General features: G+C 39.3%; 8 protein-coding genes and 2 long non-coding RNA genes across 28 annotated transcripts in view; 4 read left to right on the top strand and 6 right to left on the bottom strand.

Moving 5' to 3' along the window:
- Positions 1–15,573, top strand: part of nfixa (nuclear factor I/Xa) — a 127,516-nt gene extending 111,943 nt beyond the window's left edge. For 5 of the 17 annotated variants that reach the window (XM_089131988.1, XM_039686323.2, XM_039686307.2 and 2 more), the window contains 5 exons: positions 1,017–1,148; positions 5,691–5,860; positions 6,966–7,122; positions 10,747–10,841; positions 14,470–15,573. In XM_089131988.1, coding sequence (XP_088988114.1) covers positions 1,017–1,148; positions 5,691–5,860; positions 6,966–7,122; positions 10,747–10,841; positions 14,470–14,484 — 569 coding nt within the window. In that variant the 3' untranslated portion in view covers positions 14,485–15,573. The other 12 variants (XM_039686392.2, XM_039686314.2, XM_089131990.1 and 9 more) reach the window with 8 other exon arrangements.
- A 5,677-nt stretch (positions 15,574–21,250) lies between these two features.
- Positions 21,251–29,371, bottom strand: rad23aa (RAD23 homolog A, nucleotide excision repair protein a). The gene is made up of 9 exons (XM_039686294.2): positions 29,112–29,371; positions 28,586–28,747; positions 28,318–28,490; positions 27,761–27,807; positions 27,520–27,647; positions 27,362–27,437; positions 25,547–25,677; positions 25,290–25,457; positions 21,251–23,810 (listed from the first exon to the last, which is right to left on the bottom strand). Exons 1-9 carry the CDS (start codon positions 29,175–29,177, stop codon positions 23,697–23,699), a joined length of 1,065 nt encoding a protein of 354 aa, XP_039542228.1. The 5' UTR covers positions 29,178–29,371; the 3' UTR covers positions 21,251–23,696.
- Positions 29,372–29,604: 233 nt separating this feature from the next.
- rnf11a (ring finger protein 11a) lies at positions 29,605–35,423 on the top strand. Its single transcript, XM_039686280.2, has 3 exons — positions 29,605–30,077; positions 32,623–32,792; positions 33,571–35,423. The coding sequence occupies exons 1-3, from the start codon at positions 29,979–29,981 to the stop codon at positions 33,740–33,742; spliced, it is 441 nt and encodes a 146-aa protein (XP_039542214.1). The 5' UTR covers positions 29,605–29,978; the 3' UTR covers positions 33,743–35,423.
- A 248-nt stretch (positions 35,424–35,671) lies between these two features.
- On the top strand, positions 35,672–41,649 carry get3 (guided entry of tail-anchored proteins factor 3, ATPase). The gene is made up of 7 exons (XM_039686267.2): positions 35,672–35,927; positions 36,622–36,769; positions 37,135–37,283; positions 38,127–38,277; positions 38,386–38,493; positions 38,577–38,774; positions 40,224–41,649. Exons 1-7 carry the CDS (start codon positions 35,785–35,787, stop codon positions 40,350–40,352), a joined length of 1,026 nt encoding a protein of 341 aa, XP_039542201.1. The 5' UTR covers positions 35,672–35,784; the 3' UTR covers positions 40,353–41,649.
- Positions 41,650–85,128: 43,479 nt separating this feature from the next.
- On the bottom strand, positions 85,129–85,897 carry LOC148978480 (uncharacterized). The gene is made up of 3 exons (XR_016169008.1): positions 85,552–85,897; positions 85,346–85,437; positions 85,129–85,259 (listed from the first exon to the last, which is right to left on the bottom strand). It is a non-coding gene; the product is annotated as an uncharacterized LOC148978480 (long non-coding RNA).
- A 4,701-nt stretch (positions 85,898–90,598) lies between these two features.
- Positions 90,599–100,306, bottom strand: LOC148978479 (uncharacterized). Of its 2 annotated transcripts, XR_016169007.1 has the most exons (4): positions 100,155–100,306; positions 91,022–91,096; positions 90,816–90,907; positions 90,599–90,729 (listed from the first exon to the last, which is right to left on the bottom strand). It is a non-coding gene; the product is annotated as an uncharacterized LOC148978479 (long non-coding RNA). The 2 variants fall into 2 exon arrangements; XR_016169006.1 differs by lacking the exon at positions 100,155–100,306 and having other exon boundaries at positions 91,022–91,408.
- A 1,041-nt stretch (positions 100,307–101,347) lies between these two features.
- best2 (bestrophin 2) lies at positions 101,348–113,320 on the top strand. Its single transcript, XM_039686175.2, has 9 exons — positions 101,348–101,518; positions 101,592–101,686; positions 104,586–104,819; positions 109,630–109,784; positions 109,942–110,019; positions 110,151–110,303; positions 110,462–110,542; positions 110,648–110,802; positions 112,542–113,320. The coding sequence occupies exons 1-9, from the start codon at positions 101,367–101,369 to the stop codon at positions 113,227–113,229; spliced, it is 1,791 nt and encodes a 596-aa protein (XP_039542109.2). The 5' UTR covers positions 101,348–101,366; the 3' UTR covers positions 113,230–113,320.
- Positions 113,321–115,220: 1,900 nt separating this feature from the next.
- rab3da (RAB3D, member RAS oncogene family, a) lies at positions 115,221–127,200 on the bottom strand. Its single transcript, XM_039686185.2, has 5 exons — positions 127,063–127,200; positions 123,969–124,205; positions 118,176–118,294; positions 117,895–118,019; positions 115,221–115,555 (listed from the first exon to the last, which is right to left on the bottom strand). Exons 2-5 carry the CDS (start codon positions 124,203–124,205, stop codon positions 115,368–115,370), a joined length of 669 nt encoding a protein of 222 aa, XP_039542119.2. The 5' UTR covers positions 127,063–127,200; the 3' UTR covers positions 115,221–115,367.
- A 1,241-nt stretch (positions 127,201–128,441) lies between these two features.
- pld6 (phospholipase D family, member 6) lies at positions 128,442–132,030 on the bottom strand. 2 transcript variants are annotated; one of them, XM_039648400.2, is made up of 4 exons: positions 131,661–132,030; positions 130,647–130,834; positions 130,342–130,565; positions 128,442–129,066 (listed from the first exon to the last, which is right to left on the bottom strand). In XM_039648400.2, the coding sequence occupies exons 1-4, from the start codon at positions 131,670–131,672 to the stop codon at positions 128,804–128,806; spliced, it is 687 nt and encodes a 228-aa protein (XP_039504334.2). In that variant the 5' UTR covers positions 131,673–132,030; the 3' UTR covers positions 128,442–128,803. The 2 variants fall into 2 exon arrangements, with proteins under 2 accessions (XP_039504334.2, XP_088988964.1); XM_089132838.1 differs by lacking the exon at positions 131,661–132,030 and having other exon boundaries at positions 130,647–130,846.
- A 1,321-nt stretch (positions 132,031–133,351) lies between these two features.
- Positions 133,352–138,986, bottom strand: cnn1a (calponin 1, basic, smooth muscle, a). Its single transcript, XM_089131985.1, has 7 exons — positions 138,771–138,986; positions 136,963–137,084; positions 136,740–136,806; positions 136,078–136,215; positions 135,235–135,351; positions 134,070–134,216; positions 133,352–133,827 (listed from the first exon to the last, which is right to left on the bottom strand). The coding sequence occupies exons 1-7, from the start codon at positions 138,828–138,830 to the stop codon at positions 133,615–133,617; spliced, it is 864 nt and encodes a 287-aa protein (XP_088988111.1). The 5' UTR covers positions 138,831–138,986; the 3' UTR covers positions 133,352–133,614.
- Positions 138,987–141,849: the final 2,863 nt, after the last annotated feature.

Genomic DNA, 141,849 nt, shown 5'->3' with positions numbered 1-141,849 from the left:
AGATAGAGTAGTTAGAAAGAAAGATAGATTAGTTAGAAAGAAAAAAGATAGATTAGTTAGAAAGAAAGAAAGAAAGAAAGACAGATTAGTTAGAAAGATACATTAGTTAGAAAGAAAGATTAGTTAGAAAGAAAGATAGATTTGTTAGAAAGAAAGATAGATAGATTACTTAGAAAGAAAAAGATAGATTAATTAAAAAGAAAGATAGATTAGTTAGAAATAAAGATAGATTTGTTTGAAAGAAAGATAGATTAGTTAGAAAGAAAAAAGAAAGAATTAGTTAGAAAGAAAGATAGATTAGTTTGAACAAAAGATACATTAGTTAGAAAGAAAGATAGATTAGTTAGAAAGAAAGATAGATTTTTAGAAAGAAAGATAGATTACTTAGAAAGAAAGAAAGAAAGAAAGAGATTAGTTAGAAAGAAAAAAGATAGATTAGCTAGAAAGAAAGATAGATTAGTTAGAAAAAAGATAGATTAGTTAGAAAGGAAGAAAGATAGATTATTTAAAAAGAAAGATAGATTTTTAGAAAGAAAGAAAGATAGATTACTTAGAAAGAAAAAAGATAGATTAGTTAGAAAGAAAAGTAGATAGATAGATAGATAGATAGATAGATAGATAGATAGATAGATAGATAGATAGATAGATAGATAGATAGATAGATAGATAGATAGATAGATAGATAGATTAATTGAGTCTAGGGCTTCAGGGAGTTTAGATTTGAGTTCTTGTGTTGTACACCACTGGGCCACCGTAGCCAACTTAATGAAAGTTTTTGGTCATACCGCCCATTTTGATTTGTCCCGTTCGTCAGCATTGCTGGTATTAAAATGAAAAGACAGAGACGATTGCCTCGAAAACAAGTGAACATGCTCATTAAGTGTGTCATAAATAAGTCCCCTCCCTTCTAAACCCAAAAATGATCATGCAAGTTAGTTGAGCTAGTCAGCGAGTGTTTGATTGGTGTGTGCTGTGCCCTGCTGCTGTTGTTGTTGTTGACGTGTGGTTTCTGGCAGGGTTGTCCTCTCCTGGGTCTCTAAAGAAGCCAGCGGGGAAATTCGATTTCAGCGCCCTGTCAGCACAGACGAGGTCCCCCCGAATGGCCTTCACACACCACCCGCTGCCCATGCTGGCAGGCGTGAGACCAGGTGAGACAGACACACTCCAGCAGGGAGAGAGAGAGAGAGACAGAGAGAATGGAGGGGGAAAGGAGGGATTTAAAGTAATAGATTGCAGCGTAGGCTTCTGATTTGTCCAAAAGTCCTGTCATGGCACCACACTAGTCCAAAATTGCCCTCAGTGGCATTTGATTGGCTCTAAACAGTGGCGAGTTATTGATGGAGACCTCTGATTGGCTGGGCAGAGAGACAGAGAGAGTGAGGAGCTGCCACAGTTCATGAACGACACCATCCATCTACGTACCCTCTTGCTCTCCATCTTTTCCTCTCTTCCCTCATCATCATTTCATCCACAGCTTTACCTCCATTTTTCAAGTGCGTTTGGTGGAAATGTCCTCATGTTTCTTTAAATGTGTGACCTACATTTTATTACCTTTTAAGCAAATAATGTATAAAGATGTTGTGTTAAATCTCACATACAGTGGAGTTTAAAACTTTAGCTTGGGGCCAAGTGTCGATTCTTGTCGGATTTGAATGAAGTTCGGTTCTGTTTAGCAGACATTTTGTGGACAAAACCATAGTTAAATACTCTGACAGTGTTTCCCACACCGTTTATTCATCTGTATGCAGCGCTACTAAAATATACAGTGCTAAAAATACAACATGAACTGTGTAGTCCAAACAAATGACACTTATGAGTCGATTTTTTTTTAGTAAACCAAAAATACGTATGAATCTAGCGGTTAGACATGCTTGCTGAATTGCAGGTTATTCCTTTCGTCCAAGAATGCTGGGTTACATTGTACTGAAGGCTTGTAAGACCGTTTTTTGTTTCATACAAGTATAAACTCAAGTCTTTTGCAAGAATTAATGTGTTATGTCTGTTCTTTTAAAATTAGGGCTGTCAAATGATTAATCGCGATTAATCTCATCCAAAATAAAAAATTACATAATATATGTCAGTGCACTGTGTATAATTATTTTTTTTATATATATATATATATATATATATATATATATATATAAATACACACACATGCTTGTATATATTTAAGAAAAAAATATAATTTATATATAAAATATTTATATTTATATAATATAAATTATATATAAATCTATATACATGAAAATATTTCTTAAATATATACAAGCATGTGTGTGTGTATTTATACATATAAAATAATTATACACAGTGCACTGACATATTATGTAAACTTTTATTTTGGATGCGATTAATCATTAATAATTTTTAATAATCAATAATTTAATAATTATTTAATAATTAAATAATTATTAATAATTATTTTATATGTATAAATACACACACATGCTTGTATATATTTAAGAAATATTTTCATGTATATAGATTTATATATAATTTATATGATATAAATATACATATTTCATATATAAATTATATTTTTTCTTAAATATATATAAGCATGTGTGTGTATTTATATATATATTTATAAAATAATTATACACATTGCACCCACATATGTTACGTAAACACAAACTTTTATTTTGGATGCGATTAATCACGATTAATGGTTTGACAGCCCTACACTCTAAAAAATGCTGGGTTGTTTTAACCCAATTTTGGGTAAAATATGGACAAACCCAGCCATTGGATTACATTTTTAAATTATATTTTTAACCCAATTGGCTGGGTTTGTCCATATTTTACCCAAAATTGGGTTAAAACAGCCCAGCACACAACCCAGTGTAGTTAAAATCGTATCTTGTAATTTGGCAACAGGCTCCTGAGGGCAGTAAATGCAGGAAAAAATGTTTTTTTTTTTTTACTCCAAATTTACTAAAAAAAATCTGAATTGTTAAAAGAATCCAACCAGAACCAGAATCCATCCTGAAAATGTTTGATTCAATGCAAAATTTCCAAGACGTTAGTACATATCTTTGCGACGATTGGTGCTCATTCAATCATTAAAGAGCAGAATGTCAAGAGTTCTTGATTCGCTGATTTTGTTCTCATTTCAACTTCCTTGTGACTCACCAGAGACTATTTTGAGGCGGAAGAAAAGAGAAGGAGAGGGACGGAGACGCAAACGGGAGGGAATGTTTAGAAAGCTTCCCAATGCGTAACAGATGCGTGACCAAGAGAATCGTATAAAAACTGTGCGTTTCGCTCTCTGCGTTTTTAAAATTAGCCAGTGAGCATGTTGCTTGTTATACAGGCATGCTGTCATTCATGTTGGCACAGGACAGAATGTGAAGGGGAGTGTGTGTATGCGGGGGATGATGCTCTTATCGGGGCTCTTCTTGGCAGGCGTGTTCGAAACGCCATGAAAATCCCGTCAGTAAAACGATGATATTCAGAGGCATTAAGACTGCGCTCTCACAGGCCACTCGAAACGTCTCCATCCCCACCCAAAGGAGAACGATTCAAAGCTCCCCTCCCGTGTTGTCCCCGACGTCCCGGATGTTTAATCCCATCTGATGGCCCTGGGAAATCGCAGAATTCCTATCCGTTCGGGTCCGACTGCAGCCGGCGAGGCCTAATCAAGTAAAGGTCAGCGGGACAGAGAGCGCCAGCTTTAAATGGATTATACGTGCGTGTGATTATGGAAGTTTTTCTACGGCAGACGCTTCTGGTTAGAGTGTTTATGCAGAGTCGAGACAGTGGAAAAAGCAAGGTTTGCGTTAGGCCGGGCGAAGAGGGTAATGCGTGCGTACGAGAGAGAGCGTCTCGCTGCCGTTTCTAATGCGTTTGTGTGTGTGTTATGGATGGATGTTGGCCGCTGTTATGAAAGAGATACTGTGGTTTGCTTTTGTGAGTGATGAATAACTCTTTGGAGATTGAGAAGATACCGTTTTTGTTTGTGTGTGTGTGTGTGTGAGGGCTTTTATGAGTGTGTGTGTATGTGTGTTGGCACCCCATAGCGCCTGGCTCCTGCCCAGTACCTAATGAGATTAAGAAGCACCAAAAAAATGAAAGACTGAAGAAAAAGAGGGAGTTAGAGATAGACAAAAAAGAGGAAAGAGAGGATAGTGAAAATGGCATTTAAAAAACAGTATATTCAAAAATGAATTTCTGTCAACATTTACTCATCCCCATGTCTTATTTTCTTATGTGGATGAAGAAAAAAAGAGATGTTTCTCAGAATGTCCATGCTGCTCTTTTCCACATAACACTGTTGATTTAGTCTATATAACTTATTTGCTTTATTTCTTTATTCAGCCGGGATGCATTCAAATGGGTGAGAGTGACCGTAAAGACATTTATAAATGATTAATATCTCAAATAAATGCTTCGTTTGAACTTTGCATTCATCAAACTATCCTGAAAAAAAGTGTCCACAAAAAAAGAGAACATCGAAAACAATATGAAATATTTCTTGAGCTTTAAATCCTCATATTAGAGTGATTTCTGAAGGGTCATGTGACACTGAAGACTGGAGTAATGATGCTGAAAATTCAGCTTTGATCACAGGAATAAATTACATCTTACAACATTTTTAAATAGAAATCAGTTATTTTAAATTGTAATAATATTTACATTTTTTTGATCTTTGATCAAAATCAATGCAGCCTTAATGAGCAAAAAATACTTCGTTTAAAGGATCTAAAAACATTTGTATCCCCAAACTTTTTTAATGGTAGCATACAATATCTCCATAGATTTCAAGTAATTTACTGAGAATCTTTGTCTTACTTGGTCTTAAAGGAGTAGTTCACTTTTAACAAAAACTTTTGCTGATAATTTACTCGCCCTCATGTCATCAAAGATGTCCATGTCTTTCTCTCTTCAGTCGAAAAGAAATGAAGGTTTTTGACGAAAAGATTTAAGTTTTATAAGCACAAATGGTCGCCTTGCTCTGTTCTGTGATGCGCATTCGTGACTCTCCTGTTCGAACTCGTTCATCAAAATGAACAAATCTTTTTCCGAGTCAATTTGTTCATTTTGTCCATTGAATCAACCAAATGACTCGAAAAAAGATTCGTTCATTTTGATGGACGAGTTTGAACAGGAGAGTCACAAATTCGCATCACAGAACAGAGCAAGTTTTTATTTTTTATTATTATTTTTTTTTTTAAATGAGCGCTCATTTCGCTTGATAAGACCCTTATTCATCGCCTGGAATCGGTTAAAGCCCTTTGAACAGTTTGCACTGAAACTGTCTTTTGGACTTTGAACCGTTTGGTTCCCATTGAAGTCCATTATATGGAGAAAAATCCTGGAATGTTTTCATCAAAAACCTTCATTTCTTTTCGACTGAAGAAAGAAAGACACGGACATCTTGGATGTGAATTATCAGCAAAAGTTTTTTTTTTTAAAAGTGAACTACTCCTTTAAGGCACCATTTGTGATTAAATAAATCAGCGTGAACATTCTGCTTTAGGTCTCCTTTAGTGTTTCATGTGGGTAAATAAATTCAAAATGTACATTTTTAGGTGAGCTATTCCTTTAAGGAAAGGACATTATTTTAGAGGGAAAATGATGAATTTAGGTTTATATGAACACACACACACACACACACACAAATGCTAATATTCCATTGCGCTGTGTATCTCGCGCATGAATCGCTCACTCTTCCTCTCTCTCTTTCTCAGGGAGTCCGCGTGCCTCAGCCTCTGCCCTTCATTTCCCTGCTCCCTCCATCATCCAGCAGTCCAGTCCATATTTCACCCACCCCACCATCCGCTATCACCACCATCAGGACCCGCTCAAAGAGTTCGTCCAGTTCGTCTGTGCTGACGGCTCAGGGCAGCCGGGGGCACAGGTAACACACACACACACACACATCATCATCATCACGATTCAAACAGCACCAGTGGACAAGACACACACACACACACTGACACACATCTCTGCTAAAGTCCCTCTCTCTTTCTCTCTCCTTCCTTTCTCTTTCTCTCCATTATCTAACACTCGACAGTCTCCGTTTTTCATGTTTTGAGTTTGATTTCATCCTCTCATCCTTATAAAGTGTCACGAAACACTGAAATCTATTTTTCAAAACAGATATGGTCGTGCTGAGCAATGATTGCATGTTAAATTAAAGGTTCATCACATATCTGTTCATTTAGCATCTATTTTCTTTGCACCAATGCCAAGCTTAAAAAAAGTTATATTTCCCTAAAACAAGGGAAGAAATTAATTTAAAATAAATATAGTCCATTTAACTTGTGCATTGTATCTCAAGTCATAGCATAATTTGTGTTAGGAAAAGAATAAAAAATTGAAGTTGTCTGTAAACATAATTATGTTTTGATTAAACGCAGGTACACATTTCCTTTGAGTAAACACTGAAATTTCAATCTGTTCCTCACACAAAACTGTTGTATTGAAATATAGTGCTCATGTCAAATGAACTACCGTTATGATGTCCTTTTCGGAGCTCCATTCACTTTTATTGTATGAACTATAGAAAATAAATGTTTAATTTACAATATAATAATAATTACATAAAAATAATAATTCAAGCATATAATACAAATAATACAACATTTAATGTATGTCTTTTGTTGATTGGAGAGAATTGCAATTGTTTTATAAATAAAATGCAGTAACATGACTCAAAATTGTGAGAGGGCAAATGATAATTTGAAAGGATTTTAGCCAAAAGTCAGTTTGTGAAATCGACTTACCCTTAAGATTTTTGCCTCTTTCAAAACTGATCCGAACCAAAATTTGATGACGACACTTTAATAACTGTTTGTATGTTTATTAAGTTTTCAATGTCTGTACGTTTGTAACATTCCAATCTCACCTTTTGTGATTGCACGCCTCCACATTTCTGTATCTATCTATCTGTGTGTGTGTGTGTGCCTCTTTCACCCCCTCACCATCTGTATGTGTGTGTGTGTGTGTGTGTGTATCTGCAGCATAACGGGAGCGGTCAGAACAAACTGCCCGGCTCCTTCTTACTGCCACCTCCTCCTCCTCCGGTAGCGCGGCCGGTGCCGATGCCCCTCCCCCTGCCCGAGCACAAATCCAGCCACACACACCCCGAGAGCGGAGTCGGCTCCCCGGCCTCGCCCTGTAAGTGTCCGCTCAAGCACCAGACCCACCAGAGCCCTTGAAATCGCCCCATTACCGCCGCGCTAAAAACAACTCATCAACTCTTTGAGTGATAAAGCCACGATTTTTGACTAATAGGCCGAAAAATACCTTACGCAAGTACACCGACAGTTCTAGCTACGCCTGTCGCTACGAGGTAGCGTTTGCTTAAAATATCGTCTGCTATGGTTCGTTTTCTCTAAACGTTAGTTGAACTGTTTACTTTTATCTAGCTATCTGGATAATAAAATAGCAGGTTTAGTGGTACAGATATTTTAAGGAAACTCTAGCGCCCCCTTGAGTACTGAAATCTTAACGCAACAATAACACACACTAATATGTATTTGAATTGAATACGTTTATTGTCATTGTAGTTATACAAAGACATTTAGTCTCTCATTCGAAAAGTGCACACACACCCATTCCCTTAATATAAACTAATGTAAATGTAAACAATGCAAAATATTAATTATAATAAGCATTCCTGTCTGTATTTGCATACTTGCGTAAAGTATATTTCTGGCTTTAGATGCCCTGCTCTTCTCCATCTGACTTTTTCCTTTGTTCATTTTCCTCGTTCAATTCCCTTTTCATCCTGCTTTTCATTTATTTATCCGATTGCAATCAGTCACGGACTTTTGCAATCGAATGGGCATGGAGACACTTTGCTGCCTTTCATTGGCTGAAAAAAAGCAACAAAAAAACCCAGCCAATCATTCCCATAGATCAGCCTCCCTCCTCATCGCCCTCACTTTTCATTTTTCTTTCTTTCTTTTCTTCCTTCAAGAGATCAAATTCAGGGCAGCTGGCATGGACTCCAAACAAACAAACAAACAAAAAAATGACGCCCCACATTAAGCGCCTTTACTAAATACAAAAAGGAAATGTGTGTAGACGTGCAGGTGAAGGGATTTGTGATGTGTCTGGCAGTGTGTGAGAGCGGGCGGCACTGGGTTGTGGGTCTTTGCTTGGGATGTGTGTGTGTCGCGTGCTGTCAGCAGGGCGGGTGGGCAACAGGAGGAGCCTGGTCGAGCAAACCTTTCTTTCTTTTTTTTTTTCTTCTCACACATCAATGTTCTTTTTCTTACTGTGTTTTCTCATTCGTTCATTTCATATCTATGGAATGGTGTATCGGTCTCAACCTGTCGTATCCCTCCATTTATTTATTTCTTTTTTTTACCTTCCATCTTTCGGTGCTTTTACACACAACAGCCTTTTCCAGTCATATTTTAGTATCCAACAATCACTCACACACAAACACACACACATTCACATACTTGCAAACACGCTCAGTTAGATAAGCACCTCCTATTTCATGGAGTCCACTCCGCACAACTGCCCTGAATTTGAAATTTGAATTTTAAAGTGAATAAAAAAAAAAAATCAAAATCATTTAGATTTTGCTGTTTTCAACCATTCAAATCATCCTACCCATTTTACACTACAGCCCTGAATTTGAATTTGGAAGTGAATTTTAGAATGTTTGGATTTGAATTTTAAACTGAAAATTAGTATTTTTCCATTTAAAATCCTCCCTCCTATTTCACACACCTGCCGTGAATTTGAAATTTGAATTTTGAAAGTGAATTTTTGGAATGTTTGAATTTGAATTTTAAACTGAAAGTTTGTATTTTTTTTTTCAATTTAAATCATCCCCGCTACTTCACACACCTGCCATGAATTTGAAATTTGAATTTTGAAAGTGAATTTTAGAATGTTTGAATTTGAATTTTAAACTGAAAGTTTATCATTTTCTCCATTTAAATCCTCCCTCCTACTTCACACAACTGGCGTGAAGTTTAAATTTGAATGTGAAAGCCCAATGAAAATTTGAAATTTAAATTTTGGTGTTTTTCAACAGAAATATATATATATATTGTTTCGCATTCAAGTAGTGTGGCACTTATTACTGTTAAAAATACGATTTCTGCACAACCAGCAGCAAAAAAAAACAACTAAATATTCAAGCACTCACCCTGTCTGCCATTGGTCCAAAGACTATAATACCTAGAGAAATCTGTCCATTAGCATTCCCATTCATCTCAGTGGCAGGTTTTTGGCTGGTGTGCTTGCTTATGTTTGATTATGGGTTCTCAGAGCCAAGCCCTTCAGTATTGACCATCCTGAGCTGTGTCATTAAAGGCAGCAGAAGGCAAACTGGCGGTGCTAACCAGCAAAACCTTGACTCCTTGAATCGAGTGGGACCGCATTTCTAGGACCATTTTTTCCCCTTTTATATGTATTAGCAGTTTATACTATTTTAGAGCACTTACAATTCAATTCTGTATTTGTATTATTCATTTTCAGGAAGGAGTTGATTGATTATTTAAATTTATATTGATTATTGTCTTAACCAACTCTAAACACAACCCTTGATAACCCTCCTAAAATACTTAACCTAACTTGTCTCAATATAGAAGGCCCTATATTCAGGTTTTAAATTCAGTTTTGATGGATAAGTTATTTTTTACGGAGGCGTATTGCATTCACTTGAAGAAAAAAAATCTACTCTGTTTTTCTGAATTAATGAGTTAATTTTTCATGAGAAAATTTTTTTCTGTTTTTCTGAATTAATGAGTTAATTTTTCATGAGAAAAATTTTTTTTGCTCTGTTTTTCTGAATTAACGAGTTAATTTTTCATGAGAATTTTTTTTGCTCTGTTTTTCTGAATGAACGAGTTAATTTTTCATGAGAATTTTTTTTGCTCTGTTTTTCTGAATTAATGAGTTAATTTTTCATGAGAAAATATTTTTTCTCTGTTTTTCTGAATTATTGAGTTAATTTTTCGTGAGAAAAAAAGTTTTTGCTCTGTTTTTTCTGAATTAACTCGTTAATTCAGAAAAACAGAGCAAAAAAAAAATTCCATGAAAAATTAACTCGTTAATTCAGAAAAACAGAGCAAAAAAAAAATTCCATGAAAAATTAACTCCTTAATTCAGAAAAACGGAGCAAAAAAAAAAAATGAAAAATTAACTCATTAATTCAGAAAAACAGAGCAAAATATTTTTTTTCTCATGAAAAATTAACTCATTAATTCAGAAAAACAGAGCAAAAAAAAAATTCCATGAAAAATTAACTCGTTAATTCAGAAAAACAGAGCAAAAACTTTTTTTCTCATGAAAAATTAACTCATTAATTCAGAAAAACAGAGCAAATTTTTTTTCTCATGAAAAATTAACTCGTTAATTCAGAAAAACAGAGTCGATTTTTTTTTCTTCAAGTGAATGCAATACGCCTCTGTAATTTTTCAACACAGAAGCAAGATATTTTACTTTTCATTAACCACAGCTGGTGTGTGACCGACTTAACAAAGTGCAGTAATTGGTAAAACTGGTCGTCTACATACTGGTGTGTTTATTCGTACATACCAGGGTCCTAGAACTGCGGTCCTGAAACTGTAGCCTCCCGTATTGCAGGAATATAGTATGACTTGGTTCACTCAAACAAACAGATTGCAATTCCATATAGTGCCAACAGTGCACACTTCAAGCCACATTTTAATTTAGTGTTTTTGTGCCAGTAATTAAAAAAATGAGCTTGAAATGTTCACAATACAAGCACGTAAATCACAGCTGTGAATGCTGACAGACGTGTGTGTGTCCCAGCAGCATACCCAGCGCCAGGCTCCACAGCTTCCAACAGGTTTGTCGGCATCGGATCACGGGACAACAACTTTCTGAACATCCCACAGCAGACTCAGGTACATGCACACACGCAGACTTGGGGACATGTGTGTAATGCTGTTGATTAGACAGTGTGTGTATAAACATGTTTACAGTAAATACACTTTCAATTTTGTCCATTTTGATTTCACCCGAACACACACACGAGTTGCACGTTTATGCGTTTTAACCCTCAGGCTTTTAATGAAAGTGTATTTACTGTAAACGCATGTCCTGTTTGTATATGCATACTGAGAGATGGGTTTGTGTTAATCAGCATCATGTTAAAGATGAGGTGCATAGGCATTGGGTTGAAAAGAGCCCAGGATATTCCTTTAAATTGAAAATAGCAGGCTCTTCAGTCTATCCATCCATCAATCATGTGTTTTTGATCAGCGAGTCTGAGCGCTGTTAAGTGCGTGTGGTTGGTAGCAGTCAGCGGCTCTCTGGGGGACACGCCGCTCATGTCAAATGGATTTTGTGGCCGTGTTCCCACTCGCACCAGCTACAAAAACCACAAGCACTACCAATGAGACCAAACACATGGAAACAATCGTTTCCCCCTCCTACTCCTCACTGACTCCAAAACCAAATGTCTTATGATTCATCAGATTTATTATGTAAGTGAGTATGATGTTATATTGTCATCTTCTTTGTATTGTAAGTCCTGCATGCACATTTCCACACTTGCAAGGTCCAAAACATACTTTTGTCTGTTGATGGTGGGCGAATTGAAAACATTTACCAGCAGTGAGAGTCTATTTTGCAATTCTTTTATTAAGATTTTAAACACAGTACCGTTCAAAACTTTGGTGTTTTAATGGGTTTTTTTTTTTCGGCTCACCAAGACTGCATTTATGTGATCAACCGGAAAGACTGTAATATTGTGAAATATTATTAATATTTAAAATAAATGTTTGAATGCATTGTAAAATGTCATTGATTCCTGTGCTCAATCAAAGAATCAAGAAAAAAAATGATAATAATAATTCATGTTTTATGAGCATCAAATCCTCATATTAGAGTGATTTCTGAAGGATCATGTGACATTGAAGACTGGAGTAATGATGCTGAAAATTCAGCTTTGCATCACAGGAATAAATTACATTTTAAAATATATTCAGGCCAATATTATCGGCCGATATTAGGCATTTTCCAAACTATCGGTATCGGCAGTTATAATGGTCGATAAATGAATATTTCAAAAATAAAATAAAAACGGACGAAACACGCTTGAAACATGTCATGAGTGTTGGAGTTGTATAGTTTGTCCACCAGAGGGCACTCTACACCGTCCCTGTTGGCAACACTCGTTGAGTTGGTCACGACACATACATAACAATTAAAAGAACATCTCCATCAGTTCTCTTAACTCAAATAAGCATGACAGAATAAGTGACTATCATGTCCAGTTTCGCTGCTGTTAAATAAGCCGAGAGTGAAGCGGAATTAGCTAGCAATAGTTACGTTACGTTGTTACAGTGTAGTTGACTGATTGTCCTTTTAACTTTTGACAATGTGACTGAAGTATTTCTTTAATAGCGCGTGACAGTTATAGCAATGAGACGTATCATCTCTCCTTGGCCTGTTTTATTGAAAATGTATGTTTTACAATTTGCGCTATGATGTAATCCATTGCTAAATTATGGCTCATTGTAGACTAGCTAACCACAAAGCTAGCTAATGCCACTACCATCAGTCTGTTCTGTTGTGACAATAAAAGAAACGGGTTACTTTTTAATATGCAATATCATATAATTTTAGTTACAACTCATACATAACTACAAATAACTAATTTCAAAACCAACAAATATTTGTATCGATATCGGCCTTCAAAATCCTTTATCGGTCGGGCTCTAGTGTGGGCCATCCATACTGTCGTTCTTACTATCTTTTTACATTTTTAACTCACTGACCGGCGAGTAATACAGTTTTTACATATTGCAGATGGATGTGCTGTGATGGACTGACAGTGATCGAGTTCACGTGTTCAAAGTGCTTTAAACTTGCAGATCTATGCAAGAGAGAAAGTCTGACTTACTGAGGAGAGAGAGAGAGAGAGAGAGAGAGAGTGTGTGTGTGTGTGTGTGTCACGTCCCGACTGTCTGGTTGCCGTCAGCAACCAGACATGATGTCATAGGTTGTTGAACGTGAACTTCAACAGGAGGGAACTTAAGAAAAAGGATGGACACTACTGGCGAGGATTACAGCGAGAGAGAAACAAAAAGATAATATGGGTCCCACAGGGGTCTTCAGATTGTAGAAGTTAAATACCAGTCATTTAAAACATCGATAAAACATCTTGTTTTTCTCTTCTGATAGCATCTTTGTTTAACCATTAGTTTTGCCAGGGGAAGCAGTGACATCGATCTCTCTGAGCTGGTCTGTAGGGGTGTGTGTGTGTGTGTGTGTTCTGCAGTGCGTCCACTGTACTCTAGTGGTTATTCTGAGAACTGTTCCTCTCAAGTGTGTGTGGTGCTGGACGCTGATCGAAACCTCAAACTTTAGAGAAATTGGTCTCTTAACAGTGCAAATTATGTCAGTGAAATGTTTGCATGTACTGTTTGGCTTCATGTCTTTCCAAAACCATGTGACTTTCTGCCTGAAATCTGGAAATGTCAAGGAAAATTGTGAATTTCAAGACTGGAAACGTGTTTTTTGAAAGATGTCTCACCAAAGCTAGTAATATTGTGATATATTATTACAGTTTAAAAGAACTGTTATATTTTCAAGTGTAATTTAGTCCTGTGAACAAAGCTGAACTTTCACAAGGATAATGCTTTTTAACTTTGGTTACAAATATTTATGAAAAGATTTAATGCATACATTATGAATACCATAATGCCTTGTTGTACAGGCTTGAAAGCTTTTATATTATCATAAATGTCACTTTTGATCATTTAATGCTTACTTTCTGAATAAAAGTTTTAATTTATTTAAAAAGTGTTGTGATTATATTTAAAGGGATAGTTCACTTTGAAATAAATTTTAGGTGTGTTTTTTCTTACCTCAAGGGCATCCGAAATGTAGGTGTCTTTGTTTCCGCAGTATTTTCAATTTTGATATTTTTAGGTCAAACCGTTCTTGTCTGTCAGTCATATAATGGAGGTCTATGGTCACCACCCCAAAGAGCATGCACAGAGAAGTCCAAATTAAACATGATTTAATGACTTGTGAATGTAAGTACACATTGATGGCCTAAGACACGAAACGAGTGATTTGTGTGAGAAAACGAAAGGTGGTGAGGTGACCATAGACCTCCATTATATGACTGACAGACAAGAACGGTTTGACCTAAAAATATCAAAATTGAAACTACTGCGGAAACAAAGACACCTACATCTTGGATGCCCTTGAGGTAAGAAAAAACATACCAAAAATTAATTTCAAAGTGAACCATCCCTTTAAGTCATTATTTGCTGTTAAAATGTCTGCTGAAAACCCTCCATTGTATCCGTTTTCCAAACAAATAAATGCTAAATTTGACCTTTATGTTCCACTGAAGCGAGAAAGTCCTGGGTTTTCAATGACATGAGTGTGAGTAAAATTGACATCATTTTAATTTTTGGTTAGAAATTAGGCAGGAATGTGAGACTAAGGTCACCTAGTTTGTTTTTGTTAAACAGTGTTTTTATGACGACTCACCTTCATTTCCTTTTCTTTCAGTCATGGTTCCTTTGACAAGACTTTTCATGAACACACAGACAAAAATCCACAATGAAAACTGGAAATGGAGTCACGAAGCTAAGTATGGAACTTGCCCCTCTGTAAAGTCTCACTCAAACACAAACACACACACACACACACACACAATTCCCAAAACACTGGCAAATCTGGAAAACTTCAGCATTACCCTGCCAGTCTGGAGCGCTCGGAGAACCACCCAAACCATCCAAAGGAATGACGCAACAGCTCAACGTCTTTGTCGTGTTCCTGAGGCATCCAGCACATAGACCAATCCTTTTTTTTTTCATTTGTTCATTCATCCACCAGTCATACGCCGCCATGGTGAGGAAAATCCATCTCTTCCCAGTCAGAACTCTATTCAGAAGCTGAAAAGGGACATTTGAAATGGAACCTGGATGATGTCAATCACGGACGCGTGTGATTGGATGGAGAGACTCGGCGGGAGCCTTCTGATTGGCTCTGGATTTGCTGATCTTGGTGACGCCCTCCAGCCCAGTGTGAACTCGACATCCTCTCGTTGTTTACACGTTGACAAGCAATAGACTGTGAGCGAAACTACAGATAACACTAACCGTGTGCAATTCACCTAAACGTATGCACTATATGATTCATGATAAGGGATGACAGATGCTTTGGCCTTAGATTTGCGATGTGGAGTCAGGCTACATGTGTCTAAGGTAAAACACACACACACACACACATCACAGCATCATATAGACCACTGATGACAGGAATGGGAAGGGTCAAGCACGAGTGACCTTAACGTCAAGCTTCTGACTCATTTTTTTTTTCATTTTGTAGTGTTTATGAATTAAAAGGCCAGTGATTTGAGTCATAAAACCGATCGATTCGAATGAACTAGAGGGTTTTGGTGCGCCCATCGCTGACCTCTTCACCAGCTTCGATCAGTCAGCCCTGAACACAAGGGCTTCTGCTTTACTTTGCGTTTGGTTTTGCAGTACATTTTTGGGTGGATGTCATAAAACCTTTCCACGTCATATTTCACCCCAAAATCAAAAGAAAAAAATATGAAATGAATAAAAAAGAAATGCAATGATTTAGTTTAATTTTCATTATAATTAAGCCCCCCAACAAAAAAAAAAAAATTCTCATCACCATAATGCAACACTCTCATTCTAATTAGCGTATTGTAATACAAAACATATTATCTATCATTATTTTTTATTTATTAAATGATGATTATAATTTTTTTTTACCTCGTCACAGTGCAAAAAAAAAAATCGTAATGATCCCAAAATAGGCTAAACTTTTGATCCAGTAGTGAAATGTGACTTGGACGTGTTTATGTGACATTCGCCCTTTCACTTGTGTTTGTTTTCTGGTTTTGCGCGATTTTAGTTTGCATAGCGTAGCCGCTCCTGCAGATCCTGCATGTTGAATTGTGCTTTCCAAAGTGTTTTTGTTTTAGTTTTAGAACAACAGTTTAAGAACAAACGGACAATCTCTAGTTTCCATTAACCAGATGTTTGGGGTCGCTATTGATTTCGACGGTGCTCTGCCCTTCCTACCAATCACAATCTCCATCACTTTACAGTTCGTTCACGACTCAACCTTTTGCTTCACCGGTTCAGCCTGACTCACGAGACAATCTACGTATGGCTGCCATTTCATTTAGCCTATCAGCTCAGTGGTACATAAACACGCACACACACACACACACACACAAACATTGCACTATGACACACACCCACGTCATTAAAGGACAAAGGGAAACCTTTAAACTCAGACCCCTCGATCAAACACGATTTAACAGATTTTAGATGAACAATGTGATTTTCAATACAAACACTCGAAAGCACTGACCTCACTAAATAACTGGACTGCCCGGCTGTCAATCACATGTCAGGGACTCTGATTGGCTGAGAGCTGACGATTTCATCATCAAAGTGCCTCGGTGTCCCCTTTACATGCAATTCAGGGTCTTCACTTCATGTATAAGCTACAGAAAATATGTACAATATGTATCATGGGCTTAGCAAACAGCATATGAGCAACTGCAAACATCATATTTATAGATAAATGTTATCCAGAACATATCTGTGTGTGTATATATACATATGTATAGTTTCTCCGCTGTGAAATTAGCTCTACGGCAGTCTAGTTATTTTCTGATCTTTTACCCGAGTCAGTGAGGTCATGCCACAAACCCACAAACGCTGAAGAGATCAAAAACGGACACAAACACACCTTCAGAACAGAAACTAATTTGTCAATTTTCTGTCGAAAAGTGTTATTAATGAGAGAGAAAAAAAACGTTATATGTGGACTGAGCCGTGTGCAATGTGTTGGGTAGATATCAGTGTTTGTCTTCAGATTTTTAAGAAAGCGAAGCAAGTGAAAAAAGACAAAAAAAAAACAAAAAGAGTTGAAGTCTGCGAGCTCCTGGACTCTAAACACGAGGGCCACAAAAAGAATCCCAGTCTTTGTAAGCGTTGGGGAATTCAATTTTTACTTTACATTTATCTTTTTTTAATGTTTTATTTGTAAGCTTTTGTTTTTAAACTATTTCAGGGGTGTGGGGGCTGAAGGAACGATTTTACAAAAGCAAATGTATTGCTACAAACAAAAAGAAAAGAAAATACTGGTGCTTCTGTTACCCACAAGTGAATAATACCACACCAGAACGACTGTTTCTGACGAGACGAGTTTTACGAACCTCTGTTTCTCTCTTCTTCTCTTTTGTATTCACTAAGGGGGGTTCAGATTTTTATATATATATATAAATATATATATATTGGTTCTGACAAAAGGCATTTTACTACAACCTTTAAGAAAGCTATGCCCCTTATTACTCCTTCAAATGTCCAGATATAAGGTGCGTTCAAGTCATGTCGTGTTACTGTTTTTGAAATTAACAGCTAAATACCGTGTTGTCAGCTACTGTATAAAACTTTATTTTAACAGCTATATGCCCTAACACAAAAACAGTAACAGACCGTATACAGTAGTTACGGTGCGATGCTGGCGACCAGTAGTTTACCGTTTTTTTTACAGTGCAAATTGTATTGGAACACACCAGGCGAACATATTCATACTTTAAAAACTTTCCACATGCTATTGAAATCATCACAAAGACGAGTTTCCTGGGGTTTTTCCCCCACAAGAGCTACATCATTTAGTCTTTTTATTAAAGTAGTTAATATTTACATATAGACCCCCTTTTGCGCCGACGTCACAGTTACGTCACGGCGCTAGCTGGAGGCAAAACAAAGTGAAAACTGGAGGCGGTCAATGCAAAACAGCACAGATTTGGCTACATAATAAGGAGCTTAAATTATTGTTACAATTATTAAATATCATCTTGTTGTGTTGTTTGGTGCAAGAATTGATGAAAAATTAATATGCTGGATCTGGAATTTTTATTTCTAGAAAATATTCACATCATTAAAATCGCACCGTAATGTCACTCTTTACATTGTCGTCGTCTCGGCAGAACTGCGGATCGTACTCCCAAGTCTTGTACAGGACCATATAGTTTTTAGGCATCTAAAAATTTAAATGCCATCAGTTTGTAGAAGTCAGGCCACTCAACCGGGGTAACGTAACGTTAATCCTGTCAGATCGTCCATGCGTTGAGTGAGCGTGTAGGCGGCTACGGGTCGGCCAATCTGGTTTCGTCCGTTAAAATGAACTTTTGGAAATAACAATCGCGGTCCTGGACACTGAGTGACCTTACACATTAAGACAAAATCGGATTTTCTCCAGTCATTGTTAAAAAAACAAGCTTACAATACTTGCTAACTAGCGTTAGTGAAGCGGCCAGAGGGATCGTTCTGCCTCCAACTAAGCTCCACCCACAAAAAAAACGTCACCATGGGATCTATAGGCTATGTTTAGCTATTTGAAGCATATTGTATGTTTTATACAGTGAAAAGAGCATGTATTTGACCGAATTGTGTTATTCAAAATTAAGTTTCTTCAATAAGATTTCCCCAAGAATATCCATGATTTATATTCTTTACGACAACAAAGCACTTGAACACAAGTTCGTAATCGCGACTTCAGAAGTGGGAAGCATGTGAGGGCAGCGTTAACACAACCTTGCTGTGCATTTTTGTGACTTGAAAACAGCAGACGTCATAATTACGGCTTCGTGACTTGTAGAAACGAACTTCCCAGGAGGACTTGAACGCAGCAGAATACCAGATGCAGAAACTAGAGCATGTTTTGGTTGGAGGAACGGCCATTATTAGTCAAGATTCAGAATCCACCTGAGGGTTGGTTACAATCAGTTCACATTCGCTCCAAATCTAGGCGAGATCGTGTCGATGTAAACGTGAGTAGGGTTTTGTTAGTCATAGTTTAGAGCACACGTGCTTCAAGACGAGAGGCAGTAACGCGTCGGTGGGGAGGGGAAATCAGTGCCGCGTATCGTCCTGGAAACACTTCCTGTATGTAAATGAGCTCCCATAGTGTTCGTGCTGTAGTGTATAGGTGAGCATTTAAAGGTTGTCCCATTCAAAGTGCCTTTTGTTCACAGACACCATCTTGTAAATGATGAACACCCGTCTTTCCTTCTTCTGAGCTTTCTCAAGCCGTATACACAGTATATAGTACTACACGAAAATGGATGTGATTTCGTTCTTTTTATTGTACAATGATGGAAAAAAAAAAAGTTAAAAAGGCAAAAAAAAAAAATCGGGTCCCTTTCTCTCTGTACCTCTGTCTTTATCGGTCTCTCGCTCTTGGCACTGTAGATGTCTATCCTTATCTTTCCTCCCTCTCCCTTCTTTGATGAAAAATGTTGAGCAAGATGTTGTAAACTGTTATATCCCTGTCTGTATGCTTCTTCACATGTTTATATCATACACATCTCTCCCTTCTTCGGTCAAACGCAGTAGAAACTGACCCGGGACCGTCCCGCTGACCCTTCCTACGTCTGAGACCGGCAGTGACGGCGTACGCGTCTCGGGAAGCGGCGCGGTCCCGGGCTTTTTTGGCTGTAGGTGGAGAGCACTGGACCAGGAGACGCTTGTTTGTCTGGTATTTATTTCAGTTTTATTCATAAAGCTGCATTCGTATAATTAAAGCACCTTTTTGGTGGTTGTTTGAGACTAGCTGCTTAAAGAACTTGACTGATGATTTGCACCTTATGGAGGGATTTGATCAGGAGACACGATGCACTACGAATAACATGCCATGCGTTTAGAAGTACTGATCCAGATGTGGTCAATGGCTTGGACTAGTAACAGACAGGTTGCATGCTCAAGTTCAAAAGCAGCTGTGAATTTTTGCAATTATCATATATTTTTGGGGGGTGGAAATAGCGTAAATGATGCATAAAGGCCTGGTCACACCAAGTATGATAACGTTCATTATGCGAATGTTATTGTTGGAATTACTTTTCCAGCCAATTAATGATAATATTGACAGCCAATCAGATTCCATCTTGCTTTATAAAGCTTGAGCATTTAAAGGAGCAGGCTTTACCCCTCTGGGGTTGTTTGTTTAACAGTCACATTGAGAAATTTGGCTTCAAATGGACCCAAAGGGCAGGATTCATATTTATTAAAAAAAAAAATTTTTTTTAAATATTTTTTTCTTTTCTTTTTTGGTGCTTTGAGATAATTTAAAAAATAAAAATAATTTATAATTAATATTAATGGAATAATTATGACCCATTTTTTCCCCATTGAATATATTTTTTTAAGCTGTATTTCATTTTTCAAGCCTAGGCCTCATAAAAGCAATTTTTGAAATGAGATTCACCCCTTCACTGTTGTGTGCTTTTTTTCTGGATCGTGGCTGATTTGTAGATTGTACGTTAAAAAAAAAACTCTGTATTTTCACATTTTTGCCAATTTCCCAATAATTTCCTATGGGGGTCCATTTGGACCCGAAGGTCCTGAGTGTTTACAACCACTTAGATTATTCACATCCTGTCCCCAATTTTTTTGGGGTGTTCATATACCAAATACCAACAAAGTCACCAAATTTTGGACCGATCCGATGAAGCTATGATTTTTAATATATTTTTTTAATATCCATAGCGTTAGGGCTCGTTCACAGAACAAAAACGCAAGATGCGGTCAGGCATGTGTGTTTACATAGAAAACAATGGAAAAGTAGCGCATTGGAATGGGAAATGCGTTCTGTGTGAACGGCCCCTCATAGTGTGTGTGTGTGTGTGTGAATGCTAATACAGTTGTCGTTCTTGGTGTGAACAGGCCTGAATTCAGGGTTGCATGAGCCAGTCGAGCAACGGCCATTGAGATGCTTGTGTCCCAGCAATGTGCGTAGGATACTTTAAATGAGTGTCATCTAAATTAAACTAATCCATCATTAATATTTCAATTATTGTACATTAATTTACATGCACACCATGCTCAAGTGATTAGGGTTAAGTCTCCTTAAGAGTCAGTAGCACCAAAATCAGTATTATCGATCATGCCTCCATCTGTACTGGCAATTGCATTCTTTTATTTATTCCGAATCTGCCCCGACTCACTCGTGCACATGTAGCCGAATGCATATTTAACTATCTAACCGGGCCGATGTGTTTTTGATTAGCTTGTTTTTAGGTACAGTAGTTTAGCCAACGCCTCTGATCCAGTGCTCTCCGTCCCCCGGAGCCCTTGGCAATCTGCATGTGTTATTTACAGATTCTTTTCCATTATAAAAAAAAAAACAACTAAAATGTTTGTAAAGAGCAGCACCTGATTGAATAAATGATGTTCTTGACTGTACAAAGATCCTGGTTTGGGTTTTGTTTTATGATAGGAAATCACCACCAACTCTGTTCTTTGCAATAAGATTTTATTGATCCCAGAAGAGTTTTACTACAGTAAATCAAACTATTAATTACTAACAAACAGGCCCACGTGAAATCTGCATCAATAGAAACTTCAACACATTTACACCACGTTAAAGAATTTGAGTATACATTATTCAGTCGACGGTAAAAGCATAATACTCTGTTGCATTTTTAAAGCCATTCTCCATATATTCAGATTTCACGTAGGCCTGCTGATGGGTAAACCAAAAGTATTGTCTGACAGTTTGGCTATTACATTAAAAAGGAGCATTTCTGTGGTGCTAGTATGGTGGATTGATGGCGAAGGCTCTTTAAAGGGATACTCCGAGTCCACTTTGTTTGTTTTTTTTGGAAATAGGCTCATTTTACAACTCTCCCATAGTTAAACAGTTGGGTTTTACCGTTTTCGAATCCATTCATATATATCTTTCCCTACTATGGAAGTCAATGGGACCAGAAACTGTCTGGTTACTGATATTCTTCAAAATATCAGAAAATCGTCTGAATGGATTCGAAAATGGTAAAACTCAACTGTTTAACCGTAAAATGAGCCTATTTCCAAATAAAGTGGAGTATCCCTTTAAGTCTGTAAGAGGTGAATGTTTACTTTGAACACATCAGCAGAGGAACCCATTGTCAGGTTTTACACTGAAAATCTCTGTCTGACAGGACTTAAAGGAGTAGTTCACTTTAAAAAAAAACTTTTGCTGATATTTTACTCACCCCCATGTCATCAAAGATGTCCACGTCTTTCTTTCTTTAGTCGAAAAGAAATTAAGGTTTTTGATGAAAACATTCCAGGATTTTTCTCCATATAATGCACTTCAATGGGAACCAAACGGTTCAAGGTCCAGACAGTTTCAGTGCAAACTGCAAACTGTTCAAAGGGCTTTAAACGATTCCAGACTATGAATAAGGGTCTTATCAAGCGAAACGATCGCTCAATTAAAAAAAAAAATAATAATAAAGTTTAAGTTTTATAAGCTCAAATGCTTTTGTTCAAAAGATTTGTTCATTTTGATGAACGAGTTCAAACAGGAGAGTCACGAGCGCTTATCACAGAACAGAGAAAGGTCACATTTGTGCTTATAAAACATAAACGTTGTTATTTATTTATTAAATGAGCGATCGTTTCGCTTGATAAGACCTTTATTCATTGTCTGGAATCGTTTAAAGCCCTTTGAACAGTTTGCGGTTTGCACTGAAATGGTCTTTTTGACCTTGAACCGTTTGGTTCCCATTGAAGTCCATTATATGGAGAAAAATCCAGGAATGTTTTCATCAAAAACCTTCATTTCTTTTCGACTGAAGAAAGAAAGACATGGACATCTTGGATGACATGGGGGTGAGTAAATTATCAGCAAAAGTTTTTTTAAAAGTGAACTACTCCTTTAAGAATCTGGCATTACAAAGTACCATCATGCTGGTTCTGGTCTCTATAGTGAACTTAAGTGTGCCAAAAACCTCTTTGTTGCTGGATACAAGGTACAGGTTGGTCCTCTCATGTTATACAAGCTCTAACGTCTATGGAAAATGATCCTTGTTTATACTCATGACTTTTGCAGTTTCGATACAAAGTTGTTGTTTTTTTAAAGTCAACATGAAATTGACTATTCACATTCTTGTGCAAGACTTAGAAACGTACGGTATTCAGTGCAATCTTTCATCAAAATAACTTGTCAGACGAGAAGGAACGAATCCCTTATTTTTCAGACATTCTACATTTTTGTAATTAGGTTGAACTCGTCACATTACAGAAAGAGTTTGCGATTTCCGCCATTTCATGTTGAATTTAAATAAGACAAATTTAGTATTAGGACAGTCTTGTGTTTCACGACATCCTCCATCGGTGTACATTCAAAAGATCATCACTCAGATTATGATATTTGACACGATATGGATTCATTTACAAAACAGCATCGATTCAGGTCATTTTGCGTTGCTGACAATGTTATAGAAATCGGATGCGCGATTTGTTTCATATATTGTTATACACATTCTTTTAGAGGTGTGTGCTGGGAGAAATACAGAAATAGCTCTGGGTTTTAGAGAAATATATAAAATCCTCCATTAGACTCGTATTATTAGTCCTTTTCCCCAACTAAAAACAAGCAAATGCATATGCCTACCTCTAACCTCCTCAGAGCCCATAATACTACGATGAGAGCGTTGATGCTGATTTAGTCAAATATTCCCTAAGGGAACACACACACACACACACACACACACACCCCTTCAACATGCTAGAGTGCATTCAACCCAAATGCCATCAATTCCATTGGAATTTGTTCACCGTGTGATTGCATCCGCCCCGTCCCCGACCGCTCTGCCAGTCGCCCCTTGACTTGTAAACTCAAAGAAATAATGTCCCGAGTAGATGCAGTGCTTGTGTGGTGTGTGAGGGGAGGGGAACACGAGCTCTCCACGACTCTCATTCGTCCTCGAAATTCTGATTGAGCAGGAAGTTGGCGGCCAGGTTCTCGTTCTTCTCGCAGGCGAAGTACGCCTGGACCGCCAGAGCTTCTGAAAACCCAAGAGCTTTTAACTGAAAGAGAGACACGGACAGTTTCGATTATTCACTTCCCGTCAGGGATATCACAGATAAAACCATAAAAACGCTTTTGAAACCAAATGTAAACCTTAAACTGTTTTATTTTTAATCTTGGGTGTGCATAAGACTGACATGACACCTTCATAATCATGACATGACATATTTAAGTGTCATTCACTCAGTTATGACATTTTTAATGCAAATGTGACAATGTTTGAGATGACAAACCAATACATCATAACCTGTCAGTGTCTTTGTCATGACAACTGGACATTATTAAGACAACACAACCTGTCTTAAACATGACATAGCAGATTATCAAACTTAAGAAAGCACCTAGCTTTATTGGTTAACATTACATTAAACTGTCAGGTGGTTGGTTTTGACATTTGGAAGCCATTTTAATGACAAATTCACTTAGTACCACTGTAGTTGAGCTCACGAACAATATTCATGACAAGGTTATAATGGCCTCATATGACAGTTTAATTTAATTTTATGTCAAGTTGTCATGACAAAGACACTGAAAGGTTATGATGTATTGGTTTATGTCAAGATGTCATAACAAAGACATCCTAAACAATGTCATATTTGCATTCAAAATGTCATTATTGAGCGAATGACACTTAATGACAGTTGTCATAAACCCTACTTCATATTCAAGACATATGTCATGTCAGTCTTATGAAGGTGTCAAGTTAAAGTGTTACCTTTTTTTCTTCAACTAGTTGGCATTTTCATTTAGTTGTAAAGCTAGAACTGAAATACAATTTAATAAAAACTACACTACGGGAATAATTTCGATTTTTATTTAATATTCTCGAAGAAGTTGCAGGCTGTATTTATTTGATCAAAAATACAGTAAAACGATAACATTATGTAATATTTAAAATAGCTGTTTTATATTTGAATATATCGTGAAATGTAATTTATTCCTGTGAATTTTCAGCATCATTCCTTCAGTCTTCAGTGTCACATGATCCTTCAGAAATCACTCCAATATGATGATTTAATCTTTAAAAAACATTTCTTATGATTATAAACGTTCCTGAAAATTCAGCTTTGCGTCACAAGAATAAATTACATTGTTAATATATTCAAATACAAAACGGCTATTTTAAACTGTAATAATATTTCACAACATTAAAGTCTTAACTGTATTTTTAGTCAAATAAATGCAGCCCTCGTGAGCAGAAATAGACTCAAAAGCATGTGCAAAATATACTCACATATTAAAAACAAATATATATATATATATAGAAAAAAATAAAAAATAAAAAGGATACATTTATAAACTGAAAAAATGTACATTATTATTAAACTATATAATAGCACCATCTAAATGCAACTAAAATAACAGTGGTATGACGCATCACAAACTAAGCAGCAGTTAACATAAGGTTATTAAACTCAACATCAGTAATCAATAAAGCGCTTCATGATTGTACAAGGAACTCTGTGCCGTTCACTCACCCTCTCGATGGCTTCTTTCTCTTGTTGCGTCACTTGGATGTAACTCTCGGGCGTTGCCTCGTCACCGATAGCCCCCAGATCTCCAAACTCTGCCCCCTCTCCGCCCTCGCCCTCGCCCACCGGTGCGTTCAGCATCTGGATGAAGCGCTCCTGGTGCTGGCTGATTTGCTGCGGTCAGTGAAACACGATCACACCGTGAGTAGACGGCTTCACACACACACACACACACACACACACACGCAGGGGTGTGTTCTCACCTGCAGGAGTTCGGGGTTCTCCTGTCCCAGCTGCTGCAGGAGGGCCGGCAGGAGGGACGGGTTCTGCTGGATCACCTGCCTCATGCTCTGGAACTGAGGCTGAGAGCGCAGGAACTCCAGGGGGTTCTCGCCTACAGCAACAGCAGCGTTATTATAGTTCACTCAAATGATAGAAATAAAACTTTCTAAGACAATATTTTATTTTAGCTACTGTGTTGGAAATTTAAGTAGCTTTTATAAACATGCCTTAGAAAAAAAAACATTGCTGGTTTGTATCTAGAGCCAAAACCTAAAGGATTATTAGGAACACCATACTAATACTGTGTTTGACCCCCTTTCGCCTTCAGAACTGCCTTAATTCTACGTGGCGTTGATTCAACAAGGTGCTGAAAGCATTCTTTAGAAATGTCGGCCCATATTGATAGGATAGCATCTTGCAGTTGATGGAGATTTGTGGGACACGAAGCTCCCGTTCCACCAAATCCCAAAGATACTTTATTGGGTTGAGATCTGGCGACTGTGGCGGCCATTTTAGTACAGTCAACTCATTGACATGTTCAAGAAACCAATTTGAAATGATTCGAGCTTTGTGACATGCTGGAAGTAGCCATCAGAGGATGGGGACATGGTGGCCATAAAGAGATGGACATGGTCAGAAACAATGCTCAGGTTGGCCGTGGCATTTAAACGATGCCCAATTGGCACTAATGGCGCTTTTCCACTGCATAGTACGGTACGGTTCGGCTCAGTACGCTTCGACTCGGCGCGGAACAGTTCGGATCGCTTTGCGTTTCCACTGCAGTAGTACCCCTTCAAAGTGTGTGGGGCTGATCGTTATTTGCGCGCGCCTCTACTGCCATGACATCATCTTAAAAGCGCCACATTTTCAAACCCACAACACAGGAACAATGGAGACTATCGAGGGGATGGTGTTCCTGATTCTCGGTATGTGGTTGTTTTTAACTGCTAGACGGGAAAATGTGTTTAAAATGAGGCTGATGGCAGCAAAACAAAAATACTGCTAAAAAAGTGTCTTGTGTCGCAAATCCAATGACGCTAGTAGTGACGCTGGTAGTCTTCAACTGTCCAATTTTGGTGAGCTCTTGCAAATTGTCGCCTCTTTTTCCTATTTGTAGTGAAGATGAGTGGTACCCGGTGGGGTCTTCTGCTGTTGTAGCCCATCCGCCTCAAGGTAGTGCGTGTTGTGGCTTCACAAATGCTTTGCTGCATACCTCGGTTGTAACGAGTGGTTATTGCTTGAATCAGTCGGCCCATTCTCCTCTGACCTCTAGCATCAACAAGGCATTTTGGCCCACAGGACTGGCACATACTGGATGTTTTTCCCTTTTCACACCATTCTTTGTAAACCCTAGAAATGGTTGTGCGTGAAAATCCCAGTAACTGAGCAGATTGTGAAACACTCAGTCACCAACAACCACACCACGCTCAAAATTGCTTAAATCCCCTTTCTTTCCCATTCTGACATTCAGTTTGGAGTTCAGGAGATTGTCTTGACCAGGACCACACCCCTAAATGCATTGAAGCAACTGCCATGTGATTGGTTGATTAGATAATTGCATTAATGAGAAATTGAACAAGTGTTCCTAATAATCCTTTAGGTGAGTGTTGCTTTCAGTTAAAACAGCTCAAACATACACTTAAGCCTCGTCTGTGAAACCGGGGTTAAGATGCACACACACCCTGTTTTAAGAAACTGTTTTCACCATTGATAAGAAGATTAAAAAAAAATCCCCCAAACTTGTAAAAGTGTGGAGTGAGATTGCTTGAAATGATGTATTTGAGTCAGCAGCTCACCTTCAGTGGGCTGTGTGTCTGTGGGGAGCTGGACTGGAGCAGGACGGGTCTCCTGCACCGGGACAGTGGGGATCCCCTGAAACAACACACTCAGATTCACAATCATGTAGTGTTCGGTCCTGGCATTATAAAAGCATTGGGAAAGAAGCCACACTCACATTCAGCAGATACTCCACAGCGCGGTGAGGGTTGTTATAACTGGCCTTGAGCGCAGCCACCACTTTATCTCGCTCATAGCCCATGGACATGATATTTGTGAGCATGGCGTCGTACTCTTGACCTGTAACTACAAAAACACACATGCACGAGCATCTGAGAGAGAGAAAGACTGGATTTTCCCAATGAATAACACAAGTTTTTCTTTTAAGAAAAGCTGGTGAAGCTTGATTTTCTAATTACCTAATGTTGAAGACGCATCTTCCCCATCAGCCACCTGACCTGTGCGACTGCAAAACACACAAACTTACATTATACAGGGTTCCCACAGGTCCTTGAAAGTTTGTGAACCTGAATTTTTGTTTCTGTTTAAACGCAATAAGCAGCGAAAAATAAGTAATTTTATAACTGAGAGGTTAATTTGCACAAATTATGCGCAATACGTGCAATTCCACACTGAAATTCAAGCCCTATATTCATCCAGAGCACATGAACCGAGTGAGTGAGTGAGAGGAGGCGGGTTTGTATCCCAGCTGGTATTGTGCATATGTTCAGTGGAAAATGAGTATTAAAAGTGTTTCAGATATTTCAGTATCGACATGCATTGAAAAATCTATATTTTTGACAACACTAGATTGCACTTAGTTTAATATTTCAGATGCCTCGATGGACCAAAAATCTAAGATAACGTACGTAGGGAAACATTTCGCTCTCACATGAAAATAATGTAAAGCACTCGTGGCCATTCAAGCAAATACATCTACTGTGGTATATATTCTCAAATCATAGTTTAGTCTCACTCTTCGGGACTCTGTACAGGTGAGACGGTTGCAGGCGGGTCTTCTGAACGCTCGTCACTCGGGATGGGGATGGCTGCAGGGGCCGGAGGAGGAGGAGGAGATGAGGAAGAGGAAGACGCTGCGACAGATTTGGGTGGTTCTGAGGGTGGGGCGGGTGGTCCTGCTGCTTTCGTCTGGACGGAGAAAAAAACAAACAAATTAAAATAGTCTGATCTTTTTAGCTGCATGATTCCATTTCTGATGGACAAAAACATTTCTGAAATCTGACCTTTGACACCATCACCACCACAAAGTTCTTCTCGTCGATTTTGTAGTCCTTGATGGGCGTGTCATCCTGCAGGATTTTCCCCGCATAGATGAGCTTCTGTCCCGCTACCGGAAAACTGTCTCGGCCCTTCTCAGCCTCGATCTTCTCTTTCAATGCCTTCACCTGAGAAAAGATCATTCATAACTGTTCAAATCACAAAAGGAAAGGAATACACTCTATTTTAAGCAACAAAACATCCTGTTGTAATATTCTTAAAACAACATATTTATATAAGATGTACATAATAATCTTTAATCCTATATTGTAAAATGCCAAGATGACAAATGTATTTAATTTACACTAATCATCTATCTATCTATCTATCTATCTATCGCCCAGTTGATTCCCAATGAATCATAAATGAATTAACGTCTTGAATTGACCCTTCTTCGCTCGAAATACGCTGCCGTCATGGATATTCATTCACTCAGAGTACTTTTACGAGCTGTTAACGTATTTAAATGCGCGTAAATAAACACGTAAATACCGTCTGGTCATCGTCGATGTCTATTTGAATGGTCTGCTGCTGCAAAGTCTTCAGTGTGATCTGCATGACTGCTCTGCCTCTGTCGTCTTCTTTCTTCTTGATTCGGGACCTTTGTACACTTTTATATCCCACGGAAATATTTGGTTATGAAAGCGAGGGACAGTTTATAAGCGATTAGAAATGTAGCTCTCTAGCTAACAAGCTAAAAACAAGCCTGTCAGGTGCGCTGCGTCATCTTCTTCGGTGATCGGTTGGAGAGCCAGGCGGAAAAAAGCCACACTGACATCCTTCGGAATTTAGCGGAATGACAGTTTGAGTGAAGTTTTTGGAATAACGCAAAAACGGAAAATAAAGATATAGATATATCATGAAGATTTTCAGATGTATTTCTAGAATAGTGTTAGATATATAAACGCGAAATGTGCTTCCTTGTGTTCCCAAAAAGTTGGTTTCAATAGCAGCGTTCTGTGCAAAACTACATTACCCACAATCCACAGATCAACTGACTTCCGGTCCAAGAGTTTGTAAACAATGAAAGGAGATATGGAGTCGTCAAAAGGTCTTACCTAAAAATATTGCCCTGTACAGGCCATAATAACTGCATATTATATGTCACGCATACCGGGCACACCCGCGAGGATTAAACCAACCGGGAAGTGAACGTTTACCAGGATTACGGCTTTTTAAAACGTCTTTTTTGTGTGTGAAAATCGAAAGCGTTGGCTGGCGAGGCGTTTGTTTTTCTACATAGACAGACACCAGACACAACGGGCTTCAGAGAGGACGACCCGTGAACAGAACTGAGTCTTTTAAAGGCCGCATAGGCGTGCATTTTGAGGGTCTGTTGTGCCGTTTAGGGTCAGCTCAATGGGGAACTGTCTGTCTTCTCAAGGCGCTGATGATCTGTCCCTGTTGAACGAGTCCGAGGGGGCGAGTCTGCCCGGAGAGCCTCCGCCACCCTACCAGGTGTGTCTGTCTGTCTGTGTGTGTGTGTTTGTGAAACAACCACAGCTCTGTCCAAGCGACAGACATTCAGCTGCTCACAATACTGTGTAAAGCCCAGATTGTGTGGTATAACTGTCATGTATTGTAAGTTAGTAAAGAGCACTGACTGTGATCTTGATCTACAAGAACAGCAGGTAAAGTTTCTGTCGGCACTTGATTTGAGAAAAGCAGTTGGTCATACCACAGTAGATATGCATCTTTAGCAGATTGTATTGATTGTTATTGTTTTTGACGCTTTGACACTACTATGGCATTCTAGGATATAAATACCATATAAGATAAATACCATACAAGATGTTGGTAATGAATTGAAATTTATAAAGACATTTCATAATTGTTATGACATATGTTTAATATATGAAGTCAAATAAATAAAGTGTCTGAGCTTTGCCAGAATATTATACTGAAATACTGATTATAGTTCACTTTAAAAAAAAAAACTTTTGCTGATAATTTACTCACCCCCATGTCATCCAAGATGTCCATGTCTTTCTTTCTTCAGTCGAAAAGAAATTAAGGTTTTTGATGAAAACATTCCAGGATTTTTCTCCATATAATGGACTTCAATGGGAACCAAACGGTTCAAGGTCCAAAACACACTTTCAGTGCAAACTGTTCAAAGGGCTTTAAATGATTCCAGACGATGAAAAAGGGTCTTATCAAGCGAAACAATCGCTCATTAAAAAAATAAAAATAAAAAAGTTGAAGTTTTATAAGCTCAAATGCTCGCCTTGCTCTGTTCTGTGATGCACGTTCGTGATTCTCCTGTTCGAACTCGTTCATCAAAATGAACAAATCTTTTTTCGTGTCATTTGGTTTCATTCAACGAACGAAATGAATTAATTGACTCAGGAAAAGATTTGTTCATTTTGAGATTTTGATTTTCGATTTTGAGTTTGAACAGGAGAGTACAGAACAGAGCAAGGCAAGCATTTGAGCTTATATACCATTTCACAAGATGTAAACAACACTGGCCCAGAAGCACTTCCTGTTTCAGTTTTTTAACACTACATAAAAGCTGGGATAAAATACAACCAACAGAACATATAAAACTGAATCAAAAAGTTAAACAAACATCTTTAAGATGTTTTCTAAGAAAACAGTTACAAACTGAAACAGGAAGTGTTTCTGGACCAGTGTTGTTTACATCTTGCAAAATGGTCTATAAAACTTCAACTTTGTTATTTATTTATTAAACAAGCAATCGTTTCGCTTGATAAGACCCTTATTCATCGTCTGGAATTGTTTAAAGCCCTTTAAACAGTTTGCACAGAAACTCTCATTTGGACCTTGAACCGTTTGGTTCCCATTGAAGTCCATTATATGGAGAAAAATCCTGGAATGTTTTCATCAAAAACCTTAATTTCTTTTCGACTGAAGAAAGAAAGACATGGACATCTTCGATGACATGGGGGTGAGTAAATAATCAGTAAAAGTTTTTTTTACAAGTGAACTACTCCTTTAAGTGCAACACATCTATTCTCATTTCACTAAACCTACAAAACTTGCCACACCACATAATTGTTATGACACTTACATGACTAATTTACTCTGTAGTTTTTTTCCTATGAGTAAATTAGTTAATCTACACTCAATTAAAAAAATGGCTAACCCTTTATTTTAGAGTCCTTATATTACATATACTTATTGAAGTGATAACAGTGAATTATGCATACTTACTTGCAGCTAACGCTAAACACAACCCTATTGTTATTGATTTTACATTAGTACTTAAATGTAGAATTATTACTCTCTGTAAAAAGACAAAAGAACAAAAAAAACAACAATATTATAACAGAGTGAACATGTAAAAAACAAACAAACAACAAAGTTAGTGTTTTTTTGGCAGTTACATGAAAAAAACTTTATAATTGTAATTTTTTTATTGTTTATAAATATTGATCAGCGAACATAATCAGAAGCGAGAACGCTAGAATGAACCTCATTGGTTCTCGCACTTTGAGTGAACATGCTTGAGTTTATATTAAATCAGTAAATATATTGACCCTCTACAATTTTGCTAAAGGTATTAAAAGGTGAATGTTTAATAAATTTTTTAAATAAAGTAAAAAATGTCACATGCTTCTAAGTTAAAACTTGCCAATTTAAAGTTAAACTAAAATGAGAAAGAAATGGCAATAAAAAATATATATTTTTCATCACATGTAGTATGAAGACATCTACTTATGGTTGCATTCACAGACTAATATCGATGAATATGTTTATCCCATTTTCCTTTATTTTGATACACTCTAGAGCAGAGGCAGGCAAGTTCGGTCCTGGAGAGCCACTGTCTTGAAAAAACCCTCTCCTGGCTGCCTGTAGCCTTAGCAATCCTGAAGACAATGTGAGTTAGATTAGGGTTGGAAATAAACTCTACAGGACAATGGCTCTCTAGGACCAAACTTTCTCTAGTGTTTGCAATGATCCATTCCTCCTGTTTCTAATAAGCCGTCCTGTGCGCTCGGCTTTATTAACGCTGTGATCAAACGCTCGTGACCTCCAGGAGCAGGTGCAGGTGCCAGTGTACCATCCCACGCCCAGTCAGACACGCCTGGCCACTCAGCTGACGGAGGAGGAGCAGGTCCGTATCGCTCAGCGCATCGGCCTCATCCAACACCTGCCCCGTGGGATCTTCGACCCGGGCTCTGAACCCTCCGACAAGAAGATCAAAGAGTACGTGGTATCCAGGCGTTACTTTGAGATGTAATGCATTACAATACTGCGTGAATCCCTTGAAAAGTAACTATTTGCGTTGCTTAGTTACTTTTTTTAGAAAAGTAATGCGTTACCTTACTTTTGCGTTACTATTTTTCTCCTGGTCTGGGCTTGTTTTTTATTTTTTTTATAACAAGAATTTGTATTTTTGGCCAAATGTGGGGAAATGCATATTCCCATATGTACAGCAGAGGGCGCCACTCAAGCAAAGATTTCAGCTGCTGTTCTGGATGAGGGAAGAAAGGGATGCAGGAGAAAAAAGTTAAATTTTTAATTTTTTGATTATGATTTAACTGGATCATCGAAGGTCAGAAGCAAGTACACTGGTCAATAAAGTGAGATTTAAATGCATAAAAAATTATGTTTAGGTATTGGAGGTTTGCATAGTAATCTGATTCTGCATTTCACTGAGGATTATTGAATCTTTTTTTGTGCAAGCGGGTTGAGTAAATGCACGCTCACATTTAGTCTAGAACTACAATAGCCATCATGTTTACACACAACACCTCTGCACTTCCATTTGTCTCAACATGGGGACGAGAGAGCTGTCAATCAATACATTGTACTTGTATGAAAAAGTAACTCGGATATTTTGTTGTAAATTATAAAAGTAATGCGCTACTTTACGAGTTAAGTTACTTTTAATGAGTTACCCCCAGGGAACACTCTAATATGTGTGGAAACAGTTTTTGGTATGTATGAGGTAAAAATGTTACTTCATGACATCTGCCCCCAGGTGTGTGATCTGCATGATGGACTTTGAGTACGGCGACCCGATCCGGTTCCTGCCCTGCATGCACATATATCACGTGGACTGCATTGACGCCTGGCTCATGCGCTCCTTCACCTGCCCTTCCTGTATGGAGCCGGTCGACGCTGCACTGCTGTCTTCCTACGAGACCAACTGAGAGTGCCTGCGCATACCGAGGGACATGCCAATGATAATGCAATGAACACGCTGGGGACAGTAGAATGAACAAATGAAGGTGGCGTGACTGTGTGTGTCTATGTGTGTGTGTGGACAGACTGTAAAAACAGGATCCAGTGTTCCATTTAAGAGGCCTGTCACTTGCATGTCAAAGCGCTTTTCGGACACGTATACATGTGTGCAAGTTTCGCAAAATGAAAAACACACAGTCGATTTAAAGAGCCGTTTAGGGTTCGAATGAATCAATTGTGTACTTTATTCTTTTTTTCCTTCTAATCGAATTAATTAAATGTGCAATCGCGTCCCTCTGATTGGATTTGAAACCAGCCCATTCCGCCAATGAGATTGTCCCTTTGTGAATTTGACAGGTCCGGTGGGCGGAGTTTGATTTCTGCTGGCTCTGAAATTAGAATGCTGCAAAAACTTGATTTACAAGAGAACGTGTGCCATGATAATGTTTTTGTCATTACTTGCAAGCTCGTGATGCACTAACAGGTGTCTGAGGAGGTAGTTTACAGATTTTTCTATTCTCTGTCCCTGATCACTATGGATAGATGCACTCAAATAGCGTAATAAATGACCTGTGTGTCGTGATGCATCGTTTTGTGTTCATAACGAGGTCGGTGATTAAGTTGTGTATTGGTAGACTCTGAGTTTTGCCTTGTCAGCTGCTGTTTTCCAGGTTCTGGGATGTAAGTTGCCTTTTTACACTGGTTTTTGGATCATCTTTACTCTAAATGCTTGTTTTTTTGGTTACATGTTGGATCCTGTGTGTCCCCATTTAGCTTTGCCTTGACCTCGCCTTGTCTGTTTGGATAGAACTGTGGGGACTGTATTTAGTCATTTTCCTTTCTTTATTTTTTTAAGAGAATAATAATGATACAATCCCTAAACTTTGTGCACCTTTCAAATGTTGCTGCCTGAAAGGCTTTAAAGTTGTTTCTTGTTGTTTTCCTGATTCGTTGCGAACTCGAAAACCTTTTTTTTTCTGAAATTAAAAAAAATAGTACATGTTTGAGTCAGTTTTGATACTGTTCAAAATTTCTTTTCTGTATGTTAGCTGAATATATGACCTTATACCTGTCACAGTTTGAACTGCTTGTGCATAAAGTTAGATTTTCATCTTTGTTGTTTAGTTTGCCCTGTTATGGTGCTGGCTTAATCATGTTAAACAGACTGAACAGTGTTAAAAACCCCCATGTTTGGCCTCAGACTACATTCACAAAACATCCCATTCTGCTCAAGCCTCCCTTTGTATCTTTGTACTGAATCATTGTGACTTAAAATGTGATTGAATTCCAAAAACAGCATCTGAAAATCTTGAAATCGACGTATACTGCTCTGTGCTCTTAGATATATTGGATGAATACCGTACTTAATTTTATTCCCTGTTGTCAGATTCAGAATTGAAACGTAGCTCTAGCACAATACAAATGTAAAAACAGATGTAATAAATATGTGAAGTACAATCATCACAACATTATATTTTGTTTCACAATAAAATGAATTTAATTTTTAAAAAAGAGTTGCTTGGTGCCATGTAAATGTACATTTGCCAACAAAAGATAACAGACATGCTATTAAAAGATATGTTTTATTCGTGTGCAACAAAGGCACAAGAATAGGATTATAACACAATAAAGGTTGCCAAATTCTTCAAAGTTGTGTGTGTTTCTGTCTTCCATTCGCAAATGAACATGAGAGAAATATTAAACGTTTGAAGCTACAACTCGCCTAAAATGTGATATTACTATTAGACGTGTATTTAAATTTCATTTAAAAAATAAATAAATCTAAATGAACACTTCTAGAATATTCTTGTTCAATGAAAGTAGTTGGTCCAGTCCGGCTGAGTCATCAGAGTAATCAACACACTTCCGTTGGTAACTGTTCACCGTTCCCTGGCCATTTTGGATCTAATGCCCGTCCGTTAAAGTGCGTTGCGTCTTCCGTTGCGGAGCCAAAATGGCGGAGTGTGCCGCTGCCGCTTTGGTGTATGATTCCAACTGACTTGATAGCAAGATGGCAGCTTCAGTGGAAGACGAGTTTGAAGATGCGCCTGATGTAGAGCCTTTAGAGCCGACATTGAAGAATATTATAGAGCAGAAATCACTCAAATGGATCTTTGTCGGGGGTAAAGGTGGCGTGGGCAAGACAACATGCAGGTGGGTGAATATACGATAGGGTTTTGCTGGGAAGAGGCTGTTAGCTGTCAGTGCTGCTTTAGCTGCAACACACCACAGAAGATTAGTCATACATATTTGCTGTTTTACTGTATTAAAATAAAGGTTAAAACACTCTGAAACTATAAACAAGCACATCTCTAATTATAATCTACCTGCAACCCAACCTACGTCGAAATAGTAATTTCAGAAATTTTAGAAAAACACGTCACGTGTGAGTAGTTTTTAAAATCTCTTTCCTCGTGAATAATTATTCTTATTCATAATAATTCATTATAATTTATTGAAAAATCACAGATAGACAAGTAGATGAATGAAAGTGGGTGGTATTAACCATCTAAACAACTCATATTTACATTTCTCTCCGAAAACCTCTGCCACCTATAGAGCCACTTTAATCATAATATGATATGCTATTTCACAGCAACAGGTGTTTATAAATGGCATGATTCACAAACTTTTCTTATTTCCTAGATTTTTATAATTGACCATAAATAATTAAGGTCGTTTTTGTGTTGGCGGATAAAGAAAGCATACTTAGCTGAAAAAATACAGCCAAGGCTTGTCAAGCCAATATTGAAAGGTTGCCTCGATAATAATGCAATGTCAATGATTTTTTCTCTTTTTGTGAATTAAAGTTATTTAGAATAAGTGTTGTTTTTGTCTTGTGTCACAGCTGCAGTCTGGCGGTTCAGTTGGCGGCAGTGAGAGAGAGCGTCCTCATCATATCCACAGATCCAGCACACAACATCTCAGATGCCTTCGACCAGAAGTTCTCCAAGGTTCCCACCAAAGTCAAGGGCTACGACAACCTCTTTGCCATGGTGCGTTATCAACGACACGCACTGTTTTCACTAAATACCGTGTGTACCAAACATCAAACAACGGCTTTAAATTCACCAGCATCACCTATTTAGTCCATATACACAACCATATAAAGGGATAGTTCACCCAAAAATTAGGGTGGGGTTACAATCCCATATCGTTGCAAACCCATAAGACTTTCGCTCATCTTCGCGAAACACAAATTAAGATATTTTCAGTGGAATTTGAAAGAAACCATGTATTGTTATCTGGTTTAATGGCCAATGTTGTTTGATATTTAGTTAGCCTGTGTTTAAAATGACTTGAATACAAGTGCATTTAGATGATGAAATGCACGAGATGAGACAGTGTTTTGTCTCTGTAGGAGATCGACCCCAGTCTGGGTGTGGCAGAGCTGCCCGATGAGTTCTTCGAGGAAGACAACATGCTCAGTATGGGGAAGAAGATGATGCAGGAAGCCATGAGTGCTTTCCCCGGCATCGACGAGGCCATGAGCTACGCAGAGGTCATGAGGTCAGATGAGCGGCACTTATTCCACTGTAATGATCTCAAAATGTATTCAGAAGCGCCATGAGGTTTAGACCGGATGCGATTTAGCTTTTATTTTCTCCATCTGCATTTCAAACAGTTCTTCAATAGAGCATTGAAAGTCGTGAATGAAAAACAAACTCCCAAATGAATCAAATTCAAATGTTTGAAAATCAGGTAAAGGTGAAAGTGTGCTCTTATCGTCTTTCATGAGGGAAGGAAGTACTGTTAATTACATAATCCAATAAACAAGCAGTCCTACAATAGAAAACTCTTCATTCAGGCCTTTTTATGCAGTGCTATTGATTCACATCTAGATGGCGTACACTATTCACACAACACATTCAGTAGATCCCTATATATTTAAAATGCTTTTATTTTAATTCTACACTAATAAAATAAATTATTAATATTTTATTTAGCATCTAAAATTGTATTGTTAATAGATAAATATAAATAAAATAAGGAATCATTATTAAAAATAAAATGTTATTATTTAATATTTTATTAATATTTATAAAAATAATATATATATAAAATAACTTGTTAATACATCTATTTATTTATCTGTCTTCTAAAATTTTATAAATTGACTATTGTCTTTTATCAATTAATTTTATATTAATAGAGAACGATAAATAAAATAAGATAAATCATTATTAATAATAGAATATTATATATATATATATATATATATATATATATATATATTTAATGTAAATATATATTTTTAAAAATATAGATATATTTATATATTATCTAAAATTGTATTAATAGATAATGATAAATAAAACAAGATAAATATTTAATTTTCTTCTTCTTCTGTAGGTTAGTGAAAGGCATGAATTTCTCAGTGGTGGTGTTTGACACGGCCCCGACGGGACACACTCTGCGTCTGCTCAACTTCCCCACCATCGTGGAGCGAGGACTGGGTCGCCTCATGCAGATCAAGAACCAGATCAGCCCCTTCATCTCACAGGTACAGCACTGCATTCTGGGAAATGGAATATGTGTAAAACAGCATTGGAAAGTGTTGTAATGAAAGGTTGAAATAGGGTTTAAGTGTAGTTGTGTCTCACCGTTGCAGATGTGTAACATGTTGGGCCTGGGAGACATGAATGCAGATCAGCTGGCGTCTAAACTGGAGGAGACGCTGCCCGTGATCCGCTCAGTCAGCGAGCAGTTCAAGGACCCGGTGAGTGTCCCGGGCGAGTGCCTGCTGGAAAAACAACCCAAAAGGCCTGCATGTAATGTTGATTCCTGTCATGACGCCCACAGGAGCAGACGACGTTTATCTGCGTGTGTATCGCCGAGTTCCTGTCTCTGTACGAGACGGAGCGTCTGATCCAGGAGCTGGCCAAGTGTCGCATCGACACGCACAACATTATCGTCAACCAGCTGGTGTTCCCCGACAGCGAGAGACCCTGCAAGATGTGTGAAGCCCGACACAAGATCCAGTCCAAGTATCTGGACCAGGTGGGACAGTTTATTTGAAACGCATTACATGAGCTACTGAACAACATTCATGATCTGTGAACATTAGTTAGACATTAGCGAAGATTAATGAATGGCTCACTGTTAGTTCATGCATTATTAATGTTAACATATGAAACCTTATTGTGGTGTTGCCAGTTTAACTCGTTTAATATGTGCAGTTAACGTGATGTATTATTTCTATAGACTTGATGATTTTCCTTTCTTTACTTTCTCCTGATTTTTCCTTTCCTTTGTATTTCCCTTTCCACTTTTTCTTCTCTTGTTCTCTTAACTTTCTTTTCTTTTTCCATTTGTTGTTTCCTTCCCCTCCTTTTTCTTTATTGTTTTCCGCTTCGTCTTCATTTTCTTCCTTTCCTTTTTTACATTTTCATACCTGACCTTACTCTTCCTGTTCTCGTCGTCTTCCTTTTTTCCTTTCTTTTTTCTTCCCTTTTACCGTCTGTACTTCTCTTTTCTTTTTCCATTTCTTTTTTTTTTCATTTTCCTTCCTCTTCCTTATTCTTTATCTGTTTCTGTTTTTCTCTTCTCTCTATTTTCCCCTTCCGCCTTTGGTTTCTTCCTGTTTCCTTTATGCTTTTCCTTTTCTCATTTTCTTCTCCTTCCCAATTTTTCCTCCTCTTCTACTTTCCCCTTTCCTTTTCCTTACTACTTAATCTTTCCTCTATCGCCACTCTTTTACTTTTCCTTGCTCTCTATTTCCCCTTCCATCTATTTTCTTCTTATACTTTTCATCTTCTCATTTTCGCACATGACTTTTCCTTTTCCTTCCCAATTTCCCCCTTCTACATTTCCCTTTCCTTTTTTCTTTCCTCTTCTTTTTCCGTAATACTTAATGTTGTATCTCTTTTTCTTTTCTTTTCTCTTCTTGTCTTTTCCTTTTTCTTTACATCTCCTTTTGTGGTTGTTTGTCTTCATCCTTTTCCTCTCTGTGTTTTTTCCTCCCCTCTCTCTTTTCCTCTTCCTTATTCTTTATCTGTTTCTGTTTTTCCCTTCTCTCTATTTTCCCCTTCCGCCTTTGGTTTCTTCCTGTTTCCTTTATGCTTTTCCTTTTCTCATTTTCTTCTCCTTCCCAATTTTTCCTCCTCTTCTACTTTCCCCCTTTCCTTTTCCTTATCCTTACTACTTAATCTTTCCTGTATCGCCACTCTTTTACTTTTCCTTGCTCTCTATTTTCCCCTTCCATCTATTTTCTTCTTATACTTTTCTTCTTCTCATTTTCGCACGTTACTTTTCCTTTTCCTTCACAATTTCCCTTTCCTTTTTTCTTTCCTCTTCTTTTTCCATAAAACCTTTTTTTCTCTTCTTGTCTTTTCCTCTTTTTCTTTACGTCTCCTTTTTTGGTTCTTTGTCTTCATCCTTTTCCTCTCTGTGTTTTTTCCTCCCCTCTCTCTTTTCATGTTCTTTCCTCTCGTTCTCTCTCTCTCTCAGATGGAGGATTTATATGAAGATTTCCACATAATAAAGTTGCCTCTGCTGCCTCACGAGGTTCGGGGAGCGGACAAGGTCAACACTTTCTCCAAGCAGCTGCTGGAGCCCTACAGCCCCCCCAAGAAGTGACTTGAATGATTTCCACGGATCAAACACACCCTCGTCCTCCGCTTGTCTCTAATACACGTTCACATCTTCACTCGCCCCCTCCGCTCTCTCTGGTTTTCTGACGGTGTGTTAGCCGATCCCGCTGTGTTTCCTCACCGACGTCGGCCGAGAGTTCAGCAGCCAGCTTAGAAAACAGAAAACAACCTCGACGGTTTATGTTGCTTTGTGATGATGGTGTTTGCATTTAAGCATAAGACAAACACTCATTCCTGATGTGTGTTGTTCAGATTGAAGGGATGTACCTCAGGACTCTGATTCAGAGGTTGAACAGGAGTAGCATCAGCACTAGTTCACATCTGATTTAGGGTCAGTGGATGACAGTACACACCTTTGTTTGAGATTCTGCTCAGTCTTAATAGACTTTATTTTGGTTCCTGAACTGGTTAGTAGTGGTGTTCATTGAGAGGGTCCAACTTAAGGAGATGATACATATTTTAGTGAGGTTGTTAAAGGTTTAGCTCACCCAAAAAGGAGAATTTTGTCATTATTTAATCACAGGGAGAAATTTTGAAGCATTGTTTGATTGTATATGGAAATGAGACGCGTGATTGTTCTACAGATTTTTCTTTTGGTGTTGCATGGACAAAATGTGGGACCGCACACGAGGATGTGTAAATAATAATGACCAAGATTTCATTTCTGGATGAACTGTCCCTTTAAACTTCTATTGCAGTGAACCAAACTGTAATTACCGTGTACAAACGTTTTTGATCCGATTCTAATTTAATTTTTGCCGTTGGTTAAAGTGATGTATTTATATAGACTTGTAATGATTAGGATATTTTCTGTTCAGATCTTCTATAACATTTATTTAAGCGGCGTCTGGTTCAGATTTTTGAAAGGTGGTCTCCGTATTCTTGTTCTTCTCCTCCTCCTCCTTTCCTTTGGCAGTAAAGTCAGCTTGCATCGAAACAGGAACACACTCACACCCTACAAGGAGGTCAGATGCTCGTTTAATCCTGCTGCAAAAACACTGCAACCTGTCTGCCGAGACAACACAACATCACAGTATATGACCACATTAACAGTGTTTTCCTGCTCTTACCCTGTGATTTCACAGCATGTGGGCTCCTTGGTTCGTGAAAAGCGAGGGCAAGAACTCACAAACCTGATGAGATTGGGATCTTTATCAGTTTTCCAGAAATGTCTCTTCATTCTCTTATGACTTGTTACTGCCTTTCCAAAGTTTGGCTTCTGACTTTTTGTAGAAGCACACCAAGTTTCAAAGCAAATAAAACACTATTCTCCATCTACTGCAGCAGGTGTTTCTGTCGTTATTTATGTAAATACGTTTTTTATTTTTGTGTCTACCAAGGCTTCGTGGTCATATTTTACATTTCCACTAACAAACAACTTAAAGACCTTTTTTTAAAAAAAAAAAAAAACGGCACCTAAAAACATACACACAGCCTAGGCTGAGACGTCACACCAACCGTCAACTTTTGGAAATATTTTTTGTGGAAAAAACTTTTGTGGATTGTTTTTAGAAAAAAATATGTAGCCCCCTCAGGTGGAATTGGTCTAATAAATACACTAAAAAAAATTAGAAATTATGCTGTTGGGAACCAGTGTTTTCAGAATGACTTTGTAACACATTTTAAGCTCCTAAAAAGTAAGATAAAAGCAGTTTGTACATTTTGTGCCCTATATAACATCTAAAGCCTGTTTTATTTTATTTTTACGTGATGTCCGATGTCGCTAAAAATAACTTGGATTTCAGTCTTTCCCGCAAATCAATTGTACGGCTTAAAGTCGGCATGAAATCAAATTTGACAAATCTTCTTTTTATAGTTATTATTATATGTACCCTTATGCGACACCAGACGATGAATAATGGTCTTATCAAGCGAAACGATCGGTCATTTAAAAAATAAATAACAAAGTTTAAGTTTTATAAGCACAAATGCTCGCCTTGCTCTTTTATGTGATGCACGTTCGTGACTCTCCTGTTCAAACAAATCTTTTTTCGAGTCATGACTCGAAGGGTTTGCACTGAAACTCTCATTTGGACCTTGAACCGTTTGGTTCCCATTGAAGTCCATTATATGGAGAAAATCCTGGAATTTCTTTTCGACTGAAGAAAGAAAGACATGGACATCTTGGATGACATGGGGGTGAGTAAAAATTATTAGCAAAAGTTTTTTTAAGTGAACTACTCCTTTAAGTCTCTAGACTAGACACATGTTGGTACGGTTTCTGTACAGAGGCCACAGCGGCCTCCTTTCATCCTGGGACAAACAAGACCCCCATAGTGCCTGAACAATGGTTTATGTCACAGGTGTCCTGAAGATTACAAGAAAGAGAAGAGAGAAGAAGGACTATCTGCTCCTGTAAATATGTCCATGTACCTTATGATGCGCTACCACCTAAGTTCACTCATCGTTATATTCAGATGGGTCGTTGACGTACATTATGGTAAGATGAATCTAAGTTCTGCATTAACCCATTCAGACCCTGTGTCCATTACAATGGACATCACATGTCAGCCCCCTTTTTTTAACTTCTGGAGCATTTCACCTAGTTTAAAGCCTGCAGTCCATGAGATTGGACGTTTGTCATCCAATCAAATGCCAGTAAAAGTAGTAATTATATAAAAAAAAAACTCTACATTGAAGAGAAGCATGGCAGCACTTCACTCCAAACACAGAAGCAAGCAACGTTTTCTAAGGTGTATTTACATTTTGTATATATTTTTGCCAGTATTTCATAGTTTCTCACAGAGAAACTCAAAATTTTGACCCAAAAAAACGACATTGGTACCCCTGTCGACTGTTTCGGTGCGAGAAAATAAGTTTCTCTGATCTTCTTGAAACTCTGGATTCTGATAGAGAGCCATGAGACTTAGACCTGAGTGCAAAAATGGAGGCTCTAGACCCTTCCAGAGCTGAGATATTGCGATCCCACGTAGCATTTATGCCATTATAAACCACTATTTACTATCACTAGCTCTGGAAGGGTCTAAAGCCTCCATTTTTGCACTCAGGTCTAAGTCTCATGGCCCTCTATCAGAATCCAGAGTTTTGAGAAGATTGGGGAAACGTAATTTTTCGCTCCCCCCAAAAAAACGTAAGGGGTAACACTGTCGTTTTTTTTTCTGGTCGAAATTTTGATTTTCGATATCTCAGCTCTGGAAGGGTCTAGAGCCTCCATTTTTGCACTCAGGTCTGAGTCTCATGGCCCTCTATTAGAATCCAGAGTTTCAAGAAGATCAGAGAAACTCCAAATTTCGACCAAAACGACCCTTTCGTTTTTTTTTTCGGGGCGAGGAATAAAGTTTATCCAATCTTCTCAAAACTCTGGATTCTGATAGAGGGCCATGAGACTTAGACCTGAGTGCAAAAATGGAGGCTCTAAACCCTTCCAGAGCTGAGATATTGAGATCCCACGTAGCATTTATGCCATTATAAATATCTCAATATCTCAGCTCTAGAAGGGTCTAGAGCCTCCATTTTTGCACTCAGGTCTAAGTCTCGTGGCCCTCTATCAGAATCCAGAGTTTTTAAGAGGATCAGAGAAACTCAAAATTTTGAACCGAAAAAAAAAACGACAGTGGTACCCCTTTCGTTTTTTTTTTCGGGTCGAAATTTTGAGTTTCGATATCTCAGCTCTGGAACGGTCTAGAGCCTCCATTTTTGCACTCAGGTCTAATTCTCAGGGCCCTCTATCATAATCCAGAGTTTCAAAAAGATCAGAGAAAGTCAAAAGTTCGACCCAAAAAAAAAACGACAGTGGTACCCCTTTCGTTTTTTTGGGGGGTCGAAATTTTGATTTTCGATATCTCAGCTCTGGAACGGTCTAGAGCCTCCATTTTTGCACTCAGGTCTAATTCTCAGGGCCTTCTATCATAATCCAGAGTTTCAAGAAGATCAGAGAAAGTCAAAATTTCGACTAAAAAAAAAACGACAGCGGTACCCCTTTCGTTTTTTTTTTCGGGTCGAAATTTTGAGTTTCGATATCTCAGCTCTGGAACGGTCTAGAGCCTCCATTTTTGCATTCAGGTCTAATTCTCAGGGCCTTCTATCATAATCCAGAGTTTCAAGAAGATCAGAGAAAGTCAAAATTTTGACCCGAAAAAAAACGACAGTGGTACCCCTTTCGTTTTTTTTTCGGGTCGAAATTTTGAGTTTCAATATCTCAGCTCTGGAACGGTCTAGAGCCTCCATTTTTGCACTCAGGTCAAAGTCTCGCGTCCCTCTATCATAATCCAGAGTTTTGAGAAGATTGGAGAAACTTGATTTTTCGCCTGAAAACGGAAAAAAACGAAAGGGGTAACACTGTCGTTTTTTTTTTTCGGGTCGAAATTTTGAGTTTCGATATCTCAGCCCTGGAAGGGTCTAGAGCCTCCATTTTTGCACTCAGGTCAAAGTCTCGTGGCCCTCTATCATAATCCAGAGTTTTGAGAAGATTGGAGAAACTTGATTTTTCGCTCGAAAACGGAAAAAAACGAAAGGGGTAACACTGTCGTTTTTTTTTCGGGTCGAAATTTTGAGTTTCGATATCTCAGCCCTGGAAGGGTCTAGAGCTTCCATTTTTGCACTCAGGTCAAAGTCTCGCGGCCCTCTATCATAATCCAGAGTTTTGAGAAGATTGGAAAAACTTGATTTTTCACCCGAAAACGGAAAAAAACGAAAGGGGTAACACTGTCGTTTTTTTATTTGGGTCGAAATTTTGAGTTTCTATATCTCAGCTCTGGAAGGGTCTAAAGCCTCCATTTTTGCACTCAGGTCAAAGTCTCGCGGCCCTCCATCATAATCCAGAGTTTTGAGAAGATTGGAGAAACTTGATTTTTCGCCCAAAAACGGAAAAAAACGAAAGGGGTAACACTGTCGTTTTTTTTTTCGGGTCGAAATTTTGAGTTTCGATATCTCAGCTCTGGAAGGGTCTAGAGCCTCCATTTTTGCACTCAGGTCAAAGTCTCGCGGCCCTCTATCATAATCCAGAGTTTTGAGAAGATTGGAGAAATTAGATTTTTCGCCCGAAAACGAAAAAAAAACGAAAGGGGTAACACTGTCGTTTTTTTTTCGGGTCGAAATTTTGAGTTTTGATATCTCAGCTCTGGGAGGGTCTAGAGCCTCCATTTTTGCACTCAGGTCAAAGTCTCGCGGCCCTCTAACATAATCCAGAGTTTTGAGAAGATTGGAGAAACTTGATTTTTCGCCCGAAAACGGAAAAAAACGAAAGGGGTAAAACTGTCGTTTTTTTTTTGGGTCGAAATTTTGATTTTCGATATCTCAGCTCTGGAAGGGTCTAGAGCCTCCATTTTTGCACTCACGTTTAAGTCTCATGGCCCTCTATCAGAATCCAGAGTTTTGAGAGGATTGGAGAAACTTTATTTTTCGCCCGAAAAAAAAACCGTAAGGGGTACCACTGTCGTTTTTTTGGGGGGTCAAAATTTTGAGTTTCGATATCTCAGCTCTGGAAGGGTCTAGAGCCTCCATTTTTGCACTCAGGTTTAAGTCTCATGGCCCTCTATCAGAATCCAGAGTTTTGAGAGGATTGGAGAAACTTCATTTTTCGCCCGAAAAAAAAAAACGTAAGGGGTACCACTGTCGTTTTTTTTGGGGGGGGGTCGAAATTTTGAGTTTCGATATCTCAGCTCTGGAAGGGTCTAGAGCCTCCATTTTTGCACTCAGGTTTAAGTCTCATGGCCATCTATCAGAATCCAGAGTTTTGAGAGGATTGGAGAAACTTAATTTTTCGCCCGAAAAAAAAAAACGTAAGGGGTACCACTGTCGTTTTTTTTGGGGGCCGAAATTTTGAGTTTCGATATCTCAGCTCTGGAAGGGTCTAGAGCCTCCATTTTTGCACTCAGGTTTAAATCTCATGGCCCTCTATCAGAATCCAGAGTTTTGAGAGGATTGGAGAAACTTCATTTTTCGCCCGAAAAAAAAAAACGTAAGGGGTACCACTGTTGTTTTTTTGGGGGGTCGAAATTTTGAGTTTCGATATCTCAGCTCTGGAAGGGTCTAGAGCCTCCATTTTTGCACTCAGGTTCAAGTCTCGTAACCCTCTATCAGAATCCAGAGTTTTGAGAAGATTGGAGAAACTTCATTTTTCGCCCGAAAAAAAAAAACGTAAGGGGTAACACTGTCATTTTTTTGGGGGGTCGAAATTTTGAGTTTCGATATCTCAGCTCTGGAAGGGTCTAGAGCCTCCATTTGTACACTCAGGTGTAAGTCTCATTGCCCTCTATCAGAATCCAGAGTTTTGAGAAGATTGGAGAAACTTCATTTTTCACCCAAAAAAAAAAAACGACAGTGGTACCCCTTACGTTTTTTTTGTGGGGGGGGGGGTCGAAATTGTGAGTTTCGATATCTAAGCTCTGGAAGGGACTAGAGCCTCCATTTTTACACTCAGGTGTAAGTCTCATTGCCCTCTATCAGAATCCAGAGATTTGAGAGGATTGGAGAAACTTCATTTTTCGCCCGAAAAAAAAAACGTAAGGGGTACCACTGTTGTTTTTTTTGAGGGTCGAAATTTTGAGTTTCGATATCTCAGCTCTGTAAGGGTCTAAAGCCTCCATTTTTGCACTCAGGTTTAAGTCTCATGGCCCTCTATCAGAATCCAGAGTTTTGGAGAAACTTCATTTTTCGCCCGAAAAAAAAAAAACGTAAGGGGTACCACTGTCGTTTTTTTGGGGGGTCGAAATTTTTAGTTTCGATATCTCAGCTCTGGAAGGGTCTAGAGCCTCCATTTTTACACTCAGGTGTAAGTCTCATTGCCCTCTATCAGAATCCAGAATTTTAAGAAGATTGGAGAAACTTCTTTTTTCGCCCGAAAAAAAAAAACGTAAGGGGTACCACTGTCATTTTTTTTGGGGGTCGAAATTTTGAGTTTCGATATCTCAGCTCTGGAAGGGACTAGAGCCTCCATTTTTACACTCAGGTGTAAGTCTCATTGCCCTCTATCAGAATCCAGAGATTTGAGAGGATTGGAGAAACTTCATTTTTCGCCCGAAAAAAAAAACGTAAGGGGTACCACTGTCGTTTTTTTTGAGGGTCGAAATTTTGAGTTTCGATATCTCAGCTCTGTAAGGGTCTAAAGCCTCCATTTTTGCACTCAGGTTTAAGTCTCATGGCCCTCTATCAGAATCCAGAGTTTTGGAGAAACTTCATTTTTCGCCCGAAAAAAAAAAAAAACGTAAGGGGTACCACTGTCGTTTTTTTGGGGGGTCGAAATTTTTAGTTTCGATATCTCAGCTCTGGAAGGGTCTAGAGCCTCCATTTTTACACTCAGGTGTAAGTCTCATTGCCCTCTATCAGAATCCAGAATTTTAAGAAGATTGGAGAAACTTCTTTTTTCGCCCGAAAAAAAAAAACGTAAGGGGTACCACTGTCATTTTTTTTGGGGGTCGAAATTTTGAGTTTCGATATCTCAGCTCTGGACGGGTCTAGAGCCTCCATTTTTGCACTCAGGTCAAAGTCTCGCGGCCCTCCATCATAATCCAGAGTTTTGAGAAGATTGGAGAAACTTGATTTTTCGCCCGAAAACGGAAAAAAACGTAAGGGGTAACACTGTCGTTTTTTTTTCGGGTCGAAATTTTGAGTTTCGATATCTCAGCCCTGGAAGGGTCTAGAGCCTCCATTTTTGCGCTCAGGTCAAAGTTTCACGGCCCTCTATCATTATCCAGAGTTTTGAGAAGATTGGAGAAACTTGATTTTTCGCCCGAAAACGGAAAAAAACGTAAGGGGTAACACTGTCGTTTTTTTTTCGGGTCGAAATTTTGAGTTTCGATATCTCAGCCCTGGAAGGGTCTAGAGCCTCCATTTTTGCGCTCAGGTCAAAGTCTCGCGGCCCTCTATCATAATCCAGAGTTTTGAGAAGATTGGAGAAACTTGATTTTTCGCCCGAAAACTGAAAAAAACGTAAGGGGTAACACTGTCGTTTTTTTTTTCGGGTCGAAATTTTGAGTTTCGATATCTCAGCCCTGGAAGGGTCTAGAGCCTCCATTTTTGCGCTCAGGTCAAAGTCTCGCGGCCCTCTATCATAATCCAGAGTTTTGAGAAGATTGGAGAAACTTGATTTTTCGCCCGAAAACTGAAAAAAACGTAAGGGGTAACACTGTCGTTTTTTTTTCAGGTCGAAATTTTGAGTTTCGATATCTCAGCCCTGGAAGGGTCTAGAGCCTCCATTTTTGCGCTCAGGTCAAAGTCTCGCGGCCCTCTATCATAATCCAGAGTTTTGAGAAGATTGGAGAAACTTGATTTTTCGCCCGAAAACGGAAAAAAACGTAAGGGGTAACACTGTCGTTTTTTTTTCGGGTCGAAATTTTGAGTTTCGATATCTCAGCCCTGGAAGGGTCTAGAGCCTCCATTTTTGCGCTCAGGTCAAAGTCTCGCGGCCCTCTATCATAATCCAGAGTTTTGAGAAGATTGGAGAAACTTGATTTTTCGCCCGAAAACTGAAAAAAACGTAAAGGGTAACACTGTCGTTTTTTTTTCAGGTCGAAATTTTGAGTTTCGATATCTCAGCCCTGGAAGGGTCTAGAGCCTCCATTTTTGCGCTCAGGTCAAAGTTTCGCGGCCCTCTATCATAATCCAGAGTTTTGAGAAGATTGGAGAAACTTGATTTTTCGCCCGAAAACGAAAAAAAACGTAAGGGGTAACACTGTCGTTTTTTTTTCGGGTCGAAATTTTGAGTTTCGATATCTCAGCCCTGGAAGGGTCTAGAGCCTCCATTTTTGCGCTCAGGTCAAAGTCTCGCGGCCCTCTATCATAATCCAGAGTTTTGAGAAGATTGGAGAAACTTGATTTTTCGCCCGAAAACGGAAAAAAACGTAAGGGGTAACACTGTCGTTTTTTTTTCGGGTCGAAATTTTGAGTTTCGATATCTCAGCCCTGGAAGGGTCTAGAGCCTCCATTTTTGCGCTCAGGTCAAAGTCTCGCGGCCCTCTATCATAATCCAGAGTTTTGAGAAGATTGGAGAAACTTGATTTTTCGCCCGAAAACGAAAAAAAACGTAAGGGGTAACACTGTCGTTTTTTTTTTCGGGTCGAAATTTTGAGTTTCGATATCTCAGCCCTGGAAGGGTCTAGAGCCTCCATTTTTGCGCTCAGGTCAAAGTCTCGCGGCCCTCTATCATAATCCAGAGTTTTGAGAAGATTGGAGAAACTTGATTTTTCGCCCGAAAACTGAAAAAAACGTAAGGGGTAACACTGTCGTTTTTTTTTCGGGTCGAAATTTTGAGTTTCGATATCTCAGCCCTGGAAGGGTCTAGAGCCTCCATTTTTGCGCTCAGGTCAAAGTCTCGCGGCCCTCTATCATAATCCAGAGTTTTGAGAAGATTGGAGAAACTTGATTTTTCGCCCGAAAACGAAAAAAAAACGTAAGGGGTAACACTGTCGTTTTTTTTTCGGGTCGAAATTTTGAGTTTCGATATCTCAGCCCTGGAAGGGTCTAGAGCCTCCATTTTTGCGCTCAGGTCAAAGTCTCGCGGCCCTCTATCATAATCCAGAGTTTTGAGAAGATTGGAGAAACTTGATTTTTCGCCCGAAAACGAAAAAAAACGTAAGGGGTAACACTGTCGTTTTTTTTTCGGGTCGAAATTTTGAGTTTCGATATCTCAGCCCTGGAAGGGTCTAGAGCCTCCATTTTTGCGCTCAGGTCAAAGTCTCGCGGCCCTCTATCATAATCCAGAGTTTTGAGAAGATTGGAGAAACTTGATTTTTCGCCCGAAAACGGAAAAAAACGTAAGGGGTAACACTGTCGTTTTTTTTTCGGGTCGAAATTTTGAGTTTCGATATCTCAGCCCTGGAAGGGTCTAGAGCCTCCATTTTTGCGCTCAGGTCAAAGTCTCGCGGCCCTCTATCATAATCCAGAGTTTTGAGAAGATTGGAGAAACTTGATTTTTCGCCCGAAAACTGAAAAAAACGTAAGGGGTAACACTGTCGTTTTTTTTTTCGGGTCGAAATTTTGAGTTTCGATATCTCAGCCCTGGAAGGGTCTAGAGCCTCCATTTTTGCGCTCAGGTCAAAGTCTCGCGGCCCTCTATCATAATCCAGAGTTTTGAGAAGATTGGAGAAACTTGATTTTTCGCCCGAAAACTGAAAAAAACGTAAGGGGTAACACTGTCGTTTTTTTTTTCGGGTCGAAATTTTGAGTTTCGATATCTCAGCCCTGGAAGGGTCTAGAGCCTCCATTTTTGCGCTCAGGTCAAAGTCTCGCGGCCCTCTATCATAATCCAGAGTTTTGAGAAGATTGGAGAAACTTGATTTTTCGCCCGAAAACTGAAAAAAACGTAAGGGGTAACACTGTCGTTTTTTTTTCGGATCGAAATTTTGAGTTTCGATATCTCAGCCCTGGAAGGGTCTAGAGCCTCCATTTTTGCGCTCAGGTCAAAGTCTCGCGGCCCTCTATCATAATCCAGAGTTTTGAGAAGATTGGAGAAACTTGATTTTTCGCCCGAAAACTGAAAAAACGTAAGGGGTAACACTGTCGTTTTTTTTTTCGGGTCGAAATTTTGAGTTTCGATATCTCAGCCCTGGAAGGGTCTAGAGCCTCCATTTTTGCGCTCAGGTCAAAGTCTCGCGGCCCTCTATCATAATCCAGAGTTTTGAGAAGATTGGAGAAACTTGATTTTTCGCCCGAAAACTGAAAAAAACGTAAGGGGTAACACTGTCGTTTTTTTTTCGGGTCGAAATTTTGAGTTTTTCGATATCTCAGCCCTGGAAGGGTCTAGAGCCTCTATTTTTGCGCTCAGGTCAAAGTTTCGCGGCCCTCTATCATAATCCAGAGTTTTGAGAAGATTGGAGAAACTTGATTTTTCGCCCGAAAACGAAAAAAACGTAAGGGGTAACACTGTCGTTTTTTTTTCGGGTCGAAATTTTGAGTTTCGATATCTCAGCCCTGGAAGGGTCTAGAGCCTCCATTTTTGCGCTCAGGTCAAAGTCTCGCGGCCCTCTATCATAATCCAGAGTTTTGAGAAGATTGGAGAAACTTGATTTTTCGCCCGAAAACGGAAAAAAACGTAAGGGGTAACACTGTCGTTTTTTTTTCGGGTCGAAATTTTGAGTTTCGATATCTCAGCCCTGGAAGGGTCTAGAGCCTCCATTTTTGCGCTCAGGTCAAAGTCTCGCGGCCCTCTATCATAATCCAGAGTTTTGAGAAGATTGGAGAAACTTGATTTTTCGCCCGAAAACGAAAAAAAACGTAAGGGGTAACACTGTCGTTTTTTTTTCGGGTCGAAATTTTGAGTTTCGATATCTCAGCCCTGGAAGGGTCTAGAGCCTCCATTTTTGCGCTCAGGTCAAAGTCTCGCGGCCCTCTATCATAATCCAGAGTTTTGAGAAGATTGGAGAAACTTGATTTTTCGCCCGAAAATTGAAAAAAACGTAAGGGGTAACACTGTCGTTTTTTTTTTCGGGTCGAAATTTTGAGTTTCGATATCTCAGCCCTGGAAGGGTCTAGAGCCTCCATTTTTGCACTCAGGTCAAAGTCTCGCGGCCCTCTATCATAATCCAGAGTTTTGAGAAGATTGGAGAAACTTGATTTTTCGCCCGAAAACGAAAAAAAAACGTAAGGGGTAACACTGTCGTTTTTTTTTCGGGTCGAAATTTTGAGTTTCGATATCTCAGCCCTGGAAGGGTCTAGAGCCTCCATTTTTGCGCTCAGGTCAAAGTCTCGCGGCCCTCTATCATAATCCAGAGTTTTGAGAAGATTGGAGAAACTTGATTTTTCGCCCGAAAACTGAAAAAAACGTAAGGGGTAACACTGTCGTTTTTTTTTTCGGGTCGAAATTTTGAGTTTCGATATCTCAGCCCTGGAAGGGTCTAGAGCCTCCATTTTTGCGCTCAGGTCAAAGTCTCGCGGCCCTCTATCATAATCCAGAGTTTTGAGAAGATTGGAGAAACTTGATTTTTCGCCCGAAAAAAAAAACGTAAGGGGTAACACTGTCGTTTTTTTTGGGGGTCGAAATTTTGAGTTTCGATATCTCAGCCCTGGAAGGGTCTAGAGCCTCCATTTTTGCGCTCAGGTCAAAGTCTCGCGGCCCTCTATCATAATCCAGAGTTTTGAGAAGATTGGAGAAACTTGATTTTTCGCCCGAAAACGGAAAAAAACGTAAGGGGTAACACTGTCGTTTTTTTTTCGGGTCGAAATTTTGAGTTTCGATATCTCAGCCCTGGAAGGGTCTAGAGCCTCCATTTTTGCGCTCAGGTCAAAGTCTCGCAGCCCTCTATCATAATCCAGAGTTTTGAGAAGATTGGAGAAACTTGATTTTTCGCCCGAAAACAAAAAAAAACGAAAGGGGTAACACTGTCGTTTTTTTTCGTGTCGAAATTTTGAGTTTCGATATCTCAGCCCTGGAAGGGTCTAGAGCCTCCATTTTTGCGCTCAGGTCAAAGTCTCGCGGCCCTCTATCATAATCCAGAGTTTTGAGAAGATTGGAGAAACTTGATTTTTCGCCCGAAAACGAAAAAAAACGTAAGGGGTAACACTGTCGTTTTTTTTCGGGTCGAAATTTTGAGTTTCGATATCTCAGCCCTGGAAGGGTCTAGAGCCTCCATTTCTGCGCTCAGGTCAAAGTCTCGCGGCCCTCTATCATAATCCAGAGTTTTGAGAAGATTGGAGAAACTTGATTTTTCGCCCGAAAACGAAAAAAAAACGTAAGGGGTAACACTGTCGTTTTTTTTTCGGGTCGAAATTTTGAGTTTCGATATCTCAGCCCTGGAAGGGTCTAGAGCCTCCATTTTTGCGCTCAGGTCAAAGTCTCGCGGCCCTCTATCATAATCCAGAGTTTTGAGAAGATTGGAGAAACTTGATTTTTCGCCCGAAAACTGAAAAAAACGTAAGGGGTAACACTGTCGTTTTTTTTTTCGGGTCGAAATTTTGAGTTTCGATATCTCAGCCCTGGAAGGGTCTAGAGCCTCCATTTTTGCGCTCAGGTCAAAGTCTCGCGGCCCTCTATCATAATCCAGAGTTTTGAGAAGATTGGAGAAACTTGATTTTTCGCCCGAAAACTGAAAAAAACGTAAGGGGTAACACTGTCGTTTTTTTTTTCGGGTCGAAATTTTGAGTTTCGATATCTCAGCCCTGGAAGGGTCTAGAGCCTCCATTTTTGCGCTCAGGTCAAAGTCTCGCGGCCCTCTATCATAATCCAGAGTTTTGAGAAGATTGGAGAAACTTGATTTTTCGCCCGAAAACGAAAAAAAAACGTAAGGAGTAACACTGTCGTTTTTTTTTCGGGTCGAAATTTTGAGTTTCGATATCTCAGCCCTGGAAGGGTCTAGAGCCTCCATTTTTGCGCTCAGGTCAAAGTCTCGCGGCCCTCTATCATAATCCAGAGTTTTGAGAAGATTGGAGAAACTTGATTTTTCGCCCGAAAACGAAAAAAAACGTAAGGGGTAACACTGTCGTTTTTTTTTCGGGTCGAAATTTTGAGTTTCGATATCTCAGCCCTGGAAGGGTCTAGAGCCTCCATTTTTGCGCTGAGGTCAAAGTCTCGCTGCCCTCTATCATAATCCAGAGTTTTGAGAAGATTGGAGAAACTTGATTTTTCGCCCGAAAACTGAAAAAAACGTAAGGGGTAACACTGTCGTTTTTTTTTTCGGGTCGAAATTTTGAGTTTCGATATCTCAGCCCTGGAAGGGTCTAGAGCCTCCATTTTTGCGCTCAGGTCAAAGTCTCGCGGCCCTCTATCATAATCCAGAGTTTTGAGAAGATTGGAGAAACTTGATTTTTCGCCCGAAAACTGAAAAAAACGTAAGGGGTAACACTGTCGTTTTTTTTTCGGGTCGAAATTTTGAGTTTCGATATCTCAGCCCTGGAAGGGTCTAGAGCCTCCATTTTTGCGCTCAGGTCAAAGTCTCGCGGCCCTCTATCATAATCCAGAGTTTTGAGAAGATCGGAGAAACTTGATTTTTCGCCCGAAAACTGAAAAAAACGTAAGGGGTAACACTGTCGTTTTTTTTTTCGGGTCGAAATTTTGAGTTTCGATATCTCAGCCCTGGAAGGGTCTAGAGCCTCCATTTTTGCGCTCAGGTCAAAGTCTCGCGGCCCTCTATCATAATCCAGAGTTTTGAGAAGATTGGAGAAACTTGATTTTTCGCCCGAAAACGAAAAAAAAAACGTAAGGGGTAACACTGTCGTTTTTTTTTCGGGTCGAAATTTTGAGTTTCGATATCTCAGCCCTGGAAGGGTCTAGAGCCTCCATTTTTGCGCTCAGGTCAAAGTCTCGCGGCCCTCTATCATAATCCAGAGTTTTGAGAAGATTGGAGAAACTTGATTTTTCGCCCGAAAACGAAAAAAAACGTAAGGGGTAACACTGTCGTTTTTTTTTCGGGTCGAAATTTTGAGTTTCGATATCTCAGCCCTGGAAGGGTCTAGAGCCTCCATTTTTGCGCTCAGGTCAAAGTCTCGCTGCCCTCTATCATAATCCAGAGTTTTGAGAAGATTGGAGAAACTTGATTTTTCGCTCGAAAACGGAAAAAAACGTAAGGGGTAACACTGTCGTTTTTTTTTTCGGGTCGAAATTTTGAGTTTCGATATCTCAGCCCTGGAAGGGTCTAGAGCCTCCATTTTTGCGCTCAGGTCAAAGTCTCGCGGCCCTCTATCATAATCCAGAGTTTTGAGATGATTGGAGAAACTTGATTTTTCGCCCGAAAACGGAAAAAAACGTAAGGGGTAACACTGTCGTTTTTTTTTCGGGTCGAAATTTTGAGTTTCGATATCTCAGCCCTGGAAGGGTCTAGAGCCTCCATTTTTGCGCTCAGGTCAAAGTCTCGCGGCCCTCTATCATAATCCAGAGTTTTGAGAAGATTGGAGAAACTTGATTTTTCGCCCGAAAACTGAAAAAAACGTAAGGGGTAACACTGTCGTTTTTTTTTTCGGGTCGAAATTTTGAGTTTCGATATCTCAGCCCTGGAAGGGTCTAGAGCCTCCATTTTTGCGCTCAGGTCAAAGTCTCGCGGCCCTCTATCATAATCCAGAGTTTTGAGAAGATTGGAGAAACTTGATTTTTCGCCCAAAAACGAAAAAAAAACGTAAGGGGTAACACTGTCGTTTTTTTTTCGGGTCGAAATTTTGAGTTTCGATATCTCAGCCCTGGAAGGGTCTAGAGCCTCCATTTTTGCGCTCAGGTCAAAGTCTCGCGGCCCTCTATCATAATCCAGAGTTTTGAGAAGATTGGAGAAACTTGATTTTTCGCCCGAAAACGAAAAAAAAACGTAAGGGGTAACACTGTCGTTTTTTTTTCGGGTCGAAATTTTGAGTTTCGATATCTCAGCCCTGGAAGGGTCTAGAGCCTCCATTTTTGCGCTCAGGTCAAAGTCTCACGGCCCTCTATCATAATCCAGAGTTTTGAGAAGATTGGAGAAACTTGATTTTTCGCCCGAAAACTGAAAAAAACGTAAGGGGTAACACTGTCGTTTTTTTTTTCGGGTCGAAATTTTGAGTTTCGATATCTCAGCCCTGGAAGGGTCTAGAGCCTCCATTTTTGCGCTCAGGTCAAAGTCTCGCGGCCCTCTATCATAATCCAGAGTTTTGAGAAGATTGGAGAAACTTGATTTTTCGCCCGAAAACTGAAAAAAACGTAAGGGGTAACACTGTCGTTTTTTTTTTCGGGTCGAAATTTTGAGTTTCGATATCTCAGCCCTGGAAGGGTCTAGAGCCTCCATTTTTGCGCTCAGGTCAAAGTCTCGCGGCCCTCTATCATAATCCAGAGTTTTGAGAAGATTGGAGAAACTTGATTTTTCGCCCGAAAACGAAAAAAAAACGTAAGGGGTAACACTGTCGTTTTTTTTTCGGGTCGAAATTTTGAGTTTCGATATCTCAGCCCTGGAAGGGTCTAGAGCCTCCATTTTTGCGCTCAGGTCAAAGTCTTGCGGCCCTCTATCATAATCCAGAGTTTTGAGAAGATTGGAGAAACTTGATTTTTCGCCCGAAAACGAAAAAAAACGTAAGGGGTAACACTGTCGTTTTTTTTTCGGGTCGAAATTTTGAGTTTCGATATCTCAGCCCTGGAAGGGTCTAGAGCCTCCATTTTTGCGCTGAGGTCAAAGTCTCGCTGCCCTCTATCATAATCCAGAGTTTTGAGAAGATTGGAGAAACTTGATTTTTCGCCCGAAAACTGAAAAAAACGTAAGGGGTAACACTGTCGTTTTTTTTTTCGGGTCGAAATTTTGAGTTTCGATATCTCAGCCCTGGAAGGGTCTAGAGCCTCCATTTTTGCGCTCAGGTCAAAGTCTCGCGGCCCTCTATCATAATCCAGAGTTTTGAGAAGATTGGAGAAACTTGATTTTTCGCCCAAAAACGAAAAAAAAACGTAAGGGGTAACACTGTCGTTTTTTTTTCGGGTCGAAATTTTGAGTTTCGATATCTCAGCCCTGGAAGGGTCTAGAGCCTCCATTTTTGCGCTCAGGTCAAAGTCTCGCGGCCCTCTATCATAATCCAGAGTTTTGAGAAGATTGGAGAAACTTGATTTTTCGCCCGAAAACGAAAAAAAAACGTAAGGGGTAACACTGTCGTTTTTTTTTCGGGTCGAAATTTTGAGTTTCGATATCTCAGCCCTGGAAGGGTCTAGAGCCTCCATTTTTGCGCTCAGGTCAAAGTCTCACGGCCCTCTATCATAATCCAGAGTTTTGAGAAGATTGGAGAAACTTGATTTTTCGCCCGAAAACTGAAAAAAACGTAAGGGGTAACACTGTCGTTTTTTTTTTCGGGTCGAAATTTTGAGTTTCGATATCTCAGCCCTGGAAGGGTCTAGAGCCTCCATTTTTGCGCTCAGGTCAAAGTCTCGCGGCCCTCTATCATAATCCAGAGTTTTGAGAAGATTGGAGAAACTTGATTTTTCGCCCGAAAACTGAAAAAAACGTAAGGGGTAACACTGTCGTTTTTTTTTTCGGGTCGAAATTTTGAGTTTCGATATCTCAGCCCTGGAAGGGTCTAGAGCCTCCATTTTTGCGCTCAGGTCAAAGTCTCGCGGCCCTCTATCATAATCCAGAGTTTTGAGAAGATTGGAGAAACTTGATTTTTCGCCCGAAAACGAAAAAAAAACGTAAGGGGTAACACTGTCGTTTTTTTTTCGGGTCGAAATTTTGAGTTTCGATATCTCAGCCCTGGAAGGGTCTAGAGCCTCCATTTTTGCGCTCAGGTCAAAGTCTCGCGGCCCTCTATCATAATCCAGAGTTTTGAGAAGATTGGAGAAACTTGATTTTTCGCCCGAAAACGAAAAAAAACGTAAGGGGTAACACTGTCGTTTTTTTTTCGGGTCGAAATTTTGAGTTTCGATATCTCAGCCCTGGAAGGGTCTAGAGCCTCCATTTTTGCGCTGAGGTCAAAGTCTCGCTGCCCTCTATCATAATCCAGAGTTTTGAGAAGATTGGAGAAACTTGATTTTTCGCCCGAAAACTGAAAAAAACGTAAGGGGTAACACTGTCGTTTTTTTTTTCGGGTCGAAATTTTGAGTTTCGATATCTCAGCCCTGGAAGGGTCTAGAGCCTCCATTTTTGCGCTCAGGTCAAAGTCTCGCGGCCCTCTATCATAATCCAGAGTTTTGAGAAGATTGGAGAAACTTGATTTTTCGCCCGAAAACTGAAAAAAACGTAAGGGGTAACACTGTCGTTTTTTTTTCGGGTCGAAATTTTGAGTTTCGATATCTCAGCCCTGGAAGGGTCTAGAGCCTCCATTTTTGCGCTCAGGTCAAAGTCTCGCGGCCCTCTATCATAATCCAGAGTTTTGAGAAGATTGGAGAAACTTGATTTTTCGCCCGAAAACTGAAAAAAACGTAAGGGGTAACACTGTCGTTTTTTTTTTCGGGTCGAAATTTTGAGTTTCGATATCTCAGCCCTGGAAGGGTCTAGAGCCTCCATTTTTGCGCTCAGGTCAAAGTCTCGCGGCCCTCTATCATAATCCAGAGTTTTGAGAAGATTGGAGAAACTTGATTTTTCGCCCGAAAACGAAAAAAAACGTAAGGGGTAACACTGTCGTTTTTTTTTCGGGTCGAAATTTTGAGTTTCGATATCTCAGCCCTGGAAGGGTCTAGAGCCTCCATTTTTGCGCTCAGGTCAAAGTCTCGCTGCCCTCTATCATAATCCAGAGTTTTGAGAAGATTGGAGAAACTTGATTTTTCGCTCGAAAACGGAAAAAAACGTAAGGGGTAACACTGTCGTTTTTTTTTTCGGGTCGAAATTTTGAGTTTCGATATCTCAGCCCTGGAAGGGTCTAGAGCCTCCATTTTTGCGCTCAGGTCAAAGTCTCGCGGCCCTCTATCATAATCCAGAGTTTTGAGAAGATTGGAGAAACTTGATTTTTCGCCCGAAAACTGAAAAAAACGTAAGGGGTAACACTGTCGTTTTTTTTTTCGGGTCGAAATTTTGAGTTTCGATATCTCAGCCCTGGAAGGGTCTAGAGCCTCCATTTTTGCGCTCAGGTCAAAGTCTCGCGGCCCTCTATCATAATCCAGAGTTTTGAGAAGATTGGAGAAACTTGATTTTTCGCCCGAAAACGAAAAAAAAACGTAAGGGGTAACACTGTCGTTTTTTTTTCGGGTCGAAATTTTGAGTTTCGATATCTCAGCCCTGGAAGGGTCTAGAGCCTCCATTTTTGCGCTCAGGTCAAAGTCTCGCGGCCCTCTATCATAATCCAGAGTTTTGAGAAGATTGGAGAAACTAGATTTTTCGCCCGAAAACGAAAAAAAACGTAAGGGGTAACACTGTCGTTTTTTTTTTCGGGTCGAAATTTTGAGTTTCGATATCTCAGCCCTGGAAGGGTCTAGAGCCTCCATTTTTGCGCTCAGGTCAAAGTCTCGCTGCCCTCTATCATAATCCAGAGTTTTGAGAAGATTGGAGAAACTTGATTTTTCGCCCGAAAACGGAAAAAAACGTAAGGGGTAACACTGTCGTTTTTTTTTTCGGGTCGAAATTTTGAGTTTCGATATCTCAGCCCTGGAAGGGTCTAGAGCCTCCATTTTTGCGCTCAGGTCAAAGTCTCGCGGCCCTCTATCATAATCCAGAGTTTTGAGAAGATTGGAGAAACTTGATTTTTCGCCCGAAAACTGAAAAAAACGTAAGGGGTAACACTGTCGTTTTTTTTTTCGGGTCGAAATTTTGAGTTTCGATATCTCAGCCCTGGAAGGGTCTAGAGCCTCCATTTTTGCGCTCAGGTCAAAGTCTCGCGGCCCTCTATCATAATCCAGAGTTTTGAGAAGATTGGAGAAACTTGATTTTTCGCCCGAAAACTGAAAAAAACGTAAGGGGTAACACTGTCGTTTTTTTTTTCGGGTCGAAATTTTGAGTTTCGATATCTCAGCCCTGGAAGGGTCTAGAGCCTCCATTTTTGCGCTCAGGTCAAAGTCTCGCGGCCCTCTATCATAATCCAGAGTTTTGAGAAGATTGGAGAAACTTGATTTTTCGCCCGAAAACTGAAAAAAACGTAAGGGGTAACACTGTCGTTTTTTTTTTTCGGGTCGAAATTTTGAGTTTCGATATCTCAGCCCTGGAAGGGTCTAGAGCCTCCATTTTTGCGCTCAGGTCAAAGTCTCGCGGCCCTCTATCATAATCCAGAGTTTTGAGAAGATTGGAGAAACTTGATTTTTCGCCCGAAAACTGAAAAAAACGTAAGGGGTAACACTGTCGTTTTTTTTTCGGGTCGAAATTTTGAGTTTCGATATCTCAGCCCTGGAAGGGTCTAGAGCCTCCATTTTTGCGCTCAGGTCAAAGTTTCGCGGCCCTCTATCATAATCCAGAGTTTTGAGAAGATTGGAGAAACTTGATTTTTCGCCCGAAAACGGAAAAAAACGTAAGGGGTAACACTGTCGTTTTTTTTTCGGGTCGAAATTTTGAGTTTCGATATCTCAGCCCTGGAAGGGTCTAGAGCCTCCATTTTTGCGCTCAGGTCAAAGTCTCGCGGCCCTCTATCATAATCCAGAGTTTTGAGAAGATTGGAGAAACTTGATTTTTCGCCCGAAAACGGAAAAAAACGTAAGGGGTAACACTGTCGTTTTTTTTTCGGGTCGAAATTTTGAGTTTCTATATCTCAGCCCTGGAAGGGTCTAGAGCCTCCATTTTTGCGCTCAGGTCAAAGTCTCGCGGCCCTCTATCATAATCCAGAGTTTTGAGAAGATTGGAGAAACTTTATTTTTCGCCCGAAAACGAAAAAAAACGTAAGGGGTAACACTGTCGTTTTTTTTTCGGGTCGAAATTTTGAGTTTCGATATCTCAGCCCTGGAAGGGTCTAGAGCCTCCATTTTTGCGCTCAGGTCAAAGTCTCGCGGCCCTCTATCATAATCCAGAGTTTTGAGAAGATTGGAGAAACTTGATTTTTCGCCCGAAAACGAAAAAAAAACGTAAGGGGTAACACTGTCGTTTTTTTTTCGGGTCGAAATTTTGAGTTTCGATATCTCAGCCCTGGAAGGGTCTAGAGCCTCCATTTTTGCGCTCAGGTCAAAGTCTCTCGGCCCTCTATCATAATCCAGAGTTTTGAGAAGATTGGAGAAACTTGATTTTTCGCCCGAAAACGAAAAAAAAACGTAAGGGGTAACACTGTCGTTTTTTTTTCGGGTCGAAATTTTGAGTTTCGATATCTCAGCCCTGGAAGGGTCTAGAGCCTCCATTTTTGCGCTCAGGTCAAAGTCTCGCGGCCCTCTATCATAATCCAGAGTTTTGAGAAGATTGGAGAAACTTGATTTTTCGCCCGAAAACGAAAAAAAACGTAAGGGGTAACACTGTCGTTTTTTTTTCGGGTCGAAATTTTGAGTTTCGATATCTCAGCCCTGGAAGGGTCTAGAGCCTCCATTTTTGCGCTCAGGTCAAAGTCTCGCTGCCCTCTATCATAATCCAGAGTTTTGAGAAGATTGGAGAAACTTGATTTTTCGCTCGAAAACGGAAAAAAACGTAAGGGGTAACACTGTCGTTTTTTTTTTCGGGTCGAAATTTTGAGTTTCGATATCTCAGCCCTGGAAGGGTCTAGAGCCTCCATTTTTGCGCTCAGGTCAAAGTCTCGCGGCCCTCTATCATAATCCAGAGTTTTGAGAAGATTGGAGAAACTTGATTTTTCGCCCGAAAACGGAAAAAAACGTAAGGGGTAACACTGTCGTTTTTTTTTCGGGTCGAAATTTTGAGTTTCGATATCTCAGCCCTGGAAGGGTCTAGAGCCTCCATTTTTGCGCTCAGGTCAAAGTCTCGCGGCCCTCTATCATAATCCAGAGTTTTGAGAAGATTGGAGAAACTTGATTTTTCGCCCGAAAACTGAAAAAAACGTAAGGGGTAACACTGTCGTTTTTTTTTTCGGGTCGAAATTTTGAGTTTCGATATCTCAGCCCTGGAAGGGTCTAGAGCCTCCATTTTTGCGCTCAGGTCAAAGTCTCGCGGCCCTCTATCATAATCCAGAGTTTTGAGAAGATTGGAGAAACTTGATTTTTCGCCCGAAAACTGAAAAAAACGTAAGGGGCAACACTGTCGTTTTTTTTTTCGGGTCGAAATTTTGAGTTTCGATATCTCAGCCCTGGAAGGGTCTAGAGCCTCCATTTTTGCGCTCAGGTCAAAGTCTCGCGGCCCTCTATCATAATCCAGAGTTTTGAGAAGATTGGAGAAACTTGATTTTTCGCCCGAAAACTGAAAAAAACGTAAGGGGTAACACTTTCGTTTTTTTTTCGGGTCGAAATTTTGAGTTTCGATATCTCAGCCCTGGAAGGGTCTAGAGCCTCCATTTTTGCGCTCAGGTCAAAGTCTCGCGGCCCTCTATCATAATCCAGAGTTTTGAGAAGATTGGAGAAACTTGATTTTTCGCCCGAAAACTGAAAAAAACGTAAGGGGTAACACTGTCGTTTTTTTTTTCGGGTCGAAATTTTGAGTTTCGATATCTCAGCCCTGGAAGGGTCTAGAGCCTCCATTTTTGCGCTCAGGTCAAAGTCTCGCGGCCCTCTATCATAATCCAGAGTTTTGAGAAGATTGGAGAAACTTGATTTTTCGCCCGAAAACTGAAAAAAACGTAAGGGGTAACACTGTCGTTTTTTTTTTCGGGTCGAAATTTTGAGTTTCGATATCTCAGCCCTGGAAGGGTCTAGAGCCTCCATTTTTGCGCTCAGGTCAAAGTCTCGCGGCCCTCTATCATAATCCAGAGTTTTGAGAAGATTGGAGAAACTTGATTTTTCGCCCGAAAACTGAAAAAAACGTAAGGGGTAACACTGTCGTTTTTTTTTCGGGTCGAAATTTTGAGTTTCGATATCTCAGCCCTGGAAGGGTCTAGAGCCTCCATTTTTGCGCTCAGGTCAAAGTTTCGCGGCCCTCTATCATAATCCAGAGTTTTGAGAAGATTGGAGAAACTTGATTTTTCGCCCGAAAACGAAAAAAAACGTAAGGGGTAACACTGTCGTTTTTTTTTCGGGTCGAAATTTTGAGTTTCGATATCTCAGCCCTGGAAGGGTCTAGAGCCTCCATTTTTGCGCTCAGGTCAAAGTCTCGCGGCCCTCTATCATAATCCAGAGTTTTGAGAAGATTGGAGAAACTTGATTTTTCGCCCGAAAACGGAAAAAAACGTAAGGGGTAACACTGTCGTTTTTTTTTCGGGTCGAAATTTTGAGTTTCGATATCTCAGCCCTGGAAGGGTCTAGAGCCTCCATTTTTGCGCTCAGGTCAAAGTCTCGCGGCCCTCTATCATAATCCAGAGTTTTGAGAAGATTGGAGAAACTTGATTTTTCGCCCGAAAACGAAAAAAAACGTAAGGGGTAACACTGTCGTTTTTTTTTCGGGTCGAAATTTTGAGTTTCGATATCTCAGCCCTGGAAGGGTCTAGAGCCTCCATTTTTGCGCTCAGGTCAAAGTCTCGCGGCCCTCTATCATAATCCAGAGTTTTGAGAAGATTGGAGAAACTTGATTTTTCGCCCGAAAACTGAAAAAAACGTAAGGGGTAACACTGTCGTTTTTTTTTTCGGGTCGAAATTTTGAGTTTCGATATCTCAGCCCTGGAAGGGTCTAGAGCCTCCATTTTTGCGCTCAGGTCAAAGTCTCGCGGCCCTCTATCATAATCCAGAGTTTTGAGAAGATTGGAGAAACTTGATTTTTCGCCCGAAAACGAAAAAAAAACGTAAGGGGTAACACTGTCGTTTTTTTTTCGGGTCGAAATTTTGAGTTTCGATATCTCAGCCCTGGAAGGGTCTAGAGCCTCCATTTTTGCGCTCAGGTCAAAGTCTCGCGGCCCTCTATCATAATCCAGAGTTTTGAGAAGATTGGAGAAACTTGATTTTTCGCCCGAAAACGAAAAAAAACGTAAGGGGTAACACTGTCGTTTTTTTTTCGGGTCGAAATTTTGAGTTTCGATATCTCAGCCCTGGAAGGGTCTAGAGCCTCCATTTTTGCGCTCAGGTCAAAGTCTCGCTGCCCTCTATCATAATCCAGAGTTTTGAGAAGATTGGAGAAACTTGATTTTTCGCTCGAAAACGGAAAAAAACGTAAGGGGTAACACTGTCGTTTTTTTTTTCGGGTCGAAATTTTGAGTTTCGATATCTCAGCCCTGGAAGGGTCTAGAGCCTCCATTTTTGCGCTCAGGTCAAAGTCTCGCGGCCCTCTATCATAATCCAGAGTTTTGAGAAGATTGGAGAAACTTGATTTTTCGCCCGAAAACGGAAAAAAACGTAAGGGGTAACACTGTCGTTTTTTTTTCGGGTCGAAATTTTGAGTTTCGATATCTCAGCCCTGGAAGGGTCTAGAGCCTCCATTTTTGCGCTCAGGTCAAAGTCTCGCGGCCCTCTATCATAATCCAGAGTTTTGAGAAGATTGGAGAAACTTGATTTTTCGCCCGAAAACTGAAAAAAACGTAAGGGGTAACACTGTCGTTTTTTTTTTCGGGTCGAAATTTTGAGTTTCGATATCTCAGCCCTGGAAGGGTCTAGAGCCTCCATTTTTGCGCTCAGGTCAAAGTCTCGCGGCCCTCTATCATAATCCAGAGTTTTGAGAAGATTGGAGAAACTTGATTTTTCGCCCGAAAACTGAAAAAAACGTAAGGGGTAACACTGTCGTTTTTTTTTTCGGGTCGAAATTTTGAGTTTCGATATCTCAGCCCTGGAAGGGTCTAGAGCCTCCATTTTTGCGCTCAGGTCAAAGTCTCGCGGCCCTCTATCATAATCCAGAGTTTTGAGAAGATTGGAGAAACTTGATTTTTCGCCCGAAAACTGAAAAAAACGTAAGGGGTAACACTGTCGTTTTTTTTTCGGATCGAAATTTTGAGTTTCGATATCTCAGCCCTGGAAGGGTCTAGAGCCTCCATTTTTGCGCTCAGGTCAAAGTCTCGCGGCCCTCTATCATAATCCAGAGTTTTGAGAAGATTGGAGAAACTTGATTTTTCGCCCGAAAACTGAAAAAAACGTAAGGGGTAACACTGTCGTTTTTTTTTTCGGGTCGAAATTTTGAGTTTCGATATCTCAGCCCTGGAAGGGTCTAGAGCCTCCATTTTTGCGCTCAGGTCAAAGTCTCGCGGCCCTCTATCATAATCCAGAGTTTTGAGAAGATTGGAGAAACTTGATTTTTCGCCCGAAAACTGAAAAAAACGTAAGGGGTAACACTGTCGTTTTTTTTTCGGGTCGAAATTTTGAGTTTCGATATCTCAGCCCTGGAAGGGTCTAGAGCCTCTATTTTTGCGCTCAGGTCAAAGTTTCGCGGCCCTCTATCATAATCCAGAGTTTTGAGAAGATTGGAGAAACTTGATTTTTCGCCCGAAAACGAAAAAAACGTAAGGGGTAACACTGTCGTTTTTTTTTCGGGTCGAAATTTTGAGTTTCGATATCTCAGCCCTGGAAGGGTCTAGAGCCTCCATTTTTGCGCTCAGGTCAAAGTCTCGCGGCCCTCTATCATAATCCAGAGTTTTGAGAAGATTGGAGAAACTTGATTTTTCGCCCGAAAACGGAAAAAAACGTAAGGGGTAACACTGTCGTTTTTTTTTCGGGTCGAAATTTTGAGTTTCGATATCTCAGCCCTGGAAGGGTCTAGAGCCTCCATTTTTGCGCTCAGGTCAAAGTCTCGCGGCCCTCTATCATAATCCAGAGTTTTGAGAAGATTGGAGAAACTTGATTTTTCGCCCGAAAACGAAAAAAAACGTAAGGGGTAACACTGTCGTTTTTTTTTCGGGTCGAAATTTTGAGTTTCGATATCTCAGCCCTGGAAGGGTCTAGAGCCTCCATTTTTGCGCTCAGGTCAAAGTCTCGCGGCCCTCTATCATAATCCAGAGTTTTGAGAAGATTGGAGAAACTTGATTTTTCGCCCGAAAATTGAAAAAAACGTAAGGGGTAACACTGTCGTTTTTTTTTTCGGGTCGAAATTTTGAGTTTCGATATCTCAGCCCTGGAAGGGTCTAGAGCCTCCATTTTTGCACTCAGGTCAAAGTCTCGCGGCCCTCTATCATAATCCAGAGTTTTGAGAAGATTGGAGAAACTTGATTTTTCGCCCGAAAACGAAAAAAAAACGTAAGGGGTAACACTGTCGTTTTTTTTTCGGGTCGAAATTTTGAGTTTCGATATCTCAGCCCTGGAAGGGTCTAGAGCCTCCATTTTTGCGCTCAGGTCAAAGTCTCGCGGCCCTCTATCATAATCCAGAGTTTTGAGAAGATTGGAGAAACTTGATTTTTCGCCCGAAAACTGAAAAAAACGTAAGGGGTAACACTGTCGTTTTTTTTTTCGGGTCGAAATTTTGAGTTTCGATATCTCAGCCCTGGAAGGGTCTAGAGCCTCCATTTTTGCGCTCAGGTCAAAGTCTCGCGGCCCTCTATCATAATCCAGAGTTTTGAGAAGATTGGAGAAACTTGATTTTTCGCCCGAAAAAAAAAACGTAAGGGGTAACACTGTCGTTTTTTTTGGGGGTCGAAATTTTGAGTTTCGATATCTCAGCCCTGGAAGGGTCTAGAGCCTCCATTTTTGCGCTCAGGTCAAAGTCTCGCGGCCCTCTATCATAATCCAGAGTTTTGAGAAGATTGGAGAAACTTGATTTTTCGCCCGAAAACGGAAAAAAACGTAAGGGGTAACACTGTCGTTTTTTTTTCGGGTCGAAATTTTGAGTTTCGATATCTCAGCCCTGGAAGGGTCTAGAGCCTCCATTTTTGCGCTCAGGTCAAAGTCTCGCAGCCCTCTATCATAATCCAGAGTTTTGAGAAGATTGGAGAAACTTGATTTTTCGCCCGAAAACAAAAAAAAACGAAAGGGGTAACACTGTCGTTTTTTTTCGTGTCGAAATTTTGAGTTTCGATATCTCAGCCCTGGAAGGGTCTAGAGCCTCCATTTTTGCGCTCAGGTCAAAGTCTCGCGGCCCTCTATCATAATCCAGAGTTTTGAGAAGATTGGAGAAACTTGATTTTTCGCCCGAAAACGAAAAAAAAACGTAAGGGGTAACACTGTCGTTTTTTTTTCGGGTCGAAATTTTGAGTTTCGATATCTCAGCCCTGGAAGGGTCTAGAGCCTCCATTTTTGCGCTCAGGTCAAAGTCTCGCGGCCCTCTATCATAATCCAGAGTTTTGAGAAGATTGGAGAAACTAGATTTTTCGCCCGAAAACGAAAAAAAACGTAAGGGGTAACACTGTCGTTTTTTTTTTCGGGTCGAAATTTTGAGTTTCGATATCTCAGCCCTGGAAGGGTCTAGAGCCTCCATTTTTGCGCTCAGGTCAAAGTCTCGCTGCCCTCTATCATAATCCAGAGTTTTGAGAAGATTGGAGAAACTTGATTTTTCGCCCGAAAACGGAAAAAAACGTAAGGGGTAACACTGTCGTTTTTTTTTTCGGGTCGAAATTTTGAGTTTCGATATCTCAGCCCTGGAAGGGTCTAGAGCCTCCATTTTTGCGCTCAGGTCAAAGTCTCGCGGCCCTCTATCATAATCCAGAGTTTTGAGAAGATTGGAGAAACTTGATTTTTCGCCCGAAAACTGAAAAAAACGTAAGGGGTAACACTGTCGTTTTTTTTTTCGGGTCGAAATTTTGAGTTTCGATATCTCAGCCCTGGAAGGGTCTAGAGCCTCCATTTTTGCGCTCAGGTCAAAGTCTCGCGGCCCTCTATCATAATCCAGAGTTTTGAGAAGATTGGAGAAACTTGATTTTTCGCCCGAAAACTGAAAAAAACGTAAGGGGTAACACTGTCGTTTTTTTTTTCGGGTCGAAATTTTGAGTTTCGATATCTCAGCCCTGGAAGGGTCTAGAGCCTCCATTTTTGCGCTCAGGTCAAAGTCTCGCGGCCCTCTATCATAATCCAGAGTTTTGAGAAGATTGGAGAAACTTGATTTTTCGCCCGAAAACTGAAAAAAACGTAAGGGGTAACACTGTCGTTTTTTTTTTCGGGTCGAAATTTTGAGTTTCGATATCTCAGCCCTGGAAGGGTCTAGAGCCTCCATTTTTGCGCTCAGGTCAAAGTCTCGCGGCCCTCTATCATAATCCAGAGTTTTGAGAAGATTGGAGAAACTTGATTTTTCGCCCGAAAACTGAAAAAAACGTAAGGGGTAACACTGTCGTTTTTTTTTCGGGTCGAAATTTTGAGTTTCGATATCTCAGCCCTGGAAGGGTCTAGAGCCTCCATTTTTGCGCTCAGGTCAAAGTTTCGCGGCCCTCTATCATAATCCAGAGTTTTGAGAAGATTGGAGAAACTTGATTTTTCGCCCGAAAACGGAAAAAAACGTAAGGGGTAACACTGTCGTTTTTTTTTCGGGTCGAAATTTTGAGTTTCGATATCTCAGCCCTGGAAGGGTCTAGAGCCTCCATTTTTGCGCTCAGGTCAAAGTCTCGCGGCCCTCTATCATAATCCAGAGTTTTGAGAAGATTGGAGAAACTTGATTTTTCGCCCGAAAACGGAAAAAAACGTAAGGGGTAACACTGTCGTTTTTTTTTCGGGTCGAAATTTTGAGTTTCTATATCTCAGCCCTGGAAGGGTCTAGAGCCTCCATTTTTGCGCTCAGGTCAAAGTCTCGCGGCCCTCTATCATAATCCAGAGTTTTGAGAAGATTGGAGAAACTTTATTTTTCGCCCGAAAACGAAAAAAAACGTAAGGGGTAACACTGTCGTTTTTTTTTCGGGTCGAAATTTTGAGTTTCGATATCTCAGCCCTGGAAGGGTCTAGAGCCTCCATTTTTGCGCTCAGGTCAAAGTCTCGCGGCCCTCTATCATAATCCAGAGTTTTGAGAAGATTGGAGAAACTTGATTTTTCGCCCGAAAACGAAAAAAAAACGTAAGGGGTAACACTGTCGTTTTTTTTTCGGGTCGAAATTTTGAGTTTCGATATCTCAGCCCTGGAAGGGTCTAGAGCCTCCATTTTTGCGCTCAGGTCAAAGTCTCTCGGCCCTCTATCATAATCCAGAGTTTTGAGAAGATTGGAGAAACTTGATTTTTCGCCCGAAAACGAAAAAAAAACGTAAGGGGTAACACTGTCGTTTTTTTTTCGGGTCGAAATTTTGAGTTTCGATATCTCAGCCCTGGAAGGGTCTAGAGCCTCCATTTTTGCGCTCAGGTCAAAGTCTCGCGGCCCTCTATCATAATCCAGAGTTTTGAGAAGATTGGAGAAACTTGATTTTTCGCCCGAAAACGAAAAAAAACGTAAGGGGTAACACTGTCGTTTTTTTTTCGGGTCGAAATTTTGAGTTTCGATATCTCAGCCCTGGAAGGGTCTAGAGCCTCCATTTTTGCGCTCAGGTCAAAGTCTCGCTGCCCTCTATCATAATCCAGAGTTTTGAGAAGATTGGAGAAACTTGATTTTTCGCTCGAAAACGGAAAAAAACGTAAGGGGTAACACTGTCGTTTTTTTTTTCGGGTCGAAATTTTGAGTTTCGATATCTCAGCCCTGGAAGGGTCTAGAGCCTCCATTTTTGCGCTCAGGTCAAAGTCTCGCGGCCCTCTATCATAATCCAGAGTTTTGAGAAGATTGGAGAAACTTGATTTTTCGCCCGAAAACGGAAAAAAACGTAAGGGGTAACACTGTCGTTTTTTTTTCGGGTCGAAATTTTGAGTTTCGATATCTCAGCCCTGGAAGGGTCTAGAGCCTCCATTTTTGCGCTCAGGTCAAAGTCTCGCGGCCCTCTATCATAATCCAGAGTTTTGAGAAGATTGGAGAAACTTGATTTTTCGCCCGAAAACTGAAAAAAACGTAAGGGGTAACACTGTCGTTTTTTTTTTCGGGTCGAAATTTTGAGTTTCGATATCTCAGCCCTGGAAGGGTCTAGAGCCTCCATTTTTGCGCTCAGGTCAAAGTCTCGCGGCCCTCTATCATAATCCAGAGTTTTGAGAAGATTGGAGAAACTTGATTTTTCGCCCGAAAACTGAAAAAAACGTAAGGGGCAACACTGTCGTTTTTTTTTTCGGGTCGAAATTTTGAGTTTCGATATCTCAGCCCTGGAAGGGTCTAGAGCCTCCATTTTTGCGCTCAGGTCAAAGTCTCGCGGCCCTCTATCATAATCCAGAGTTTTGAGAAGATTGGAGAAACTTGATTTTTCGCCCGAAAACTGAAAAAAACGTAAGGGGTAACACTTTCGTTTTTTTTTCGGGTCGAAATTTTGAGTTTCGATATCTCAGCCCTGGAAGGGTCTAGAGCCTCCATTTTTGCGCTCAGGTCAAAGTCTCGCGGCCCTCTATCATAATCCAGAGTTTTGAGAAGATTGGAGAAACTTGATTTTTCGCCCGAAAACTGAAAAAAACGTAAGGGGTAACACTGTCGTTTTTTTTTTCGGGTCGAAATTTTGAGTTTCGATATCTCAGCCCTGGAAGGGTCTAGAGCCTCCATTTTTGCGCTCAGGTCAAAGTCTCGCGGCCCTCTATCATAATCCAGAGTTTTGAGAAGATTGGAGAAACTTGATTTTTCGCCCGAAAACTGAAAAAAACGTAAGGGGTAACACTGTCGTTTTTTTTTTCGGGTCGAAATTTTGAGTTTCGATATCTCAGCCCTGGAAGGGTCTAGAGCCTCCATTTTTGCGCTCAGGTCAAAGTCTCGCGGCCCTCTATCATAATCCAGAGTTTTGAGAAGATTGGAGAAACTTGATTTTTCGCCCGAAAACTGAAAAAAACGTAAGGGGTAACACTGTCGTTTTTTTTTCGGGTCGAAATTTTGAGTTTCGATATCTCAGCCCTGGAAGGGTCTAGAGCCTCCATTTTTGCGCTCAGGTCAAAGTTTCGCGGCCCTCTATCATAATCCAGAGTTTTGAGAAGATTGGAGAAACTTGATTTTTCGCCCGAAAACGAAAAAAAACGTAAGGGGTAACACTGTCGTTTTTTTTTCGGGTCGAAATTTTGAGTTTCGATATCTCAGCCCTGGAAGGGTCTAGAGCCTCCATTTTTGCGCTCAGGTCAAAGTCTCGCGGCCCTCTATCATAATCCAGAGTTTTGAGAAGATTGGAGAAACTTGATTTTTCGCCCGAAAACGGAAAAAAACGTAAGGGGTAACACTGTCGTTTTTTTTTCGGGTCGAAATTTTGAGTTTCGATATCTCAGCCCTGGAAGGGTCTAGAGCCTCCATTTTTGCGCTCAGGTCAAAGTCTCGCGGCCCTCTATCATAATCCAGAGTTTTGAGAAGATTGGAGAAACTTGATTTTTCGCCCGAAAACGAAAAAAAACGTAAGGGGTAACACTGTCGTTTTTTTTTCGGGTCGAAATTTTGAGTTTCGATATCTCAGCCCTGGAAGGGTCTAGAGCCTCCATTTTTGCGCTCAGGTCAAAGTCTCGCGGCCCTCTATCATAATCCAGAGTTTTGAGAAGATTGGAGAAACTTGATTTTTCGCCCGAAAACTGAAAAAAACGTAAGGGGTAACACTGTCGTTTTTTTTTTCGGGTCGAAATTTTGAGTTTCGATATCTCAGCCCTGGAAGGGTCTAGAGCCTCCATTTTTGCGCTCAGGTCAAAGTCTCGCGGCCCTCTATCATAATCCAGAGTTTTGAGAAGATTGGAGAAACTTGATTTTTCGCCCGAAAACGAAAAAAAAACGTAAGGGGTAACACTGTCGTTTTTTTTTCGGGTCGAAATTTTGAGTTTCGATATCTCAGCCCTGGAAGGGTCTAGAGCCTCCATTTTTGCGCTCAGGTCAAAGTCTCGCGGCCCTCTATCATAATCCAGAGTTTTGAGAAGATTGGAGAAACTTGATTTTTCGCCCGAAAACGAAAAAAAACGTAAGGGGTAACACTGTCGTTTTTTTTTCGGGTCGAAATTTTGAGTTTCGATATCTCAGCCCTGGAAGGGTCTAGAGCCTCCATTTTTGCGCTCAGGTCAAAGTCTCGCTGCCCTCTATCATAATCCAGAGTTTTGAGAAGATTGGAGAAACTTGATTTTTCGCTCGAAAACGGAAAAAAACGTAAGGGGTAACACTGTCGTTTTTTTTTTCGGGTCGAAATTTTGAGTTTCGATATCTCAGCCCTGGAAGGGTCTAGAGCCTCCATTTTTGCGCTCAGGTCAAAGTCTCGCGGCCCTCTATCATAATCCAGAGTTTTGAGAAGATTGGAGAAACTTGATTTTTCGCCCGAAAACGGAAAAAAACGTAAGGGGTAACACTGTCGTTTTTTTTTCGGGTCGAAATTTTGAGTTTCGATATCTCAGCCCTGGAAGGGTCTAGAGCCTCCATTTTTGCGCTCAGGTCAAAGTCTCGCGGCCCTCTATCATAATCCAGAGTTTTGAGAAGATTGGAGAAACTTGATTTTTCGCCCGAAAACTGAAAAAAACGTAAGGGGTAACACTGTCGTTTTTTTTTTCGGGTCGAAATTTTGAGTTTCGATATCTCAGCCCTGGAAGGGTCTAGAGCCTCCATTTTTGCGCTCAGGTCAAAGTCTCGCGGCCCTCTATCATAATCCAGAGTTTTGAGAAGATTGGAGAAACTTGATTTTTCGCCCGAAAACTGAAAAAAACGTAAGGGGTAACACTGTCGTTTTTTTTTTCGGGTCGAAATTTTGAGTTTCGATATCTCAGCCCTGGAAGGGTCTAGAGCCTCCATTTTTGCGCTCAGGTCAAAGTCTCGCGGCCCTCTATCATAATCCAGAGTTTTGAGAAGATTGGAGAAACTTGATTTTTCGCCCGAAAACTGAAAAAAACGTAAGGGGTAACACTGTCGTTTTTTTTTCGGATCGAAATTTTGAGTTTCGATATCTCAGCCCTGGAAGGGTCTAGAGCCTCCATTTTTGCGCTCAGGTCAAAGTCTCGCGGCCCTCTATCATAATCCAGAGTTTTGAGAAGATTGGAGAAACTTGATTTTTCGCCCGAAAACTGAAAAAAACGTAAGGGGTAACACTGTCGTTTTTTTTTTCGGGTCGAAATTTTGAGTTTCGATATCTCAGCCCTGGAAGGGTCTAGAGCCTCCATTTTTGCGCTCAGGTCAAAGTCTCGCGGCCCTCTATCATAATCCAGAGTTTTGAGAAGATTGGAGAAACTTGATTTTTCGCCCGAAAACTGAAAAAAACGTAAGGGGTAACACTGTCGTTTTTTTTTCGGGTCGAAATTTTGAGTTTCGATATCTCAGCCCTGGAAGGGTCTAGAGCCTCTATTTTTGCGCTCAGGTCAAAGTTTCGCGGCCCTCTATCATAATCCAGAGTTTTGAGAAGATTGGAGAAACTTGATTTTTCGCCCGAAAACGAAAAAAACGTAAGGGGTAACACTGTCGTTTTTTTTTCGGGTCGAAATTTTGAGTTTCGATATCTCAGCCCTGGAAGGGTCTAGAGCCTCCATTTTTGCGCTCAGGTCAAAGTCTCGCGGCCCTCTATCATAATCCAGAGTTTTGAGAAGATTGGAGAAACTTGATTTTTCGCCCGAAAACGGAAAAAAACGTAAGGGGTAACACTGTCGTTTTTTTTTCGGGTCGAAATTTTGAGTTTCGATATCTCAGCCCTGGAAGGGTCTAGAGCCTCCATTTTTGCGCTCAGGTCAAAGTCTCGCGGCCCTCTATCATAATCCAGAGTTTTGAGAAGATTGGAGAAACTTGATTTTTCGCCCGAAAACGAAAAAAAACGTAAGGGGTAACACTGTCGTTTTTTTTTCGGGTCGAAATTTTGAGTTTCGATATCTCAGCCCTGGAAGGGTCTAGAGCCTCCATTTTTGCGCTCAGGTCAAAGTCTCGCGGCCCTCTATCATAATCCAGAGTTTTGAGAAGATTGGAGAAACTTGATTTTTCGCCCGAAAATTGAAAAAAACGTAAGGGGTAACACTGTCGTTTTTTTTTTCGGGTCGAAATTTTGAGTTTCGATATCTCAGCCCTGGAAGGGTCTAGAGCCTCCATTTTTGCACTCAGGTCAAAGTCTCGCGGCCCTCTATCATAATCCAGAGTTTTGAGAAGATTGGAGAAACTTGATTTTTCGCCCGAAAACGAAAAAAAAACGTAAGGGGTAACACTGTCGTTTTTTTTTCGGGTCGAAATTTTGAGTTTCGATATCTCAGCCCTGGAAGGGTCTAGAGCCTCCATTTTTGCGCTCAGGTCAAAGTCTCGCGGCCCTCTATCATAATCCAGAGTTTTGAGAAGATTGGAGAAACTTGATTTTTCGCCCGAAAACTGAAAAAAACGTAAGGGGTAACACTGTCGTTTTTTTTTTCGGGTCGAAATTTTGAGTTTCGATATCTCAGCCCTGGAAGGGTCTAGAGCCTCCATTTTTGCGCTCAGGTCAAAGTCTCGCGGCCCTCTATCATAATCCAGAGTTTTGAGAAGATTGGAGAAACTTGATTTTTCGCCCGAAAAAAAAAACGTAAGGGGTAACACTGTCGTTTTTTTTGGGGGTCGAAATTTTGAGTTTCGATATCTCAGCCCTGGAAGGGTCTAGAGCCTCCATTTTTGCGCTCAGGTCAAAGTCTCGCGGCCCTCTATCATAATCCAGAGTTTTGAGAAGATTGGAGAAACTTGATTTTTCGCCCGAAAACGGAAAAAAACGTAAGGGGTAACACTGTCGTTTTTTTTTCGGGTCGAAATTTTGAGTTTCGATATCTCAGCCCTGGAAGGGTCTAGAGCCTCCATTTTTGCGCTCAGGTCAAAGTCTCGCAGCCCTCTATCATAATCCAGAGTTTTGAGAAGATTGGAGAAACTTGATTTTTCGCCCGAAAACAAAAAAAAACGAAAGGGGTAACACTGTCGTTTTTTTTCGTGTCGAAATTTTGAGTTTCGATATCTCAGCCCTGGAAGGGTCTAGAGCCTCCATTTTTGCGCTCAGGTCAAAGTCTCGCGGCCCTCTATCATAATCCAGAGTTTTGAGAAGATTGGAGAAACTTGATTTTTCGCCCGAAAACGAAAAAAAACGTAAGGGGTAACACTGTCGTTTTTTTTCGGGTCGAAATTTTGAGTTTCGATATCTCAGCCCTGGAAGGGTCTAGAGCCTCCATTTCTGCGCTCAGGTCAAAGTCTCGCGGCCCTCTATCATAATCCAGAGTTTTGAGAAGATTGGAGAAACTTGATTTTTCGCCCGAAAACGAAAAAAAAACGTAAGGGGTAACACTGTCGTTTTTTTTTCGGGTCGAAATTTTGAGTTTCGATATCTCAGCCCTGGAAGGGTCTAGAGCCTCCATTTTTGCGCTCAGGTCAAAGTCTCGCGGCCCTCTATCATAATCCAGAGTTTTGAGAAGATTGGAGAAACTTGATTTTTCGCCCGAAAACTGAAAAAAACGTAAGGGGTAACACTGTCGTTTTTTTTTTCGGGTCGAAATTTTGAGTTTCGATATCTCAGCCCTGGAAGGGTCTAGAGCCTCCATTTTTGCGCTCAGGTCAAAGTCTCGCGGCCCTCTATCATAATCCAGAGTTTTGAGAAGATTGGAGAAACTTGATTTTTCGCCCGAAAACTGAAAAAAACGTAAGGGGTAACACTGTCGTTTTTTTTTTCGGGTCGAAATTTTGAGTTTCGATATCTCAGCCCTGGAAGGGTCTAGAGCCTCCATTTTTGCGCTCAGGTCAAAGTCTCGCGGCCCTCTATCATAATCCAGAGTTTTGAGAAGATTGGAGAAACTTGATTTTTCGCCCGAAAACGAAAAAAAAACGTAAGGAGTAACACTGTCGTTTTTTTTTCGGGTCGAAATTTTGAGTTTCGATATCTCAGCCCTGGAAGGGTCTAGAGCCTCCATTTTTGCGCTCAGGTCAAAGTCTCGCGGCCCTCTATCATAATCCAGAGTTTTGAGAAGATTGGAGAAACTTGATTTTTCGCCCGAAAACGAAAAAAAACGTAAGGGGTAACACTGTCGTTTTTTTTTCGGGTCGAAATTTTGAGTTTCGATATCTCAGCCCTGGAAGGGTCTAGAGCCTCCATTTTTGCGCTGAGGTCAAAGTCTCGCTGCCCTCTATCATAATCCAGAGTTTTGAGAAGATTGGAGAAACTTGATTTTTCGCCCGAAAACTGAAAAAAACGTAAGGGGTAACACTGTCGTTTTTTTTTTCGGGTCGAAATTTTGAGTTTCGATATCTCAGCCCTGGAAGGGTCTAGAGCCTCCATTTTTGCGCTCAGGTCAAAGTCTCGCGGCCCTCTATCATAATCCAGAGTTTTGAGAAGATTGGAGAAACTTGATTTTTCGCCCGAAAACTGAAAAAAACGTAAGGGGTAACACTGTCGTTTTTTTTTCGGGTCGAAATTTTGAGTTTCGATATCTCAGCCCTGGAAGGGTCTAGAGCCTCCATTTTTGCGCTCAGGTCAAAGTCTCGCGGCCCTCTATCATAATCCAGAGTTTTGAGAAGATCGGAGAAACTTGATTTTTCGCCCGAAAACTGAAAAAAACGTAAGGGGTAACACTGTCGTTTTTTTTTTCGGGTCGAAATTTTGAGTTTCGATATCTCAGCCCTGGAAGGGTCTAGAGCCTCCATTTTTGCGCTCAGGTCAAAGTCTCGCGGCCCTCTATCATAATCCAGAGTTTTGAGAAGATTGGAGAAACTTGATTTTTCGCCCGAAAACGAAAAAAAAAACGTAAGGGGTAACACTGTCGTTTTTTTTTCGGGTCGAAATTTTGAGTTTCGATATCTCAGCCCTGGAAGGGTCTAGAGCCTCCATTTTTGCGCTCAGGTCAAAGTCTCGCGGCCCTCTATCATAATCCAGAGTTTTGAGAAGATTGGAGAAACTTGATTTTTCGCCCGAAAACGAAAAAAAACGTAAGGGGTAACACTGTCGTTTTTTTTTCGGGTCGAAATTTTGAGTTTCGATATCTCAGCCCTGGAAGGGTCTAGAGCCTCCATTTTTGCGCTCAGGTCAAAGTCTCGCTGCCCTCTATCATAATCCAGAGTTTTGAGAAGATTGGAGAAACTTGATTTTTCGCTCGAAAACGGAAAAAAACGTAAGGGGTAACACTGTCGTTTTTTTTTTCGGGTCGAAATTTTGAGTTTCGATATCTCAGCCCTGGAAGGGTCTAGAGCCTCCATTTTTGCGCTCAGGTCAAAGTCTCGCGGCCCTCTATCATAATCCAGAGTTTTGAGATGATTGGAGAAACTTGATTTTTCGCCCGAAAACGGAAAAAAACGTAAGGGGTAACACTGTCGTTTTTTTTTCGGGTCGAAATTTTGAGTTTCGATATCTCAGCCCTGGAAGGGTCTAGAGCCTCCATTTTTGCGCTCAGGTCAAAGTCTCGCGGCCCTCTATCATAATCCAGAGTTTTGAGAAGATTGGAGAAACTTGATTTTTCGCCCGAAAACTGAAAAAAACGTAAGGGGTAACACTGTCGTTTTTTTTTTCGGGTCGAAATTTTGAGTTTCGATATCTCAGCCCTGGAAGGGTCTAGAGCCTCCATTTTTGCGCTCAGGTCAAAGTCTCGCGGCCCTCTATCATAATCCAGAGTTTTGAGAAGATTGGAGAAACTTGATTTTTCGCCCAAAAACGAAAAAAAAACGTAAGGGGTAACACTGTCGTTTTTTTTTCGGGTCGAAATTTTGAGTTTCGATATCTCAGCCCTGGAAGGGTCTAGAGCCTCCATTTTTGCGCTCAGGTCAAAGTCTCGCGGCCCTCTATCATAATCCAGAGTTTTGAGAAGATTGGAGAAACTTGATTTTTCGCCCGAAAACGAAAAAAAACGTAAGGGGTAACACTGTCGTTTTTTTTCGGGTCGAAATTTTGAGTTTCGATATCTCAGCCCTGGAAGGGTCTAGAGCCTCCATTTTTGCGCTCAGGTCAAAGTCTCGCGGCCCTCTATCATAATCCAGAGTTTTGAGAAGATTGGAGAAACTTGATTTTTCGCCCGAAAACGAAAAAAAAACGTAAGGGGTAACACTGTCGTTTTTTTTTCGGGTCGAAATTTTGAGTTTCGATATCTCAGCCCTGGAAGGGTCTAGAGCCTCCATTTTTGCGCTCAGGTCAAAGTCTCACGGCCCTCTATCATAATCCAGAGTTTTGAGAAGATTGGAGAAACTTGATTTTTCGCCCGAAAACTGAAAAAAACGTAAGGGGTAACACTGTCGTTTTTTTTTTCGGGTCGAAATTTTGAGTTTCGATATCTCAGCCCTGGAAGGGTCTAGAGCCTCCATTTTTGCGCTCAGGTCAAAGTCTCGCGGCCCTCTATCATAATCCAGAGTTTTGAGAAGATTGGAGAAACTTGATTTTTCGCCCGAAAACTGAAAAAAACGTAAGGGGTAACACTGTCGTTTTTTTTTTCGGGTCGAAATTTTGAGTTTCGATATCTCAGCCCTGGAAGGGTCTAGAGCCTCCATTTTTGCGCTCAGGTCAAAGTCTCGCGGCCCTCTATCATAATCCAGAGTTTTGAGAAGATTGGAGAAACTTGATTTTTCGCCCGAAAACGAAAAAAAAACGTAAGGGGTAACACTGTCGTTTTTTTTTCGGGTCGAAATTTTGAGTTTCGATATCTCAGCCCTGGAAGGGTCTAGAGCCTCCATTTTTGCGCTCAGGTCAAAGTCTCGCGGCCCTCTATCATAATCCAGAGTTTTGAGAAGATTGGAGAAACTTGATTTTTCGCCCGAAAACGAAAAAAAACGTAAGGGGTAACACTGTCGTTTTTTTTTCGGGTCGAAATTTTGAGTTTCGATATCTCAGCCCTGGAAGGGTCTAGAGCCTCCATTTTTGCGCTGAGGTCAAAGTCTCGCTGCCCTCTATCATAATCCAGAGTTTTGAGAAGATTGGAGAAACTTGATTTTTCGCCCGAAAACTGAAAAAAACGTAAGGGGTAACACTGTCGTTTTTTTTTTCGGGTCGAAATTTTGAGTTTCGATATCTCAGCCCTGGAAGGGTCTAGAGCCTCCATTTTTGCGCTCAGGTCAAAGTCTCGCGGCCCTCTATCATAATCCAGAGTTTTGAGAAGATTGGAGAAACTTGATTTTTCGCCCGAAAACTGAAAAAAACGTAAGGGGTAACACTGTCGTTTTTTTTTCGGGTCGAAATTTTGAGTTTCGATATCTCAGCCCTGGAAGGGTCTAGAGCCTCCATTTTTGCGCTCAGGTCAAAGTCTCGCGGCCCTCTATCATAATCCAGAGTTTTGAGAAGATTGGAGAAACTTGATTTTTCGCCCGAAAACTGAAAAAAACGTAAGGGGTAACACTGTCGTTTTTTTTTTCGGGTCGAAATTTTGAGTTTCGATATCTCAGCCCTGGAAGGGTCTAGAGCCTCCATTTTTGCGCTCAGGTCAAAGTCTCGCGGCCCTCTATCATAATCCAGAGTTTTGAGAAGATTGGAGAAACTTGATTTTTCGCCCGAAAACGAAAAAAAACGTAAGGGGTAACACTGTCGTTTTTTTTTCGGGTCGAAATTTTGAGTTTCGATATCTCAGCCCTGGAAGGGTCTAGAGCCTCCATTTTTGCGCTCAGGTCAAAGTCTCGCTGCCCTCTATCATAATCCAGAGTTTTGAGAAGATTGGAGAAACTTGATTTTTCGCTCGAAAACGGAAAAAAACGTAAGGGGTAACACTGTCGTTTTTTTTTTCGGGTCGAAATTTTGAGTTTCGATATCTCAGCCCTGGAAGGGTCTAGAGCCTCCATTTTTGCGCTCAGGTCAAAGTCTCGCGGCCCTCTATCATAATCCAGAGTTTTGAGAAGATTGGAGAAACTTGATTTTTCGCCCGAAAACTGAAAAAAACGTAAGGGGTAACACTGTCGTTTTTTTTTTCGGGTCGAAATTTTGAGTTTCGATATCTCAGCCCTGGAAGGGTCTAGAGCCTCCATTTTTGCGCTCAGGTCAAAGTCTCGCGGCCCTCTATCATAATCCAGAGTTTTGAGAAGATTGGAGAAACTTGATTTTTCGCCCGAAAACGAAAAAAAAACGTAAGGGGTAACACTGTCGTTTTTTTTTCGGGTCGAAATTTTGAGTTTCGATATCTCAGCCCTGGAAGGGTCTAGAGCCTCCATTTTTGCGCTCAGGTCAAAGTCTCGCGGCCCTCTATCATAATCCAGAGTTTTGAGAAGATTGGAGAAACTAGATTTTTCGCCCGAAAACGAAAAAAAACGTAAGGGGTAACACTGTCGTTTTTTTTTTCGGGTCGAAATTTTGAGTTTCGATATCTCAGCCCTGGAAGGGTCTAGAGCCTCCATTTTTGCGCTCAGGTCAAAGTCTCGCTGCCCTCTATCATAATCCAGAGTTTTGAGAAGATTGGAGAAACTTGATTTTTCGCCCGAAAACGGAAAAAAACGTAAGGGGTAACACTGTCGTTTTTTTTTTCGGGTCGAAATTTTGAGTTTCGATATCTCAGCCCTGGAAGGGTCTAGAGCCTCCATTTTTGCGCTCAGGTCAAAGTCTCGCGGCCCTCTATCATAATCCAGAGTTTTGAGAAGATTGGAGAAACTTGATTTTTCGCCCGAAAACTGAAAAAAACGTAAGGGGTAACACTGTCGTTTTTTTTTTCGGGTCGAAATTTTGAGTTTCGATATCTCAGCCCTGGAAGGGTCTAGAGCCTCCATTTTTGCGCTCAGGTCAAAGTCTCGCGGCCCTCTATCATAATCCAGAGTTTTGAGAAGATTGGAGAAACTTGATTTTTCGCCCGAAAACTGAAAAAAACGTAAGGGGTAACACTGTCGTTTTTTTTTTCGGGTCGAAATTTTGAGTTTCGATATCTCAGCCCTGGAAGGGTCTAGAGCCTCCATTTTTGCGCTCAGGTCAAAGTCTCGCGGCCCTCTATCATAATCCAGAGTTTTGAGAAGATTGGAGAAACTTGATTTTTCGCCCGAAAACTGAAAAAAACGTAAGGGGTAACACTGTCGTTTTTTTTTTTCGGGTCGAAATTTTGAGTTTCGATATCTCAGCCCTGGAAGGGTCTAGAGCCTCCATTTTTGCGCTCAGGTCAAAGTCTCGCGGCCCTCTATCATAATCCAGAGTTTTGAGAAGATTGGAGAAACTTGATTTTTCGCCCGAAAACTGAAAAAAACGTAAGGGGTAACACTGTCGTTTTTTTTTCGGGTCGAAATTTTGAGTTTCGATATCTCAGCCCTGGAAGGGTCTAGAGCCTCCATTTTTGCGCTCAGGTCAAAGTTTCGCGGCCCTCTATCATAATCCAGAGTTTTGAGAAGATTGGAGAAACTTGATTTTTCGCCCGAAAACGGAAAAAAACGTAAGGGGTAACACTGTCGTTTTTTTTTCGGGTCGAAATTTTGAGTTTCGATATCTCAGCCCTGGAAGGGTCTAGAGCCTCCATTTTTGCGCTCAGGTCAAAGTCTCGCGGCCCTCTATCATAATCCAGAGTTTTGAGAAGATTGGAGAAACTTGATTTTTCGCCCGAAAACGGAAAAAAACGTAAGGGGTAACACTGTCGTTTTTTTTTCGGGTCGAAATTTTGAGTTTCTATATCTCAGCCCTGGAAGGGTCTAGAGCCTCCATTTTTGCGCTCAGGTCAAAGTCTCGCGGCCCTCTATCATAATCCAGAGTTTTGAGAAGATTGGAGAAACTTTATTTTTCGCCCGAAAACGAAAAAAAACGTAAGGGGTAACACTGTCGTTTTTTTTTCGGGTCGAAATTTTGAGTTTCGATATCTCAGCCCTGGAAGGGTCTAGAGCCTCCATTTTTGCGCTCAGGTCAAAGTCTCGCGGCCCTCTATCATAATCCAGAGTTTTGAGAAGATTGGAGAAACTTGATTTTTCGCCCGAAAACGAAAAAAAAACGTAAGGGGTAACACTGTCGTTTTTTTTTCGGGTCGAAATTTTGAGTTTCGATATCTCAGCCCTGGAAGGGTCTAGAGCCTCCATTTTTGCGCTCAGGTCAAAGTCTCTCGGCCCTCTATCATAATCCAGAGTTTTGAGAAGATTGGAGAAACTTGATTTTTCGCCCGAAAACGAAAAAAAAACGTAAGGGGTAACACTGTCGTTTTTTTTTCGGGTCGAAATTTTGAGTTTCGATATCTCAGCCCTGGAAGGGTCTAGAGCCTCCATTTTTGCGCTCAGGTCAAAGTCTCGCGGCCCTCTATCATAATCCAGAGTTTTGAGAAGATTGGAGAAACTTGATTTTTCGCCCGAAAACGAAAAAAAACGTAAGGGGTAACACTGTCGTTTTTTTTTCGGGTCGAAATTTTGAGTTTCGATATCTCAGCCCTGGAAGGGTCTAGAGCCTCCATTTTTGCGCTCAGGTCAAAGTCTCGCTGCCCTCTATCATAATCCAGAGTTTTGAGAAGATTGGAGAAACTTGATTTTTCGCTCGAAAACGGAAAAAAACGTAAGGGGTAACACTGTCGTTTTTTTTTTCGGGTCGAAATTTTGAGTTTCGATATCTCAGCCCTGGAAGGGTCTAGAGCCTCCATTTTTGCGCTCAGGTCAAAGTCTCGCGGCCCTCTATCATAATCCAGAGTTTTGAGAAGATTGGAGAAACTTGATTTTTCGCCCGAAAACGGAAAAAAACGTAAGGGGTAACACTGTCGTTTTTTTTTCGGGTCGAAATTTTGAGTTTCGATATCTCAGCCCTGGAAGGGTCTAGAGCCTCCATTTTTGCGCTCAGGTCAAAGTCTCGCGGCCCTCTATCATAATCCAGAGTTTTGAGAAGATTGGAGAAACTTGATTTTTCGCCCGAAAACTGAAAAAAACGTAAGGGGTAACACTGTCGTTTTTTTTTTCGGGTCGAAATTTTGAGTTTCGATATCTCAGCCCTGGAAGGGTCTAGAGCCTCCATTTTTGCGCTCAGGTCAAAGTCTCGCGGCCCTCTATCATAATCCAGAGTTTTGAGAAGATTGGAGAAACTTGATTTTTCGCCCGAAAACTGAAAAAAACGTAAGGGGTAACACTGTCGTTTTTTTTTTCGGGTCGAAATTTTGAGTTTCGATATCTCAGCCCTGGAAGGGTCTAGAGCCTCCATTTTTGCGCTCAGGTCAAAGTCTCGCGGCCCTCTATCATAATCCAGAGTTTTGAGAAGATTGGAGAAACTTGATTTTTCGCCCGAAAACTGAAAAAAACGTAAGGGGTAACACTTTCGTTTTTTTTTCGGGTCGAAATTTTGAGTTTCGATATCTCAGCCCTGGAAGGGTCTAGAGCCTCCATTTTTGCGCTCAGGTCAAAGTCTCGCGGCCCTCTATCATAATCCAGAGTTTTGAGAAGATTGGAGAAACTTGATTTTTCGCCCGAAAACTGAAAAAAACGTAAGGGGTAACACTGTCGTTTTTTTTTTCGGGTCGAAATTTTGAGTTTCGATATCTCAGCCCTGGAAGGGTCTAGAGCCTCCATTTTTGCGCTCAGGTCAAAGTCTCGCGGCCCTCTATCATAATCCAGAGTTTTGAGAAGATTGGAGAAACTTGATTTTTCGCCCGAAAACTGAAAAAAACGTAAGGGGTAACACTGTCGTTTTTTTTTTCGGGTCGAAATTTTGAGTTTCGATATCTCAGCCCTGGAAGGGTCTAGAGCCTCCATTTTTGCGCTCAGGTCAAAGTCTCGCGGCCCTCTATCATAATCCAGAGTTTTGAGAAGATTGGAGAAACTTGATTTTTCGCCCGAAAACTGAAAAAAACGTAAGGGGTAACACTGTCGTTTTTTTTTCGGGTCGAAATTTTGAGTTTCGATATCTCAGCCCTGGAAGGGTCTAGAGCCTCCATTTTTGCGCTCAGGTCAAAGTTTCGCGGCCCTCTATCATAATCCAGAGTTTTGAGAAGATTGGAGAAACTTGATTTTTCGCCCGAAAACGAAAAAAAACGTAAGGGGTAACACTGTCGTTTTTTTTTCGGGTCGAAATTTTGAGTTTCGATATCTCAGCCCTGGAAGGGTCTAGAGCCTCCATTTTTGCGCTCAGGTCAAAGTCTCGCGGCCCTCTATCATAATCCAGAGTTTTGAGAAGATTGGAGAAACTTGATTTTTCGCCCGAAAACGGAAAAAAACGTAAGGGGTAACACTGTCGTTTTTTTTTCGGGTCGAAATTTTGAGTTTCGATATCTCAGCCCTGGAAGGGTCTAGAGCCTCCATTTTTGCGCTCAGGTCAAAGTCTCGCGGCCCTCTATCATAATCCAGAGTTTTAAGAAGATTGGAGAAACTTGATTTTTCGCCCGAAAACTGAAAAAAACGTAAGGGGTAACACTGTCGTTTTTTTTTTCGGGTCGAAATTTTGAGTTTCGATATCTCAGCCCTGGAAGGGTCTAGAGCCTCCATTTTTGCGCTCAGGTCAAAGTCTCGCGGCCCTCTATCATAATCCAGAGTTTTGAGAAGATTGGAGAAACTTGATTTTTCGCCCGAAAACGAAAAAAAAACGTAAGGGGTAACACTGTCGTTTTTTTTTCGGGTCGAAATTTTGAGTTTCGATATCTCAGCCCTGGAAGGGTCTAGAGCCTCCATTTTTGCGCTCAGGTCAAAGTCTCGCGGCCCTCTATCATAATCCAGAGTTTTGAGAAGATTGGAGAAACTTGATTTTTCGCCCGAAAACGAAAAAAAACGTAAGGGGTAACACTGTCGTTTTTTTTTCGGGTCGAAATTTTGAGTTTCGATATCTCAGCCCTGGAAGGGTCTAGAGCCTCCATTTTTGCGCTCAGGTCAAAGTCTCGCTGCCCTCTATCATAATCCAGAGTTTTGAGAAGATTGGAGAAACTTGATTTTTCGCTCGAAAACGGAAAAAAACGTAAGGGGTAACACTGTCGTTTTTTTTTTCGGGTCGAAATTTTGAGTTTCGATATCTCAGCCCTGGAAGGGTCTAGAGCCTCCATTTTTGCGCTCAGGTCAAAGTCTCGCGGCCCTCTATCATAATCCAGAGTTTTGAGAAGATTGGAGAAACTTGATTTTTCGCCCGAAAACGGAAAAAAACGTAAGGGGTAACACTGTCGTTTTTTTTTTCGGGTCGAAATTTTGAGTTTCGATATCTCAGCCCTGGAAGGGTCTAGAGCCTCCATTTTTGCGCTCAGGTCAAAGTCTCGCGGCCCTCTATCATAATCCAGAGTTTTGAGAAGATTGGAGAAACTTGATTTTTCGCCCGAAAACTGAAAAAAACGTAAGGGGTAACACTGTCGTTTTTTTTTTTCGGGTCGAAATTTTGAGTTTCGATATCTCAGCCCTGGAAGGGTCTAGAGCCTCCATTTTTGCGCTCAGGTCAAAGTCTCGCGGCCCTCTATCATAATCCAGAGTTTTGAGAAGATTGGAGAAACTTGATTTTTCGCCCGAAAACTGAAAAAAACGTAAGGGGTAACACTGTCGTTTTTTTTCGGGTCGAAATTTTGAGTTTCGATATCTCAGCTCTGGAATGGTCTAGAGCCTCCATTTTTGCACTCAGGTCTAATTCTCAGGGCCTTCTATCATAATCCAGATTTTCAAGAAGATCAGAGAAAGTCAAAATTTTGACCTGAAAAAAAAAACTGACAGTGGTACCCCTTTAGTTTTTTTTTCGGGTCGAAATTTTGAGTTTCGATATCTCAGCTCTGGAAGGGTCTAGAGCCTCAATTTTTGCACTCAGGTCTAATTCTCAGGGCCCTCTATCATAATCCAAAGTTTCAAGAAGATCAGAGAAAGTCAAAATTTCGACCCGGAAAAAAAAACGACAGTGGTACCCCTTTCGTTTTTTTTTTCGGGTCGAAATTTTGAGTTTCGATATCTCAGCTCTGGAACAGTCTATCCATGGCACCACTTCCAGGATTCAGCTCTGGGCTCCTCAGGGCTCACACCAGTCTGCAGACTTTTCAGATCCTACAAAAATGCTCACAAACATTACACAAAAGCAGTCATTTTAACAGCACAATGTCATTTGATTTATGTATTAAAAATAGCCTTACTTTATATTTTAGTAAAATCCCTGAAACCTTTTTTTCCCCCAGCGAATGCTGCCATCATCTTTCCTTGCAGGTCCTGCTCCACCACAAAAGCTCTGCAGCAAATGCAGAAATCAAGACTCAGAAAGGTGTTGTTGTAATTTCTCAGTTTGAAATTACAATCATTCAAATAAACTACAACTTGTTATCCATTTCTGTAGCTTACTCACTCAGAGCCATTGATGACAACATTCAGCATCATGAGCCTCTCTCCACCGGATAAACACACACGTGTTCTTCTGTCCCTGTGTAATACAGACAAGATTCTCATTACGAGCTCAACACTGCATTTACTTGCTGAGGTTGATGTGTTAACTCACTTTTAATCCATAAATGTTCCTCAATATATCAACACCAATAAGGGACAAATTAAATATATATCATGTTTAGTTACTTTATAGATGTGTTTACTTACAGCACATATTTGTCTAATGTAAGCAGTGTTGACAACAGTGACTTATCCTACATAATAGCACACACATGTATTTTTCATGTTGGGATGTGCTCACCTGCAATACTTATACAATATTTTCCTTCCTGATGTAAATAGACATTTTAAACAAGCGTATTTCGTATTTCAACTATATGGTTATATAAATCCACTTTGGAAACGTAACTTTACGGTTACTGGAGCTCCCCTGTTAGCTATAAATAATAAAACATGTGTTTACAGCAAAATCACAACTATACTATACTGTCTAACTCCTTTAGACTTTAAACAGTATAATGGCATAAATGCTACGTGGGATCTCAATATCTCAGCTCTGGAAGGGTCTAGACACTCCATTTTTGCACTCTGGTCTAAGTTTCTGGTCAAGAGGATCAGAGAAACTCAAAATTTTGACCCGAAAAAAAAAAGACAGTGGTACCCCTTTCGTTTTTTTTTTTCGGGTCGAAATTTTGAGTTTCGATATCTCAGCTCTGGAAGGGTCTAGAGCCTCCATTTTTGCGCTCAGGTCAAAGTCTCGCGGCCCTCTATCATAATCCAGAGTTTTGAGAAGATTGGAGAAACTTGATTTTTCGCCCGAAAACGGAAAAAAACGTAAGGGGTAACACTGTCGTTTTTTTTTCGGGTCGAAATTTTGAGTTTCGATATCTCAGCCCTGGAAGGGTCTAGAGCCTCCATTTTTGCGCTCAGGTCAAAGTCTCGCGGCCCTCTATCATAATCCAGAGTTTTGAGAAGATTGGAGAAACTTGATTTTTCGCCCGAAAACGGAAAAAAACGTAAGGGGTAACACTGTCGTTTTTTTTTCGGGTCGAAATTTTGAGTTTCGATATCTCAGCCCTGGAAGGGTCTAGAGCCTCCATTTTTGCGCTCAGGTCAAAGTCTCGCGGCCCTCTATCATAATCCAGAGTTTTGAGAAGATTGGAGAAACTTGATTTTTCGCCCGAAAACGAAAAAAAACGTAAGGGGTAACACTGTCGTTTTTTTTTCGGGTCGAAATTTTGAGTTTCGATATCTCAGCCCTGGAAGGGTCTAGAGCCTCCATTTTTGCGCTCAGGTCAAAGTCTCGCGGCCCTCTATCATAATCCAGAGTTTTGAGAAGATTGGAGAAACTTGATTTTTCGCCCGAAAACTGAAAAAAACGTAAGGGGTAACACTGTCTTTTTTTTTTCGGGTCGAAATTTTGAGTTTCGATATCTCAGCCCTGGAAGGGTCTAGAGCCTCCATTTTTGCGCTCAGGTCAAAGTCTCGCGGCCCTCTATCATAATCCAGAGTTTTGAGAAGATTGGAGAAACTTGATTTTTCGCCCGAAAACTGAAAAAAACGTAAGGGGTAACACTGTCGTTTTTTTTTCGGGTCGAAATTTTGAGTTTCGATATCTCAGCCCTGGAAGGGTCTAGAGCCTCCATTTTTGCGCTCAGGTCAAAGTCTCGCGGCCCTCTATCATAATCCAGAGTTTTGAGAAGATTGGAGAAACTTGATTTTTCGCCCGAAAACTGAAAAAAACGTAAGGGGTAACACTGTCGTTTTTTTTTTCGGGTCGAAATTTTGAGTTTCGATATCTCAGCCCTGGAAGGGTCTAGAGCCTCCATTTTTGCGCTCAGGTCAAAGTCTCGCGGCCCTCTATCATAATCCAGAGTTTTGAGAAGATTGGAGAAACTTGATTTTTCGCCCGAAAACGAAAAAAAACGTAAGGGGTAACACTGTCGTTTTTTTTTCGGGTCGAAATTTTGAGTTTCGATATCTCAGCCCTGGAAGGGTCTAGAGCCTCCATTTTTGCGCTCAGGTCAAAGTCTCGCGGCCCTCTATCATAATCCAGAGTTTTGAGAAGATTGGAGAAACTTGATTTTTCGCCCGAAAACGAAAAAAACGTAAGGGGTAACACTGTCGTTTTTTTTTCGGGTCGAAATTTTGAGTTTCGATATCTCAGCCCTGGAAGGGTCTAGAGCCTCCATTTTTGCGCTCAGGTCAAAGTCTCGCGGCCCTCTATCATAATCCAGAGTTTTGAGAAGATTGGAGAAACTTGATTTTTCGCCCGAAAACGAAAAAAAACGTAAGGGGTAACACTGTCGTTTTTTTTTTCGGGTCGAAATTTTGAGTTTCGATATCTCAGCCCTGGAAGGGTCTAGAGCCTCCATTTTTGCGCTCAGGTCAAAGTCTCGCGGCCCTCTATCATAATCCAGAGTTTTGAGAAGATTGGAGAAACTTGATTTTTCGCCCGAAAACGAAAAAAAACGTAAGGGGTAACACTGTCGTTTTTTTTTCGGGTCGAAATTTTGAGTTTCGATATCTCAGCCCTGGAAGGGTGTAGAGCCTCCATTTTTGCGCTCAGGTCAAAGTCTCGCGGCCCTCTATCATAATCCAGAGTTTTGAGAAGATTGGAGAAACTTGATTTTTCTCCCGAAAACTGAAAAAAACGTAAGGGGTAACACTGTCGTTTTTTTTTCGGGTCGAAATTTTGAGTTTCGATATCTCAGCCCTGGAAGGGTCTAGAGCCTCCATTTTTGCACTCAGGTCAAAGTCTCGCGGCCCTCCATCATAATCCAGAGTTTTGAGAAGATTGGAGAAACTTGATTTTTCGTCCGAAAACGGAAAAAAACGAAAGGGGTAACACTGTCGTTTTTTTTTCGGGTCGAAATTTTGAGTTTCGATATCTCAGCTCTGGAAGGGTCTAGAGCCTCCATTTTTGCACTCAGGTCAAAGTCTCGCGGCCCTCTATCATAATCCAGAGTTTTGAGAAGATTGGAGAAACTTGATTTTTCGCCCGAAAACGAAAAAAAAACGAAAGGGGTAACACTGTCGTTTTTTTTTCGGGTCGAAATTTTGAGTTTCGATATCTCAGCTCTGGACGGGTCTAGAGCCTCCATTTTTGCACTCAGGTCAAAGTCTCGCGGCCCTCCATCATAATCCAGAGTTTTGAGAAGATTGGAGAAACTTGATTTTTCGTCCGAAAACGGAAAAAAACGAAAGGGGTAACACTGTCGTTTTTTTTTTCGGGTCGAAATTTTGAGTTTCTATATCTCAGCTCTGGAAGGGTCTAGAGCCTCCATTTTTGCACTCAGGTCAAAGTCTCGCGGCCCTCTATCATAATCCAGAGTTTTGAGAAGATTGGAGAAACTTGATTTTTCGCCCGAAAACGGAAAAAAACGAAAGGGGTAACACTGTCGTTTTTTTTTTCGGGTCGAAATTTTGAGTTTCGATATCTCAACTCTGGAAGGGTCTAGAGCCTCCATTTTTGCACTCAGGTCAAAGTCTCGCGGCCCTCTATCATAATCCAGAGTTTCAAGAAGATCAGAGAAAGTCAAAATTTTGACCCGAAAAAAAAACGACAGTGGTACCCCTTTCGTTTTTTTTTCGGGTCGAAATTTTGAGTTTCAATATCTCAGCTCTGGAACGGTCTAGAGCCTCCATTTTTGCACTCAGGTCTAATTCTCAGGGCCCTCTATCATAATCCAGAGTTTTTAAAAGGATCAGAGAAACTCAAAATTTCGACCCAAAAAAAACGACAGTGGTACCCCTTTCGTTTTTTTTTCGGGTCGAAATTTTGAGTTTCGATATCTCAGCTCTGGAACGGTCTAGAGCCTCCATTTTTGCACTCAGGTCTAATTCTCAGGGCCCTCTATCATAATCCAGAGTTTCAAGAAGATCAGAGAAAGTCAAAATTTCGACCCAAAAAAAAACCGACAGTGGTACCCCTTTCGTTTTTTTTTTCGGGTCGAAATTTTGAGTTTCGATATCTCAGCTCTGGATCGGTCTAGAGCCTCCATTTTTGCACTCAGGTCTAAGTCTCATGGCCCTCTATCAGAATCCAGAGTTTTTAAAAGGATCAGAGAAACTCAAAATTTTGACCCGAAAAAAAAACGACAGTGGTACCCCTTTCGTTTTTTTTTCGGGTCGAAATTTTGAGTTTCGATATCTCAGCTCTGGAACGGTCTAGAGCCTCCATTTTTGCACTCAGGTCTAATTCTCAGGGCCTTCTATCATAATCCAGAGTTTCAAGAAGATCAGAGAAAGTCAAAATTTCGACCCCAAAAAAAAACGACAGTGGTACCCCTTTCGTTTTTTTTTCGGGTCGAAATTTTGAGTTTCGATATCTCAGCTCTGGAACGGTCTAGAGCCTCCATTTTTGCACTCAGGTCTAAGTCTCATAGCCCTCTATCAGAATCCAGAGTTTTTAAAAGGATCAGAGAAACTCAAAATTTTGACCCGAAAAAAAAACGACAGTGGTACCCCTTTCGTTTTTTTTTCGGGTCGAAATTTTGAGTTTCGATATCTCAGTTCTGGAACGGTCTAGAGCCTCCATTTTTGCACTCAGGTCTAAGTCTCATGGCCCTCTATCAGAATCCAGAGTTTTTAAAAGGATCAGAGAAACTCAAAATTTTGACCCGAAAAAAAAACGACAGTGGTACCCCTTTCGTTTTTTTTTCGGGTCGAAATTTTGAGTTTCGATATCTCAGCTCTGGAATGGTCTAGAGCCTCCATTTTTGCACTCAGGTCTAATTCTCAGGGCCTTCTATCATAATCCAGATTTTCAAGAAGATCAGAGAAAGTCAAAATTTTGACCTGAAAAAAAAACTGACAGTGGTACCCCTTTAGTTTTTTTTTCGGGTCGAAATTTTGAGTTTCGATATCTCAGCTCTGGAAGGGTCTAGAGCCTCAATTTTTGCACTCAGGTCTAATTCTCAGGGCCCTCTATCATAATCCAAAGTTTCAAGAAGATCAGAGAAAGTCAAAATTTCGACCCGGAAAAAAAAACGACAGTGGTACCCCTTTCGTTTTTTTTTTCGGGTCGAAATTTTGAGTTTCGATATCTCAGCTCTGGAACAGTCTATCCATGGCACCACTTCCAGGATTCAGCTCTGGGCTCCTCAGGGCTCACACCAGTCTGCAGACTTTTCAGATCCTACAAAAATGCTCACAAACATTACACAAAAGCAGTCATTTTAACAGCACAATGTCATTTGATTTATGTATTAAAAATAGCCTTACTTTATATTTTAGTAAAATCCCTGAAACCTTTTTTTCCCCCAGCGAATGCTGCCATCATCTTTCCTTGCAGGTCCTGCTCCACCACAAAAGCTCTGCAGCAAATGCAGAAATCAAGACTCAGAAAGGTGTTGTTGTAATTTCTCAGTTTGAAATTACAATCATTCAAATAAACTACAACTTGTTATCCATTTCTGTAGCTTACTCACTCAGAGCCATTGATGACAACATTCAGCATCATGAGCCTCTCTCCACCGGATAAACACACACGTGTTCTTCTGTCCCTGTGTAATACAGACAAGATTCTCATTACGAGCTCAACACTGCATTTACTTGCTGAGGTTGATGTGTTAACTCACTTTTAATCCATAAATGTTCCTCAATATATCAACACCAATAAGGGACAAATTAAATATATATCATGTTTAGTTACTTTATAGATGTGTTTACTTACAGCACATATTTGTCTAATGTAAGCAGTGTTGACAACAGTGACTTATCCTACATAATAGCACACACATGTATTTTTCATGTTGGGATGTGCTCACCTGCAATACTTATACAATATTTTCCTTCCTGATGTAAATAGACATTTTAAACAAGCGTATTTCAACTATATGGTTATATAAATCCACTTTGGAAACGTAACTTTACGGTTACTGGAGCTCCCCTGTTAGCTATAAATAATAAAACATGTGTTTACAGCAAAATCACAACTATACTATACTGTCTAACTCCTTTAGACTTTAAACAGTATAATGGCATAAATGCTACGTGGGATCTCAATATCTCAGCTCTGGAAGGGTCTAGACACTCCATTTTTGCACTCTGGTCTAAGTTTCTGGTCAAGAGGATCAGAGAAACTCAAAATTTTGACCCGAAAAAAAAAAGACAGTGGTACCCCTTTCGTTTTTTTTTTTTCGGGTCGAAATTTTGAGTTTCGATATCTCAGCTCTGGAAGGGTCTAGAGCCTCCATTTTTGCACTCAGGTCTAAGTCCCATGGCCTTCTATCATAATCCAGATTTTCAAGAAGATCAGAGAAAGTCAAAATTTTGACCTGAAAAAAAAAACTGACAGTGGTACCCCTTTAGTTTTTTTTTCGGGTCGAAATTTTGAGTTTCGATATCTCAGCTCTGGAAGGGTCTAGAGCCTCAATTTTTGCACTCAGGTCTAATTCTCAGGGCCCTCTATCATAATCCAAAGTTTCAAGAAGATCAGAGAAAGTCAAAATTTCGACCCGGAAAAAAAAACGACAGTGGTACCCCTTTCGTTTTTTTTTTCGGGTCGAAATTTTGAGTTTCGATATCTCAGCTCTGGAACGGTCTAGAGCCTCCATTTTTGCACTCAGGTCTAAGTCTCGTGGCCCTATCAGAATCCAGAGTTTCAAGAGGATCAGAGAAACTCAAAATTTTGACCCGAAAAAAAAAACGACAGTGGTACCCCTTTCGTTCGTTTTTCGGGTCGAAATTTTGAGTTTCGATATCTCAGCTCTGGAAGGGTCCAGAGCCTCCATTTTTGCACTCAGGTCTAAGTCTCGTGGCCCTCTATCAGAATCCAGAGTTTCAAGAGGATTAGAGAAACTCAAAATTTTGACCCAAAAAAAAAAACGACAGTGGTACCCCTTTCGTTTTTTTTTTCGGGTCGAAATTTTGAGTTTCGATATTTCAGCTCTGGAAGGGTCTAGAGCCTCCATTTTTGCACTCAGGTCTAATTCTCAGGGCCCTCTATCATAATCCAGAGTTTCAAGAAGATCAGAGAAAGTCAAAATTTTGACCTGAAAAAAAAACCGACAGTGGTACCCCTTTCGTTTTTTTTGGGGGTCGAAATTTTGAGTTTCGATATCTCAGCTCTGGAACGGTCTAGAGCCTCCATTTTTGCACTCAGGTCTAAGTCTCGTGGCCCTCTATCAGAATCCAGAGTTTCAAGAAGATCAGAGAAACTCAAAATTTTGACCCGAAAAAAAAAAACGACAGTGGTACCCCTTTCGTTTTTTTTTCTGGTCGAAATTTTGAGTTTCGATATCTCAGCTCTGGAAGGGTCTAGAGCCTCAATTTTTGCACTCAGGTCTAAGTCTCGTGGCCCTATATCAGAATCCAGAGTTTCAAGAGGATCAGAGAAACTCAAAATTTTGACCCCCAAAAAAAACGACAGTGGTACCCCTTTCGGTTTTTTTTGGGGTCGAAATTTTGATTTTCGATATCTCAGCTCTGGAACGGTCTAGAGCCTCCATTTTTGCACTCAGGTCTAAGTCTCGTGGCCCTATATCAGAATCCAGAGTTTCAAGAGGATCAGAGAAACTCAAAATTTTGACCCCCAAAAAAAACGACAGTGGTACCCCTTTCGTTTTTTTTTTTCGGGTCGAAATTTTGAGTTTCGATATCTCAGCTCTGGAACGGTCTAGAGCCTCCATTTTTGCACTCAGGTCTAAGTCTCATGGCCCTCTATCAGAATCCAGAGTTTTTTTAAAAGGATCAGAGAAACTCAAAATTTTGACCCGAAAAAAAAACGACAGTGGTACCCCTTTCGTTTTTTTTTCGGGTCGAAATTTTGAGTTTCGATATCTCAGCTCTGGAACGGTCTAGAGCCTCAATTTTTGCACTCAGGTCTAATTCTCAGGGCCCTCTATCATAATCCAGAGTTTCAAGAAGATCAGAGAAAGTCAAAATTTCGACCCAAAAAAAAAACGACAGTGGTACCCCTTTCGTTTTTTTTTTCCGGGTCGAAATTTTGAGTTTCGATATCTCAGCTCTGGAACGGTCTAGAGCCTCCATTTTTGCACTCAGGTCTAATTCTCAGGGCCCTCTATCATAATCCAGAGTTTCAAAAAGATCAGAGAAAGTCAAAATTTCGACCCCAAAAAAAAACGACAGTGGTACCCCTTTCGGGTTTTTTTCTGGTCGAAATTTTGAGTTTCGATATCTCAGCTCTGGAAGGGTCTAGAGCCTCCATTTTTGCACTCAGGTCTAAGTCTCGTGGCCCTATATCAGAATCCAGAGTTTCAAGAGGATCAGAGAAACTCAAAATTTTGACCCCCAAAAAAAACGACAGTGGTACCCCTTTCGTTTTTTTTTGGGGTCGAAATTTTGATTTTCGATATCTCAGCTCTGGAACGGTCTAGAGCCTCCATTTTTGCACTCAGGTCTAAGTCTCGTGGCCCACTATCAGAATCCAGAGTTTCAAGAGGATCAGAGAAACTCAAAATTTTGACCCGAAAAAAAAAAATCGAACGACAGTGGTACCCCTTTCGTTTTTTTTTTTCGGGTCGAAATTTTGAGTTTCGATATCTCAGCTCTGGAACGGTCTAGAGCCTCCATTTTTGCACTCAGGTCTAAGTCTCATGGCCCTCTATCAGAATCCAGAGTTTTTTTTAAAAGGATCAGAGAAACTCAAAATTTTGACCCGAAAAAAAAAACGACAGTGGTACCCCTTTCGTTTTTTTTTTCGGGTCGAAATTTTGAGTTTCGATATCTCAGCTCTGGAACGGTCTAGAGCCTCCATTTTTGCACTCAGGTCTAATTCTCAGGGCCCTCTATCATAATCCAGAGTTTCAAGAAGATCAGAGAAAGTCAAAATTTCGACCCAAAAAAAAAACGACAGTGGTACCCCTTTCGTCTTTTTTTCCGGGTCGAAATTTTGAGTTTCGATATCTCAGCTCTGGAACGGTCTAGAGCCTCCATTTTTGCACTCAGGTCTAATTCTCAGGGCCCTCTATCATAATCCAGAGTTTCAAGAAGATCAGAGAAAGTCAAAATTTCGACCCCAAAAAAAAACCACAGTGGTACCCCTTTCGGGTTTTTTTCTGGTCGAAATTTTGAGTTTCGATATCTCAGCTCTGGAAGGGTCTAGAGCCTCCATTTTTGCACTCAGGTCTAAGTCTCGTGGCCCTATATCAGAATCCAGAGTTTCAAGAGGATCAGAGAAACTCAAAATTTTGACCCCCAAAAAAAACGACAGTGGTACCCCTTTCGTTTTTTTTTGGGGTCGAAATTTTGATTTTCGATATCTCAGCTCTGGAACGGTCTAGAGCCTCCATTTTTGCACTCAGGTCTAAGTCTCGTGGCCCACTATCAGAATCCAGAGTTTCAAGAGGATCAGAGAAACTCAAAATTTTGACCCGAAAAAAAAAAATCGAACGACAGTGGTACCCCTTTCGTTTTTTTTTTTCGGGTCGAAATTTTGAGTTTCGATATCTCAGCTCTGGAACGGTCTAGAGCCTCCATTTTTGCACTCAGGTCTAAGTCTCATGGCCCTCTATCAGAATCCAGAGTTTTTTTTAAAAGGATCAGAGAAACTCAAAATTTTGACCCGAAAAAAAAAACGACAGTGGTACCCCTTTCGTTTTTTTTTTCGGGTCGAAATTTTGAGTTTCGATATCTCAGCTCTGGAACGGTCTAGAGCCTCCATTTTTGCACTCAGGTCTAATTCTCAGGGCCCTCTATCATAATCCAGAGTTTCAAGAAGATCAGAGAAAGTCAAAATTTCGACCCAAAAAAAAAACGACAGTGGTACCCCTTTCGTCTTTTTTTCCGGGTCGAAATTTTGAGTTTCGATATCTCAGCTCTGGAACGGTCTAGAGCCTCCATTTTTGCACTCAGGTCTAATTCTCAGGGCCCTCTATCATAATCCAGAGTTTCAAGAAGATCAGAGAAAGTCAAAATTTCGACCCCAAAAAAAAACCACAGTGGTACCCCTTTCGTTTTTTTTCTGGTCGAAATTTTGAGTTTCGATATCTCAGCTCTGGAAGGGTCTAGAGCCTCCATTTTTGCACTCAGGTCTAAGTCTCGTGGCCCTATATCAGAATCCAGAGTTTCAAGAGGATCAGAGAAACTCAAAATTTTGACCCCCAAAAAAAACGACAGTGGTACCCCTTTCGTTTTTTTTTGGGGTCGAAATTTTGATTTTCGATATCTCAGCTCTGGAACGGTCTAGAGCCTCCATTTTTGCACTCAGGTCTAAGTCTCGTGGCCCACTATCAGAATCCAGAGTTTCAAGAGGATCAGAGAAACTCAAAATTTTGACCCGAAAAAAAAAACGAACGACAGTGGTACCCCTTTCGTTTTTTTTTTCAGGTCGAAATTTTGAGTTTCGATATCTCAGCTCTGGAACGGTCTAGAGCCTCCATTTTTGCACTCAGGTCTAAGTCTCATGGCCCTCTATCAGAATCCAGAGTTTTTTTAAAAGGATCAGAGAAACTCAAAATTTTGACCCGAAAAAAAACGACAGTGGTACCCCTTTCGTTTTTTTTTCGGGTCGAAATTTTGAGTTTCGATATCTCAGCTCTGGAACGGTCTAGAGCCTCCATTTTTGCACTCAGGTCTAATTCTCAGGGCCTTCTATCATAATCCAGAGTTTCAAGAAGATCAGAGAAAGTCAAAATTTCGACCCAAAAAAAAAAACGACAGTGGTACCCCTTTCGTTTTTTTTTCGGGTCGAAATTTTGAGTTTCAATATCTCAGCTCTGGAACGGTCTAGAGCCTCCATTTTTGCACTCAGGTCTAATTCTCAGGGCCTTCTATCATAATCCAGAGTTTCAAGAAGATCAGAGAAAGTCAAAATTTCGACCCAAAAAAAAAAACGACAGTGGTACCCCTTTCGTTTTTTTTTTCCGGGTCGAAATTTTGAGTTTCGATATCTCAGCTCTGGAACGGTCTAGAGCCTCCATTTTTGCACTCAGGTCTAATTCTCAGGGCCCTCTATCATAATCCAGAGTTTCACGAAGATCAGAGAAAGTCAAAATTTCGACCCAAAAAAAAAACGACAGTGGTACCCCTTTCGTCTTTTTTTCCGGGTCGAAATTTTGAGTTTCGATATCTCAGCTCTGGAACGGTCTAGAGCCTCCATTTTTGCACTCAGGTCTAATTCTCAGGGCCCTCTATCATAATCCAGAGTTTCAAGAAGATCAGAGAAAGTCAAAATTTCGACCCCCAAAAAAAACGACAGTGGTACCCCTTTCGTTTTTCTTCGGGTCGAAATTTTGAGTTTCAATATCTCAGCTCTGGAACGGTCTAGAGCCTCCATTTTTGCACTCAGGTCTAATTCTCATGGCCCTCTATCAGAATCCAGAGTTTTTAAGAGGATCAGAGAAACTCAAAATTTTGACCCGAAAAAAAAAACGACAGTAGTACCCCTTTCGTTTTTTTTTTCGGGTCGTAATTTTGAGTTTCGATATCTCAGCTCTGGAACGGTCTAGAGCCTCCATTTTTGCACTCAGGTCTAATTCTCAGGGCCCTATATCATAATCCAGAGTTTCAAGAAGATCAGAGAAAGTCAAAATTTCGACCCAAAAAAAAAAACGACAGTGGTACCCCTTTCGTTTTTTTTTTTCGGGTCGAAATTTTGAGTTTCGATATCTCAGCTCTGGAAGGGTCTAGGGCCTCCATTTTTGCACTCAGGTCTAAGTCTCGTGGCCCTCTATCAGAATCCAGAGTTTCAAAAAGATCAGAGAAACTCAAAATTTTGACCGGAAAAAAAAACGACAGTAGTACCCCTTTCGTTTTTTTTTTCGGGTCGAAATTTTGAGTTTCGATATTTCAGCTCTGGAAGGGTCTAGAGCCTCCATTTTTGCACTCAGGTCTAATTCTCAGGGCCCTCTATCATAATCCAGAGTTTCAAGAAGATCAGAGAAAGTCAAAATTTCGACCCAAAAAAAAAAACGACAGTGGTACCCCTTTCGTTTTTTTTTCGGGTCGAAATTTTGAGTTTCGATATCTCAGCTCTGGAAGGGTCTAGAGCCTCCATTTTTGCACTCAGGTCTAAGTCTCATGGCCCTCTATCAGAATCCAGAGTTTCAAGAGCAGTGTTACCCCTTTCATCTTTTTTGGGGGGGGTCGAAATTTTGACTTTCTCTGATGTTCTTGAAACTCTGGATTCTGATAGAGGGCCATAACACTTAGACCTGAGTGCAAAAATGGAGGCTCTAGACCCTTCCTGAGCTGAGATATTGCGATCCTACGTAGCATTTATCCCATTATAAACCACTATTTTTATAATGGGATAAATGCTACGCGGGATGTCCATATCTCAGCTCTGGAAGGGTCTAGAGCCTCCATTTTTGCACTCAGGTCTAAGTCTCATGGCCCTCTATCAGAATCCAGAGTTTCATGAAGATCAGAGAAACTCAACATTTTTTGAAACTCAAAAAAATCACAATGAAAGCAATTATATCATTTTTTTTTCATTTGTTTTCATTTATAGAAGCCTCATGAGCTGGGAAAATGTACTTTTATATTTTTCAGAAACTTGAAACATAATTCAGGTCTGAGGGGGTTAATGCATTAGCGTGTTATTTTCTGGAAGTGTTTGGTCGAGGCTGTGTGAAATGCCTGCCTGTCACCCTCAATCCATCCGAGTCTCAGCGGGAGTCTTCACTAACGAGCAGGGCTCGAGTCCGGACCGGTCCAGTCCAGCACGCCGCTGGAGGACCTCTGGGGAGATTTACCACAGGTCATGCCCGTCTTAATGCAATAACAACGCCAAACAGTTTAGGGGGAGGCCGGGGCTTGTTGTCACACTAGTGAATATTCCTGTGTTTCTGAAGTTAATTTTGCTTATAGAAAATGTGAGTCATGCCACAATAGGAGCTGATGTATGAAGTAATGATGAATATGAAGTTGGCAAAAGTTCTTTTTACAAAAAATATATACATTTTAAAAATATATTGGCTGTTTAAAGGCTTTTAAATTTAATAGTCAAACAATTGTTTCAGTTAATGAAACAGCAAAAACACTAACATTGGTCTGGGCTGTTGTAACGAATTGTGTAACATTTTTTACAAAAACTTTTGATTTAACTTGTTACCTCAGAGAAAATTTTCATTTGAGTACAAATTTCAAAACAACAAAAACTTTGTTTGAAATATTAAAATATTTGTAGGCTGCAGCTTTTGTAACAATGAAACATCAAAAATTGAAATGATAACATTCAAAATATCAAAACGGTAGGTTACTATTACACAGGAGCCTAAACTCTGAGAAAACGATAACGTCAAGCGCACCAGAATAAAATATACTATTCAGAATTAAACAGTGTACCTGACTTACAGATTCAGTTAAATCACTACTTTTTCAAAAATGAATTGCTACTTTTTCAAAAATGAATCGCTACTTTTTCAAAAAGAATCTCTATTTTTTCAAAAGTGAATCGCTACTTTTTTCAAAAAGAATTGCTACTTTTTCAAAAAAAAGTATTGCTACTTTTTTCAAAAGTGAATCGATACTTTTTCCAAAAGAAATCCCTACTTTTGCAAAAATTAATCGATACTTTTTCAAAAGTGAATCGATACATTTTCAGAAAGAATCGCTACTTTTTTTCAAAAAAAGAATTGCTTTTTAAAAAAGAATAATGTAACAAAATATAAATGTAACAAATGTATAATAATGTAACAAATGTATAATAAAACTGTAATAAATGTATAGTTACATTGTAATAAACACAAAAACACATTGTAATGTATAATGAGACTGTAATAAATGTATAATTCAATTTTTACACTACTTTTTTCAAAAAGAATCGCTACTTTTTCAAAAGTGAATTGATACTTTTTCAAAAAAGAATCGTTACTTTTTCAAAAGTGAATATATACTTTTTTGAAAGTGAGTTGATACTTTTTCGAAAGTGAATCGCTACTTCAAAAAGAATAGCTACTTTTTCAAAAGTGAATTGATACTTTCAAAAAAAGAATCGCTACTTTTTTGAAAGTGAATCTATAATTTTTCGAAAGTGAATTGATACTTTTTCGAAAGTGAATCGCTACTTTTTCGAAAGTGAATTGCTACTTCAAAAAGAATCGCTACTTTTTCAAAAAGAATAATGTAACAAAATAATGATGTAACAAATGTAAAAAATACTACTAAATTTATAGTTACATTGAAATAAATGTATAATAACACTGTAATGTATAATTACTTTGCAATAAACGTATAATTACATTGTAATAAATATATAATAACAACCTTGAAAAGAATCGCTACATTTCTCTAAAAGAATCAGAATGTTTATTTTTAAACCACAACTTCAATGTGTGCTTTTCACAGATATATTTAACAATATCTTTTGCATTTCTATTCCAAACAATGTCAAACTTGGCACTGCACTTACTCGTGCCCATAGTAAGACACCTGTTAAGTTTGAAATCCATGGGACAAAACCTGATCGTTACTAAGGCAAAGACCATGTGACAACTTGCCCCATTCTTGCCTGCACATTCACACGTACTGTATGAAAACTATTGCTGACTTTTTGCAGAGAGGAAATACTGTGTTTGAATGTTATTTGTGTGACTGTATATATTGTATAGTCGTAATGGTAGACTATCTGGAAGAGATGCAGAGACGATTCCTCACCTAAAGTCCCACCTCCTGTCCTTTGGGAGGAGTTTGTCTGACCCGATGCAGGACCTCACGCTCCTGTCAGAACATAAGAAACGACAGAAACACACACACTGCTCCACTGGAACATCTTGGGAAATTATGCAGTGAAACATTCAACTCCTCTGAGGCTGAGAAGAAAAGGTTAGAACACATGTAGCTTCATTTAGACATTGTCTTACATAAAAGTTTATAGAATAGAGTCATTCATTTTTACTTATTATACATTTATTGCAATACTGAGTCTATACAATATTGTAAAAAAAAAAAAAAAAAAAAAAAGAAATGTATTGGAAATCGAATAACAGACTGTGGCAGAAATGCTTGTGAGTTTGTTTCTCATGCGAAATTTCGTGGAAACACAAACACCTGTGCACTTCAGCGTGTTTTCCTGGGATTGGTGCGTTTATACCCACATTTACCTGCCTCTGTGCCTCTGCCTCTTTTAGATGAGCAAGCGCTTGTCCCATGGAATCCACAGCAGGATATCAGATACATGTTGATCCTCAACCAAACATAAATACAATAACATGTCATATTATTTTAAAAGTTTTGGATACTGTTTTGAAGAATTATTATGACTTATTTAAAATGTATTGCATTTTTTTGGCCTATAATGAATGCTTATGATAAATAAATTGGTTAAAATGGCATGAAACTCATTCAAATATGTTCATTCATATATATATATACATATATATATATATATATATATATATATATATATATATATATATATATATATATATATATATATTCACATATGAATGAGCTTGAGCTGTTTAATAATACTAATATAATACTGAATCTGTTAAGTATGACATTATTTCAAAATCTATCCTTGCTTTCTTTATTTTTTGTAATGCATTTAAAATTGTGTATCATATAAAAACCTTTTTACAAAATTGAAGTGTCTTTAACTATAACATTAAAACAAATCATTTGATACAATGCTTTATTGTGTACTTACATGTTTTTTAACATTGTAGCTACTTATATTTGAATAACACCTGCATGTAATTAAACCTTGAGTAAGTACATTGGTGGTTACACTGCTTACCAGGGTTGCCAGGTTTGCATAAATATTAACACCCTAATATAAATGCATCTTGACTTTCCTGACATTAATCTTGTCTTTAAGCCTATAGTTGTTCTCCAGTACTCTCTGTGACACACTGAGTTTGAGGGATGACGGTCACTTACACCGCCAGGGTGGCGAACGCGCGCTTCTGCGGCTTCTCCAAACTACTGCTGGCCTGGAGGGGAAGCATCTATAAAGTCCTGTACAAAGAGTTGCTGGTTTTTTTCGCCATGTACACCGCAATCAGCATCACATACAGGTGTGTGTGTGTGTGTGTCCTCATCTGATGCTTTGATCGAGTCACATTTTATCTACATCATTTTCTTTACCAGATTCTTCCTTGTGGACGATCAGAAGAGATACTTTGAAAAGCTTTCCATTTACTGCAACAACTACGCCAGTCTCATCCCGATGTCTTTCGTATTAGGTACGCTCGTCCTGGGACAGCATAACCACTAAATTCAGTCAGTAATTTACACTGCCGATCAAAACTTTGAGAATCTTTTGCAACATTGTAAAGCCTTTACTGTCACTTTTGATCATTTTAATGCATCATTGCTGAATAAGTGTAAATTTCTTCCAAAATAGCCTAATTTTACTGAAATCACAGAATTCATCAGTGATGTTTATGATGTTGTTGATGTTGTTTTCTCAACAAACTATGAGGATGATGTAGATGATGAACAATCGATATTTTTCAAAAAGAATTGTTACTTTTTTCAAAAAGAATCGCTACTTTTTAAAAAAGAATCGCTGTTTTTAAAAAAAAAAATAATGTAACAAAATAAAAATGTAACAAATGTATAATTATAATGTACCAAATGTGCAGTATCACTGTAATAAATATAATTATATTGTAATAAATGCAAAAATACATTGTAATATATAATGAGACTGTAACAAATAATTCAATTTTTACACTACTTTTTTTTTTAAAAGAATCGCTACTTTTCCAAAAGAAATCCCTACTTTTTCAAAAGTGAATCGATAATTTTTCAAAAAAGAATCGCTACTTTTCGAAAAGTGAATCGCTACATTTCAAAAAAATAATCGCTACTTTTTCAAAAGTGAATCGATAATTTTTCAAAAAAGAATCGCTACTTTTCCAAAAGTGAATCGCTTCTTTTCAAAACAATAATCGCTAATTTTCAAAAGTAAATCGATACTTTTTCAAAAAGAATCGCTACTTTTTCAAAAGTGAATCGATACTTTAAAAAAAAGGATCTATACTTTTTTAAAAAAGAATCTATACTTTTTCGAAAGTGAATCGCTACTTTTTAAAAAAAGAATCGCTACTTTTTCGAAAGTGAATCTATACTTTTTCGAAAGTGAATCGATACTTTTTCAAAAGTGAATTGCTACTTTTTCAAAAAGAATCGCTACTTTAAAAAAAAGAATAATGTAAATAAAAATAATAATGTAACAAATGTCTAATAATAATGATGTAACAAATGTATAACACTGTAATAAATGTATAATTACATTGTAATTAGGGATGCACCGATCCACATTTTTTCACTTCCGATCCGATCCCGATACCTGACTTTGGATATCGGCCGATACCGATACTTTTCCGATACCAGACCTGTGTTTGCTTTAACATTATTTATCATTATTGTTGATTTTATATGATGCTGAAAAAAACACCTCTCTACAAGCAAGGATGATACGTACGTATGTAGCCTATGTCAATATATATATATATATATATATATATATATATATATATATATAATAGATATATTAAACAATAGATAGACAATTAAACAAAGATATACGCATTATACAGGCCTACACAGTGCTTTAATTTCAGGAAGGTCTACTAACATTATTCAGGTATATCGTCTAAAAAGAATTATAATAAAGTAATCAAAAGTAAAATAGCACTGCAAAGTTTATCATAGATATATTTATGCTTATTAAAGCTGAAGTTATTCATTCAAGAGCTGTGAGTGATTTTCTCTTTGCCTTTGGTTGTTTTATTCTCAGTAATGTCGCAATCGTCACATTTATACTGCTGCCCCTTTAAGAACTAGTGCGGATTTCATAGTCTACTGATGCACCATATTTTCTCCCAACTATTTCCATAAACCGTTTATGTCTAAAATGAACGTAGTTAAGTGATAATCTCCAAGCCGGTCGTTTTGACATTTTTGTGCAGGCTACATTTGATCGTTTAGACGCGCATATGAAGCCCAAAGTATAATTTGCTTGTCTGTTTCGGAGCGCGCGCCGCCCTCTTGCGCAAATTTTCTGCTTTTAATAGCTCTTTTTATTATTAAAAGCGTCCCGCAATTTAGCAACAGCAGAGACTGCATTTTACAACAATCACAGATCGTGCTGATTCTGTCTTAAAGTTTGAGTTTTAGGGAGAAATGACAGTGCACCGCCGCGATGGGAAGGAAGTTGGCTACACAGAATGCGGCTATTGTTTAATTTTTTTTTCTTTAATCTTTGGAAATCAGACTAATATCACAGATCTAAAGTGTAACCAGGCTATGTTTTCTCTGTCGTCACTCATTAAGCAGGGCTGTCGTGTTGTGCATGCTGTGGCACCGCGTGAGAGATCTCTCTCTCTTTCTCTTCTGGACTGCGAATTGCAAACATGCATCACAGACAAATAGTTTAATTTATACGGCTTTGCAAATATTGCATTTTGCTGTCTTGCTCTGCTGCGGTGTTTCCAGTGTGAAGTATTTCCACCATAGGATTTCCACACAGCGAACATATTGGTAGCTCAATGCTATCCTGCTAGCTGGCTGCAAACTGCGGAATGGATTTCTTGAGCGGGCGTCTGTGTGTCTCATTGAGCCCTATTTTTTACAGTCTATGATTGAGCTGCACCTCCGTTCAGGATATCCATTCCACAGTTTGCAGCCAGCTAGCAGACTAGCAGCCCTGGGGAATCCCTTTTGGAGTCATTTCAGCAGCCAACGTTAAAGCGCAGACATGGATCATAAATATCGGATTTCTCCGCAGGTTGGATCGGAAAAATCCGATACGTGAATTACGCTGGTATCGGTCCCGATACCGATACTGGATCGGATCGGCCCCATCCCTAATTGTAATAAACCCAAAAATACATTGTATGTATAATGAGACTGTAACAAATGTATAATTAAATTTTTACACTACTTTTTCCAAAAAGAATCGCTACTTTTTTCATAAAGAATCGCTGCTTTTTTTCAAAAAACATGTCATATTATTGTTTATGATGTCGTTGATGTTGTTTTCACAACAAACAAAAAATATTAGGATGATGCCAACAAGTTAAAGGGATTTTAGCAGATGACAAACAAACAAAAAACTTTTTATATCACACGCAGGGTTTTACGTGACATTAATAGTGAATCGCTGGTGGAGTCAGTACACCTCCATCCCGCTGCCAGACAGGATCATGTGCACGCTCTCTGGGGGCGTGCAGGGCGGGGACGAGCATGGCCGGCTTCTGAGACGCACGCTGATGCGCTACACCAGTCTGTCCGCGCTCCTGATCCTGCGCTCCGTCAGCACTGCTGTGTTCAAGAGATTCCCCACCATGGATCACGTAGTTGAAGCAGGTAACATGAGTTTACAACACTGTAGAGACCAAGACTGCATTTTACACCTTCACACCAGGTGGCGCAACCCACCATTATTCAGCTGATCGGCCTATTGTCTTTGACCACTGAGAAGAACTAGGGGTACCGTTTAAGAAGAACTTAAATGGTTAAGAAGCCCAGAAAAAGATATTAAACAAGATTTTAAATCTATTTCTAAGTTACCACAGAATGTTTTTGTAGTCGTTGTGACTTTTATCAAAAACACACCAATGATAACAAGTACTGTGTTTGAAATCGCCTCCTATCCACAAGTTTCCGAGAGGCGCTCCTGTAAAAAATAAAGTGGGTGAAACTTCCGGTAAGGCGGCGGAAGTAGCATTCCAATGGTATTTTGTGTGTTAGTTAGCGAAGAGGCTAGCTGTTTTTCGAAGAATTATTTTACTATTTAAAGACGCAAATCTTTATGAGAGATGTCGTTACAGAACTCATGGACAACATGTGCTGTTCGCGGTTGTATGTAACCGGACTAAACCAATTCAGTGGCTTAAACGTGATTGTTTTGAACATAAGCCGGAAAAGAAATCAGAGTGATCCTGCCAACGACTGTAACGGAAAAGCGCTTCGATTACATATAGGCATAACGCCGTAACTTCAGCGCTGGAACGCGTTGCTGGTGGGTAAAACAAAGGCAGAGTGCCTAACTGATGTTAAAGTACCCGTGAACCGGAAGTTGCAAACGATTTTTCTCCAGTGCTGTGACGTATTTCCAAGTGAAACGGAATATTGAACAGAGGGCAGGGTTTTACTCTAGCGCTCCTCCTCCATCTCTCGCTCATAGCAAAGTGGTTGAGTGGTTAAGCGTTTCCCCACCCAAGCTGTGAAACCTACGTCATCAGAAAAAGAAACCGTTCCAGACCGGAAGTAACTTTTCAGATTTTGATTAAAGATTACCAAGGTAAAACATTTTTTTTATATATTTTTACTTGCACGGATTAATTGTTCACCACAAGACTAGTAATATGCGCTAACAAAGTAAATAGGTTCAATTTTGATTTCACAGGGACTTTAAGGGCTTCTGCCTTTGCTTTCCCTCTGCTTTTGGGAGTTATGGCAAAAACAACGATCTTATTTCTAGCAGAAAAGCAAATTGACACAAGATATTTATCCACATGATAAAACTGATGTCCATTGTTCCAAATATGACATTAACTCATTTTGACCAAAATTGAAGCTAAGGTCTTTTGCCTTTGCATGGCAGTATAGTGGACTCATGTAGGGAATAGTGAATGAGGATGTCCACAAGTTTCCTACGCCCTATGAGGCCTTGCGCCAAAAGTGGGCGCGTCTTCCGGTTCGAAGTAAACAAAGCGCGACTTGACATACTTCCAGAGCCCGTCTCTGATACTTCACGCTCGTTCATTCAACAGATGACAGTCATTCAAGTTATAGCCATCAAAAACTAGCTAAAGATGTGGGAACACAACCTCGACGTTGTTTTACCCACCAGCAACGCGTTCCAGCGCTGAAGTTACGGCGTTATGCCTATATGTAATCGAAGCGCTTTTCCCACATGCATTAAAGGGTTAGTTCACCCAAAAATGAAAATTAAGTCATTAATTACTCACCCCCATGCTGTACCAACCCCGTAAGACCTTCGTTCATCTTCGGAACACAAATAAAGATATTTTTGATTGAATCTGAGAGCTGGATCACTCTTCCATAGACAGCCTGAGGGACTGCCTCTTGACGGCCCAGAAAGTCATTAAAAGAAAAGGTTTAAATATTCCATGTGCCTACAGTGGCTCAACTATAACTTTATCAAGCGACGAGACTACTTTTTGTGCGAAAAAAAAAACGTAAATAACGACTTTATTCGACTTTCCATTAACTTCCTTATGGGCGCATGCGCGAGAACTGAGACGAGACCGTTCTTCTTCGACTACTTTTTGTTACCGGCTGCTCACCGCTTAGGAGTTTTACCGCCCCCTACCGTATAAGATGACGTACTGATATAGCCGGAGGCGCAAAACGTTCGGTTTACAAGCAGTACGTCATCTTATACGGTAGGGGGCGGTAAAACTCCTAAGCGGTGAGCAGCCGGTAACAAAAAGTAGTCGAAGAAGAACGGTCTCATCTCAGTTCTCGCGCATGCGCCCATAAGGAAGTAATGGAAAGTCGAATAAAGTCGTTATTTACGTTTTTTTTCGCACAAAAAGTAGTCTCGTCGCTTGATAAAGTTATAGTTGAGCCACTGTAGGCACATGGAATATTTAAACCTTTTCTTTTAATGACTTTCTGGGCCGTCAAGAGGCAGTCCCTCAGGCTGTCTATGGAAAAGTGATCCAGCTCTCAGATTCAATCAAAAATATCTTTATTTGTGTTCCGAAGATGAACGAAGGTCTTACGGGGTTGGTACAGCACGGGGGTGAGTAATTAATGACTTAATTTTCATTTTTGGGTGAACTAACCCTTTAAATAAAGTGAAAATAAAATTGTACCGCTGTTGCAGTGGTACTGTGTTAACTAGTACTAGTAGTAGGTCTACAAGTTTCCTCGTGCCATACAGGGTGACAATCTGACAGTCCACTCACTGACAGAAAACAACGCGAGTAGGTTGGCCAGGCCTCACAACACGACTCACGACACACCTCCCCTGGCGAGGAGAAAAGAAAACATTCCCACGCACACAAAACAACCCAGCAAATACAAATATAAAAGATCGCAGCTTACCTTTAAAAAAAAAAAACATGGTCAAAATCCATGGAAAACAACATCCATTGAGAAGACAAATCCATTGTTTAAATCCATCATGTGCCGGTTGGCTCGCCTTATCTATCAAAGTGCAAAGTTGTCTGGAGGTTTACATTCAATTTTAAGTGTCGCTGTGGGTAACGTTAGCTAGTAGGGTAACCAGAAGTCCCGTTTATGAAACTGTCCCGGCTAAACCGTAAAGCTAAAAGCTATGAGCTAAAAGTCACGAAGTAGCTAGCAGCTAGCACTTGGTCACTCACTCACTGCTGTTGTCGGAAAAAGAACAGACGTGAATTAAAGGTCGCGTTTACTTAAAACTGGTAAAACTCGTGGTGCAGTCATAGTTGTAAAATATCTCATCTGTTTTTGTCGTTTATATTCATAGCTTTAAAAAAAGTGAGAATTATTTCATATAAATTATTTTAAATAAATTATGTTTTATAACTCGTATTAAAAATAAATAATTAAAACTAAAGTTAAAATTAAAATTAAAGTTCTAAAATGATCCAATACAGATAATAGCCTTCTCATTATTTTTTTAATATTCTATTGATGTAAAATTAATCCTTACTAGACAGAACCCACTAAATGTTATTTCAATGCTTTCATTGTTATCACAGAAATATTTGTATAGAGTGATAAAAGTCAAAATGGTCAATAAATTAGAAGTTAAGGTATTTTGCCTTTGTATGAACCATTAGTGTTTTGCAGATAATGCAAAGGCAGAATACATTAACTTACGAATAAAGGTCAAGGGTCAAGTTTGAGCTCAAATTTTTTTTTATGTAGATAAATATATTCATTATGACAACTACTTGGCAAATTTTCAGTGTCCTACCTATCATACAATTGGCTGGACAACAAAAAAACTTTAAACTCATTTTTCTCACACTCTGGCGAGTTAAGGTCTAGTGAATTTAGACACTGAGTGCACCGGAAGTACAAATTTTGTGATACAGAGTCAGACAGATCCTTTTGTCCACAAATTAGGTGTTCCTTACAAGAGATATAAATTCAGTGGGAAAAAAGAAAAAAAAGTAAATGAGTTAATATATCAAAAATTGGTCAGTATTGCAAGATGTTAACTAAAAATTGGGGAATTGTGAGGAATTTTAATAAGATTTGTACAGTATAAAGATGTTTTTTTTTTGAGGAAAAAAGTCTGAATTCAGAGAAAATCATTTTTGAATTGCAAGAAATAGTCAGAATTAGGGCTGTCAACCGATTAATCGCATCCAAAATAAAAGTTTGTGTTTACATAATATATGTGGGTGCACTGTGTATAATTATTATATATATATATATATACACACATGCATGTATAGTTAAGAAAAAATATTTATATATAAAATATTGATATTTATATATAATAAAAATAATATATAAATCTATATACAGTATATACATGAAAATATTTATTAAATATATACAAGCATGTGTGTGTATTTATATATATACACACAAAATAATTATACACAGTGCACCCACATATATTATGTAAACACAAACTTTTGGATGCGATTAATCCAAAAGTTTGATAAAAATAAAAAAGGTGATTGTCACTTTTTATCTAGCAATTATTTACGTATTACTTAATAACTAACACGCAATCGCAAGTTTATATCACACAATTTGGAGAAAAAAAAATAGTCCGAATTGCAAGATGTAAACTCACAATTGTAAGATAAAAAGTCGCACTTTCCGTTTAAATGGTTTTGTTCTGTGGCAGAAACAAGCTTACATAGAATTGTAAGTTAATATCTTAAACACCAAAAAAAAAAAAAAAAACATATTTCAGAATTAACTCAAAATTGCCAGGTAAAAATTCAAAATTAAATCAGAATTGAGCATTATAAACTTGCATTTCTGAGAAAAAAAAAAAGAAAAAAAAACATTTTCAGGGGGAAAAAAGACCAGAATTTCAAGAAAGTAAAACTGCCAGATATAAACTTGGAATTGTGGGAAATAGTCAAAATTGTGAGTTAAAAAAAATCTTAATTACCTTTTTTTTTCTTCCTATTTTCAGAAACTGACCTCCATAGACACCCGACACTGAACACCATCTGTCTGTTTCTAGGTTTCATGACAAGAGAAGAGCGTAAGAAGTTTGAGAGTTTACAGTCTCCCTATAATAAGTACTGGGTCCCGTGTGTGTGGTTCACTAACCTGGCCGCGGTCGCCCGCTGTGACGGCAGAATCAAAGACGACAACACTTATAAACTTCTACTGGAGGTGACTACATTCAAAAGATCTTTGCAGGTTTTACACGACAGTATTGACCAGAGTAAGAACATTCAATTTGAAAGATTCGATGTCTAGTGTAAAAGCGCACGTTTGAAAGGATAAATCTTTTTTTCCTTATGTTGTTTTCTTCAATGTTGTTTTATAGGAGCTGAACAATTTCAGAGGGAAATGCAGCATGCTTTTCCACTATGACATGATCAGCATACCATTGGTCTACACACAGGTCAGATACATGCTTAAAGGGATAGTTCACCCAAAAACAACAAAAACTACAAACTGTCCCTTTAAGATGAGAGAGACTGAAACAGTTTTCATGGCATGTGATGGACTAACTGATATCTTTTGCCATCGCAGGTTGTTAGTCTGGCAGTTTACAGTTTCTTCCTGGTGTGTCTGATTGGTCGTCAGTTTCTGGACCCGGGTCAGGGTTACCCGGGTCACGACCTTGACCTTTACGTCCCCATCTTTACCCTTCTGCAGTTCTTTTTCTATGCTGGCTGGTTGAAGGTCAAGAAACCTGAATCACTAATATAATTGAAATATAAATTAGATGCCCCTCCCCTTTCACATATGACCCCGCCCACAAGTGTAACCCAGTATCATGACTAATTTAATCAACATTAGCCATTACTATTTGTGTGTGTGTCATCATAATTATCTCTCAGGTGGCAGAGCAGCTCATAAATCCGTTTGGAGAGGATGATGATGACTTTGAGTCCAACTGGTTGATAGATAGAAACTTCCAGGTGCCACTTGCTGTTTACAATACATCAAATTATATATTCGGTTTGTCCTTCATTCGTTTCACACTGTCACTATTGAGATATTCTGTGTGTGTGTGTGTTTAAAAGGTGTCAATGATGGCGGTGGATGAGATGTATGGAGATTTGCCTGTGATGGAGCGAGATCGATACTGGAATGATTCGAATCCTCGTCCGCCGTACACAGCCGCGACGCTCTTCGTGCTGCGCAAACCCTCTTTCCAAGGCTCCACCTTTGACATGGCGTCAGTGCTCACCAAACACAGATATACACTCATCTGTTCAGGCCAGACACCTCATCACCACTGCAAACAATAGCCCTTTCACACATAGGGCCCTATCTCTCACCCGGCGCAAATAGGACTGCAAATAGTTAAAATAGTACTGCGCCATGGAACAAGCGCACCTCGTTCATCACGCTCTTAAAGGGAATGTGATTTTACGCTCTTATTGGCTTATTTCCGTTACGCCCAAACCACACCTATGAATAATGAAGCTATTTCAAACCAACCCCTTTTAAACTTGTGGCGGGCACAAGAGTCATTTATCCCACCGGTAAAATAGCAACAGCACCCAAGACCCGCCGCCCACGAAGTTACTTACGATTCGTGGTTGATACTTGGATTTCAGATTGTTAAAATAGGGGGGCCATACAGTCTTTACATTACTGGCGGTTAAGAGATCAGGATCTGTGTGTGAACAAGACCTTTTCAACAATATCGGTAGATCAGTTCTGGCAATTTAACAGTAAGGGAAGTTGTAACATTACCAGTAAATTATCGGTATGATGCTGTCGGGATTTGCGCTTTTCACGTTGACGTCAAAAAACGTTGTTTAATTGAACAGATACTGAAAGTATAAGCTCTTCTCCTCATGCGGGCAGATGAAGACAACAGCATTTAAAGATCATTTCCGATGACTGACATCACACAATTTAACGGTATTTTGGTGCTGATGTGTGAATGGTCTTTACGGATGAAAAGCCAGAACGCCGTTGCTTGTGTGAAATCGTGTTCATTTTACGGTAATTTACCGGGATTGCTGTGTGAAAATAAAATGGTAACGCTTCCTTTTACATGTACATACTATGTACTTATTATAATAATTACAATTACTGTGTAATAACTAGGTACTAACCCTGAACCTAAACCATGTACTTACCTTATATTAGCCAGTACTTTCTAGGTAAGTACACTGTAAGTACTGTAAAAGGAGGCATTAATAACAAAACATGGTGGATTACAGTCAATAAATAGCTGCTACTCATTTAACTATTATTTTTAAAGTAATAGTTTGCAAAAAAAAAAATATTTATTTAATGCCGGTTTATAAATTTATGGTACATTTTTGGTTGAATTATTAAAAAAAATATATACTTTTATTCAGCAAGGATGCATTAAATTGATAGAAAGTGAAAAAACATTTATTTTGATGTTTCTGTTCATCAAAGAATCATGAAAAATAAGCATAACAACTGTTTTCAACATTGATAATAATCCTGAATATTTTTTAAAGGAGCAAATAATCGTTAGAATGATTTCTGAAATATCATGTGACACTGAAGATTTAGAGTAACGATCACAGGAATAAATTACATTTATTTAAATACAAAATATTTTAAATTACTAATATTCCACACAGTTTTTAATTTATTTTTAGATAAATAAATGCAGCCTTGGTTTAGCAGAAGAGACTTCTTTCAAAAACACATTAACAAAATGCTGGGTTGTTTCAACCCAAATTTGGGTCAAATATGGACAAACCCAAATGTTGGGTTAAAATGTAATTTAAAAAAATGGAATTGAAGTTGGGTTCATTTTAAATTAAATTTTTAACCCAAAATTTGGGTCGAAACAACCCAGCATTGTTTAGTGTGTATTAAAAATATTATCAACTCCAAACTTGACGATGAAAATATTTGTTTGAATTAATTTGTTGAAAATATTGTTGAAATAAATAGATCTGAACATTTCAAATCCCCCAGAATTCCTAAAGAGGAGATGCATTTCCAGCCTCTGAAGGAGATCTCCGAGAACCTGGAGGAATCCGTGAAGAGGACGCACAACCTCGCCCTCTTCAACCGGCTCCTCGGCTCCCCGTCTCCCTCGGGCTTCATGAGCGGAGCCTTACGCCGCACCTCCACCCAGTTGCACCGCCTGACCCGCTCCGTCAGCCCCGACCCCTCCTTCTCCGACGCCGAGGAAGAGGATGAGGAAGAGGAGAGGAGTGTGGGAACGGCCGGCTCTGTCCCGTCTGGACTCGGGTTGGACACCACAGAGAGCACCATCTGCAGCTTCGGGGGATCCATCAGCACCTGTCCTCCGCCCTCAGGTGTGGAGTTCCTCCAGCGAGATGGACGAGGTGAAGAGAAAAAGGAGACGATGCTGGAGAAAGACTCACTAGTGCCGAAAATCCCACCGCCCACAGCACAGGCGGGTCGCAAGAGTCCTCTCGCTATGGGACGAGTCGATTCTCATTTCTGCTCCTCAAACACCACCAACCGCTCCGTACCCGACTTGTACTCTTTCCAGCCAATCCGTGACCCGGCAAAGGTCATGACTCCAAAACCCAATCCACCCAATAGCAAAGCAGAAGCAGTGTCTTTACTGACCGTCCCGTCGCTTGAAGTCTCGGCATTTCCGGTGAATTCAGAAAGAGAGCAGATGCTATAAAGGCTACCAAAGTTAATGGCTGTGTCCGAAATCTCCACTCAAACCACTACTCACTACATAGAGCACTATATAGTGAGCTCACCAGCATAATAGAAACACTATTTCGTCATTGATTAATCATAATTGATTACGTCATTGCTGTCGCCCGTCCGCCATTTTTACGATCAGCGCAACGCATGATGGTATGTAGGGATTGGGTTAGTGACCATCGGTTGTACACTACTTTTCAAAATGCATTCTGGGATACATTGAGTGGACTATATAGGGTATAAAAATTAATCCACTATATAGTGAGTAGTGGGAGATTTCGGACACAGCCAATGTGTGAGTGTAGGGTCAGAGGTCACAGGGTCGAGTTGTAAGGTCAAGGAGACACCAAATATTTGAGCAACGTGATCGCTTTCATGCTATATGCAACCAGAAGGTTTGGATGCACTTGTATGTAATTTGTTGAATTATAATACTTGGCAGATTATTTGTATTTTTAAACTTTATCTTTTAGATTCTTCTGAAAGCGAATGCTATGACGAATAATCATGTGACAGAACAATGATAATCAGCACTGAAACTGATCTAGTTTTTCAAAATAGAGTGAATGTCTACATAAAATAGCAACTTTTTTTCTGTTTTGAATGTATGACAATAATTTGAAAGAATCTCTCTTATGCATATGAATAATGGCGTTATTAGGCTTGATGTTCATATGAACTGCTTGGAAATAATCCTTATGAGTATTGCTGCATTGTAAGACTGGTGGTGCTTATATATATATTAAAATAAAGTGCAAATCTGAGTATTTCACAATCTGCTCAGTTACTGGGATTTTCATGCACAACCATTTCTAGGGTTTACAAAGAATGGTGTGAAAAGGGAAAAACATCCAGTATATGTAGCATATGTTGATGCTTGAGGTCAGAGGAGAATGGGCCGACTGATTCAAGCTGATAGAAGAGCAACTTTGACTGAAATAACCACTCGTTACAACCGAGGTATGCAGCAAAGCATTTGTGAAGCCACAACCTTGAGGCGTTTCACAGGAAGAGGAGTCAGTGTTGTTTCACTCAAGGCTGATGAAAGTACATGAGTAGTTGAGAAATGTATCTCAGTTCGTTTGAGTTTAACGTGAGACCAAATATTTAGTAGGGTTCAAATCTAGACAAAACATCATTCTCAAGACACTTGGTTGTCTTTGCAGTTTGCAGCATTGACTTCTTGAAAAATGTCACAATGACATCTTTCTCCCTGTTTCACTTGCGGTAGAGAGACAGTAATTATTATATTTCTCAGCAGATTTTTGAACTTTCCATATTGTTTTTTAGTCTCTGATGTTTTTGTGAGACAGCAATGGCTTTTTAAACAGTACATTTGCTTAAATTTTGCAATTTTTTTGAGCGCGTGTGAGTGTCAATATATAGACACACACAATTATTAACTTTTCGTAACCTATTTTAAACCATTTGTGTGACTTTAGTTAACCTTCCTGACCTAAGCATGACCCTTTACTGACTAGCATCCAGGTTTAGCCACAGGATCAAGTGATTAGTAATTTCGGGGTCTCGTTTAGTGTCCACAGCGAAAGCAAATTTATTGCATTCAAGGCAAATATAATCGGAGTTGAAACAAGTAACAAAGTTTGAATATCATATTGACTAGATATTTCCAGAGCAGTCCTAAAATATTTAAGTAAAACATAACCTTGCATCCATTAAAATAATCCATACACATTTCAAAGCTACTTCACAATGACGGACGAATGCTTTTTTTCTGAGCATGATGTAAACAGACACGGGTGTAGTTTGAAACGGTTGAAACTTTGGCATGTGAATTTCTAAATCCTGCTCTGCAGTTTCATGCAGTATTTCCCCAGCTTTTCTCATCACAGTTCAGTGTATTAGCAGCCACACGTCCCGCATTTCATTCAATCCCTGAGGGGCCTGTTCATGTAACTGAAGTGTTGATTATTCATTTTAAAGGGCTTATGCTGGATTCTTACTTCTTGGTTGGCATTTCATACTATATAATGGCTTGAAAGAGTTTTTCTTCTGGTGTACGTGTGAGTAAGAGAGAGAGAGAGGGAGTGTGTGCATGTGTGTGTAAATGTTTGCCTTCAAGTATGAGTGTTTGTTGAGAGAGGATCATTAACATCCACAGCTGCTCTGTCCATCAGGGGGCGTGTCTTGCAGAATTGGGCCTTTGTGATTGGTTAATATGCTGGGGTCTCCGTCCAAGCTCTCGTTCATTTTGTCGCAGATGATGTCGACAAGCCGCTCAAACACCTGCTTGACGTTAATGTTATCCTTTGCACTCGCCTCGAAAAACTGGAAGCCTGCAGAGAAACAGAAGAGACAGCAACTCGAGTTATACACAAAATACGAAATAAAATCAGATTTCAATAAAACTGCATGGTTTATTAAACTAATTCTACACATATAATTAGTGGCCAGCTGATATTTGGCATTAAGTTTTCTGTTTGGCCGTGGGACTTTTATTTTGAAAGACGCACAGGAGCTTCCAATTCTCCATCTTTATTAGCCGTTTGTTTAGTCACCATTAAATCAAAATTAACTATTCTTATTTTTTCATGAAATACTGTAGAAAAATTCAGTTTCATACCGACTTCACCAGTTAAAATAAACGAAACGCAAATGCTTTAATATTTTTTTTACCCCATATAGTGAGAGATATAAGCTTTTATATGAATTTTTGACATATCTAATAAACAATATGCCAACAAACCTCACAAACATCTGCAAATCCAGCTGTTAGTTCTTCTAGTGATACAAAGTCAATGTTTATATATGAAGTATAATGTGTTTATTGCATGTATATATATATTAGAGCCCGACCGATAAAGGATTTAAGGCCGATACCGATACAAATATTTGTTGGTTTTAAAATCCGATATTCCGATATATCGGCCGATATTATTATTATTTTTTTATTTCAGAAACGAGCAACAAAATATTATCAGATTTCCCTAACATTAATTATTTGTAGTTAATTATGAGTTTTAACTAAAATAATATGATAATGCATAACTGGTTCTGTCTGCCTGACTCTGGCTGGATCAGCAGGTTGTAGGATGTGTGGCGCGTTATACACGAGTGTTGCCAACAGGGACGGTGTAGAGTGTATTCATTTATCGGCCATTATACCGATACCGATATTTTAGAAAATGCCTAATATCGGCCGATAATATCGGCCTGCCGATATATCGGTCTGGCTCTAATATATATATATATATATATATATACATACACACCGGCCTTTGCTGTTTGGATTTAAATACAAATGTTTAAGAGTCAATGTTTGGATCATTATTGCAGTGATAATTATTTTTAGCATGTTATATGTTTGGCAACAGTTCTTCGAACTCTAATTGATGGAGTGTATGTACCTCATAATATCACAACAATCATTTCCATCAAGAGATGCATACATTTGGTCAAGATCTTGTCTTGACAATGCAAGACTCCAGCACTCTGTAAAGTCTCCTCCAGCACATCCTGAGGACTTTCAACGAATTTAAGATCTGGACTGAACCGACTGATCAGAGCCTGTTGAATCTTGACATTGTCATCCTGGAATATGAACATAATGTGTCTTCCTACATGCTTGTTTAAGAAATGAAAAGCTTCACACTCTCCATCAATTAGGGTTAGAAAACTGTTGCCAAACATAAACCATGCTAGAAACATAAAAATGACTGCAGTTATGAAGCAATCGCGCATATGTGTGTGTATGTGTGTTTTATATCCTCCATCAAATCTATCATAGTCATAATGTCATAACTCATTATATCTAACATCTATTGAGTAATAAATGTCAGCATACACCCTCTGAGCAACACTTTGAAAGGCCTGCATCATTCATAGCATTTCTTCCTGTCTTTTCTTCGGTCCAAATAAGGCTGTGCAGCACAGAGGCGATTCAGAGGGTGACGTGCCCTGCACAGGGTCCAAAATTAACACTCGCCAAACCCCCGAAGGAGAACTTGGCTTTAAAATGGTTCGTCTTCAAAACGTTAACATTTAATTCCAAATTTGTATTTTTTTTTTTATGAGAAAAAAAAAATGTATTTTGAAGAATATCCATGCAACTAAATGTCATACAATAGAAGTGCATGGGGACTGGAACTACAAAAGGACAAGAAAGGTACGTATTTTAAAAGCAGCATTTACAGCTATATAAAAAATAATGTATAATGGCATAGCAAGTTAGAAATTGTTTTCCAGCCAGTAAAATTCATGCACCATTTGGGAGGGGATTGCAAACAAAACATAATTGACCTAATCGGTAAGCCCCGCCCCTTTTAGTTACTGTTACTATCTCGGACAAACAAATCTTATCATACTTTTAAGCGCTCTGGCGAACACACGCACAGTACAATACATGAATACCCATCCTCTCAGGATATCTGGAATCAGTGTTACAAGTACCCTAGGCACATAGTTTTACCATTTTTGTAGCATAAACACCATAAAACCGATGAGAGCTTTGGATGTTTCTCTATGGCCCTGGCCCCTTGCAACTGACACTCAACTGTCATTGGCTCATCTGCATTTGAGGGGAGGGGCTTACCGATTCTAGACCCTTGCATGTTTAAGTCTTTATTTACAGGCTCGTATGTGTGTGTCTAATGCTTTCTTTTGTCCAGTAACTTGCCTAACTCATTAGCCAGTCTTTCCCCGTCCTCTCTGGCCACCAGCCTGTCGTCCTCCAGATCACATTTGTTCCCCACCAGAATTACCTGAGCGTTGTCCCACGAGTACGTTTTAATCTGAGTTGCCCTGAAACACACACACACACACACACTTATAAAATGTCTGGCACATTTCAATCACTCTCACTTTGAGTTACTACCCAGAAGATTGGTATTAAATAATATAATTATTATTACTCTGGGACCTTAGCATCGTGTAAGACTATAAATAAAGTAAACTCACCAGTCCTGCACGGCGTAGAAGGAGTCTAGGTTAGTGATGTCATACATTAGCAGGAAGCCCATGGCCCCTCTGTAATACGCTGTGGTTATGGTTCGGTACCTCTCCTGCCCTGCTGTGTCCTGAGAAACAACATACAAGCATCCTAAATATAGCCATTAAACACATGTTCTACACAAAAACACTGAATAGCTGAAGCCATGTGTATTGCAGAAACCATCTATTGCTTTATATGCTTTGAGTCTGTCATGGTTGGTTGCTGTTATTTCTCGCTAGAAGAATGTATTTCAGTAGAGTGCTGAAAGACTTAATAAATATTTCACCATTAATTATGTGCAACTACATTTTTAAGGTGTAAGCCATATAGAGACACACACACACACACACATACATACATACATATATATATATATATATATATATATATATATATTAGGGCTGTCAAACGATTAATCACATCCAAAATAAAAGTTTGTGTTTACATAATATATGTGGGTGCACGGTCTATAATTATTTTGTATACATTTAAATATGCATATAAACGTGCATGTATATTTAAGAAAAAAAAAATATATACATAAAATATTTATATTTATATATAATATAAATTATATATAAATAATTTACACACAAATTTTTATCTTGGATGCGATTAATCACGATTAATCATTTGACAGCCCTAATATATATTAAGGGCTGTCAAACGATTAATCGCGATTAATCACATCCAAAATAAAAATTGGATATATATATATATATATATTTAATAAAACACTTATATAAAGAATTTTGAGTGATGAAGCAAATTATGTGTTTAATAATAGTTAATAGGAAGGAGGGATCACAACTACTCGAATTACATCTTTAGTAAACTTAATGGGCAAATAAAAAGTGCCTTAAAATCACAGCGATATTGAAAATGTTAGATAACTTTATATTGGCAGCAAAGCTTACTTTTATGATGGATGGATGTGCTTTTTAGGGATTCAAAATCTCAGTTACTATTCACTCCCATTATAAAGCTTGAAAGAGCCCAGATATTTGTTTAATATAACTCTGATTGTGTTTATCTGAGAAAAGATAGTCATATACACTTATGAAGGCTTGAGGGTGTGTCAATTATGGGATAACTTTCATTTTTGGGTGAACTACCCCATTAATGCAAACATATCTTAAATATTTGATCATTTCTGTTAATGCATGTCTAAGTGCAAGTAAAAAAAAAAGAAACTTAATTATTCAAGTAAATGCAATGCAAATGAAACAGACTCAGGGGGGTTTAGAGGTTAACAGCCATGTTAATCTGGTAACTAGGCAACGTTTGATTAGTTTCCATGATACTGAAAAGCCTTGACTTGATTTAGAATGCTGTGACCTCACCTATGTAGGTTCCCATGGTAACTCTTGGTTTGGGCAGCTGTTAAAGGGCTGTATATATGTATTGTACTTTACGGGAAGAACTGAGCTCAACTAATGGAAGCTTAACAAAAGCCTCAGCCCCTTCTTTCAACAGAGATAAGACGTGCTAACTACAACACACACACGATGACGACTAACTTTATAACAAAGACAAATGAACCATTTCTGCCTATGCAATCTTACATGCTTCATTCTGATCCGAAAGCAACCTTTAAAGTCAGGAAATGATTTTTCAATGTCCATGACTGTGTCAATACAGCAGAGCACTGTGATGACTAACCCTATGTGATGTGTAATATTTGCTCTTCTTCATAGCGAAATGTCTCAAATTACATTCACCCTTGCCTTTAAATGATGAACTCCTCCTTAAAGTAAACAAGAGAGAGAGAGTACATGCAAATGAGAACACGCACTGCATACGGTACTTTCAACAAATATATGATACACTTATATTTGTCCCAAGAGTTTATAATAAATAAATAAAAATCACTGAAGGCACAAATCCCCAGTTTTTTTTTTTTTTTTTTGGTGACTACTATAGAATTTCATGGCAAACTATTATATAGCACACAATTAACATTGCATGAAAATACGCTTGTTTTTAACCTGTTTGTACTGCATTTTATTTGCTTTTTTATTCTAAACTGTTTTAATTATTCTTATTTCTTTTGATTATTTTAATTTCCTCTGTGTAAAGCACTTGGAATTACCATTGTGTATGAAATATGGTATTAAAATAAAGATTTAGTCCTGTTCAATCCCAGCGGTCTTGACTTGAACTTTGAACTGTATCCTGAAGTTCATAAATAAAAAAAGAATGATTTATTTTGGCCATTAAATGGATAATTTATTTCGGTAATCCACTTTAAACATTCTACTAACTATAAGTAGCTACCTGTCATGTTGTCAACTTTGAGTATTAGTACTGACTGCTTAATATCTCCATATAACACTTTATTTTGATGCCCCCCAATAGACATTCTACTGACTATAAGTCAACTTACTAATCCTAAACCAACAGTTCACAAACACTCTAATGAGAGTTAGTTGAGATGTAGTTGTGAAGTTATAGTCTAAATTGTAACTGAAAGTCTACTAAATATATGTATGGAGATACAACAATACAAATACTCACTGCTATAGTAATATAGTCAATATAACATGACTGATTATTAACTAAACATTTCCAAACACTTAATGTTGCTCCTCCGCACCCACTAAATACACCACACACACACAAACACACACACACATATACACACCACAAGGCTCGGACTGCGTTCTGGGATCTTGGCGACAGAGATGGTCTTTAAACAGGTTTAATGTAGTGGTTCTCTATAAGTACTGCCGGGGAAAAATGCAATGCTAAATGTAAATAACACAATGCAACTAACCATATAATCAATATAGTTAATAATTAAAATAAAGGGAGAAGAAAACTATTTAAGATAACCATCGGAGTAGTTTGTTACACACATTTTATGAATGAGAAATGTAAATAGATTTGATTTTGGCAGACTAGATCTGCAACCAAAACTAGTACAAAGACTTTTTTTATAGTAAAATGTGCTATGGCAAGACAAAAGAGAGCCTGCAGCAGATCGAGACAGGTGGTGCTGGGGAGGAGGAGGGGCCAACAAATGTGTGAGTAGATAGTAAGAAGCGATTGATTGGCTGCTGAACTGGCGTCGAGACTGTATAAATTCTCAGATAATCACATTTTTATGCAATGCAATGCAAATGCATTTCAATAAACTTTTGTACGGTAAATGCTGTTGGTAGCAAATTGGGTCGGCACTTGATATCCAATGTAAAATGTGCGTCCTGAAGCAAAACCAGTTGAGAACCTCTGGTCTAATGCATGATAAAAGCAATATGATTCAACAATTGGGACTGTGCCATCAGCTCTGCATCAGGCTTCACATGACATCATTTTCCTTGGCTTTTACAATTTTCACTTGCCGTATTATAAAATATTTAATTAATTCCTGAGGAGGGAGAATATCATCTGACTTGGGCTAGCAAGCAACCCCCTAGCAACTACCTAGAAAATCCTAGCAACCTAGTAACAACTTACCCACAATCCTAGCTACGTTTTGCACATGTAATGTAAAAATCAAGTTACTACATTACACTCTATTCTAGTGAATTTCAGATCAGAGCTGAGTTGTTCTATTATCAGCAAACAAGTGCATTCTGGGAAAATGCTACTCAACACCTCTTAAACGTTCTCACCCACTTCCTTTCACCAACAGAAAGTACTGTCGCTTCCTCTGTCGAGGACGGCTGTGGCTATGAACTGCCGAACAACAACAATAACATCTAAAATGACTGTTTCAAAACAAAGGAATTTTTACAAAAAATTTAACAAACAGACTTAAAACACTTATGCAGCCACAAAAACACACACCAGACCATAAAACATTATTTGGCAGCACTGGGCCAACGTCCTGTCTCAGTATTGATTCAGTTAGTGATTCAGTGCAGAAGGCGGATGGAAGCGGGTCTGGACGGTCAAAAAGCACAACCAATTTGATTTTATGGCTTTTATTTTGTAAAGGTTCCCTCGAAATGGATTTAGGCCGGTGTGTGTGTCCCACAAATAATGCATCAAATGATGTGGCCATCTGGTTTGGGTTGGTCTGGATGTTTGTAACATTCACACACACTAACCACCTAAATTATCTTGATCAAAGTATTACCAAGTCATACTGACACATGGTTAGTGGATCCTCTTTTCACCACATTTGACTTTGGCAATAACAAGTCTTTCATTTCTGGATTAAACTGTAAATATTAATAATAACAGATAATAAAGCACTGACATTATTCTTCCAATATACCTGTGCAAGAAACTGAATGCATTTAAACTCTGGCAACTAAAAGCATTGCACTAAAGACATAGTCAGACTAAAGCGCAACAGTCGGGTTTCGGAAAAAAAAAAAAAAATCCCTAGGGGGATTTATTTTTATCGATAACTTAAAATACCTTTAAAGACAGTCGTACTGTAAGCTATATGTTAATTGATGGTATACATTTTCAACCTATTGTTAAAATAATCATTAAAGCCAGACCGATTTATCGGCAGGCCGATATTATCGGCCGATATTAGGCATTTTCCAAACTATCAGTATCGGCAGTTATAATGCCCGATAAATGAATATTTCATATCGGATTTTAAAACCAACAAATATTTGTATCGGTATCGGCCTTCAAAATCATTTATCGGCCGGGCTTTTTAATAATCATGTATAATGGCGGGATTTGCTGGTGAAAAACTAAAATACCAATAATTCTGCAGAGAAATGCAATGAGAGAGCACCTCATTGCAGTACACAAGATCCAGGAGGCGGAGTTCAGATATAAGGGGTGGAGAATTGGTAGGGTTAGGGGTGGGGTTAGGGGACGGCGATGGGTAGAGTTAAGGAGTGGGGTTAGGGGCGGAGATAGGTAGGATTATGGGTGGGGTTAGGGGGCGGAGATAGGTAGGATTAGGGGTGGGGTTAGGGATCAGGGGGTGGAGACGGGTAGGTTTAGGTATATGTAAGGTGGGAGGAGTTGGATCTGGATCCAAATCCTCCCCTTGGATTTCGAGTTCTGCAGTGAGGACCATCTACCCGTGTTGGCTGTGTTTTTATCGTTTATCAGCTGGATAAAATCGTTCTGAAAGTGATGACTAACTGTTCCGTTATCGTTATATCGAACGCTGCTATTCTTTAATATTGAGAAAACTATTTGTAGAACGATATATTTATAGTTATCGTCCTTGGTGTGAACGGGCCTTTAGTACCCCAGGTTTTCCTGGCCTAATACATTATACCGTTACAACTAAAAACTTCTTATGCGTTTTGGCCGTTAATTTCACAACAACGACGTTTTCGGAGCCTGAAAATGCTAACTTTTGAAAACGGGATTCAAAGTGCAAGTTTTTGAAAACGATACCATTGTGGATACCAACTACAAAAACACAAATTTGTCAAAAAAAAAACGGTGAATTACATGATCAGTCTATAGTGTTTCTTTACAAAGTGACATCGCCATCTACTGGCCTTTTTCTGTAACCATAACTCCTATGGGAAAAAGTCTGCCCATCAATGGCACTAAAAAGATGGCGATACTAATGCACTCTATTGAAGTCTGGTATACTTCCAAGCTTATTCTGACCAAAAACTGCACACTTATAGAGAGAAAAAAATATCAGATTAACGTTTAAAGCATCCAGCAACAGTCTGTTTTGTTTTTATATGTCATTTAAAGGGGCAGGTACATCTAAAATAGTTCACAATAATATACCATTAAAGAAAAAAACTAATTCAAAATATGCACACCACTTTTTGTCTTGACTTTGAATGAACAAATATAGGCTACACACTCACCCATATCTGCAGTTTGACTCGCTTCTCGTTACGGTAAACCGTTTTGACTTTGAAGTCGATGCCGACCGTGCTGACGAACGCAGAGGTGAAGGAGTCGTCAGCGAAACGGAACAGAAAACTAGTTTTTCCAACACTGCTGTTGCCAATGATGAGGAGCTTGAACATGTAGTCAAAATTCTGATCGGCCACATCCTTCTGCACCTGCGTCTGATTACGGGTATCGTTGGCCGACGCCATCTAGGGGGGCGGAGGAAAAGTCAAAAAGTCAAAACTCAGAGAGACAAGGTATGTCATCATAATAAATGTCAGTTGTCTAACCCTCCAGAAAACCACCTTCATATGTTGGGCCCTGAGAATGCTGTGACACTTTTGCTCAATTATGCTGGCTGTCTTGGTCTTCAAACTCACAACCAAGAAGTGAAGTGACACAGGAAATAATGAAAAATCACAACGTGAGTCAGGAGGTCTCATGCGCGACTGGATTTATTCCTGTTAAAATCATAGACTAAAAAAAAAATTAAAAAATGGACGACGCCCCTTCGCTCTCTTCGATTAGTTCAGGTCTTTTGTATGTGCTTCTTAAATATAGAGGCGTTTTGATGTCCATTGCATATGCAGATCGATATCTAAAAGTTTTTTTATTTTTCTTCTCACAACATTTAAATCGGATTAAAATGCCAACAATAAAAAGAACTAGCTAGGTTAGCGGATCACCTTAAAATTAAAATAGTCACTGTGTCAGATTATGCGATCGTGGGCAAGAAACATGTCAGACAACACATTTCTTACCGACCAATCGTTGTTTGCTGTCGACGTGAGTGATGTCATAGAGAAGACGAAACTAGCCGTTCCTCCCTTTAAATCAGGTCTCCCCAAACCACCAGTTAATGACTATCCTAATTAAGTATGCATGATATTAATTTTAAATCCGCATAGCTTAATATATAATGCGTACGGAAACACATTAGTGCATAATAAATCCAATTGAACATAATTTTTTACACTTGACTAACTGTTAATTAATAAATAATAATAACAGCCTATCAAGTGAATAACTGAACATCATTTGCTTGTTTTATTTATAACTGAAATATTTGGACATTTAACCCTTAATTAAACTTAAAAATTACATTAAAGATGATTAAGACTATATGGTGCAAATGTGTGTATATAAACTAAGCTATCAGGCTAATCACTCATTTGTATGCTATGCTAGTATATAAGCTAACTAACAGAGACATAAATGGCTGTTATAATGTCGTTGAAACAGCATTTATCATAACATGATTTTGGAGGAATTGTAATCAGGCGCTTAAGAGAGTACCTATTAAAAGCAGTTTAAACCAATGGGATTGCTTTTAGGGAGGACCCAAACTACATCTTCCATGTTAGCATAATCATGTGACCTGACGTAGGCATCAGTTAGCCTACGTCATCCGGGGACTATTTACTGTTTTTCGAATACAATGTATTTGGACATACTACTCTGTTGGCATACTGTTTTTCACATGCTATATAGTATATGATTTCGGATGCAGCAAAACAATGGTTGTACTAGCTTAATGCTAATTCCAGTACTCACCCAGTGCTGATTTGCCCCTGAATTTGGTCATTCATCACAATTTCCACAAAACTGTTGGCTAGTTAAAATCAGGGCAAAAATCAGTGTACCATTATCTAAAGCTTCATTGATACTCTGACATGTAAGTATTCTTCTTGCACTGTCATCTATCTCTCTCTTTCTTTTTTTGCGCATCAGACATGCTGAGTGAGGATCTTTCCTTGATTCAGAGCCATTACAGCAAAGACCAGCTCAGCACAATTTATTCTGCACAGAAACCAGTGCTTAAAGTGGGAAGCACATAATAAGATGGGGGAAAGAGTTCACCCGAAAATACAGATTCTATCATTATTGTGTTATCCTGTGATAATGGGTGATGATAGTGATTTGAATCACCTGTTATTTTGCTCAGTATTTTTTTTTGTCCGATTTAGCTTTAATTTAGATTTACATTGACATTTATCATTTAGATTTATTCCTTGTTAGTCATTTTAGTACTTCAGCTTACACATAACACATAGTTAATTTTAAGTTTTTTATATTTTTATATTAGGCCTATATCATTTTTATATTTTATTTTAGCTTCATTTCAATTAACAAAAACGGTTTTCAATTTAGTTTTACCTAGTAAGCAACAAACTGGTATTATGACTTAAGAATTTATGTGAGTAACTACTTAAATTTCAGCTTCTTTGTCACAGAAAACTTTGTTATATCACTTCAGGAGACTTGAATATAAATTAATAAATCCTAAGGATTAGTTTTATAGTATTTTATGGTCTTTTATGGCCCCTTTTGAGCCTGACAGACAGAAACACGTTAACATTTTTTGTTCCACAGACAAAAACAACACCATAGAGTTTTTGAACATAAGGATTAGTAAATAATGACATGCAGTGAATTGAATTCAGGATGATTTGGATTTTGGACACTTTTTGTCATTGAGATGATTTGGGAAAAGTGTCCCCATCAACTTGAATTCACCCTAAATTATTCCCATAAACACCCATTTCCTTATAATAAGAAAAACGAGTTAACATCCTGCTCAAGCATATGAGTAAGAGGTGATCACATTAACACCTGTAACGTTAAATTACCTGAAGAGGGAGTTACCATACCAGGATATGACACACCTTACACACATGAATGAACACAATGCTGTTGTGCCACTGCAATTTGAAATAAAATGTCGTGAAAGCCTTTTCGCGCATGTAGGCTGAGATTAAATGACAAGTTAGATTAGATCTGACACAAACAGCATCATCACACACCCCAAACTATGAAATCTAACGTTACAGATCTGTCAAACACAACATCAGCTAACACACTCAGAAAATATGAATATGGTCATGTCATCAATAACTCAATTCTGCGGTTGAAAATGAAATAGAGATATTTGAATGAATAGCAGCTAGAGATATTTGAAACGGTTCCAGTCATGCTCCCATATGGACATCTACACATATCTCACTACTGTAAACGATAAAAGAAAAATGCATATCCTTCGGGCACAAACATAATATGGTGACTAACCTTATTTGTCTCTTCTTGGAGGTGTTTATTTCACTCTATAAAGTTGATGTTGCGCGTTTGTTTCCTCAGCTGGTTTCGGACATCCAGTTTCACTTTTCCAGCAAAACACACTGGAAATGGTCCACTCACTCACTCGCCTTATCGGGTTTAAAACCGAGTCTTCCCTTCCCTTCAGAGGGGCGTTGCAAAGCCAGAAGCTTGATGTCTGCAGAGACCTGGCTGTCGACCAGTTTTTGTTTGTTTGTGCTGATGGCTCGTCGTCGAAAGGGCGATGGCTGTTCCCAGATCAGCTAGTGGCCCTGGCGAGCGTCCAGCTGAACTCACTGAGCAGCCAATCAACAGGTCTGCTGTCAGTCAGACACACTCAGCAATATCATCTGCCACTTACATACGGGTCATTCTGTCAAACGGATGCCCTCAGCAGCCTCAAAAAGTAGGGAAAAAGTAACAGGATCGACAGTTATAACGGTTTATTAACACAAGCTATGTTATGAATCTACACGATGTAGGCTACGTAAGAAAGACATACATTTACTTTGAAAATAGGAGACTTTATATATATATATATATATATATATATATATATATATATATATATATATATATATATATGTCATATCTATATCACATACACATAATAGTAGTGAGGTGTTCTGAAATGAGGAGGTAAAGTCAGTAACACCTCATTGCAGTACACGAGATCCAGGGGGCGGAGTTGGATCCAGATCCAGTGGGTGGAGATGGGTAGGATTAGGGGTGGGGTTATGGATCGGGGTGGAGATGGGTAGGATTAGGGGTGAGGTTATGGATCGGGGTGGAGATGGGTAGGATTAGGGGTGAGGTTAGGGATCAGGGGGCGGAGATGGGTAGGATTAGGGGTGGGGTTAGGGATCAGGGCAGAGATAGGTAGGATTAGGGGTGGGGTTAGGGGTCATAGGGTGGAGATGGGTAGGATTAGGGATCAGGGGGTGGAGATGGTAGGATTAGGGGTGGGTTTAGGGATCGGGGCAGAGATAGGTAGGATTAGGGGTGGAGATGGGTAGGATTAGGGGTGGCGTCATGGATCGGGGGCAGAGATGGGTAGGTTTAGATATATGCAAGGTGGGAGGGAAATCCTCTCCCTGGATTTCGTGTTGGTAAAGTCCTCACAGATTTTGTTTTAATAAATCAAATGTAAATTGCTGCAGTTACACTTAATGTTGTCACAATTTCCTGGTTAAAAATTACTTTATATTAGGCAACATAAAAAAACAAAAACAAAAAAATGTAAGTTTTGTATTTTTACATTAACAATGTAATGTTCTTTTTATTAAAACCAGTAAGAGTATCAAACAATATGTGAGCTGTTTGTACTCAATTACAAGCTAACACAAACAGAGTAAATTATTATTTCTTTTAATAAATCCTTCAGTACAGATATTTATTATTTTATGTGATATTCAGGTACATACAGTATAGGTACAGAAACAAGCTTATCTAAAATCTCCTAGTCGCAAAAGAGGAACACAAAAGCGAGCGCCATCAGGAATTGAGCAATCTAAAGCATGGCTATAAAACACACTCACAGGTTTCAGCTTGTTTTACACACTAAGGTGTTTATAAGCAGAACTATGGATTATTTGAGCATTTTAATTAGGGCACATATCTGAGAAAAAAAAATTAAATAAATAATCATATTGAACCAAATATAAAAACTGCTATTTAAAAAAAATTAAAATAAAAAAAGCATACCACAAGACAGTCAGTCAGAAATCACAAAACTAGGTTTCAACTTGGTTTGAGGTTTGTGATTGGCCGGATCGTTGGCCTCCCACAGCCTCAGAAACTCCTGCTGATAGGGCTGCACGAGCGCCGGCTCCTCTGTAATCATGACGTTTTCTTTGTTGCTCTGGACTGCGGTTAGGGTCCAGTTGAGGGAGCCCGTGATCAGTTTCTTGCCATCCACTAATGCAAACTTATGATGCATATGAACAGCTGCGCTCATCTCGTGCCTCACACAGATGCCTGGAACAGAGGTGAAAACAAACAGATGGGAAACTATCAATTAGCTCCAAATCCACTTGCAAATTAACAACAGATGCGATTTATACACATCTGTCAAGCCCGCCGTGTGTGAATCATCTAGGGCTCCTTTAATTCTGCACTAATGCGTCAGGCCGTGAGTTTCACAGTCCGCGGTTGCCTGGGTGTGAGAGCTAAAAGAAGTTACAGCAGTGTGTGTGTACTGAAATAACAAAGGTTGAGCCAGACAGAACTTGTGCGAGCTGTGCTGCTGTTGTAATCAAGGTATGACTGACAGTTTAATCACTTTGCAGCAGTCATTAATCATTAAAAACATGGAAATATGAGGGAATATGTATTTTTTTTTAGCCTGGGATAGTAATGAAAATTAATAAACTCTAAAAAGGCAGAGACATTTCTGTGGTTGTTGAAATTTTTTAGTATGGATGGGCAACGATTAATCGCGATTAATCGCATCCAAAATAAAAGTTTGTGTTTACATAATATATGTTTGTGTAGCGTGTATAATTAATTTGTATATATAAATTCACACACATGCATCTATATATTTAAAAAATATATGCATGTATATATTTTATATATATTTATTCACAATTAATATTATATATAAATATAAATATTTGATATATTAATAATAACACATTTTTCTTAAATATATACATGCGTGGGTATTTATATATACAAATTAATTATACACACGACACTACACACACATATATTATGTAAACACAAACTTTTATTTTGAATGCGATTAATCGCGATTAATCGTTGCCCATCTCTATTTTTTAGTAATGTTCAGGACCAAAATAACTCTTTGCCTTGAAAGGCCTATTCACACCGGGACGAATTTCACACGAATATCACGCGATATTCGCGACGTTTAACGCATCACACCTAAACAAAGGGTGCCAATGTGAGTGTGCACATCGATGCGGAAAATGCCACGCGTAAAAACTGCATTTTTAAAAAAAACGCCTCGGATTCGTTTTTTTAGTTTGACGCGCCGCGTCAAAAACTATCCGACCAATGAGATTGCCGCTTTTGCTCACGTGTTTGGAGCTTCTGAAGTTAAAGTAAAACACAACTTGGGGGCGCTCAAACTCAAAACGGTCTTGCACACATACGTAACAGAGAAGAAGATCTACGCCAAGTAGTGTCACCGTCTACAGTATATACAAGCTCACGTCAGCACGTCTGTGTATCTGTCAGCAGGAGCAAGTCCATACTTGCAATGCAGCAGCAATAATACACACACACCTGCTTTACGAAGGATGCCGATCTGAGAGCCAGTGATGGTCATGTAGTCTCTGTCCGTAACGACTCGTACGATGACTCCCTGTTTGTGCAGGTGGAGAATCCCTCTACTCAGCTCCATGTGAGAGAAGGAGAACACACACAGGTCCAGTGAGGTACGTGCGGACAGGAGATGCTCGAGGAGCCTGGAGAAGGACGTCTCAATGCCATGCGGGAGGGGACATGCACTGAGGGCCAAAAGAAGCAAGAAAAATGAGTTGTTTTACTCATTATTATACATTTAGATTAGAAAAAGTGGACCAAAGTACCAGGGGAAACGTCTCTGGCGCGTGAACAGGTGCTCGACACAGACATGGGGTGATGGAAAGAACAGAACTTCTTTCAGGGGCCCGCGAGAGACTCTCAGACGCCGCGCCAGCCAGTCAAACCACTCCACACCCAGAACGAAAGCTACGGCTCCCAGTCCTAGCACTTTCACCAGCTCTTTAAATGACATCTGAGAATACATAGACAGAGTAAGAATGGATTAGAATAGTAAAGCAGCGTTGGATTACACTTTAGGAACAAACAAAAAGTAATAAAGACTGAACATTCCTCAACCGTTTCAAACAGTTGGGATCATAAACAAGTTCAACCAGCCAGTCATTATTGCAAATCAGGGCCCTCGTCATCAGGGGGGACAGATCCTGCATGGGCGGTGCCCACCCACACAAATGTTTACCAATACATATTGAATTATTTCAAATTATTACACTGGAATAATTGTTTGTAATTGGCAAAAGGGCAATATTCTGTTTAAGTAAATAATTCATGTCAAAACAATTATTTATGCGAGATTTTGTCATGTTAATTTATGTATTTTAATAGATAGACAGTTATATAAGAAATCTGTTGCCAGTGACAACAATAGTTCATTCAACAAAAATATTAGACCACAGATTGACGTGAGTGACCAATGAGAAGCAAGTATTCCAGAGGATTGTGTAATAATTTGAAGCGTTTAGTGCTATTAATAATTCAATGCTGGTTCTTGCAGATTTATGCTAATCTCCAAAATATAACAATTAAATCTTAAATTTTGTCTGTCATATAATTGCCATAAATTTCCAAAGAATGTACAAAAACGTGTTTCGGTGTTTGAAGCAACGTAATGTCTGAAGCTAACTGCAAACACGGATTATCTTTGACGCTCGTGATCGCGATTCAGAAAAACGACCAAGTTAATATGATAAATAAATTTGTACTTGATAGGATAATTGTCATTTATAAAGATACAAAAAGACATTTATATCACGAAATGTGAGATTGTTTTGATATAATACCTGTTGGAACATGTCTGCCGAGAGCTCAAGTGACACTGACTGAATCCTTAAGCGAATCTCATGCAAGTTCGGTTCTTGTGAGTTGAATCATTTCAATGAATCGGTTGAACACGTTCGCAAAACGGGACCTCTATGAACGGGACTAATCGCTTCAACTCGGCTCGCGAGGTTCTCGAATAAAACAAGACACTTCTCGAATAAAATAAGGCACTTCTTTCCCACATGTTTTCAAAGAGCGAAAATGTAGCCAACGACTACTACATATGATCGAATTGATTGACAGGCGTTGTATTACTTTAATGAATCTTTTTTTTTTCAACGCGTTCGTTTTAATAAGTAGAAATTTACTGTTATGAGCAAGCCATTTCACCCCCCAAAAATCTCAAAGAAAAACAGGGGGAGGGGGATCGGGTTGTAGGCAATAAACAACAGCAATATGCTTAAATGTTATTTTTTTTTAATTATCATTATTTATTTATTTAACAGGACAGTGCATGTTATACACCTGTAAAATGACAGAATTACTTTGCATCTGTTAAAAGTCTAGCTCGTAAATGCCAGTGCGGTGAACATGTGATTGCGTCACGGCGTAAACGATTCACTGAATCGTGTTTTTTATGTGGTGCTTTGAAACGGTATAAATTAGTCGGACCTCCCATCACAATTATGGGCAAATTTGTTCCCGGCCCTTTCAGAGAAAGTGTGTCAGTGGCTCTCCTTACTAATGAAGATTTGTGACCATAGACAGTTTGTGACACAACAACTTCACTGATTTTCAGAGTAAAAAAATAGAGGACACATACATTTTCTCAAATGTTTATTATCTATAATAAAAGATCTTGTTTTATATTCAAACCGCAGAAGAGGGAAATTTGAGAGTAAGGAAAATTGACAAAAAAGTACCATATAATAACTATATTTTTTGGAGATGTATATGTAGCTTAGCCTCCATTGTAGGCCGACTATCTGAAGAGCCTTGGAGTAACAGGATGCCATGGTCCAATATCATTCAATGTTATGGTACCATATCAAACACTGTATCATGCACTTGTCAGAAGATCTTTTAAGAATGTCCTTATATAAAACAGTATAGGACTAAGACACCATGTTTTTGCATCTGTTAATGAAAATATGAATTAAATATATTTGTTAGTTCTCAGAAAGTAGGCCAAAGATTTCTCTTCAATGCTATTCTGTTTCATAAGCATTTTTTTGTGACAAAAAAAACAAAAAAAAAAAAAACATACAGGCCTAAGCAGTTGCCAAGACATCTTTTCAAATAAGCAGACAAGCAAGCACAAGTTGAAAAGATCAAAAGTGTATGACATGCTCAAATACTTTCACACTTTCCTCTGAACATTGCATCACTTACTTAATACTTACACAATTGGTGTATATTCTGAACATATATCTGACCAGACATCAGTGTGAATGATTAAACTACTTTTCCTTTAATGATCCTAAAGAATATAAATTAATAACTGATGACAAGGCACCAAATTTAGAGGACAGGGTCTTGTCCTGACCCTACTTCAGAACAATAACACAACCATTTTATACTTTCATTATCTTTGTATCAACATCTTCGTTGTTCAAGACCACATATAGGCACGAACTGATCGTCTTTTGTGTATTTTCAATCGCCATTAACATTTTAAACTTTTTATGATCCAGTATATTCTGAGACTAAAGACCAATTACATACCATTTTAATTTTGGAACTACGTCTGATCTATAATGAAGCACCAAAACAAGATTGATTTGGAGTTTAGAAGATTTCGTGAGGTAGACGATGCCTTTTAAACTAATCAGAGAGCAGCTTAATTGTTTTTCTAATTAAGTCGAGAAAATGTATCCCTACATCATCCACGTAAAGAAATCATTTAATTTAGTTAAGCTGGTCTGAGATCAGGAGAAAGGCACATTCTCTACCAATGCTGAATACCAAAGTGCATTAATTAAGGAAGTCAATGGCGTTTTGTTCATTCGGCTTGGCGCAGTATTTGCGGTCGTACACTAGACGTGATCCTCCCATCGGAGTTTGGCCGCTCTGAGACGCCATTTTGTTGGTTCCCATCTGCAGAGACACTGTGGTCGAGTCCACCGGGTCTAGATTCACGTTCTTTTCCGTCACTTGTCTTGCCGTGCCAAGAGCAAACATTCCAGCCTACAACAGGACACAGGTGTAGGTAATAATATAATAAATATATCGCACTTGCAACAGTTCTGGAATGAACTTAAAAATCCAATGTTGCTTTCTGAATTCCTCCACGTTTTTCAAGAGGTGAATTAATAGTGTGATTAAAGTATTTTACCGCCACCAGCAATACATGTATTTCATTTCGCTGTTATGAGTGTTGGCCATGAACGTAGAGGTCATCTCATAATTACAGTAATTTTGGCCCTCACCATACTGGCGCATTTGTTTGTGCCCATTTGGAGGTTTATAGTGGATCGATCCGCTGGTTTCTCCATGCCTATATTGGGATCATAGAGATGACGTCTGGTTCCATAGGAGGTCATGCCCTTTTGGCTGGCAAATTGATTGGAGCCCATCTGTGAATCAGATGAGAAATAGCATATTTAGTACCGTTCTAAAATTTGGGGTCTTATTTATCGAAACGATCGCTCATTTAAAAAATAAATAACAAAGTTTAAGTTTTATAAGCTCAAATGCTCGCCTTGCTCTGTTTTGTGATGCACGTTCGTGACTCTCCTGTTCGAACTCGTTTATCAAAATGAACGAATCATTTTTTCGTGTCATTTGGTTCATTCAACGAACTAAATGAATGAGTTGACTCGGGAAAAGATTCGTTCATTTTGATGAACGATTTTGAATAGGAGAGTCACGAACGCGCGTCACAGAACAGAGCAAGACAACCATTTGAGCTTATAAAACTTAAACTTTATTTTTTTTTTGTTTAATGAGTGATCGTTTCGCTTTATAAGACCCTTATTCATCGTCTGAAATCGTTTAAAGGCCTTTGAACAGTTTGCAGTTTGCACTGAAACTGTCTTTTGGACCTGGAACCGTTTGGTTCCCATTGAAGTCCATTATATGGAAAAAAATCCTGGAATGTTTTCATCAAAAACCTTATTTTCTTTTCGACTGAAGAAAGAATGACATGGACATCTTGGATGACATGGGGGTGAGGAAATTATCAACAAAAGTTTGTTTTTTTTAAAAAAAAAAGTGAACTACTCCTTTAAGAAATGTTATATATTGATTAGCATATTAAAATTATTTCTGAAGGATCTTGTGACAGCTTTGCCATCACAGAAAAATATATATATATATTGAAATAGAAAACAGCCATTTAAAATTTCACAATAGTTGAAAAGTTGACATGTAGTTACTTTTAGTGGACTATTGAAATAAAGTGTTGCCAATTTGTTTATTGCGTCTTACACAGCTGCGGGACCGGGGGCATTCATGTATAATCAAATGCAACTGTAATTCAAATAGTTAATTTACACACTCTTGATATTTGTCTAGTTTAGACAAATTTCCATTTCTATGCAATTGCATGTTACGTTTACGTTACGTCTTTTTTCCAAGTATTTGTCATGTGACCTGTTGGCTGATAATGCTTTCCCCTCCTTTCATCTTGTCAGGATTGAATTTCCTTTGCTTTTTTGCAGCATACTTCACACCGATGTCACTTTTTGTGTAGAAGCCTTTCGTCTTGGCCTGGGAGAAAAGAGAACATGGAAAAAGACAGAAAGGCAGAGAGAGTATTAAATATTTTTGATCGTATTTACAGGTAATTTAAGATGGATTATTTAAGTATGTCACGGTGAGGAAATATTCACATCAGTAGACCAATTTTTAAGGGATAGTTCACTTTGAACTTAATTTTGGTATGTTTCAGCTTACCTCAAGGGCATCCAAGATGTAGGTGTCTTTGTTTCCACAGTATTTTCAATTTTGATATTTTTAGGTCAAACTGTTCGTGTCTGTCAGTCATATCATGGACGTCTATGGTCACCACCTCAAAGAGCATGCACAGAGAAGTCCAAATTAAACATGATTTAATGACTCGAAAATGTAAGTACACATTGATGGCCTAAGACACGAAACGAGCGGTTTGTGTGAGAAAATGAACAGTATTTATATCTTTTACCTCATGTAACCAGAGCCACATATATGAAAAACACCAAAAAACTTTTATAACACTTTTGATTTGTGGTTACAAGAGGTAAAAACGATATAAATACTATTTGTTTTCTCACACAAACCGCTCGTTTCGTGTCTTAGGCCATTTACGAGTCATTAAATCATGTTTAATTTGGACTTCTCTGTGCATGCTCTTTGAGGTGGTGACCATAGACCTCCATAGACCTCTGCGCACTGTGATTGTTGACCGAAACCATAGTAGACATAATCAAGTGCAAGAGTTTTATTAGATTTTCTCACCACTCCAGCCAAAGTGATGAGGGTGCCCTGGACCTGGGTGTGGTTCATGTCCTCGAAAAGGTCGTTGGCCTCAAACATGTCATATGGTTTTAGGCCGTATTTACCAATGGCTCGCACAAAGTGAGTGATATTCTCCAACTAAGAGAAAAAAAAAGCAAGTTAGGGATAGATTCATCTCTGGGTAAACTCCAAATTTCACCCAAATCGAAACTACTATGCCATGCCTGGAAATATAGTATTTTTTAGGTCAGCTCTGCAGTTGAAGTAAACAGACTAGAGTTAATGAGGTAAAATAGTCCATTCATTAGATGAGTTTGACTCTTGAGTTGCATTCCTTGTTAATGTAGACTACTCTTAATTGCATGTTTCTTTTATCTACTGTAACTATTTGCACTGTAAATCAATATCCACTTTGACAGTGGCGAAAAGAGCGAGCCAGACTGTAGCAGAGTGTGAATCACTTTGGTACACTCATACAGTGTCTACATTCTCTGCATTTCTCTGAGTTAAACAGTACATAACGCATTCTTAAAATGGCAAAAAATTTGGCTAATAGTCTCCATTTCATAACATGAAACCCAAGAAGTCACTCTCAAACATAGTATGCACACAAATCTGACTAGGAGCAATGCAAGAGATGCCTCAATATTCAAACACACTACCTTGTGCCAGTTCAAGGGTGAGTGATTGACCTTCAGGACAGATCCAGGCTGCAGTTTGTTTATCAGCCTAGTGGATGAACACCATATAAGAGCAATTATGCCAAGCACAAATATGTAATGAGTTAACTAAGGCCTAATCCTGGCTTAATCTGAACCCTGTTTGTGAAACCAGGCCAACTGGTTAAATAAAGCTTACTAACTGTCTTTGACAGCCGAAACTCACTCGCACAGGATCACACCGTCCTTCAGTCCTTGCATGAAGTCTTCAGGGAGCGTACGACCTGTGACCTCATGGATCCACGTCCTCAGAGCCTCCTCCGCCTGAGGGTCATACTTCTGTGCCAGCTGCCATGTCAAGTAATGAAAAGGTCAAAAAAGTGCTTTTTAATGGTTTCATTTGCTGCTAACATTATTTATGTAAGCTGTTTGTGGGAAAAAAAGCTTTTTTATGCATGATTATTAGACAAAAGAAACAGGTTTGCCCTTCTACTTTACCATAATATTAATAAAAGCAACAACAACAGTAATGTAGATGTTAGTGTCCATGACATCAGTAAATAGATCTTATAATGACACACTTTTCCCATTAGAAATTCAGACATAAAAGAGCATCAATAACAAAAAACATACATATTTTATGCATATTTGGGAAATGTTGCTGCTGTGTAACTCAGTACCAAAATGGGAATTTTTTTTCTTCTTCTTAATACAATTAAAGTCTAAATAAATTCGTGCCTTCTTTTGTGATTCAGTTCATTCGGAATTAAAATTCCCTGTGACTCTGAGTCATTTATTATTCAACGTCGTTCTTAAAAGCTTTACTGATATTAATGTTACACTTTACCTTTCCATTTAGTATATTGGATTTCTTCTGAAGACATGAAATATCATTTTTATTTGGACGACTCATGCATACACACAATGTATTGTTTTAAATGCTTTCATATAAATAAAGTTGATGAACAACAAGTAGCTTGTTGTCATCCCCATGTCATCCAAGATGTCCATGTCTTTCTTTCTTCAGTCGAAAAGAAATTAAGTTTTTTGATGAAAACATTCCAGGATTTTTCTCCATATAATGGACTTCAATGGGAACCAAACGGTTCAAGGTCCAAAAGACAGTTTCAGTGCAAACTGTTCAAAGGGCTTTAAACGATTCCAGACGATGAATAAGGGTCTTATCAAGTGAAATAATCGCTCATTTAATAAAAAAAAAAATCAAAGTTTAAGTTTTATAAGCTTAAATGCTCGCCTTGCTCTGTTCTGCGATGCGCGTTCGTGACTCTCCTGTTCGAACTCGTTCATCAAAATGAACGAATCTTTTCCCGAGTCAACTCGTTCATTTCGTTCGTTGAATGAAACAAATGACACGAAAAAAGATTCATTCATTTTGAAGAAACGAGTTCGAACAGGAGAGTCACGAACGCGCATCACAGAACAGAGCAAGGCGAGCATTTAAGCTTATAAAACTTAAACTTTTTTTTTTTTTTTTTAATGAGCGATCGTTTCGCTTGATAAGACCCTTTTTCATCGTCTGGAATCGTTTAAAGGCCTTTGAACAGTTTGCACTGAAACTCTCATTTGGACCTTGAACCGTTTGGTTCCCATTGAAGTCTATTATATGGAGAAAAATTCTGGGATGTTTCAAAAACCAAAAACCTTAATTTCTTTTCGACTGAAGAAAGAAAGACACGGACATCTTGGATGACATGGGGGTGAGTAAATTATCAGCAAAAGTTTTTTTAAAAGTGAACTACTCCTTTAACACAGCGAAAACCTACGTAGAAGAAATGTAGCGAACGCACTTGCATATGCCTTTTCTGTGAGGGTGGAGAGAAAAACAAATGTCTTATGGGGTAAAAATGCATATTATTGGCTTCAGCTTATTAATTATAACTTTTGTTTTTCAGAGAGAAATTTAAGGAAAGTAATATTTGGCATAGGAAACCATCATCAATTTAAAGCAGGAAGAACATTGTACGCTGGCAGGGCTTCTAAGTCTATTGCATTTGTGTTATAAAGTGCACATACCTTGTTCCTGACATCAGCAGAGAGTCCGAATGTGGGTCCTTTGCTGAACTGGGTGCTCATGGTCCTCGCTGTAGAGTTGAGTCCTGTGATGCAGGAGTTCGGCTCTGACCCCCTCCATCTTTTAAATGCCCCTCTGTCCGTGTGTCATCCTGTCCACGTCTGCTGCTCATTGGCTGGGGCCTCTCGACTGTCTGGCCAATCGTGAGCGTGAATGTCCTGCTGGCAGGGGAAAAGGAATAGTTTAACTAAAATGTGAATTATTGTCTCTTCCTTATGTCATTCCAAACTAGTATCCAAGTGTTCTTCACTACATTTGGTTTAATTCAAAAGGATGTTTGTACTTTCTGCCCAAATGTCACTATTTTTAGGGCGAAACCTACACTTTTTTAAAAAGTAATGATAACTAATTAAGCAAGAAGGGCTGGGAGATGATGTCGGATATGGAGAGAGAGAGAAGCAAAGGAGACGGATGGAATTTGAGCACTTTATTTGGTCATGATGGTACTACAGATGTCATGTGTTTGTAGACATTAATAACCAAAAGAATTCAAAGTGAATCTTAACCAGGGGCGAGACCAAAAATGTTCAAACTGGTGGGGCTTCATATAACAAGGTGGGCAAAAATAAATACATGCCAAATTATCAGGTGGAAAACGCAATAGTTTCAAGCTAAATGTAACATAACAGCAAATAAGAAATAACCTACATGAATGAATTTACAGATGGTCATACACTTGCACGTGCCACTATGTAAACATTTGACCAAAATCAAGCTCAAATTGAGTTGTGAGGATTTTGACCAGCGAATTTCAGAGGTACATGTTTTGTCCGTCATTGACATACCTAGGTTTGACTTTATAACCTAGGTTATAAAGTTTACTTTAGCTATGCGGGTACTTAAGTTTTTTTTTCCCCGGACATTTGGGCAAAATGAAGTGCTACACAAAGGCTACACAGACTTTCCCCTCCTCAAATAATATATAAAACAACTACTACTATGTTTGCTCACTTACCTTTACTTTATCTGATATTACTCTGAGAAAAAGGGTCTTCTGGTTTAAACACTTGGATGATATTATCAAAATCGATTTCATTGCTTGGTTTCTTGCAGCAGTACATAACCAATCCAAATTAGGCTTTTAATGTATCAACTGATTGATATTTGCTTTTGTTTGAAAATTTTAAAAATGTATCTCCATATTTCACAAACGAGCAAATCTTACCATTACATCCTGGGTGTGACGAAACTGACGAATCAAACAGACAGATTAGGTAAACACACAGTAGCTATGCCTTAAATATTCTGACCACATAATACGCCTTAGAATAATTAGCTGCTCAGATAGTTCCCTTTAGTTCAAATGGACATAATATCATTTGGTTTCGCGATTATTTCAAATGTGTAATTGAATTTGAATTATAAACAAGTGAGTTGATTTGTCCCTGTAACAACCATAGATTTCCACTAGATGGCAGCATGACCATAAACCTACGACATACTCAAAGATGTTGACAACATGGGCCACACGTGCTTTTCAGAGGGAAATTGAGCAGATTATACTTGATGAAAACTATAGACATGTTGGCTCCCCGTCATTAGCTCTTCACTTGCTTTATGCCATTATATGATAGGTCTATTAACACTGCAGTTGAGCTGCTCACCAAAAGGAGGCGCCATTTGCTGCCCTGCAAAACCCAAGTTGCAGCAGGGCCACATTTAATGGCAACCACAGAAGCACAAGCTGTTTGGAATTATAATTGTTCTGTAAAAATAATGAAAAGGTCGTTACTTTTAATTGTCACGTTATAATCGAACTAAACCATGCAATGTCAGTGAGGTCAGTTGATATCAATGCTGCGTATCTAAAAAGTCATATGCGTGCCATGCATCACACTTAGCCTATTTATCATGATGAACATTATTATTTTTTTGTAGATCTGCCAAGCAAATGATAAATGATGTATGCTGGATGAGTCGAACTGTTTCGCACCGCTGGGTTTCAACTTTGCACTTACTGGTCAAATAAACGTGTGCAGTACAGTTGATTTCTTCAGATGTCAATTGTTTAAATCACTATGGGTTTCTTACCAATATAACATCCTGTGACATATGGTTATAATCAGCATAAGACAGAGTTGAATATAAAGTAATCCTGCTGTGTTTTAAAGCAGGTTTGTAACAAAAGATTGTTGCTTCAAGAATCCAGACTTGACATTAAGCTTTTGACCACTCGTCTTTCAGACAAGAAAACCTGTTCGACAAATTCTCTGAAACTTTAATTCACATGTTCAAAAACAATTTTTAACAATAGGCAAAGCTAATGGCACGAGGCATCAGGAATCTAAAGTCATTCGTATAGAGATCCAGAAACTTTGCCCAATTTGGACTACATAACCTTGACTGGGAAAAGAGGCATAGTTTCCAGCCCAGATTAATGTTCCTCTGCAGAGGCCAAGGGTCACCAATGATTAAAATAAAGGGTGTTTTACACTTCTGTCCTCTTAAACAAAACATGAACTGAGTGACAGAGACGCCAGCTGGGATCCACAGTGTCTGGCCTTCAGCGTCTTCTGGTTCAGTTTAGTTGTGAATAATATTACACTACCATTCAAAAGTTTGGGGTTGGTGAGACTTTCTTAAATGTTTCTATATGAAGTCTCTAATGCTCACCAAGACTGCAGGTATCTATTTAATATAACACTTTTCAGCATCATTTACTCCAGTCTTCGATGTCACATGATCCTTCAGAAATCATTCTAATATGACGATTTCCTGCTTATTATCAACCTAGAAAACTGTTGTGCTGCATATTTATGTGGAAACTGTGATTTTTTCTTTCTTTGATTTAGGAATTTTTCACAGAAGAACTTTAAAAAAATAATTATTAGAAAATAATTTTAAAAAAATGTGTAGGTACTGACATCAAGCATGTGTGTATGTATCTCAACAATGGTGACAAATGAAATATTTAATTAGGAAAAGGACAGTTCAGATTTTTCACAGAAGAACAACATTTAGGCTATTCAAAATTGAAATCTTTTGTAACATTATAAATGTCTTTACTGTCACTTTTGAACA

Source organism: Pimephales promelas, chromosome 6 (assembly GCF_988280905.1).
Source record: "Pimephales promelas chromosome 6, fPimPro1.hap1.1, whole genome shotgun sequence".
Lineage (NCBI taxonomy): Eukaryota > Metazoa > Chordata > Actinopteri > Cypriniformes > Leuciscidae > Pimephales > Pimephales promelas.
This window is presented reverse-complemented; position numbering and strand designations above follow the sequence as displayed.

Bases quoted from the DNA above. Each gene is read 5' to 3' on its own strand.
- best2 (XM_039686175.2), top strand. From the start codon at position 101,367: ATGACGGTCACTTACACCGCCAGGGTGGCGAACGCGCGCTTCTGCGGC. The intron at 104,820-109,629 runs GTAACATGAGTT...GTCTGTTTCTAG, and splicing joins GGATCACGTAGTTGAAGCAG to GTTTCATGACAAGAGAAGAG. The intron at 110,803-112,541 runs GTCAGTGCTCAC...CAAATCCCCCAG, and splicing joins GGCTCCACCTTTGACATGGC to AATTCCTAAAGAGGAGATGC.
- rab3da (XM_039686185.2), bottom strand. From the start codon at position 124,205: ATGGCGTCGGCCAACGATACCCGTAATCAGACGCAGGTGCAGAAGGAT. The intron at 118,295-123,968 runs GTGAGTGTGTAG...GTTGTTTCTCAG, and splicing joins GAGTCAAACTGCAGATATGG to GACACAGCAGGGCAGGAGAG. The intron at 115,556-117,894 runs GCAAGTTACTGG...GTTTCTCTGCAG, and splicing joins AAGACTGGCTAATGAGTTAG to GCTTCCAGTTTTTCGAGGCG.
- pld6 (XM_039648400.2), bottom strand. The intron at 130,566-130,646 runs GTACTTTGGTCC...TTTGGCCCTCAG, and splicing joins CGCCAGAGACGTTTCCCCTG to TGCATGTCCCCTCCCGCATG. The intron at 129,067-130,341 runs GTGTGTGTGTAT...CCTCTGTTCCAG, and splicing joins CGGCATCCTTCGTAAAGCAG to GCATCTGTGTGAGGCACGAG.
- rnf11a (XM_039686280.2), top strand. From the start codon at position 29,979: ATGGGGAACTGTCTGTCTTCTCAAGGCGCTGATGATCTGTCCCTGTTG. The intron at 30,078-32,622 runs GTGTGTCTGTCT...CGTGACCTCCAG, and splicing joins AGCCTCCGCCACCCTACCAG to GAGCAGGTGCAGGTGCCAGT. The intron at 32,793-33,570 runs GTACGTGGTATC...ATCTGCCCCCAG, and splicing joins TCCGACAAGAAGATCAAAGA to GTGTGTGATCTGCATGATGG.
- rad23aa (XM_039686294.2), bottom strand. From the start codon at position 29,177: ATGCAGATCACACTGAAGACTTTGCAGCAGCAGACCATTCAAATAGAC. The intron at 27,808-28,317 runs GTGAGACTAAAC...TGTGTTTTGCAG, and splicing joins CCTGTACAGAGTCCCGAAGA to TCGCACAGGTCAGGTGGCTG. The intron at 25,678-27,361 runs GTGAGCTGCTGA...CTGTTGCTGTAG, and splicing joins AGACACACAGCCCACTGAAG to GCGAGAACCCCCTGGAGTTC.
- cnn1a (XM_089131985.1), bottom strand. From the start codon at position 138,830: ATGAGCACCCAGTTCAGCAAAGGACCCACATTCGGACTCTCTGCTGAT. The intron at 136,216-136,739 runs GTAGTGTGTTTG...TTTTTCTCTTAG, and splicing joins CACCCTTGAACTGGCACAAG to TTGGAGAATATCACTCACTT. The intron at 133,828-134,069 runs GTGAGGGCCAAA...GTCCTGTTGTAG, and splicing joins CAAACAAATGCGCCAGTATG to GCTGGAATGTTTGCTCTTGG.
- get3 (XM_039686267.2), top strand. From the start codon at position 35,785: ATGGCAGCTTCAGTGGAAGACGAGTTTGAAGATGCGCCTGATGTAGAG. The intron at 36,770-37,134 runs GTGCGTTATCAA...TTGTCTCTGTAG, and splicing joins ACGACAACCTCTTTGCCATG to GAGATCGACCCCAGTCTGGG. The intron at 38,278-38,385 runs GTACAGCACTGC...TCACCGTTGCAG, and splicing joins TCAGCCCCTTCATCTCACAG to ATGTGTAACATGTTGGGCCT.